Source organism: Abrus precatorius, unplaced genomic scaffold (genome assembly GCF_003935025.1).
Source record: "Abrus precatorius isolate BTA unplaced genomic scaffold, Abrus_2018 Scaffold5, whole genome shotgun sequence".
Classification (NCBI taxonomy): Eukaryota; Viridiplantae; Streptophyta; class Magnoliopsida; order Fabales; family Fabaceae; genus Abrus; species Abrus precatorius.
In genome coordinates, this window is record NW_020874395.1 from 13,431,968 (window position 1) to 13,573,407 (window position 141,440).

General features: G+C 31.3%; 16 protein-coding genes and 4 pseudogenes across 29 annotated transcripts; 10 read left to right on the plus strand and 10 right to left on the minus strand.

Moving 5' to 3' along the window:
• Positions 1 to 1,887: 1,887 nt before the first annotated feature.
• Positions 1,888 to 2,529, plus strand: LOC113868042 (kunitz trypsin inhibitor 2-like). The gene has a single exon (XM_027503594.1). The coding sequence runs from the start codon at positions 1,888 to 1,890 to the stop codon at positions 2,527 to 2,529; it is 642 nt and encodes a 213-aa protein (XP_027359395.1).
• Positions 2,530 to 3,919: 1,390 nt separating this feature from the next.
• On the minus strand, positions 3,920 to 4,558 carry LOC113868034 (kunitz trypsin inhibitor 2-like). The gene has a single exon (XM_027503587.1). It carries the CDS (start codon positions 4,556 to 4,558, stop codon positions 3,920 to 3,922), a length of 639 nt encoding a protein of 212 aa, XP_027359388.1.
• A 2,529-nt stretch (positions 4,559 to 7,087) lies between these two features.
• LOC113867954 (miraculin-like) lies at positions 7,088 to 7,714 on the minus strand. Its single transcript, XM_027503474.1, has one exon. It carries the CDS (start codon positions 7,712 to 7,714, stop codon positions 7,088 to 7,090), a length of 627 nt encoding a protein of 208 aa, XP_027359275.1.
• A 3,647-nt stretch (positions 7,715 to 11,361) lies between these two features.
• Positions 11,362 to 12,180, plus strand: LOC113867609 (kunitz trypsin inhibitor 2-like). The gene has a single exon (XM_027503009.1). The coding sequence runs from the start codon at positions 11,385 to 11,387 to the stop codon at positions 12,000 to 12,002; it is 618 nt and encodes a 205-aa protein (XP_027358810.1). The 5' UTR covers positions 11,362 to 11,384; the 3' UTR covers positions 12,003 to 12,180.
• Positions 12,181 to 16,933: 4,753 nt separating this feature from the next.
• Positions 16,934 to 18,681, plus strand: LOC113867998 (DNA-directed RNA polymerases II, IV and V subunit 12). The gene is made up of 3 exons (XM_027503546.1): positions 16,934 to 17,054; positions 17,298 to 17,390; positions 18,414 to 18,681. The coding sequence occupies exons 1-3, from the start codon at positions 17,015 to 17,017 to the stop codon at positions 18,434 to 18,436; spliced, it is 156 nt and encodes a 51-aa protein (XP_027359347.1). The 5' UTR covers positions 16,934 to 17,014; the 3' UTR covers positions 18,437 to 18,681.
• A 5,339-nt stretch (positions 18,682 to 24,020) lies between these two features.
• On the plus strand, positions 24,021 to 32,649 carry LOC113867773. Of its 2 annotated transcripts, none has more exons than XM_027503236.1 (7): positions 24,021 to 24,427; positions 26,632 to 26,751; positions 26,866 to 26,909; positions 27,606 to 30,527; positions 30,838 to 30,942; positions 31,093 to 31,267; positions 32,070 to 32,649. In XM_027503236.1, exons 1-7 carry the CDS (start codon positions 24,425 to 24,427, stop codon positions 32,271 to 32,273), a joined length of 3,573 nt encoding a protein of 1,190 aa, XP_027359037.1. In that variant the 5' UTR covers positions 24,021 to 24,424; the 3' UTR covers positions 32,274 to 32,649. The 2 variants fall into 2 exon arrangements, with proteins under 2 accessions (XP_027359037.1, XP_027359038.1); XM_027503237.1 differs by having other exon boundaries at positions 27,676 to 30,527.
• A 4,691-nt stretch (positions 32,650 to 37,340) lies between these two features.
• On the plus strand, positions 37,341 to 42,256 carry LOC113866993 (probable metal-nicotianamine transporter YSL7). Of its 3 annotated transcripts, none has more exons than XM_027501874.1 (6): positions 37,341 to 37,912; positions 39,173 to 39,327; positions 39,703 to 39,800; positions 39,894 to 40,028; positions 40,155 to 40,344; positions 40,437 to 42,256. In XM_027501874.1, exons 1-6 carry the CDS (start codon positions 37,498 to 37,500, stop codon positions 41,538 to 41,540), a joined length of 2,097 nt encoding a protein of 698 aa, XP_027357675.1. In that variant the 5' UTR covers positions 37,341 to 37,497; the 3' UTR covers positions 41,541 to 42,256. The 3 variants fall into 3 exon arrangements, with proteins under 3 accessions (XP_027357675.1, XP_027357676.1, XP_027357677.1); XM_027501875.1 differs by having other exon boundaries at positions 40,155 to 40,345; positions 40,525 to 41,775; XM_027501876.1 differs by lacking the exon at positions 39,173 to 39,327 and having other exon boundaries at positions 39,968 to 40,028; positions 40,437 to 41,775.
• Positions 42,257 to 43,233: 977 nt separating this feature from the next.
• LOC113867623 (DNA-binding protein RHL1) lies at positions 43,234 to 50,807 on the minus strand. 4 transcript variants are annotated; one of them, XM_027503028.1, is made up of 12 exons: positions 50,361 to 50,779; positions 49,239 to 49,349; positions 48,520 to 48,606; positions 48,184 to 48,395; positions 47,838 to 47,910; positions 47,332 to 47,541; positions 45,599 to 45,638; positions 45,468 to 45,517; positions 45,333 to 45,381; positions 44,548 to 44,582; positions 43,716 to 43,766; positions 43,234 to 43,599 (listed from the first exon to the last, which is right to left on the minus strand). In XM_027503028.1, exons 1-12 carry the CDS (start codon positions 50,691 to 50,693, stop codon positions 43,564 to 43,566), a joined length of 1,287 nt encoding a protein of 428 aa, XP_027358829.1. In that variant the 5' UTR covers positions 50,694 to 50,779; the 3' UTR covers positions 43,234 to 43,563. The 4 variants fall into 4 exon arrangements, 3 of the variants coding, with proteins under 3 accessions (XP_027358829.1, XP_027358828.1, XP_027358827.1); XM_027503027.1 differs by having other exon boundaries at positions 43,269 to 43,599; positions 45,599 to 45,635; positions 47,332 to 47,543; positions 47,798 to 47,910; positions 50,361 to 50,807; XM_027503026.1 differs by having other exon boundaries at positions 43,269 to 43,599; positions 47,332 to 47,543; positions 47,798 to 47,910; positions 50,361 to 50,807.
• Positions 50,808 to 52,851: 2,044 nt separating this feature from the next.
• Positions 52,852 to 58,703, plus strand: LOC113867058 (plastid division protein CDP1, chloroplastic). 2 transcript variants are annotated; one of them, XM_027502011.1, is made up of 12 exons: positions 52,852 to 53,564; positions 54,182 to 54,295; positions 54,391 to 54,528; positions 54,644 to 54,748; positions 54,844 to 54,966; positions 55,301 to 55,669; positions 55,819 to 55,914; positions 56,040 to 56,156; positions 56,685 to 56,750; positions 56,834 to 57,613; positions 57,897 to 58,087; positions 58,266 to 58,703. In XM_027502011.1, the coding sequence occupies exons 1-12, from the start codon at positions 53,316 to 53,318 to the stop codon at positions 58,345 to 58,347; spliced, it is 2,430 nt and encodes an 809-aa protein (XP_027357812.1). In that variant the 5' UTR covers positions 52,852 to 53,315; the 3' UTR covers positions 58,348 to 58,703. The 2 variants fall into 2 exon arrangements, with proteins under 2 accessions (XP_027357812.1, XP_027357813.1); XM_027502012.1 differs by lacking the exon at positions 52,852 to 53,564 and adding an exon at positions 53,856 to 53,936 and having other exon boundaries at positions 58,266 to 58,685.
• Positions 58,704 to 59,892: 1,189 nt separating this feature from the next.
• LOC113867487 (succinate--CoA ligase [ADP-forming] subunit alpha, mitochondrial) lies at positions 59,893 to 63,950 on the plus strand. Its single transcript, XM_027502849.1, has 7 exons — positions 59,893 to 60,139; positions 60,262 to 60,471; positions 61,051 to 61,221; positions 61,632 to 61,755; positions 61,912 to 61,973; positions 62,754 to 62,835; positions 63,390 to 63,950. The coding sequence occupies exons 1-7, from the start codon at positions 59,954 to 59,956 to the stop codon at positions 63,527 to 63,529; spliced, it is 975 nt and encodes a 324-aa protein (XP_027358650.1). The 5' UTR covers positions 59,893 to 59,953; the 3' UTR covers positions 63,530 to 63,950.
• A 1,674-nt stretch (positions 63,951 to 65,624) lies between these two features.
• Positions 65,625 to 72,195, plus strand: LOC113867227 (dolichyl-diphosphooligosaccharide--protein glycosyltransferase subunit STT3B). Its single transcript, XM_027502388.1, has 6 exons — positions 65,625 to 66,778; positions 67,423 to 67,959; positions 68,374 to 68,828; positions 69,554 to 69,676; positions 70,302 to 70,361; positions 70,919 to 72,195. Exons 1-6 carry the CDS (start codon positions 65,885 to 65,887, stop codon positions 71,046 to 71,048), a joined length of 2,199 nt encoding a protein of 732 aa, XP_027358189.1. The 5' UTR covers positions 65,625 to 65,884; the 3' UTR covers positions 71,049 to 72,195.
• LOC113867228 lies at positions 72,105 to 75,393 on the minus strand. The gene is made up of 3 exons (XM_027502389.1): positions 74,939 to 75,393; positions 73,784 to 73,920; positions 72,105 to 73,407 (listed from the first exon to the last, which is right to left on the minus strand). Exons 1-3 carry the CDS (start codon positions 75,062 to 75,064, stop codon positions 72,615 to 72,617), a joined length of 1,056 nt encoding a protein of 351 aa, XP_027358190.1. The 5' UTR covers positions 75,065 to 75,393; the 3' UTR covers positions 72,105 to 72,614.
• A 4,344-nt stretch (positions 75,394 to 79,737) lies between these two features.
• Positions 79,738 to 86,462, minus strand: LOC113867011 (E3 ubiquitin-protein ligase RING1-like). Of its 2 annotated transcripts, none has more exons than XM_027501914.1 (2): positions 85,234 to 86,436; positions 79,738 to 79,826 (listed from the first exon to the last, which is right to left on the minus strand). In XM_027501914.1, the coding sequence occupies exon 1, from the start codon at positions 86,358 to 86,360 to the stop codon at positions 85,254 to 85,256; it is 1,107 nt and encodes a 368-aa protein (XP_027357715.1). In that variant the 5' UTR covers positions 86,361 to 86,436; the 3' UTR covers positions 79,738 to 79,826; positions 85,234 to 85,253. The 2 variants fall into 2 exon arrangements, with proteins under 2 accessions (XP_027357715.1, XP_027357714.1); XM_027501913.1 differs by lacking the exon at positions 79,738 to 79,826 and adding an exon at positions 79,885 to 80,256 and having other exon boundaries at positions 85,234 to 86,462.
• A 2,060-nt stretch (positions 86,463 to 88,522) lies between these two features.
• Positions 88,523 to 92,915, minus strand: LOC113866720 (annotated as a pseudogene).
• A 7,176-nt stretch (positions 92,916 to 100,091) lies between these two features.
• LOC113867010 (TMV resistance protein N-like) lies at positions 100,092 to 106,499 on the minus strand. Of its 3 annotated transcripts, XM_027501909.1 has the most exons (7): positions 105,957 to 106,499; positions 104,357 to 105,464; positions 103,904 to 104,191; positions 103,001 to 103,795; positions 102,256 to 102,904; positions 101,658 to 101,823; positions 100,092 to 100,301 (listed from the first exon to the last, which is right to left on the minus strand). In XM_027501909.1, the coding sequence occupies exons 1-5, from the start codon at positions 106,442 to 106,444 to the stop codon at positions 102,407 to 102,409; spliced, it is 3,177 nt and encodes a 1,058-aa protein (XP_027357710.1). In that variant the 5' UTR covers positions 106,445 to 106,499; the 3' UTR covers positions 100,092 to 100,301; positions 101,658 to 101,823; positions 102,256 to 102,406. The 3 variants fall into 3 exon arrangements, with proteins under 3 accessions (XP_027357710.1, XP_027357713.1, XP_027357712.1); XM_027501912.1 differs by lacking the exon at positions 101,658 to 101,823 and having other exon boundaries at positions 103,001 to 103,792; positions 105,957 to 106,479; XM_027501911.1 differs by lacking the exon at positions 101,658 to 101,823 and having other exon boundaries at positions 100,114 to 100,301.
• A 4,646-nt stretch (positions 106,500 to 111,145) lies between these two features.
• LOC113866721 lies at positions 111,146 to 116,129 on the minus strand (annotated as a pseudogene).
• Positions 116,130 to 124,300: 8,171 nt separating this feature from the next.
• LOC113866722 lies at positions 124,301 to 128,736 on the minus strand (annotated as a pseudogene).
• Positions 128,737 to 129,075: 339 nt separating this feature from the next.
• Positions 129,076 to 131,502, plus strand: LOC113866723 (annotated as a pseudogene).
• A 2,161-nt stretch (positions 131,503 to 133,663) lies between these two features.
• Positions 133,664 to 138,164, minus strand: LOC113867398 (TMV resistance protein N-like). Of its 4 annotated transcripts, none has more exons than XR_003505170.1 (6): positions 137,493 to 138,016; positions 135,892 to 136,999; positions 135,449 to 135,739; positions 134,823 to 135,344; positions 134,547 to 134,740; positions 133,789 to 134,459 (listed from the first exon to the last, which is right to left on the minus strand). XR_003505170.1 is itself a non-coding variant. In XM_027502702.1 (6 exons), the coding sequence occupies exons 1-6, from the start codon at positions 137,978 to 137,980 to the stop codon at positions 134,203 to 134,205; spliced, it is 2,844 nt and encodes a 947-aa protein (XP_027358503.1). In that variant the 3' UTR covers positions 133,789 to 134,202. The 4 variants fall into 4 exon arrangements, 3 of the variants coding, with proteins under 3 accessions (XP_027358504.1, XP_027358503.1, XP_027358502.1); XM_027502702.1 differs by having other exon boundaries at positions 133,789 to 134,244; positions 134,343 to 134,459; positions 134,547 to 135,344; positions 137,493 to 137,980; XM_027502703.1 differs by having other exon boundaries at positions 133,664 to 134,459; positions 134,591 to 135,344; positions 137,493 to 138,072.
• Positions 138,165 to 139,685: 1,521 nt separating this feature from the next.
• LOC113866724 (inactive protein RESTRICTED TEV MOVEMENT 2-like) lies at positions 139,686 to 140,472 on the plus strand. The gene is made up of 2 exons (XM_027501530.1): positions 139,686 to 139,853; positions 140,144 to 140,472. The coding sequence occupies exons 1-2, from the start codon at positions 139,739 to 139,741 to the stop codon at positions 140,470 to 140,472; spliced, it is 444 nt and encodes a 147-aa protein (XP_027357331.1). The 5' UTR covers positions 139,686 to 139,738.
• Positions 140,473 to 141,440: the final 968 nt, after the last annotated feature.

Below are 141,440 nucleotides of genomic sequence, written 5' to 3' on the forward strand. Positions count from 1 at the left end.
AACATGGAGTTGCTTTTCTCTACACGATAATAGAGAACTGTTATTTAAATTAGAGCATATTTTCTTTCTTAATGCTTAAGAGAAGGTTGAGCTTAAGAAAGATGGTTTGTTTTAGGTGGATCAATGAGATTTATCACATGATACTCAATACTTGTAGATATGAGCTAAGCAACCTTAGTGCTTAATTAATAAAATTTTATAAAAAACAAGAACCGGTGCCCGGATCATCACAGAATCAATCACCAAGTTGAAAATCGAGGATAACATGAATGTCATCGGCACCAACGGAGATTGAAGATGTTTAATCCAATCCATTACTTGACGGTAAATATTAATACCAAACATTTTAAAAATGTAGAATACTAATATAACTAAGCCTTTTGAAATAACATTAGACTTATAATATTATACTTAATCTTTTATTCTTTAAATATCTTAAAATTCTCGTTGAAGATTTATATATTTTCCGGCAGTATTCATTTCGGGATATTTGCAATAACACTGGTAGTTCTTCTCAAATGAAGTTGCTAACAACTGCTGCATGTGTCTAAATCTTTGAGTCTTATTCTAGTTACTTGTTTGTTTGGGTTTTTGACGTAAACATTTACCTGTTTGTTTTGCTTTTTCCATTACTATATATCCTAAGTAGTTAGCTGTAGTCAGCATCAAGGAACTCATTGATGAAAGATGGGCTTTGTGTTTTTCAACCTACCAGCTGGAGCCTGCATGCATATAACGCTGAATCCTTTTCTCTTGTGTGTTAAAATATACATATATACGTCTTGGAAGAAAAACAAATTCTTGTTGGCTTGTTTTTTTATTATTATTATTATTATTATTAGCAGTCTTAATTAAATGACTTCGAAATGCGTAAATAATGCTGTGGGCTAAAATAAACAGTATCTTCCTCGTGAATTTTGTACGGTAAGTTGATATCATGCATGTATCCATTGTACGTTGTGCCAGATTTATATATATATCAATTCACACGAGTATGGTTTTTTATTTATCATGTCAATTTAAAAGTTTGAAATTGTTCATTTTAGTTAGTATAATTAATTTGATATAACAACAACGCATGCTCTGTAAAATTAATATCCATGAAATATATATCTAGATTATTAATTATGAGTGCAGCACTCCAAAATTTATAATAAAATAAATTTTTAATCGTTACCTCTTTAATGTTTAAGATTAGATTAATAATGAATTTAAATTAACTCGTTATAGAAATAATTTAACCAATGCAATTCGCTTAAAAATAAAATTATCCAATCTATCAAGGCAATGTTATGCCCTAATCGTAAGAATAGTGGGAAAACATGAACTTAATGAATTTTTTTAGCGAGAAAAGAGTGATGAAGAACAGTAATAATAGGGGTATGTTTATATATTCTAGCCCATAGTTCGGAGTACTACCTGTACTCCTTTTGAAATAGTCAATTGGTAATTAAGTGAGCGCAAGACCATAGAATCAAGAAGATAATAAATTGTTCCTCAAAACCTATTTTTATGAAGAGGAGATCATTCATAACCTAGAGAGATGCAAGGAAAAAAAGAAGGCTCCTGCTAATAGAAAAATAAAACCTAGCCAACAGCACAAAGAACATTGTTAGCAACTAACAACCGTGTGTGTATAGTAAGCGATATAGATATATAGCTACACGGTTTCTGATCAATTTATTATTAAACTAATTACTTAACATGGCCAATTGTATTGTTCAAACACAGCACAAAGATACAAAGTACATTTATTATACTATAGATCCAAAGATAAGAATAACCATCATTTGATGAAGCAATCTATAAATTCATAGTCCTCATCTCCCTCAAGCTCCATCCATAAGTAACCAAAACACCAAGTACACCCACATTATACACAAAACAATGAAGAACACATTGCTAGCCTTTGTCCTTCTCTTTGCCTTCAGCTCACAACCACTACTTGGAGAAGCTGAAGCTTCACCTGAACAAGTAGTTGACACATTAGGCAAGAAGCTACGAGCTGGTCTCAGTTACTATATTATCCCAGCTATGCCCTTAACCAAATGTGGACGTTATGGAAAATGTAGAAGTGGTGGAGGGCTTGCACTTGCAAGCATTGGTGAATCATGCCCTCTTGATGTTGTTGTTGTGGATGGATACCATGGTTTGCCAATAACATTTTCACCAATTGACCCAAAAAAAGGTATGGTTCGTGTGTCCACGGATTTGAACATCATGTTCACTACTCATCGTACGAGTTGTGCTGAATATTCCTTAGTGTGGAAATTAGATAACTTTGATGTTTCTAAGAGACAGTGGTTTGTGATCACTGGTGGGTCTATGGGAAACCCTGGTTGGGAAACCATACACAATTGGTTCAAGATTGAGAAGTGTGATGAGGCTTATAAGATTGTTTATTGTCCCAATGTATTCCCTTCTTCCAAGCACATGTGTAAGGATGTTGGTGTGTTTGTGGATGAGAATGGCTATAGGCGTTTGGCTTTAAGTGATGTTCCCTTCAAAGTTAAGTTTCAGTTGGCATGATGATCAAATTAAGCTCCTCTAGTAATGAATGAATAATCATTAAAGGGTGTATTTTCTTATGGATTTGATGTTCATTAAATGTTTACTAAGTTCTTAAATTATATTTTCTTACATGTTATGTTCAAATAAAAATAAAACAAAATAAAGAAATCTGGTTTCCTTGGTTTCCTTGTATCACCTTTTAAGGTATCAATACAATATATTTCATTCCAATGTTGTCTATATATACCTCTTATTAATTTAGCACCATTATTCTTTTCTTTTATTGATTCCTATAGTTAGAATCATTTGCAAAATTTGATTTGTAGCCCGAGATAGTATATTGCTTTGAAGAGAGACGATAAGCTAAAGTTGAGGTGATCTTAATTATTTTTGCTCGAATCAATATCTTGTAGACACACTTTGGGCGTATACACCCAAAGAGAGATACAAAGAAAAGAGAGAAAAATACAAAAGAGAAGAGAGAAAAATGATATGATGTGAGGTGACAAAAAAGAAAGATGAAAGAAGATAAATTTTTTTTATATATAAATAGTCATATTATTGAAACATATATAAATTATAATTTTTGTCCATGTCATGTCATCTCATTCGGGATATTAAGATAATCGAAATACAAATTAAGAAAAAAAGAAAACCTATTGGAACTTAATGATAAAATAAAGAGAAAATTAAAAGAAAGCACTAAATGTATAATATATGTTTTAGAAGTCTTATTCATTTCTCTTTTTCATGTAAAATAATATAAACTTACAAGTAAGATTTAAAAGGTTTGATTAGAACTTTAGTAGAATATTCATGTGGAAAGCTATCATGCATCTTAATAAATATTTAGGTTTTTTATTGTGTTTGGTTGGAAATACAGATTATTTATTTATCATAATAAAGAATTTGTCAAAATCACATCTAATATTTCTTTGACCCTGACGAATACAAACCCAAAATTTTAATCCAAGTTGTTTTTCAATGTATTGGTCTCTCTCCTATCCCCCTAGCTCCCCCTCTTTCAACTCCCAACATGTGATACTTTTATGTACATATCTCATTTACTTAATTGACTTTCTTATTATCTTATTAAAAAAAAACTTCAGTCTTCTTTGAACTCATGATGATCAAATATTTTGTTATCTAATTGTGATCATGGTTCATTTGAAATATTTAAAAGGCAAAATACGGACCAAAATTACGAATTAACTAAATATAATTAATTAAGTGAAAAATAACAAAAGCCATATATATGGTGAATACCAATTACCCTATATATATAAGTAAGGAGAAAAGCATTGTCCACTTTATTCATTTATTTATTTTTCACACAGAAATCTAATTAAGAGATCATCATAAACACATGTATTCATTATCATTTTTGCATTATTGGAAAAAGCTTTGATCAAGCACGCTGGAATTTAACTTTGAAGGGAATATCACTAAGAGCCAGATGCATTTTCTTATTCCCATCCTCAAAAATTCCGACATCCTTGCACACATGGTTGCAAGATGGACACACACTGGGGCAATAAACCAGCTTATAAGCATCATCAAACGTCTCAATCTTGAACCAATTAAGAATTTTATGCTGACCCAGGTTGCCCAAAACACCACCAGTGGTAACAAATGTTTGTCCTATAGATGCAACAAAATTATCAAGCTTCCACACTGTGGAAAAGTGAGGACATCTTTCATCAGCATTATAGAACCTAATGTTGAGATCAGTAGAGACATTAATAACACCTTTCTTAGTGTTAATAGGTGTGAATCTCAATGGTAGACCTTGATTAGCTTTCTCTACAACCACATCAAGAGGGCAAGATTCATTATCGCTGTCAAGTGCAAGGCCTCCACCAGTGAAACAGCTAACAAAGCCACATATGGTAAAGGGCACTGCAGGGATGATATAGTAATTTGCATCAGTTTGGAGCTTCTTTCTTGATGTGTCAATCACTGGCTCAGATGCAGGTTCAGCTGCTTCAAGTAGTGGTTGTGAGGTAAGGGCAAGAAAAAGGAGAAATGCTAGCAGCGTGGTCTTCATTGATTTTTGTGCTTCATATACTTTGTGTTTTGGTAATGCATGGAGGAAATGGGCGCTGAGAAGTGCCAATTTATAATGGCCTTCTATGATTCTTATCTATGGATCTTTTTTTTTTTAAAAGCAATTTAGTCATTTGAAGAATTGAAAGTTGACAATATTGTCCGTTAATATAAAACATTTAAAAACTAATTATTTTCAATATATAAATTTGTAATTTTAATAAAAGTTATATATAATAATTTTTTTTGTGTTTCTAAACGCACCTTAGAAACTTTTTCTTTATAAAATGTTCATGTATATCTGCAGTCAAAGATTTTGAACAATACTGTTGGATAACAAGTTACTGTAATGGTAATTCCGTTTAAGAACACATTCAAGAATCCCGAGGTGCTACATGTTTCAATTGTATTCAGACGTACGATGGCAATAAATAATCATTTGTTCTCTCCTCAAACTTCTAGTTGAGGCATATGTCATGTAGAGGCTAGAGAAACAAGGCTAGAGAGAATAGGGCATATAATTAACTCAACCAATAGATTCACACATCCAAAAAACTTTATATCAGCACTTGCATTTTATAAAAATTTTAACCTACTAATGTTCTCATCAATCAATAATATTAGTAGTTAACCTGTCTAATTCCCAACTCAAGCGGCTAGTTATCTAAATCTCCTACTATACATGGTGATTGTCTTGAGGTGTTCAACTTTCTCGAGAAAACATAATTCAGACGGTAGTTTTGTAAGTTGAAAATAGTATTATTCCGTTTGATTGATTAAACAAACAAGCCCTTATTCAAGGGAAAAGTAGGGCTTCCTGTGGGCTGTATATAAACAGTCTCTTCCGTGTACAGTGGGATACAATGAGAATTGCCCTATATCTTCAATTTTTTTTCATGCACATCCCAAATCAGTTGCGTAAAGCTGGACTTATCTAACAATATATAGGACAATTTTTTTATTTATTTTTATATCAATATATATATATATATATATATATATATATAACAGAATTTTTTATACTGGTGTAAGTAGAGTTTTTAGAATGATATTTTCTTATCCTTCCCCTATGTATATATAATTGAATTGAAAAGTATGAAAATGAAAGACAAAAAGATACCTGGCATTCGGAGAAGTATACGATAGGATGACTGTACAATATAAGTCAATGTCGGCAACGTAGCTATTTTTGACTAATCTGATCTTAGATCATCACGGTCAACTGCTTTAAAATCTGGATAAGTTTCGTATTGCTTTTCGGCATATCCATTCACATTTTTGTCTCCCTTGCTTGCCTAAAATATGTTGAAGAATGTAAAATTATATTCACCAAAAGTCGAAAACACACTCATCTATCTATGCATGTTAATTAACAAGACTCAACCTAGTTAGCAAGTTGGGGTAGCCAAGATTATTTTTAGCTTGAATTGGTATGGGGTGTAGATCGATGAGATTTTTAACCTTAAAACTAATTTACTCGGTTATCAGTGGAATCTGACTAGGTCCAAATAACCTTTTTATCAGATAAGCGTTGATCAAGTAGTTTTATTTTTTTCTTTTTTTCCTTTTTATTTAGATAGTAATTATTCTTTGTAAAAGGTAATTATTCTAATCGAAAATCTTTATAATATGGTGAAATTAATTCTTTTGGAATTTTTTTTCTATCCACAAAACTCAATCCCAAAACTTTCTTAATTATAGAAAATCAAGCATGTACGCTTGAACTAATCATCCATTACTATTAAGTAGCTTCAAAATACTTGAAAATAATTGCATGCAAATGATTATAGCTCAAAATTTCTTTTTATTCTGAAAATTATTGTAAAAAGTTTTTTTTCTTTTAATATATATCGGTGTAACTAGCAATAAAATTTATAATAAGCTTCCTACACGACATTATTCGTTTGTGAATGTATTTCCAGTAGTCATATATTTCACCGGCATTGATCTAAGTGTAACTAATATATAATTTTTATAATCCCGTATATATGTTGGAGTTTCATACAAAAGTAATTATATATTATGGATATATATATCAGAGTGAGAAACTTTATAAAGATAAATAAATATATATATATATATATATATATATATATCTTATTTATACTAGTGTAAATTTAAAAACTTTTATACTCAATTCGAATCTTTTATTTAATTTATATTTAATGGATTATAATTTATTATTTCATTAACTGTTATATATAAATTAAATAAAAAGTTTAGATTAAGTATAAAACTTTTTAAATTTATACCCATGTAAAATCTTTCTTTTTTTTTTCTTTCTCAATAAATATATATAAATATATATATATATATATATATGAAGTAATTAATGATGATTTAAGTGAACAACTACAATTTAAAATGTGATAGTAAGAGAAAACATTTGTTATTTATTTTATTTTTACAATAAGGAAACTTAATTAACTTGAGGGTCCTGATAAACATTGAAAGAACATCATTATTGAAAAGGAAATTAAACACACTTATTCATTGTTTGTTTATATGCATTATTAGAGAGGAGCTTTCTTTAGGCTTGTTGGAATTTAACTTTGAGGGGAACATCGCTGAGAGCAAGACGCTTGTTTCCTTCCTCATCCACGAACAACCCAACATCTTTACACAAATGCTTGGAAGAATGCAACATGCTGGGACAATAGACCAATTTATAATCACCATCATACTTCTCAATCTTGAACCAATTGTGCATGGTTTCCAAACTTGGGTTGCCCACAACACCACCAGTGGTCACAAACCATTGTCTCTTTGAAAAATCGAAACGATCAAGCTTCCACACTGTGGATTGGTAGGGACAATTTGTATGTGTAGAGAATTTAATGTTCAAATCAGTGGAGACACGAATAACACCTTTTTTGGGGTTAAAGGGTGTGAATGTCAATGGCAAGCCATGATATCCATTCACAACCACAACATCAAGAGGGCAAGGTTTACCAATGCTGGCTAGGCCAAGGCCTCTGCTAGTTCTAAATTTGGTGTAGGGAATAGTAGATGTTGGAATAATATAGTAATTGGCACCAACTCTGAGCTTCTTGCCAAATGTGTCAACCACTTCTTCAGGTGAAGCTTCAGCTGCTCCAAGGAGTGGTTGTGAACTCAAGGCAATGAGAAGGACCAATGCTAGCACTGTACTCTTCATTGTTTTGTATGTGTGTGCTTTGGGGAATGAATTGTGCACTTTGATTGGTGATGGATGGAGCTTATGATTGTTGAAGAGCATCAATTTATAGATGGATAATAAGGTTCTTTTCCATGCGCGATTACATAAATGTGTATAATTAATTAAGTTCAATGATTTGGAAATACAATTGGCCATTGAAGTCATTGTAATCGTACAATTCCAATAAAGAACTCACTCTCCCAAATCCCAAGGTAGCAAGGTGTTCATTTTTCCATCTTTTTTCTTGGGTTGTTTTTGTTTTCTTTTTCAGGTGATTGTAATAATATTTCGATTGTACAATATTATATATATATATATATATATATATATATATAATTATACGTATTATTTTTTATTAAAAATCATAAAATTTAATACACTAATACTATTAAATCACATAACTTTTCATAAAAATTTACTGTACTTAATTTCTTATCCCATGTAACTTTACACATACTATACTATTCTCTCCGTCTACTCTTGCTTTGAATTTTAGTGTATTGTTTTCTCTTATTTTATAATTATGAAATATCTTTTTTTCTAAATTCGTACTTAGCACTAATAAATGAAAAGAAAATTAGTACAACGATGATAATTTGTTCAATAAAAATGATTTAATTAGTGAAATAAAATATTCTAAATATTTCGAACTCCTCTACAGTGAAGATGTTGAAGCCGTAACCGTGGTAGAGTCTAAATTGTTTAAATTCCCTTGGGATATGGCCCTTAATTAAGGTCTTCAACTCTAATTGGCTTTCCCTGTGTACTGTGCACGCTGAATTATGGTGTAATAAGTGGAATTTGAATAAGATTTTAATTGACTGATACTGTGGTTCCTTGGTGTGCTTAATGGATATTTCAAAAGGAATAACGGCACCTATGTGCTGAATTATAAACAGGCTTCTACCTTGTAAATGACTACAAGGATTCATATAATGTATACTTTCGTTTTCCTTAAGCGACTAACGAAACACGGACTTAGCCATGCACACGCCTTTATTTAGACTAAATTAGTTTCTAATTTTAAAAATATTTTAAATGTTTTTTTTACAAAAATCATTAACTCCAATAATTTTTTTCTATTATGTTATTATATTATTCATCATTTTTTTTCCTTAAATTTTTATATAATGTTTATCGTCTTTTTTCTCAAATTTTTAGTTCCATTTTTTTCTCTCCTTTATCTTTTTCTTCAATCTCTCTTTTTCTAATCTTCATTTTTTTTACTTTCTCTTCAAAGCCCCTAGCATCACCGCTTTGTCGTTATGATTTATAACATTTAGGTGCAACTTTCATATTATCTATTCAAAATTATTCTTGAGCAATTTTCCTATAATTTTCCTATACTAAAGTCAAATTCATTAATTCTTGTTGAAAAGTGAAATATTCTCTCTCTCCTTGAATATTTTAAATATGCTAATAAAATTGTCATAATGTTTAAAGAAAAAAATTGATTAATGGATTACAACCGTTTGAAAACTATAATATTTGAGGACGGGTTATGATGTTCATGTCCTTTAGCCTGGACATTAAAGATTGAGATCATTTTTAGAGATATGCCATAAAATAGTATAGATGAATTTGACTCCATCACTATGTTTAAAATCAATGAAGATGAAGAAGTAGGAGGTCAAGAAAGTTAAAATTAGAGTTTTGAAGAAAAAAATAATAAACAATGCAGCAATGATATATGTAGTGAAAAAAGATTAAAAAAAATATTAACAGACCTGATGATTTTACAAAAAAATGACTTATTTAAAATATTTTTAAAAGTTAGAAGACTAAAATAAATTAAAATAGATTTAAATGAAAAAATTAAGTTTAACACTTAATTTGGAGGATGAAAATATTAATTTGGCTATTTATTTATATTTACTTATAAATTTATATTATTATCACTAATTAATATTAATAATTAATGATTAATATTAATTAATACCCTTGAGAAAGTTTAAAATAAAAAATATTAAAATGTATTAACAATTTTATGTGAGTTTAAAATTTTACGTATTAAAATATTTTGTTTGAATATTTAATTTTAAAAATTTAATAAACTAAAATTGAAGAATAACAGATTCTACTGAAAAAAAATTTTAAATTTTGTCTATTAACTTCCACACTCTATGTATAACTGGGCCATGGAATACTCCATTAACTTGTAGGTCCGATTCATTTCATTGGCCGGGAAATTGAGGTCCATATACTTAGTTATGCGTTTAGCCACCATCATTCTAGTCATTCATATTTGCATGAGATAAAGATATTTTATATTAACATTGTCTTTTACATGAAATTGTTTATCGTTAATGGTGAAGACTTTAATGGGGAAAAAACTTGATTGAGAGGGGAAAGAGACATCAATTCAATTATGAGAACATAAAAAGGGTAATATTCTTAAGGTTAGTTTTAAGTAATTAAAAATGATAAATTGTTATTTAAAAAAATATTTACTAAATAAAGAATACAAAAATATAATAAATATTCTTTTAATAAAAGTTTACTATCTTCATATGCTTAAAATTAATCCTAAAAATATTTACAAAATTAATTTCTCTTAATTTACAAAAGTGTAATGACAATCACCCATTTTAAATGCAAGATGTGTGTTCCCATGTAAGTGTTAACAATTTTATGGGTAGAGTAAAAAAGATGAATTTTTATTTTTATTTTTTTGTAAATAAAATTTAATTTAATTTTAATCTTTCAAATGAAATTTATTAATTTTAATTCTCGTAAAATTTAAAACTTCAAAAAATAATCTCTGTTATCACTTAATCTTGATTATGGCCTATATTTAACCTGTCTCATAATGGATGCTATCATAGATATATGTTACCTGTAGGGCCAGTCGAACACAAATAAAAGCTTAAAGTAAATTATAAGATATTTTTAAAAAGTAATATAAAATATATATTTTTAAGAGACTATAAGTCTATTTCAAAAAGAATATAAATTGCAGATTATGTCCAGCTGGAAGGATTCAATCAAATTGAGACATGCTTCACTGTCAGCAACTAAACAATAAACATGATATCATGGCCTACACATGCAAGTCAACCAAAGTCGTCTTCTTTTATGGCACCAAAATATATTTCAAAAGCTACAAAACCTTAAACATGTGTGAAGTACACATGAGATAACAGAGTTAAAGGCTTCTTTTCTTTTATAATAACAGTTAAAATGATTATACTTTAAATTGCACTATAAATATTAATAAAAATTTTTAATGAAATATATCTGTACATCCATGCATACCCTTTGTAAAACTGTATCACAGAATAGGTGAAAGCATGCACAGTAAAAACGAAAAGAATTTGACAACCATTTTTTAAAACTCCTGTTGCAATTCTATCATGATAAACATGTGTTAAATGATTTTCACAACAATGCACATTGCTAAGAGAAAAGGTTGGTCTGACGGTGGAAAAAGAAATACAATTATTAGTGGATTTTATTAAATATAATAATTTTTAAATGTAACCCACAAGCCATTCACCAAAGTCATAATTTCTCCCCAAAATATATTATCCTAATGCAAATGTATCCAAACACAAACTCTCCATATTCCCTTTTAGGCCTATAAATAGAGGCTACTCTTTCCTTACCTATGCATATAAACACACATCTTTTCTTACCGCCAAAGACAAACATGAAGACTTCAATCTTTGCATTTTCCATCATATTTTTTCTCTTCACCATAGAACTCTTCATTTGCATAACTGCTGCAGCACCTGAACCAGTGCTTGATATCTCAGGCCAGGAACTGAGAACAGGTGTCAAGTACTACATTTTACCAGTGATAAGAGGGAAAGGTGGTGGTTTAACAGTTGCAAGCACCGGTAACAACACATGCCCTCTTTTTGTGTTGCAAGAGAAGCTTGAAGTGTTGAATGGCACCCCAGTTACTTTCACACCCTGGAATGCTAAAGATGGTATCATCCTCACCTCAACTGATCTCAACATCAAGTCCCATGTGACAACCACCACTTGTGCTCAACCCCCAGTGTGGAAGCTTCTCAAAGTGTTGACAGGAGTGTGGTTTTTGAGCACTGGTGGTGTTGAAGGCAATCCAGGTGTTGACACCATTGTCAATTGGTTCAAGATTGAGAAAGCTGAGAAAGACTATGTGCTTTCTTTCTGTCCCTCAGTCTGCAAATGCCAAACTTTGTGCAGGGAACTTGGGTTGTTTGTTGATGATAGTGGGAACAAGCATTTGGCTCTGAGTGATAAAGTTCCATCCTTCAGAGTCAAGTTCAAGAAGGCTTAATTTCCAACCAAATCAATGCAAGCATGAATAAAATATTAGTGAAAATCAGACTAGCCTTTCTTTTGGGATGGACATGTTTATGATAAGTGTTCTGCTGAACGTATGCTTTTGTCTAAGTGTAAACACACCCTTTGGTGCTCATTTTGAGAATGAAAAAGCTCACTGATCAGAGATCCATAACCCCTTTATAATCTTCTTTCTCTATTCTGCTTTGTACTGTACTTTCTTTGTTGTTTTGTGGTTTAGAATAAAACAGCAGCAGAAAATGAACGACCTTGCTTTAGCTAAGAATTCTAATGAGCTGGGAAAATGCAGGGACTATACTCAGTTTTCAATAATCTTTCTGTTAAACTCTTCAAAGTACATCCATTAGAGCTCAATCTTTTGTCCATCTCATCAATTACTATACCCTTCTTTAAACCAAGGAAATAGGAAGAACTATGACAATATAACTTACTATTCTTTGAAGAGCCAAAAATGTTAGAACCCATAGAAGATCGTATAACTGTCCCATAGTGGGAGTCACAGTTCATGTTCATGGACAGATCCTGAATTTTCTTAAAGGTCATTTGGCCTTTGAATCAGATTTTGACTTGGAGCTTTATACTATGTTTGGATGGGAAAAAATGGAAAGAAAAGAAAAGAGTGGTTAATTTTCAATTTTAATTAATAATTTATTATTTAAACTTTTGTAAAATAGATAAAATAAAATAAAATAAATTGTTACATTATAACCTTCTGATGCTTTTAAGTATTTTAAAAATTATTTTATAATATTTTTTTACATGAATCCTCTCTCTATGTACAGTACAGCAAAGAGAGAGAAAGGCATACGAGTCTAATGGGTCCCACAAGACCGTGTATCTTTCTACCTTCTCACTCCAAGAAGGGTCCGTAACTTCAAAGTTATGGAACACTGATGCTCATCATGACCTTGTTCTCCCAGCTCTCAAGACCTCTCCCCATTAAGCAAAATTCTCTCTTTTTTCATTCATTTAAGTTTGTGCCTGCTCCTTCTCTAATTTACTTTTTTATATTTGGTTTTTTGGGTTGGAATCACTTAGAAAACTGAAGATCATGGAATAGGAGCAGAAAATTTCGTGAATATAATGTGAGAAGTGAACTGATAACTTCTATGTAATGAAATATGAGATCAAAAGCTAAACTGGCAATCAACAAACAAATTTAGCTACTCAAAAAAGCATTAGGAGTGTGTCTGCCTGTAAGTCACAAAATCCTAACCAGAAGACAGCAAGTCCTCAAACAGAAGCAAATCAACTAAGCCTCAATAGAATGAGTTCCTGTGGATTTTCCATAGATTGTTTCAGAGAAAATAAAAATGCTTCCCAGTTCTGAGATAGAAATGAGCAATAGTAGGAGTAATCACTTCCATTACCTGCTCCTCCTTAAACGAATCATTCTCAAATGCCTTTTAACAGAAACATAGCAGAACCTACAGTGTGTTCCGTTTTCACAATTTTTTTTTTCTGTCCTTTGGAAAAATTACTTTTCATCTTTAGAATAAAATAAGAAAGCAACTTTAAGCTTTTAATTGTCAAAGAACTTTGACTTGATGCCTTCGTTCATTGTATTTCTATGTATAAATAACACAAAGCTGATTTACAGCAATTAATTCTAAATATATACAATTAATTAGGGGCTGATTATTTTCCTAATTGCTACAACATAAAATAGGGAATAACGGATTCCCTCAATTAACATTGATTGCTTAAGGAGTGGGAAGTCAAAACCGGATGCTCTAATTCAATTTTTACACCATGTTTCTCTCTCTATACTAACAACAGAATAAAACACTTCACCAAAAACCAAAGAATTGGAAATGTCTCAAAAAAATTAAAAGAATGAAGCAAGATGGTAAAATACCTAGCACTATACGTATAATTGGTGCTATTGACTGAATCTTATGAAGTCTTTATCACTCATATTAATTCTTCTCAACTTTAACAATATTGTCTCTTTTATATATATATATATATATATATATATATATATATATATATATAATGAAAGTAAACTGAAATTATCATACTACTAAATATATAAAAAATATAAAATAAAATTAAATATAATATAAATTAAAATCATAATATAATTAAAACAATTAAATATTATGTTAAATATTTAATTTATAAATTATATATATATATATATAAATAACTTATTAGGCTTAATTATGTTTTTTATTCTTATAAATATTGAGTATTTTGTTTTATTCTCATAAAAAATTTTGTTAAGATTTAATTTTTGAAATATTATAAAATTATGATTTAGTTAACTATTTTTTTTAAATGTTAATCTAACTGACAGAGAGATAGTTTAGCACTATTATATGTCATATTATTTAATTTTTTATTATTTAAAATTACTTAATTATAAATAAATTTTTTAATATATTTTATATAATTACATAAAAGTAGTCGCATCTATTCTACACACTTTCTCTTTCAATTTTACCTCTCTCCCCTCTTTCCTTCACTCTCTCCTCTTCCCTGTTCCCCCTCCACACCCCGTCTCCTTACCCTTTCTTTCCCCATACCTTTATCCCTTTTCGACATCCTCACCTCTGTGCCCTTTCTAGCTACTCACTTCCAACTTCATACCTTTCTCCTTTCCCTTCCTACTACCCATTTCACCCTTTCCCTAGCCCCACACCCCTCCCCACTATTCACCTTTCCCTCATCTCAATCTTATACTTTCTCTCACTCCATTCTCCACTCCCCTCTTTCCAATACTATCTTGTACCCCTTATCTCAACCTTATATGTTCTTCACTTTATAACCAGTATTACATAGTAAATATTACTTAAATCACCATAGATAAAGTCTAATGACATGCATGACTAACTAAAGCATAATATTTGACTTTCCAAATGTAGAATAAGAGGAGGGAGGAAAGAGTGTGTGGGGAAAGAGAAAAGTAGAGAGAGAGGGGAAGGTGCGCAACAATGGAGAAGGGAAAGGGATAGGGAGAAGAGAAATGATTCATTTGCAATGATGTAAAATGTGTTCAAGAACTTATTTATAAATATTAATTTTAAATAATAAAAAAAATGACATGACATACCACATTGTGTCATGTGGGAGTGCTAAGTTGGCTTTCTATCAATTAGCTCAACAATTTTGTATAGTTTATCTAGATGAATGTTGAAAATATAATTAAAATTTTACTACATAAATAATTTTGTATCGACATATATGTATAGCTACATATTATCATCAATAGAATATAAAAAATTATACAAGTAGGACACGGTTGATTCAATTATGCTTATGGGATAGATTCTCATCTATCGCACCCAAGAATACAAGAGATTATATAAGTAGGACAACAATACAGTACAAGGTATATTTAAATATAATAATTTTAAAATATATTTAAAATATAATATTTATTAATGTTATTAGGAGTTGTTCTATTAAAGCATGTTTGAGATGATGAAAATAATATGAAGTTTGCATATATTTTATTTGTTTATTAGATACTGTATTTTTTTTAATTACTAATTAATTATTAGTAATGTCTACGTATTGTATAGGAATTGTACAAGTTGAATGTCGTTACCTTATTACCTCAAATTTGCCTAAATAAAATAAATACTTAAAGAATTGTTCCACTATTTTGCTTTCAAATTGTTGAATGGCACCGGTCCAATCAAGTGATTCAGCAAATTAATATGGCTTAACATATTCCTAGTGACCTAAGGCAGGATGAGAGTATACATGGAATGACACTTGAGAAAAAAACTTGGTCCAAAATTTATCAACTATATATCATCGACTTATGAAATTGTATGTCAAAGTTTGAAGTTACTAATCTTCCACAAACAGGGTTGTTGAGTCCCATTCTCACTACATAAGATAGTATATAAAGTATATACGACATTGGACTACTCGATAGTATGGAGTTAAACAACACATGGTAAGTTTTCATTCTTGTAATCATTAAAATTTGTAAATTTCCACATAAAAATTAATCTTTAACATATTTTCAATTATTTGAATTTCTAGGTGGACAAAGCTAAGATAATACATCACCTAGTTTCTAAAGAAGGGTTAGTTAGGTTGAGACGAAATGTTAATTTATTTGATATCATCAAGCAAAAAGCACACTAAGAGGAGGACTGTAATGTAGAGAGAACTCCCAACTTTTGAACCTGACCCACACAAAATATTTCTTATGAAGTAATGGAGTTTGATATGCCCAAAAAGTTAGGTTTAGCAACAAGATCTCCAGCATGGTTGATAATGTCAAAATAGAGAAGAGTTTATTATTCCAACACTTCCACCATGATAGTATGACATGTATTATATGCCCTCTCACGGTTCCTTTATTGTCACCATGGCTCACGAACCAGTATCTTAAACAAAATACAATGTCTGATGAAATTAATGTATTTAACACATAGGAAGAATCTTCAACAATCGTCTTCAATTCTCATGACCAGAGTTATATAACGTTTTACATCATGGACTAGGAGCGGCAGGTGCATGTATAAAATCATAATAAGATAGGTGTCTCACAAACTCTTTGTGATAATACGTAACCATAACCATGGATTAAAGGCAATTGTTTAATAATTCAGTTTTTTATCATATATCTATATATTTAGTAGTTTAATAATTCAGTTTATTTTTATTATAGCAAATTACATATATATATATATATATATATATATATATATATGCTAAAATTAAATTAAATTCATTAATATTAATTTATTTCCATATTAATTCTTTGATATGATATTAAATTATTAAATTTTATAAAAATTTTATTATCTCGTCCACGCACAATTTAAAATTCCTTTTCGAAAAAAAAAACAATCCTCTAGCTAATTTTATTACAAATCTGGGCCCGATAAGATCAAATTTGAAGCCCAATCATCCCTATAAATTCAGACCTCGGCGCCGTTTACCAAATTTTACAGCGTGCAGCAGCTCCTACCCTAAAGGACTAAAACCTTCTTCGGTCACAGTTCTCTGAATTCAACCATGGATCCCCAACCTGAACCAGTTAGCTACATCTGCGGAGGTTTTTTAAATTTCTAAACTACGCGCTGTGTTTGGTTTTTCGATGATTTTGTTTTTAACTTCTTTTTTCGTTCCCCGTGCAACGATTTTTCAACGAGTAAGATTTGTGTTTATTCGAGTTTCGAAATTAAACGATTTTCTGAAATTCATAGGTTTTAATGCTTTCTCTTCGACTGTGTGCTCTGTGCAAGTGTGTTTAGGGTTTTTGAGAGTGAAGTGTGGTTTCACCCGTGTGTTTCTGCAGATTGTGGAATGGAGAATACGCTGAAGCCAGGTGATGTTATTCAGTGCCGTGAGTGCGGTTATCGAATCCTTTACAAGAAGCGCACTCGTCGCAGTAAGCTTCACATTTCAATGCGTTGTTTTATAATTTCTCTGATTCCTAGTGTTTGCTGAATTATTCTTTATAAGCATAAAATTTTGCTTTGTTCAGTTGTTTAAATTAAAATGATTGTGTATTATTCACATTACAGACGTAATTGATTTAGTATTGGAAGTGTGTTCCATAACAGAAGCTTAACTTATTTATTTTATCAATCAGGTAGTAGAGCTGTTGGTGAATAAAATTAGGAGGAGTTTAAAGCTAATTTATAAAAAACTACTTTAAATAGTATTATTAGAAGCTAGGCCCTTGCTTCTAATATTTTTTTTTTTCATTTTAACCCTTATTGTTTTAAATAATTTGCTCATGCTAACTAATCTTTACACTTCCTTTTTAGTCATTTAACACATTTCAGAACCAGTTAGTTATTAGCTAATAGCTAGAGTATCAGCTATAAGCTATAAGTTTTCAGCTAGTTTTACCAAATCACTTTAGAGCAATAAAAGGTTTTTATTATGGAAACTTTAGATTTAGAGTTCCGGAGGTTAGGAAAAGTGAAAATATGTGAAGGTGGAAGATAAATGACAGGAATTGATCTTTAACATAGCATTTGGGGTTTAGTCTTATTGAAAAAGGAAGATTCACATCAGTTCAATGTGATTTTTCTTCTCTCCATTGCCCTTTGTGTTGATTGGAAGACTAAATAATCACTCCTGATTCCTGATAACCAATGACTGTTGGCTACTTGATATTTTGTACATGAATGGTTCTTTCTCGTGGGAATTTATTCGATGTGACTGTTGAACATGAATATGTTGTGTGTGCCTGCATGTGAGAGCAGAGACAGACTTGGGCCTTAAAGATTTGCTATGACTTTGCTGCCTCTGCATATTGGGCAAAAGATTCAAACTTTTAATTAAACTTTGATTTATCTAACAATAATCTTTGACTTTAAAGAAAATTTTCTTCATTAAACTTGTACATACATTCTTGCAATTTATATATTATGCTCAATTTTTTTATCTGGTTTTTATGCAGTTGTTCAGTATGAGGCACGCTGAAGAAAACTGCAGAAGCATTGGCAAGTAATTTCCATGAATCATCATAACATGTGAAACCGTTGCTGCACGTGTGGTTGGTTATCTTGTTTTATGACATATGGGAACTGTTTTTAATATATTGATGATCTGAGTAATTCTAAGGTAGGGTTGCCTTTGGGTATTTAGAAAAGAACTCTGAAATGTGTGAATATGTTAAACGTCCATGTTTAATAGTCTGCAAATTTATATCACGGATATGATTTAAAACAAACTTTCGAATATTAAGTAAAAGTGTATGTTTGTATTGCAGTTTGGACACCTTAAACCATCCTCTGCAGTGTTTGACTTCCATTACATGTTGGGCAGAACTGAAGTTGTTTTTCAATATGATTTCGGGTTCCAAATTATGGTTCGAGTTGAAATTTCAAAAGAAGATCGTTTTTCCGTTGCGTTTATGTTTGCCAACAATGATCCAAACACATCTTGAAAGGATTTTGTCCTCAGTGGATCAACAATTTTTGACGTGTTGTGTTTGGATTGTTGTCTACCACCTAAGCTCAAATTGGAGCTAGTAAAAGGATTTCCATTCAGAAATAACGTATTTTAACCAAATTATAATTACATAATGCCCAAAATCTTAATAACAGAAATAATGAATATTATACTGAAAATATGCGTTTATGAATGTAATTCATGAAAATTTTAAAATATATGTATAATAATAAGAAACATATACTTACTGCACGCAGAGCCTATAATTCTCCAAATAATTTGTAAATTCTAATATAACGTGTTTAAGAACGAATGGAACAAATTAAAAGTTTCTTATTTAAAATTGTATTATATTTACTTTGATCATTTAAATATTAAGTGTTGCAAAGAATTTAGGGGAAGTTTATTTAAATAATTTATAATTCTTATAAACTTTTAAAATTTTCAAATAAATTTTACAATGGGCTTTATGTTATTAATCTTTATTAATAATAATTTATTAAATAAAAGCTTAATTATTAAATTATTTATCTAAGTACATCCTTAATCAAGAATTTAAAACGTCTATGGCATGGCATATAAAAGTACAAAACTGGCGCTTACATAAAATACATTACTTTTTTACTTGTGCTTTGTTACGTTAAGTTTGGTATATGATATGAGGTGTTAAACATTTTATTGAAAAATCATTTTATAAAGTAAAATACTTGTACTATGCAAAGGGCTTTTGTTAGTGATATAGAAACAAAGGATCCTTGAATATATTGTAGTCTTATAATATGAACCAAAGCTAGAGAGAAAAAGAAATTATTAAACTTTAATAAAAAAAAATTTAAATTGTTGATTCTAAAAGGAGGAAACAACACTATCTCTCTATCCGTCTCAATGATTGTCCCTTCTGCGTAGTGGGACATGATATCCTTATGAGGGAGGGGACCCTCTTAAAAGTTAAAAGAAAGGCATACCATAAGCCAAAATAAAAGAAAAGATGTGACTGAACATAACGTATTTTGTTTTTTTATTATTTGTTTGGTTAAAAAAGAAAATATATTATTTAATAGAGAATAAGAGTAAAATGTTATATATATGATTTTTTTATATATATGATATTTAGAAATTATATATACTGAAATATGATATTATTGAAAATTACAAAAATGTAGAATTTAAAAATTTTCAATGAAAATTTTCTGTGTAAGTACAAAAGTTTAAAAAATTTTAAAAAAAATCAGAAGTCGCTTATAACAATTTTTAAAATAATAATAAAATATTTTAAAAGTGAAAAAAATGCCATTTTAAAAAAAATATATATATATATATATATATATTATGTAATTTTACCAAAAATTTCATATTTTTGTAATTTGAAAAATAAAATTAAAAAGAGCCTATATATATATATATTTTATATAAAACTTTATAAAAACAACATTTTTTATTAATTTACTTACTCACCTTTATACAAAAGATACAACATATCAACATCCTAATATCTTACGTATCTTTTACTCTCAAGTAAATAAAAAAAATGAAAATTAATATTTTTTTCTTCAAACTATATGATAAAATTTAATAATCTTATAATTTTATTTGACTTTTTACTTTCTTTCCACATACAAACTAAGTGCTAAAAGATAATCGAGTATAAGGAAATAATTTTAGTTGAAAGATAAAAACACTAGAGTATTTTTTTATGGAGAAAAAATATATTGCTAATACATTTATTTAATGAATTTTTAATATTTAATTAACTTAATTTTATTAAGTAAAAGTTCAATAAAATTCATTGATTAATACAAAATATATTAAAAATGCATCACTATTATTTTTTAAGGTATAAATATTCTATTAATAAGCCTTAAGAGTATCAGTTGAAAAATCAATAAATAATAATTTTTTAATTAAAGATAAAATATATCAATAAATAAATATTTGTCCTCGATGTGCCTACAGAGACAAACACTCTTGGTGCAGCTACCAACACCTCTCTTGTGTTGTGGCCACCTACCACTCATTTTTACTTCCCATAAAATTTAATTACAATGTTGTCTATAATTTTAATATTATTTTTAATTGAAATTAATTTCATTTTAATCAATAATAATAATAGTTTCGATGTTAATTTTTGTTGTATGAATCATCAAAGTAAAATTTTTATTTTTACCCAAAAAAGTAAAATTTCAATTATGATTAAAAATTTAGATTAAAAATATTTTTAATGTTGTATTTAAATGTTTCTTTTCCTCCCATTAACCTTTATGTAAGGGGAAATAACCCTTTGTATGTTGAACCTCTGGAACTGGAAACAATTCTCCCTGTAAAAAAGGATAGTTATTCTTTTACAAATGAGAATATCTCTTATTTTATTTTAATAAGTGATTTTATTATTTTAAAATGTTTTTACATTAAAAATAATGAATTATAATTAAGTTAAATTCTTTTACTTTGATATTTGTTTACTAAACTTTAACTTTTTTTAAAATAACTGTTTATAATTTTTTATCTTGAATTTCAAATTTTCATACATTTAAATTATCTCGTTTAATAAGTTATTTATATGATGAATTTTCAATATTTATACTTTCATTTTTTCAAAACTAATTGTGCTTATTTTTTAATTTTTAAAAAACTTCAAATTATCTTATCATACACAATAATTTTATCCAGCTTAAGTAAAATTCTTTTCTGTGAAGAATAAAAATGGTCAAATAAAAAAAATTTAAAATTATTTCTTAATATAGAAAAATTAAAAATGTAAAATATACATATATTAAATATTTTAATTTCAATTTGTATGGTGGGATAAATGCGTGATACATGGAACGAGTTCCGTCAGGGTCGAGTCAAGAATTGACTGTTGACAAACAAATTTGAAAAAGTAATCGCTACTTTAATAATAAATAATGTTTTTATATATATATTATAAAATTATATCACCATAAGTTACGTTTAATTTTTTATTTAATAACTTTTTATTGAAATGTTATATTAAAAGTTTTAAGCACAGTTATATGTATAAAATTTGATATTTATTTAAATTATTATATATATTATTTATATATAAAAATTAATGTAATATATGTTTTTAAAAATTATAAAAATAATGATATTTGATAATAATTATATATATATATATGTATATAATATAAATTATATAAATAATATATAATTATAATTTAATAGTTGAATTAATGAAATTTATTTTTATATTATATAAAGACTAAACAACAGTGGTAGGAAAAAAGTGTTAAATGAAAACAGTGTATGTTGAGACTTAAATTTACTAAAATTTCAACAATGAAGGGTGGCAGTGGTAATAATAACATAAGGGCCCTAAAATGTCTTGAATATTTATGGCAATGCACTATGTGGCACTCCCAGATAATGTCATGCAGTAATGACACTCAAAGATAATATTAATGCAAAGGTGGAAGAGGTTAAGTAGTCATGCTATTGGATTTGCTTAATTTCTAAAGTAAATATTTTTTATTAGCTTAAAAATTATTAAAAGAACTAAGATTACACATTCTCTAAAATAATAAGAACCAAACATGTAAGTAAACTATTTCATTCAAAAAAATTATGACACAATTGCATTGAAAAATATGAAAGTGTATATTTATTACATATTTATAATTTTTAATAATGTAACTAATGTTAAGGGAATTTTTATAATTATATAAAAATTTAAATAAATTAATATAAATATATTTTTATTTTAAAAATTATAATATGCTTTTATAAAGCTTTCCTTTCATATATATAATAATTATATTAATTTTTCATTTATTTTTATTTGTTAAGTACTATTTTTTATTTTTTGTTTTTCAAGCAGTCTAATTCTAATTCGATCCAGATCGCGTATTTAAATGTGGTGAGTAAGTCTATCATTGAAAATTTTTTACATACACAAAAATTTGAATATGAAACTTTATTTAAATGATATTAAACTACTTGTCACTTAGATCAATCTTCGTTGTTACTTCTTTAATTCTTATAAATATTATATCTTTTATTTAGTTAATATCATGAGCTTTTGTTTTTGTTTTTTATTTAAGAAAGACACATACACGTAATGGGTAAAATAACAAAATAATATAATAGTTATAAGAAAATAAATAAAATATATTAAAATGTTTTGTTTACTTTTCATTTAATTATTTTATTTATTTTTGTAATTTCGTATAAAATAATTATATGTTACTTATTTGTTATATTTTTTATTGATTATTAAATAAGATTTTAGAATGAGAGACTTAATTTAAACAATAAAAAATTAAGAAAACTAAACATGAACATGATCAATAAAAACTAGAGGATCAAAATTATATATAAGTCAAAGAATGGAGATTAAAAATGCAATTAAATATATAAAAATTATAAAGACTAAAATCAAAATTTAATGTAATTTGAAAAAACAAAATCATATTTAATTATTCTTTTTCTCTTTAAAGGAAATGAAAGGTATAATAAATTCATTTATCATCCCATCTAATATTAGGATCTGTGTGGAAGATTCTTTAAATAAACAATCGTTTTTTAATCTCTAATAAAGTTATAAAAATATTAATTTTTAGAAATAAATTACATCTAATATGTGATTTAATTTTCTTAAATAAATAGGAGGAGAAATTAATTAATACTTTATTTATTTTTTCTCTTCATTTAAACAATAAAAAACTATTCTCACTTCTTTATTTTGTTTCCTTATTTTTTTTTTATTCTATATCTGCATTCAAACAAATCATTAAAGCCTCATTTATTTGTACCTTAAAAGTTCAATTTTTTAAAATAATGTTTGTCTCTTCCAAAATGAGACGGTTATACTTCATAAGACAAATTATATATAGCTAATTGATTAAAAAGTAACTTTTAGATATTAACAATTTTAAAGTTTATTATCTTCTGAAATATGAGCTCTTATTATTGAAAAAAAAAACTTTTTTTTTTCATTTTCATTGCAAAAAATATATTTATTTTGCTCGTGCAACATGCTTATTGCTCCAAGTTTAGGTTTATCATTCTCTCTATTTTTTTTTATTTGGTTTTATTGGTGCACGTGTTCTGAAACGGCAACACCAACCCAACTATATTGAATTTTGTGTCATAAAAACTTCAAATTTGACACAAAAACAAAGGAAAGAAAATTCTTGTTTACCAAAAAATTTGTATATAAAAATGCATTTGCGTGACGATAGTGTCTCCTGATGATGTGAGTTGCAGTCAAATCAAAATCATTTCATTTTGGAGTTCACTTCTCATATTTTCTTTCAATTCATTGGAGAGTGTCTCTGTGTGCCACTGAACTACCTCAGTGTGTGATTGTGTGTTCTGAATCAAAAGCAAAGTTACTTTCTTTCTCTCGAAAGAACAACACCCACAACACAAGACAGAGAAAGAGTGAGAGTGAGAGTGAGAGTGATTCAAACCCCAGAAAACAAAACGGGTGATTACTTGATAAAGAAGAGAGCCGTTGAGGCTTGGAAGAGAACCGTTCAACTCCGACCCTTAGGAATCATGGTTTGTTCTTCTTCTTCTTTTTTTTCCAATTATTTCTCACGAAGTTTAATTTTTGATGATTTTGATGATGACCCATTTTATGTTTTCTGCGTGTGTGATTTGATTGATTTAAAATTTTGGTTTTTGAGTTAAGGAGTGATGTTGGGCTGCGGTTCTTTTTGCTGGTTTCTTTCATTCTTTAATCAAAATTGAATTTTTATTATTACTTTTTATGTGTGTGGATAAATGATCGGGCTTATAAGGTGGGGGAAATCTATATATAGAAAATCTTTGGTGAATTTAGGTGTTATTGTGCATTTTTGTAATCTCAAACCCAAGCCTAAATCTGGGGACGACTTGTATGGCTAATGATACGGTGCTCTTTCTTTTTGATATTTTAGGCAGTGGATTTGTGGTTTAGTCAAATTTTACTTGTAGATTTTGTATCAATGGTTCAAATAAGTCATGGTTTCAAGTTTGATTTTCTTTCGTTTTTTCTTTTCCTTCTTCATCCTTTACTTATTTATGTAATTTTCAGTTATTGAGATTGGCTTTGTTTATATTATTGGAGCCTTAGTGAGGTTTTGGTTAATTAGAGGGTTATCTTTCTTTTGATTGGTAGTCAGAACTCAATTCCTTTTTGGATAATTTAATCTTTTCCTGGTTTTAATTTGGAGAAACCCAAGTTGAGGTTTCTCCTTTCCTACACATCGCTGTTGTGTGTGTGGAATTGCATTCTTATTTGATTTTGCACAGTTCTCTCTTTCATTTGAGCTTCGTTCATTCATGAAAGACAAGAAAAATGGAGGGGGTGTGCTTTGTTTGTATATGCCCTATGGAATATGAACCAAAGACTATATGCAGCTAGGAGAATAAAGGCTTTGTGGTCTTTCATGTTTAATTAAATGTGCTTGCATTATCCGATGGGGTTTGAACAGCTAGAAGTTGAAATTTTGTTGGGTTTAGTTGCCATCTATTATGTTAGAACTGAGAAGGTTCATTCGAAGATTGCAAAAAGGAGGTATGGTGTTTATTAGGAACAATCCTATTTGCCTTGGAATTTTTCAATAAAATTGGCTTGAGAAAGTTAATTATTTTCTGTTTAGGCCTATTTGTTATGTTTGCCATGGTTTTTTCAATTATTATTTAGTATTTTGCAGTTTTCAATTTTCCCAATCGAAATTGTAATTGCTTTGAGTTTGAATTTGTATATCTGCTTAACTTGTTTGAATCATTATGATATTAATATAATCGTTGCATGCCTTGCATTTTGCATGGATATAAGTTCCATTTCTTTGTGTGCCCAATTTCTTTTCAGATAAAAAGAAAAATGCCAATTTATTGTGTCTAAGCAATGTGGCTATTGTCCTTTTTGCAGTTATCCCAGTAGTGGTTTGTTAACTAAGTATAAGAGGAGAAATTAGATTCGGTAATTGGCATAAAGGTTAGGTACATCAGATTCTGCACATAGTTTTTAGGCTTTTGAATTTTCATTGCCGGCAATTTTTCAATTAGGACACTGTCTACCAAACAGCCCAGTTTCTAGAAGCGCAAATTGAACTGCAATCATGTTTATTTCACTGTAATTCTGTCAAAAGGATTCCAAACATATCCACACTAAACAGAAACAGTATTCCCTAAAAGTTAGGAAATGTAACAATAAAGGATAACAACTCTAATTCTAACAGAATAACAACGTAGTTACAATTTTAGCAATTACAAACTAACTGATATTGTTACGACTAGACAATCTTATCACTATACAATTCAATAAAAGATAACTAATATATTTAACTCCACCTTTCCAACGCAGAAGTTTTCTGGAAGGCTTATCCTCTTCCTTTAATTATTTAGTAGAAACATTGAAATCAAAATGGTATATAGTTGTTTGTTTAGTAAATGGTCATCTTTTAGAACTGTTGGGAACTAAAGAAGATTATAAAATAAAAATGTAAAGGAGCTTACACTATTTGTCCATGTTTCTTTCATTAATGTTTATAAGTTTTCCTCTTGTTCCAAATTTAGCTCGCAAGTTTTTTAAGTGACATGATTTATTCATTACCTACTACTTCATTGATTTCTAGATGACTTTTAGGTCACTGAGTATGAATTCTCGAGAGTAATAATCTGTTTATCAATGTTTTGAAAAATGCAGTTTCTTTCTTCTTATTCTTTTCTTTTTCCTCTTCTTTTTACTCTTTGGCCAATGCTTCTTACATGGACAGGCGAGGAAGATGCCCTGTGCCCTTCAAGAGATAGGTAATGATAGTCCAAAAGTTTCAGAAGCAAGAAAGGATTCCTTATCAACCGTATATCAACAACAAAATAAATTCAATTCTTTGGAGGTAACAATAAATTTCAGTCATATTTTTTCCATGATTTTTTAATTGAGTTTGGCCAGGCAGTTGATCCTTACCTCTATTTTTTTTTTTCACTTTTAATGTAATAATTTTATTCAGGTTTGTCAAGAATCTTCTCTTTCAAGGATTAACTCTGATAGTAGGTAAAATATTTTTTTTTACTGTAGCATTTCTTTCATTATGTTCTGTTCTTATGATAATATTATTTCATAATCAATTTACATGTTTCTTTTATTGAAATTGTCGACCTGTTGATAGAACATGTACTCCTAACCTTCTAAGTCATTTTTAAGAAATATATTATTAATTGTAGAATGATTTTAAAGCTTATATCATAACCTGGTAGTGTCATTGATTCTGTACATGATGGGAGGGAACACAAATCCATGTTGCTATTGTCATAATGATACCATACTCTCCCCAGTTGAAGGAGTTTCTCAATTAATTCTATATCTTCTTGCTATCCTTGTTTTATCACTACTCGAATATTACCTAGTTTTATTTCTTTAATTGGGGAAATGGAATTCTGAAAAATAGTTTCGTTTATGTTTTATCTGTGGCATAAACTTCCAAAGGGTGATCTGGTCTTTCTTTGCAATACTATAACACAAAACTATAACACATTTATTTTGATTCGAAATACAATTCGTTAATTTCTTTCAAAAAGTTGAAGCTTGTAAGCCTCTTAATGGCTGAACTGACTACTGACCAAATTTTTTGCCATTATTATATTGCTCCCTTACTCTTTTATTTTATTTTTTTATGTATTTTTTGTCGTATTCATAAGACACTTGAAACTTGGAAGTGACTATGGTTAAGTTCTGCTAATTATTGATCAGGTGTGCCATCATTTCATGCTATAACCTTGAGCCTGATGGAATCTGGAAAATTGTTGCCCAATTTGTGCAGTGTCACAATCACATTAACTTAGCTTCTGGTGTAAATATGGATGGTCTGCAACTTCTTTACCTTCCATCTCTTAATAGTTTGAAGATTGATCAATGTAAGGGGTCCAGAGGGCCTGTTCCTCCTTATGCTTCTTCAGTGAAATCATGTTCGAAAAAAGGCTTTACTGGTTCAAATGTGCGTCGTCGATGTCAAAATAAGATTGCTAGCAGAGCTTCTAAACTGAATGAACTACCTGAGAATTCTTGTTCACAGAGTTGTAGCCCTGTCTTGTTCTCTGACAGTTCTTCTGCAGTTAATTCCTCTGATAAATATAAGAGTGAATCCAAGGAAGACAAGTCTTTGAAGAAAAATTCAAGAAAAAGGACAAGAAAGAAAGTTAGACAGAGTAAGAAGAAGTCAAGTGACAGTGGCTCTCCGGAACAAGAAGTTCTTGCTGAGGAATATGTCTCTGCAAGTTTGGCTTCTGAAACCTGCAGCAGCAATGATGCGGATAAGGAGGTTGGGCTGATGTATACAACTGCACCAGACTTTTCTTCTTCAGATGATAGATTAATAAAAACTGATTATGAAAAAAGTGAGGTGAATGACAGCATCACTGCTATGGAAGCATCTAGTAGTTTCAACTCTTATCTTGATGAGGCAGTGATGTCCAAAGCTAGTGCACCTATTGTTCAAAGTTCTGCAGGAGATTGTGCCACATTTGAGTCCATGAATCAGCTCCAGGCTGGGGGCTGTGATTTTGCAGTCATTGATAGAGAAGTAAAGGACATCCAACATATTGATCCTTGCTGTTTTAATGATATACAAGACTCTTTGGTATTGGATTCAGTTTCCATTAGTTCAAAAAGTGATCAAAGTACCAATGCTGATGATATAGGAAAACGATCCAACGATATAAGCTGCAGAATCACTTCAGATTCAGGAGATGGGTACTTTCTTAGTCAAAACTTAACGAACAATGTTCACAATAACTCTGAACATAATGAGGAGATTAGGCATGATGGTCAAAGTTGCATCAGTAATGATAAGAGAGTTAAGCAAAAAAGAACAATGTCGAAGAGTTCAAGTTCCAACAAGTTTGGGGGTGTTGGAAATTTGCATGGTCGAACAGGGAAGGAAAACAGTCATTCTGTCTGGCAAAAAGTTCAGAAGAACAGTTCTGATGAATGTGTTGGTGATTTGAAGAAAGTGAACACTAGTCTATCACAGTTTTCTTCCACCATGGAAAAGGATCCTTCAGTTATCAGAGACTCTAGCTCTGTCAGTGTAAATGTGGTATCAAAAACTGAGGATAAAAAACAGTCAAAAAATAAAGTTGGTAGGAAATCAAAAGGTAAAACGAGCTCAGTTTCAAAAAAAGGACACTGCAATTATTCTAGGAAGGGTTCCCATTTTAACAGGTCTCTGTTGAATGGTCATGGGAAGGTTAGTGTTCAGCAGAATGATATGTTGCATATCTCATCTCAGGAAATCAATCAACAAGGATTGAACACTGTCTCAGGATTCAATTCTGATATTAATTGCCTGATGGATGGGGTCCAGACCAATGGAGGAGTTGATCAAGAAACATCTAAAATAGTTCACAGTGCTGGATTCCATCCAGAGAAGTTAAATCCTCAAAAAAATGCTTGCCATACTATTGCAAACATGAAGGATGAAAATATTGACATTCAAGATAGTTTATTGGTAATGCAATGTGAGAACAATCAATCGGATACGTCTGAGGAGCAATCTCTAGTGTCCTCTAGTCTTTTAGGTGATGAAGTTGGTCAAACTAAGAAAGAAGAATCTTCCGCAGACTACATTGCCCCAAACCACAGTTCTGGATCTACCCTATGGAAATGGATACCGATTGGGAGAAAGAATACAGGGTTGGAAATTTCTGAATCTAATAGTTCATCACAAGAATACTCTGATGCACCCACTTGTAATAATTTTAACTTGGAAAGCAGTGTTGAACCAAAATTGGCCTCCTTTTCTGAAAATCAGGATTCTTCACTAAATGCAAGCAGAAAATGCATTAGTCAGATTAATGACAAAGTTTCTTGTCCTGATGAGGATGAGAATCATAAAATGGGTAGTCAGGTTGCATGTACATTGACAGAGCACAAGGACAAGCTTGAAGTAGCTAATTGCATGGGTGATGAACGTGAAAATAAAGATATGTTAGAAAATGAGTCATACAGAATAGCTCAAGCTGTGAATGATGTTTGTAGGGCACAAATATCTTGTGAAGCTGTACATATGGCTACAGGTTTTCCAGTTGCAGAGTTTGAAAAACTACTTCATTTTTGTAGTCCTGTTATTTGTGAATCACTAGATTCACTCGGTTGTTCAACATGCTCCCACGACCATGCTGGTGGTGTCTCACTGTGCAGACATGAGATTCCTGACCTACCTTTGGGCTGCCTGTGGCAGTGGTATGAGAAACATGGGAGCTATGGGTTAGAGATATGGGCTCAGGATTGTGAAAATCTGAAGAGACAAGGAGGTGTTGGTTATTTTCCATTTCGTGGCTATTTTGTCCCTTCTTTATCAGCAGTTCAGCTGTTTAAGAACCACGAAAATCAAAGTCTAAATAGCAATGACAAGATTCCATATTGTGAGGTTTCAGAGGCATGTGATATGGTTGACTCAGAAAACTCGTCTTCTGGCAATCAACATTCAATATTTTCTGTTCTCATTCCCCAGCCTCGCAATCAGGATGCATACATTCAAACACCAAAGAAGATGCTTTCTATCAATGATGCATCTAATCCACCTATCAACTCAGCATGCCCTCGTGGTTTAGAACTTCTTTTTGAATATTTTGAATTTGAACAACCTCAACAAAGACGGCCTCTATATGAGATGTAAGATTGCTCATCTTCTTTATCCTGTCATTAGAAAATAGTGAATTTTTTTTTTTCAATTTTTGAGAACAGATAGTTCTTGACATTTTGTATGTTTCCATAAATGAATATATTATACTGAATAATTTTAAAAAGATCATCAATAAAATTAATGTCATTGTACTCATTTTGGAATTGGAGGGGGGTAGTTGAGGAAATGAGAGATTTTTTTTTTTTAATGTAGAGTAATAGATGCTCATAAAGTTTGCCACTATAAGAAGCAGTTTGCTGGTGAGCAAGTACTTATGAATTGATTTTGATCTTCTTACAGGATACAAGAACTGGTTAGAGGCAATATAACAATCCGGTCTACAACTTATGGGGACCCAACTATGCTGGACTCAGTAAACCTACGGGACCTTCACCCTAGATCTTGGTAAGTGATCTGCGTGTTAATTATATTTCTTGTGCAGAAACAAAGTTATGATCATTACTTCCTTAAGATCAGATAACCAGACATAAATGTTCACTTAATTTCAAGTGAAATTTCAAATGGTAGCATTTTCTAAGACCGCCTGATTTGCAGGTACTCAGTAGCATGGTATCCTATTTACCGAATACCAGATGGCAACTTTCGTGCAGCCTTTTTGACTTACCATTCACTTGGACATTTGGTACACAGAAGTACAAGTTCTGGTTTTTCAACCATAGATTCTTGCACTGTATCTCCAGTTGTGGGTCTTCAAAGTTACAATGCCCAGGTATGAATTTTGTTGTTTCATATTCTTCCTTGCATTGGACCCTTTTGAGATGAACCTTTCAATTGGTCAAGCAAAACCTTTCAAAATGAGTCAATGGCATATAAGATTTTGACGCCTTTATGGTTATTCTATTTGAGTGACTGATTTCTAGATAAAGGGAAGTTTTATTGGTATATTCAATCATGTAAATCACAGTTTATTTGGAGGAAATTTTTTCCAGGGTTGGGGGAAGGAAATAATGTAAAATATGAATTTTCTGCTCTACTAGGGGCAAAAAGATTAACTTTTGCAGTTTACTAAATGATATGATGTAGGAAAAGTTTATTTGAATTAGGAATATTGTTGGAAGATGATGTAGGAATTATGTTGTTAAATGGAAGTTCAAATTATAGTTAGCTTGTATACTGTGATTTCAAAATAGCATCTAATTTGGTTATTTTCATATGTAGTGTATGCATGAAGGATAGGAGCCATTATGTTACGGTTTTGTGAACACTAGTGCTTAGACCTAATTTTAAGCAACTAAAAGTTGGTGGTTTTTCCTAAGAAATGATTATACTTCTGTAATTTTGATGTAATAAATGCTTCATCTCCTAAGAAAAACTTTCCATTTGTAGTTACTTAAAATCAGTCATAAAGACCGATATTAACAAAAGCGATTCTGATATATCTTCAAATATTTGTGATTGGACTAGTGCTTGATTATGTCACTGATTACCTTGCAATGACACCTTTGATAAGCAAAGTGAATAATATATTTTAGGCTAACTAAGCAGTTATGCACTTTATTTAATATGAACAGGGTGAATGCTGGTTCCAGCTGAATCATTCTGCTCTGGCAGCACAAGGGCTGGGCTTAAACCCTTCTTTAGTTCTCCAAGAGCGTTTGAGGACACTTGAGGAAACAGCATCTCTAATGGCAAGAGCTGTTGTCAACAAGGGAAACCTAAACTGTACTAACAGACATCCTGATTATGAGTTTTTCTTGTCTCGGCGACGGTATTGATATCTCAAAATTTTCATCATGAACAATTCTAAGTAGACCAACTAGTTTTTCAAATAATTTTGGCTACATCCAGATAGGATATATTGTCTCAAATAGGATCCGAGTGTGATTGATTGTATTCGGTTGTACATAGCTTTGTGCAGTACCAATTTTTGTCTTTACATTCTACCTTTCAATTTTAGCTCACTTTTGTTTCTTGCTAGAGTGAAAAATAAAGAATATGCAGTGGTGATATGAAAGATTAGCAGCTATTCTGGAATTTTTCCCTACAGTTCAGTTTATGATTCTCAAAATTTTCACCATGAATATTTCTACAGTGAATGCTGCCATTTTTGCATTCAGACTAGATTACTTGTATTCCATCCATACTTTCCAGCTTGCTCTTCTTCCATTTAGAAATACAATTGAGTCAATTTGATATGCTTATTAAACATAAGGAACAATTCTTCATCATACCTTTATGATCCGGTTATTGATTCCAATTTAAAATAACAATATATAAATGATATCACCTAAGCTAACATTTGGTTAAAATTTGACAGTGTATATTTTAATAAATATAATCTCATCCATAAATCATCAAAGTATTAGAATTTATTATCTTGATCTTTTTTCCATTGGATGATACATTTTTTGATAAATGTCAACTACTTCCTTCCTAGCTAACTAGTGTACTAAAAGTTTGTTAAAAAATGTTATTACATTGTCATTGTCATTTTTCAGTATACAAATATTTACTGGTGTTTTAATCAATGTTCTAAGGATATTGGTTGGTAAAAACCTTTTGTTATCTATTGAAGTGAAAATTTTAATGAAAAATAGGTATATACATAACATTGAATTTAATTTTTATGCCCAATCATCTAATCTCATGTTAACAGAACATTTAATAAGCAATATGTAAAATGCTAAATCAATGATTTGTGCGTTAAATTCAAAAATAAAATTTTCTATATTCACGTTTAAAATGATTTTGAAACCATGTTTATTATACCACTATTAGTTGTAATTTTTGCATTAAATCTATGTTTACAGGTTTTTCTTATTTTCAAATTCACCAAAGTAATATCCTTAGATTGATTTTGAAATCAAATGATCTCCAATATTGACTTCTAATTTAACAAGACACTGTGATGCTGGCATGTAACTCGTGTTAAGTACAAATGCTGTAGCCTTTTTTTCTTTGGGTCAAAATCAAATGATTTTAGCGGAAGGCCATAATAATTCATATTGCTGCAGAAGAGTGGTTTGCTGGACCAAATCGCTGTCACTCCCAATGGCTTCGGTCTACCCAATCTTTTCACCTAAACGAGGCTTTGGAAATAAAAGTTTTTTTTTTTTGTATATTATTTTTAAATAAAAAATCATCTAAAAATTTATTTTAATTAAGTCTAAATTAATTTAAAATGTATATCTGCGATTGATTTAGACATATTTAAAAAAGAAATTAAAACAATAATTTATCTAAATAAAATAAGTAAATTTATTTTTAAAGATATCATTATTTAAAAAAATTGAGAGAGGTGAAAATAGTAAAAATCTCGTGTCATGTTTGCATATAAATAGTGACTTCTTTTCCTACCAACATGTGAGAATGGTATTATGCCAACCTCACCTCTGTGTCCCCTCTGTTATGCTCAATGTTTTGCCTCTTAAACAAAAATGGAGATTCAAACCCCACAAACGTCAACTCAAAATGACTTTTCATTTCAATCTTTGAAAATCAAGACATTAAAAAATTGTTTAAGAATCTGATTGATTCTCTGTTGGTGGACTTCAAAATCGATCCTTCGAGAGGAAAAAAAAATCTATTAACGTTCATCGCGAATCATACCTAAAATTAAACTACCATTGATTTTAATTATATAAACTTTGTTATATTCATCAAAGAACGAAACAAATTGACATTAAAAAAAGCCTTTTCTTGTACTATTTGTTTGCAAATTCCATTTAGTTTTTTACGCCTTGTTCATTGGAGCTATCTCATCTCGTAAAGAACTAAACATATATTAAGGGCATTTCACACGATAATATTAAGGTTGCGTAAAGGTTGGACTTAGCATTGATTTTTTTCCTTTTAATACCTCAATTTTTTTATTAGAAACAATCATATTTGAGTTGGATAAAATTATTATGAATAATAAGAAAAAAATTATAAATATTTAACACAACTATATTTACTTATCCATGACTGTGTTGAATATTCTTTTGTTTTAAAATAATAATTATTTATGATCGTTCAATGTTTAAATTTTAAATATATGTATATTGAATTGAATTATTTTGTTGTTGGTTGATATAATTATGTGCAAATATCAATAGACAAGAACAACATTTTAAAAATAATTTAGATGTTTCTCAAGAATCCCATTTTCTTATTCCGATTATAAATAAATAAATATTTAAGATAAAAGAAATACTTAATTCAGGTTATTTTGACGTTGCTTTTGTTAACATAATGACTTTTGACGACATCTTCAATAAATAAATAATATTTTTTTTATTAAAAACGATAATATTATTAAATTTTATAATTTTTAATAAAAAAAATATTATATGTATCTTTTTTACATCATTGATACACATTATTCAGGAAAGGCATGGCGTGAACTTGAAGCACATGAATGGTCCCTATCACAGTCAAATATTCTTATGAAATCATCAAAACAATAGACACGGCGTAGCTTAAGGAACAGTCTTTCCATGTCATTATCTAACGTTAACGTGAATCTGTTGATTAACAAATTTTAATAATTTTTTCATGTCTTTTTTCTATTTTTTATTCATTAAAATTATTATTTTTAAATTATGTTTTTAAGTTCATTTAATTTCATACAAAACTTTATTTATTTAGCATTTTAAAAACATAAAATCAAATTATATATAACCACTGTTTTTTCAGGTAAATTTAACTCAAATTAATCAAATTCAAAAATTGACAATACAAAATAATAAAATTTATATGATTTGATTGATATTTATAATAGTAGCTTTTATTTCTTTCTTTTTTTATCATTTTGACAACCATATGTAATGTAGAAGCACAACTGAGATTTATCACTATTAATGTGTTCATATTTATGTGTGCCAACCCTATAATTATGACCCATTACTTTAATAAAATAAATATTATTTTTAAATTAAAATTAACATGTCATACAACTATCTAATTATTAAATTTAATTATAAAATAATATCAATCATACTTATGATAATGCGAGTCTACTTAAATTAATTTGTAAAAAATAATTCATAATTTTTATGAGTTTATCAATAATTTTATAGCATAAAATATTTAATTCAATCATATATCTATGATTTTATGGTTCTCTTGTGTCTGAATCCAATGGCATTGAAATTCCACAAGGTACTGTTGTCGTCTACTTGCCTTCAGTTCAAAGATAGTGACAAAGAGAGGGACACAAATACATCTTTTGGATGAATCACAAAATATTTTAATTTTTGAGTGCCACAATTTGTTTTAATAGAACCTTAATTGTTAAATAACAATTCCCGTGTTCACTACTTCTTTTAAAAAATAACATTTGTTCTAAATAACAGGTATTTTTTTTATTATAAACAATCTTGTTGAAACTAAATAGAATTATTATAAATAATAAAATTTTCTTTAAATACATAATACAAATATAAGTATTATGAATAATTTTTTAATATTTAATGTATTTTTATGTTTACAATTGAAATTCCAGATAAGTGATTAAATTAAAATAAATTTATATTAGTTGATTTACTCAGTAATTTATGTTTATTTAATTAATTACTTTATTTTTATTAAAAAATCTATCTATAAAAAATTATTGATACAAAGCCAACTTACTTAGAGTAGACTAACAACTTTATAAAAAATATATTTAGACTAAAAAACAATACAGTAATATTAATTTCCTAACATATATTTAACTATATATAATAAAAAAATTAATAAATAATAATTTTTTATGAAACACTATAACATTTAATATTATTACTACATTAATTATATAACTATTTTAAAAGATTATATATATTTTGATCATATCATTAATAATATAGATTGAGAGCAAGAAGGGAAAAAAATGAATGAAATACAAAAGATTTGCCTCATTCAGCATCCATAATGACCAGCTGTACCTCACATGAAACTCGAAAAGCTCATAGCTTTGGAACCATTTGCATCAAACTTGATAACTATTTTTTATTGTAAAAAAACAGAGTTTGATTAAACAACGTTAGGATAACAAGATCTTGTCTTGTTTCCATAATCCAATATTTCATTACCTTTTCTTTCAGTGTGCCGATTAATGTTAGATAAACTTGAACACTCACCGTTTTGCAAAATTGAAAAGCTTAGTGTCACAATCATAGATGACAAAAGATCATACAAGAAAGCACCAATTATAGCATTTATCCACGGCACGGGAATTAAGATTTTTGTTTTCGTCATCTTCTTTTACTCAAATATTTTATTCATTTAAATTTAAATTTATAGCTTTTGCATTTTTAAATTGAAATTTATTTTTATTACATATTAGGTGTATTATTATATGATTGGTGTTCTCACTATGCGTGCAGAGAGACCAAAGATTAGATCAATAAATTTGTTCAAATTGCGTCTTGAGCTTGACTACAAAATTGTCTTCTAATAATAATTTTCTTAAAGAAAAAATATTAAAATATATCTTTCAATGTTAAAATGTCTGTCGATTATTTAAAGCTAGATATAGAAAAAATTATTTTAAAAGTTAATCTATGAAAAAAATTCTTACTAAATTGGGTTTTTAAATTTTTATTAAATATTTTAAATTCACGTAAGAGAACTATTATAGGTGTAGTTTAAAAAAAATGAAAAAGTTAGTCTAATACGAATCCACCCTAATTGGCATCCATATCCAAGTTCTCTGGTCACTATGTGGGCAGCTTTATTCCACTATGTCACACTATGACTTCCAACAAAGCTGTGAGGGGACATCAACTTGTTATTGCATTCACATGATCTCTCTCTCTCTCACTCTCTCTCTCTATTGTAGTGTTGATGATGTTGATGTGCATCCATAAATACTAGTAATTGAACCACCATGCACATTCCAACTTAATCCTTGGGAATAAAGATGAAACACCAACTTTAACCCAAGTTAAGATATTTAGGAAGTTTCATCGTAGAATCCGAAAGCATATCGACAATTGTGGGATCTCAACCACTGCGCTTTCCAGGGAGAATTGAGGCATGGCTCAAAGTGGAAATGGTGACAATGGTTTTGAATCTCTTGATCATGCAGATGACGATGATGTGAAAAAACTAAGCCAAAAGGGCATCAAAAAACACCAAGAGGAAGAGGTTTCTGTGGAGAGGGTGTTCCAGCACCTTTTGGTTCCCTCATGGAAGAACCAGTTAACTTTGAGAGCCTTTGTTGTCAGTTTTGCACTCAGCATACTCTTCAGTTTCATTGTTATGAAACTCAACCTTACCACTGGTATCATACCTTCACTCAATGTCTCTGCTGGCCTTCTTGGGTTCTTCTTTGTGAAGACTTGGACCAAGTTCTTGGAAAAATCTGGCATGTTGAAGCAACCCTTTACAAGGCAGGAGAACACTGTCATCCAAACCTGCGTTGTTGCCTCATCTGGCATAGCCTTTAGTGGTACCTTTTTTCTTTCCCTCTATCTACCCCTTTCTGGATTTGTTATTTTGTTATGATATATGTAATTTTTAACCCTTTTTTTATTTCATGGGTTGAAATTTTTACTTTTGAAATTGACAGGAAATTTTCAAGAGTTGGGTTTTTTGGTACTGTTTAGATTCTACTGTAAGCTAATTTATGGGGGATTTAGATAAAAGTTTTCAAAAGATTTTGAAATCATTTTCTCTCTATTAGGTAAAAGTTTTCAAAAGAGAAATAAAGGTGATATCTGTTGGAGTGGTTAATTAAATCTGTATGTAATCAACTTATAACCATTTCAGCCAATCAATTAACTACTTCAGCGGTCTATAAAGTACGTAGTTTAGAGTCAATTAACCTTTTCTTCTCTTTTCTTTTTAAGATTTCCTAATTTTAGAGTCAAACCCCCTCAGTTTGAATAAATTGGAAGAAATTTCATGGCTGGATGATAATTGTATGTTTGTTTTTTTCTTGGTACATCACAATCTTTTGTTATCGAAGGTCACTACTTTTCACGGTCACACTCTGCCTTCTAGAATATACTAATTTAAGAATAGCTACAGGAAGAAGAGCTGCAAAGTCATCAATTTTGTCCATGCGTTGAAGATATGGCTTTTTTTTTCTCTGTTTCAAATTTCAATTTATGACAAGAACTTCGGAAAATTTTGGGTTGTATTATTGAACCAAGTTTCGTGAGATTTTAACTCTGCTAAAACATGAGGGGAGAAGGAAGCTTAGAAGCCAAATCATGCTAATTTTTTAGCATTAAAAGTTAAAATGACTGTTTATATGTGAATGCGTTGTTTCAATTTCAACAACAGTTTCAAGTTACGTCACTCTATGAATGCAAAAAGTTTCAGATATTTCCTTTTGTTTGAATAGAAAGTTCACGTCTTCTATCAATTTCAACTATAACATCAGCACAAGTGTTAATTTACTTTATCCTTTTTCTCATCATTATTTTATTTTTCAAAAAATATTAACTCTCCTGTTGAATGTGTTTGTGTCATGTCTTTTGTTGAAGAATTACAAACTGTTGAACTAATTGAAATGTTATGTCATAGTTGTTTAAGAAAATTGGACTTTTTGAACAAACGAAAAATATAGAATGAGATTCGATGCTATGCAAGTGAAAGGAATCCTAGTCTATTTGTAATATAGGAACTGTTTTTATGTTGATGTCATACATGATTGGCCCAGTTAAATGAAAATTTTCATACTGTGATTGACTTGTATGAGCAGGAGGATTTGGGAGTTACCTCTTTGGAATGAGTGAACGCATAGCCAAGCAATCCACAGACACCAGTGATTTTAAGGACCCAAAATTAGGGTGGATAATTGCTTTTCTCTTTGTTGTTAGCTTCCTTGGTCTTTTCTCAGTTGTACCTCTAAGAAAGGTATGACACTGACACATTCTTGAAAATTGACTGCACTATTCATTAGTGTTCCATTTTATTCCTAATAATTTTGAAAATGAATATATTAATTTGGAAAACCTGCATACCCTTAGGGGCTATTTGATTTCAGAAAATATTTTCTGTTTTCATTTTTTGTTTGTACTTTTAATTACAGAAATATCACTATGTTTTCACTATTTCATATGCAAATCTTTATAAACATAAAACAAAATGAAAACAATGTGGCATTTTTGTAATTAAAAGGGAAAACAGAAAAAAATTTCTCAACCAAACGGCTTCAAGCCCTTAGCAGTTATTATCAGTATTTCACTTGCCAGAATCTTGATCAAGTTTTGCTTCTATCATTGACTGTAGATTATGATCATTGACTTCAAATTGACATATCCGAGTGGTACTGCAACTGCCCATCTCATCAACAGCTTCCACACTCCCCAGGGAGCCAAACTAGCAAAGTAGGCACTATAGCAAACTCCCATGTTACTATAAGTGACTGCATGAGAAATTAGGCATCCAAACTAATCTGCTGTTTCTTTTGTACTCTCCAGGAAGCAAGTGAAAGTGTTGGCAAAATTCTTCAGTTTTAGTTTCTTATGGGGTTTCTTTCAATGGTTCTATACAGCTGCTGACCAGTGTGGATTTCAGGCCTTCCCTTCGTTGGGGCTCAAAGCATATGAAAACAGGTACATTGTCACATTTCCTTCATTTTAAATATTGATATTTAAACACACTTAAATCCAATGCCAACATTCTTCAAATTAGTCCTGTTTGAATTCGAAGTAGTTAATCCAATCTTAACATATTTGCAGGTTTTATTTTGATTTTTCTGCAATCTATGTCGGAGTGGGAATGATATGCCCATATATCATAAATATATCAGTGCTTCTTGGAGGAATTATTTCTTGGGGCATAATGTGGCCTCTCATTAAAAACAAAGAGGGTGATTGGTATGACAAGGGCCTTGGTGAAAGCAACCTTCATGGCATCCAAGGTTATAGGGTAAAATTCTAAAGCACCTGTAGCATCACGATATTTTAGTTACTTTCTAAGGTCTACCTATTAATTGAATTTACCTTGCACCTTGAGTTCAGGTATTTATAGCCATTGCCTTGATCTTGGGAGATGGTTTATATAACTTCGTAAAAGTGCTAACTCATACGCTCTGGGGGTTGTATAATCAAATCTCGCAAAAACAAAGGGAGAATGTCCTTCCTGTTGCAGATCAAGACTCTCCCTCGAATCCTCAGCAATCATATGATGACCAGCGCCGCATCCAACTCTTCCTTAAAGATCAGATTCCAACATGGTTTGCAGTTGGAGGTTATGTTGCCATTGCTGCCATCTCTACAGCCACTCTGCCACACATCTTTCACCAACTAAAATGGTATTACATACTTGTTATCTACCTTCTTGCCCCCACCTTAGCATTTTGCAATGCTTATGGTTGTGGGCTAACAGATTGGTCCCTTGCATCCACCTATGGAAAGCTTGCCATCTTCACAATTGGAGCATGGGCTGGTGCAGCACATGGTGGAGTTCTTGCTGGCCTAGCAGCCTGTGGAGTGATGATGAACATTGTTTCCACAGCTTCAGACTTGATGCAGGATTTTAAGACCGGCTACCTTACTCTAGCTTCGCCGCGCTCAATGTTTGTGAGCCAAATAATTGGCACTATAATGGGTTGTGTGATTTCTCCTTGTGTATTTTGGATTTTCTACAAAGCTTTTCCTGACCTTGGAACTAGTACAAGCGAATACCCTGCCCCGTATGCAATTGTGTACCGTAACATGGCGATGTTGGGGGTGCAAGGTTTTGACTCTCTACCAAAAAACTGCCTCTTACTTTGTTATATATTCTTTGGTGCTGCCATTGTAATAAACTTGATCAAAGATTTCCTTGGTAAGAAAGGGAGGTTCATACCACTTCCAATGGCTATGGCAATACCTTTCTATATAGGATCATACTTTGCCATTGACATGTGTGTCGGAAGTTTGATATTATATGTGTGGGAAAGGATTAACAAGGCTAAGGCAGATGCTTTTGGACCAGCTGTGGCTTCTGGTTTGATATGTGGAGATGGAATATGGACTCTACCTGCTTCAATTCTTGCTCTTGCTGGAGTTAAGCCTCCAATTTGTATGAAGTTCTTGTCTAGGGCCACAAATCAAAGGGTTAATACTTTCTTAGGGAATTAAGATCAAGTTTGAATTGGACTTGGTATCTTGTGAAAAGTTGCTGATTTGTAAATCTGTGAAACACAATTTAAGTTTTCACTTTAAACTTTTCCAGCCATATAGTTGAACAAAACAACATAGGAAAAAAATTATGTGTTTTTATATCAGATATGTCAGAAAGAAAGTATATATGTTCGCATGTTTAGATTGCATTGTGTCAGTGGGACCCCTAAAACATCTTAATTTCAAATATGCTTCCTCTGAACATGCCATAATTTTCTATTTTTTTACATATGCATAAGGGGCATCTCAATTACTTTCATCTGTTCGCGAGAATTAATTTGATGGTGTTAAGTGTCATTGAGTTCTGCATGTTCAGCTCTTTCTTTTAGAGCAATAAGAAGCACAAAAGTGCATAAGGTGAAATAGTTATAATCTTGAATTAACTTGAATAAAGTGACAGTGTGGCATCTTCATTTTCTCATTTTATATCCTTTCTTATTTTAGATGAGCATGTTGAAATTTGGGGACAATCAGAGAATATCACCAAACTGATTTAATTCCTTCACAATAGATAATAGAATAGGAAGATTCATGGACTATTAAGTTCCAACCAAGGCAATTCCTTTTACAATACCTTTATGGGATTTTAATTTCAAAAGGTGATTTGTAAATCACTTCTGAAATTAAATTTACGAGAGAATGTTTAATATATTCTGGAATTAAATTTTCAAAATATACAAAAAAAGAAGAAGAATTCGTATAAAAATATTTTTTTCAACTAATTGAGCTCTAAACATAAATTTAATTTGAGTCTGGATTTGGATTCAAACTTGGTAGGAGTAGATATGACTCAAATAAACCTTATCCGTTTTTGTTTTTATTTGACTAATTTGCTATAAAATGCAATCATCTAAATATAAATGATGTGACTATGACCCAAGGTAGAATACTTTTTCGTTGATGCACTAGGCAGACAATCGTGACTTCTGAACTCCATTCCCTCATTGAGAATAATATATTGGTTGCTATGTAAGAAAACTATTAATCCTCTATTTGTTTTAACGTAAGTTCATTGTGACGAAGGCTTAATGGTTAAAATTGTCTGTAAACAAAAACTTGTAATTTTTTTAATTTAAATTTTAAAAAGTATAAAATCATTTCTAAAACTTAGTTTTTAAAAGTAATATGCAATGAACTTTCAAAAAATTTAATTCCTGTACGGCATAATTCACTTTTAAAAATAAAATTTCTAAAGTAATTTTGTTTTTAAAATTTAATTTCCAGAATATATTACTTGTACTTTCAAAAATTGAATTATGAAAGAAACAAATAAAAAAGGGTGGTACAACTAGTGAGAACAACTGCAAAAAATATCACCTTAATAAGTTATTATATTAAGCTTAGAAAATGACACAATTGAATAAAAAAGTCCTAGCTCTATCCTTTTCAATTATTAACTCTTACTCTAATGATTAAAAAATGAAAACGTGCCAAGCACTGTAACAGTGACAAGGGTTTGTCCATTGTGAAAGTTGTAACCTCATCCCCCTAAAAAAATCATTAACACCTTTTGAAATTGCTCCTTACTCTCAATTCAAAGAAAAGGGAACCAACCAACCAAACTCAATAATTTGTTTTATCTTAGTACGAGCACATTCTTTTTAAAATTCAATTAATATGATAGCCATAAAACCTTTTTGCCATGTAGTTAAAGCTTGCTTCTTTAGCATTCATTCACCTTTGTAGAACTCTTTACAAGATAATTGAAATTGGAAGTATATATCTAATGCCTCACAGCTGTGAGATAAGAGTTGAATTGGTAAACGGCGAACAAATTTCATTCTCCCTCCATAATAACCAAATGGTATCTATCTTTTCTCATAATCATATATGCACTGAGATGATGGATATGCAAAGCTAAGTCTTCACAGTGGATATATCTTAGTGACTAGGAAGACAAAGGGTACTTCATTCTCATCAATTGCATGACCTTGGCCTTTGTAATCTCTTGTGCCTAGCAACTACAACTTATATCACTCATTCAAGCAGTCCAGTCTTCATCACTTCCATTAGTATCCTAAATAAAACAATTATAATGAACACAATCAGTATAAGGAAGGTTAACACCATGCCTGCTATAAACTAAATAAACAGTAAGAGACTAGCTCCAAGCGTAAAGTTAGGAAGAATTGCCTCTGAAGCATTTGAAAATTCTTCAATGTCATCATCATCACCATCTTCAACCTAAGTTGAATATGTAAATGTCAAATTATGGCTCAAGGAAAACTCTATGACATGCAAAGTTTCTTATCTTCTAAGATATTTAAGAGAACTTTATATTCTAGAGATTAATCTTAATTCAATTTCAGAAGATATTTCAGAGCACCAAGTAATCATATTAGAGAGGTTTACGTTAATTCAGTTCCAAGTGCGAAGAATATAAGATGAAAATGTAAATGGCATTAAATGGGTACATTACAAGCTTATTGCACAAATTAGTGGCCGATCTAAAAGTTGGAATATAAAATATCCATCATAATCAAACAGTATTGCACCAATTTTCAGAAAGTACCTTCTTGAAGCTAACTTGTCCATAGAAAGTGAGTAACAATATTTTTTATTGTTTTATTACAATTAATCTTGACATAGCTTGAAGACTTAAAAAATATACATTATTTTCTTTTTGTTTTTACACATTGAAATCATCCTAACATATTTAGGTTTCCCTCACCTTTCATGACCACCTTCAGACATTTGGAATGAGTTAATTTTTCAGACAGTCCCCAATGTAAAAAGTTTGAAAGCTCAACAACATGAAAAATGCCATAAAAAGCCCTAGCCTGAATCGAGAACATTTTATGTTGTTGGGTTGAGTAACCGTTAAGTTGCAAATTTCTCACTTAACAGTTGCTGGGTGGCTAGCATTATGATTAAGCACGAAATATGAGAACCAATTGAATGAAGATTCAATCACTAAACTAATAAAAAGAATAGCATGGAGTTCCAAGAACGAGAAAAAATTTACCTTGTGTTCCTTGCTTTTTGCCTTGATTTTTTCACCTAAAAATTCACATGGTAAGTTTTCCAACATTTCATTTATGCAACAACTTATTAAGACACAAGTTTTAATGATTGGTAGTCATCTGAAAAGAGAACATGTAGCTAGATACAAATTATTTGAAATATTCAGACAGGTACTATAAGTTGAAGAAAATCATACAATAATCTTTTAGTTTCTTCTATTGATTTGATGATATGCAGCCATACATTCTCACAAACCAGCCATATACCAAGTCAATTGGACAGCATCAACAAGGTCCAAATTTGTATGAAAGAAGACTCAAGAAGACTCCCAATTGCTATTCTAAGTATATATAACAGTCTAAAAATTATCCTTACCAAATCATAATATTGCTGAAAAATTTAAAGACTGATCAATCGTGGTAGTAACTCAAAGTTGGACACGAACATTTATTATCATGTATTGATGGCCACATTAAACCTTGCCGAACAAGTGCCAATTCATTCACAAGTTTTATATTAATTTTTAGCACAACAGTGACAATACAGCTTTAATAACATGCATCCAGCTTATATTTGACTGGGTCCATCTTGCTATAATAACTACAAGTTCATGGCATTCTCTCTTTCTAACACAAATACTATGAGCAACCAATAATTCTCTCATCAATGTAGTCTAACCAAATATCCATAGATGCATACTTACATTCATATCAAATTATTATCTTTTAATAATGATAACATCACATAGCGATTAGAAGATACAAAGAAGGAAGGGAGAATACTCACTGGGCTCTTTGCTCTTGGTCTTTCTTGCCCTTTTCCTGGATCCCTCATCCTACAACAATAGCCAATAACTCAGTCTGAATCCTACTCCAACATGAAGAAAAGAGATTCAGGAATTAAGAAAAAAGAAAATTCAACCAGATCAATCTTTCTTTTTGAACCAGCGGGCTGCAACTTCTGGGCAGAAGCTGAAAAACATCAACAATTTTTGTTACTCAATCTTCATAGTTTTGTTCATAATAATATAAAGAAACTAGGAAAAGGACAACCTTTTGATAATGGAGATTTCCTTGAATTTCTTGGAGTCTTCTGAAAAATATAAGATTTTCATAAGATAAACAATGGTGTTGAGCAATATTAGGCTACATCAGATGATTAAGATCCATTTTAGAAAGGCAAAATTATTGCAAAACTCAGGTCTTCCACGTCATATAGAAACACTTTACAAACATAAACAATCATGAAATAATAATCTATTCTTAGGACGGTTTAATCAAAGAGATAAAACAAATTAGCAGTTGTGAAGGTTATTGTTTTGCATAATCACAGGCATTTTGTAACTGGTGTTCCTTTACAAAATACGGCCATTGAGACAGAACGGGAAGTTTCCAAAGCAATATAAGTTATGAAATGCCTGTGGCTCAACCCAAGCTCTGAATTCAAGTTTCATATTTTGTAATAGATTCTTAAAAGCAGCATTGTTAGAACTACATTAGAAATGGACAGGTGAGACTTCTTGTTCATGTTCAACCATCTCATTGGTTGGTTGCACTGAATGATGTCATCAACCGATACAACAACATGAAATACATAAAAACATTATGAAATAAAATATGAAAAATATTGAAACAAAAAATATATTAAATGACTGGTTTGTTTAGCCACTTAGAACTTTTCTTTTAAATGCTTCCTTCTAACACCCCTTGACTGCAGCACAAACTGCTTTTGTGTCCACAAAAAGCGAATGCAAACAGGTTACAAATCAGCTAGTTTAACCATTTATTGACAGGTTTTGAACAGTCCAAGGTGGCCCAACCTTGAACTCAGTTATAGCCTCAAGGGACTAAACTAAATCTAGGTGTTTGGTTCACAATTTAAGTGGTCTAACCATCCAATCAAGACAACACAACTTAACAAGAAAGCATGAAACCAATGCCACCTGTGCCTACTTAGAAACAGTATAGCATGATATATGTATCAATGCATCATGTGATTCATAATTCTTTAAGTGAACTAGTCGAATTTCAATTTATTTTATGGGAAATTCATTATGCACTAAGATTTATCAATCAAAGGTTATTAATACATAAAAGACACAAAAAAAAATTGCAGTTACACTCATTGAAAGCGCAAAGCCACAAACATCATCAGAATCTGGCAATGAAAATAAATATAAACCAATTTTTTTTCTCCCAGCTTCATATAAATGAATACTTAGCAACATAGGCAACCAAAGACTCAAATATTATCATATCTGTTCACATTGCATTTAGGAACTCAAAGTTACCATTTACAAGCACAAAACATCTCCATGTTTTAGAAGTTAGAAAATTGTTTCCAACAAATATTTATACCAAGAATAATTACACTACCCAAAATAGCAAGTATCTGAATCTTCCAAAAATACTAGTGAGTAGTGAAAGAATAACAAAAGGAGAAGGCCTTTGAAGAAATATTAGATCCCATAGTGAAAATGGAATTTCATTTTAAACTTTAAACACAAGATCAAATGATAGGATAGCCAAATGAATAGTGAGAGATCTAGATAACCTATTTCATAGGTGCTTAGAAAAACAGTCAACACACAACTTCAAAACATCACATACCTTGTATGCTATTTTACCATATTTCTTTTTATGTAGGAAAAAATAGGAACCTAATGCTGACATGTATGCAGAAATTATACATTTTATAAAATATATAAGGGATGTAAAAACAAATTAATATTTTTTTTTAAAGGTAGTAAGTGTTGGCACTCTTGCAAATGGTTTCAAAAGCTTACCTTTTCTTCCACTTTTTTGAATAATGTCGATATAGTAGCCTGAACAAGTGAACCACGATTACTGGACACAACTTCAGTAGATGCAGTCGCTGAAGCGGATTGAGACACTTTTTTACATTTTGATTGTGAAGCACACTCATTATTTTCCTTGGCAACTTGATCTCCTTGTGCATCATTCTCATTATCAATGTCAATAACTACAGTCTTGTTCTGTATCCATGAATTAAGGAAGATAAACTATAAATTCCAGGTTGACAGCTGATCAAAGACATTAAAAACCAAAAGGAAATAAAGATGAATACAGGCATCCAATCAACTAATACATTCTAAGGGTCGGTTTGATAGACCTTAAGAAATGAGGTGCAAAATTCAGGGATGAGGTTTATGTAAAAAATTGTTTGAAAAAACACATCTTGCATTTTTCATCCACAGTTTTAAGGGTATATCAAACCGATTATAAGGATATTTAAGCCATTGTGATCATTTACAGTAGTGTCAACTTCTACCACTTTCTCTTCATGTTCAGAAATGTCAGGGCCGCTTTCGCCAGAATTATCGCCAGAAGAAATTTCAGCAAATCTGATCCAACATAAGAACTAAATGAATAGGACTTTCAGTCACAAATGCAACAATTTTTAGTGTCAGACAATCCACTTTAAGTTAAATAACTCAAACTTAAATAGTCACACAAAAACAAAACATTAGAATTAAATTTTTCGGCTAATTGAACCACTGGCTCCACAAGCATATGACATAATAATGCTTTGTTACACACAACACAACAATTTTTTCATAACCGTATGGCTGGAAAGCAACACACATAAAGTACACTAAAATAGAAGGGGCTTGTACTTGTATGATTTTCTTGAAGTTCTCAGTGAATGGCGGACTGGAGTCAATTCCTTAGTATCTTTTGAATTGATTTCACTGTCAGATAAATCATCTTCAGGGGGTGTCTTTGGTGACTCTGGCTCTGCATGTTGAATCCTGGTTTTGGGAACAGCTTGATTAACTACAGAAGCTGCACCTGCACCCCCTTTAAAGTCATACTCAGCTTGTTGCCCCTGAAATTGGACATTCCAAGAGTAGACCACAAAAATGGAATTTATTTTCTTCTCATGCCAAATAAGGAAAAACAAAAGTTGCTCCTTATAACATTGCAACCATTATACTGTAAAAACTTCTAACCTCATACAATTCCTTAGGAAATTCCAGTTTGGCTTCTTCTGGGTTTTCATCTTTATTCCCAATCCACCATGCATCCGAAAATACAATCTAGTAAAATCAAGATATTGCAGATAAGGAACAAAGGTATTCATACCCAAAAAGCCCAATTCCAGAAGATATAAATTAGTAAATGAACAAGAAAAAAGAAATGCACAAAATATTTATTTCTAGACCAACTAGAAGTCACAAGAGGAAAAGGAATGGGAAGAACCCAAGATGTGTTAGATCTAGACACATATTATAAATGAGAAAGGAATCAGTAAGGAACAGTAACTCCAATATCATAAACATAGGAACTAAAACTGCAGGACTTGAATGGAATGGAAATCATGACAGCACAAACTTAAGTTTGGTTCTGTTCACTATTTTGCTTCCTATTCTTGAAAATCCAATGCATTGTTCCATCCACCCTACATTTTACTATTCACTTAGGGCCCCTATTTTCTGGTATGGAACACATAAGTAGAAAGAATTTATGCATACAAATACCGCTATTACTCATTTACCTATTCACCCATCATAATATTAAGATATTAAAAGGTTGTGACAGTCAGAGTGCACAAAGAAGTTCTTTGACCGAGCATTTATTAATCCCCTCATAGTTTGAACATTAATCTACCTTCCTCTGATTCATGTCTCAAGCGAAAACAAAAATAAACAAGAATGGTAAGAAAACCAACCATGTTATCAAAATAATCCTCACACATCACACTTTTTCCACCTTTAGAGAACTGTAGAGTCAAGTATCTGTTCTTTGGATATACAATGGTCCCAAATAACTTCATTTGACCCTGTAAAGTGAAAGTGAAAGTGAAAACACATCTCATCAGTTACCAATAGACAACATACCAAATCAAAAGTCCTGAATGGCTGAACCTGTTCCAAAACTTAAAAGGAAAAAAAGATAACATTAAATCAAGCATTTCCTCTCTTGTATTCCACTCTCCTCCGACAAGATTTGACCAACATGTCTTTTATGCTAAGTCAGCGGCTGAATCAAACTTGTTAACTACAAGCCACGCACTACAACTAAGTCAGTGAGATCTATTACAGCCAACATGGAAGGCAAGAAACCAAAGTCAGATAAGAACTAAGAACTGACAGATCAAGGCAGTTACCCCAAGTGAAGGGAATTCATGAGGTCAGTCTTGGAGATATTAAGATAGGATGGAAGAAATGATGGGGTGGGACAAATTGTACCCTAAATCTACACTCTTCTCTCTAGCTTCTCTGAATTTCTTCCTCCGGAACTCTAGTTATTACCAAATCATTGATATTTTTTTTACTGGTAACCTTGGTCTGTTATTAGTCCTGCAATCATCTTATTACAGTTTCAATTGATACATTCCCTGATAGTAAGATTAAAATCGTCAAGCCCATTACACAAATTTAGTCAACCACACAACAGAAAACACTAAATCCACTTATTACTGAACAACCACTTTAACATATACGCTTGATGTTCACAGGTCCATTATAAATCCCTTTCTATAACATTTCGCAAAAGAAGCCAAACAAAATCAAGAGAAAACCAAAGCAAAAACTCGTACCCTTTCAAATGGAAGCATAATAAAATACTATATTTACAGCAGGCAAACCAAGTTTAAATAATTTAACAAACACTTGAACTGAAATCAAAGAGCTAATTGCAAGCATAATTACACTTTCAATAACTCAATTATCACTACAAAAAATCAAAACAAACTCATTTCCTATCATTCGTTGAAACTCAAAAAATAGCAAACCCATGAAGCAAAACCCGAACTTCGATTAGAAATTGCACTAAACATAAAAAAAGGAACCTGGGGGAAATCCAGATAGAGAATGGGGTTTTTGGTTCCCAAGTCCTTGAGGTCACCGATCTTGCCACCCCCAATGGGAGCGATGAGAGAGGGGAAGGAGAAGAGGTATCTGCTACTCTTCCTTTGAGATTTTTTGATGATGTCTTTGCCGTGATGCTTCGCCACGATGGACGAAGGGTTCAGGTGAATGGAGCTCCTTGCTTGGGTCTCTGAGAGCACGTTGTTAGAAAACGCCAAGGCTTTGAGCCTCTTGCGTTCAATCATTTCTGGGTTTGTTGCTTCTTCCACCTCTTCCCTTTCTTCTTCCTTCTTCTTCATCTTCCCTCGCGCCATTGAAACTGAAGCTTATTTCTTCAGTCACAGGCGGGAACCAACAAGTGAAGTGAAGTTACCTTTGTTTTTGTGTGTGGCAATGTACAGAGCAGCTGGTGAAGTTTTTTGGTCAATAACGAAATTATGTCAGTGTTATTTGTTTCTTTTAAGTGTCTGGTTGGATTATATTACTTTTGTGAATTATGTGAAAAAAATTTAAAATCTTTTTTTATACAAAATCTTATTTAAGTAAAATTTTAGAGTTTATGATTAAAAAATGTTTATTTTTTTAGTTCATTTTAAATTTTTTCATTTTAAGTATTTTTTAATATTTAGAATATACTTTAGAATGAAATATATAAAAAATAAAATAACAAGTGAAAAATAAAAATAATAATACACTGTCATATAATGTCAATTTTTATTATTTCAGATAATAAACTGTAATTGCAATGACTAAAATATTTGAACAATCAAAATAAGTAATGTTGTAAGTTGTGACCATGATTTTAGATTGGAGTCCACTAATACGAGTAAACTTCCTCAAATTTTAATTAACATGCATGCAATGGTATATATATATACCACATTTATTATTTATTTTTCAATTCAATATAATATTAAATTACATTAATCAATATATTTATACCAATATTTTCATCCTTTAAAAGAATTATTTTTCTTTTAAGTTAAAAACTTATAAAATATGACTTTTTTAGACTTGTCCTTTTACACAACTCATTAAAAATATTAAAGAAAATTATATTGTTCTAAATTATCTTGAGTTGTTATTGTTGAGACATACATGTGCATAATATGTGAATTACTATTAATAAATTATACTATTTATTAAGTTAAATTAATGTTTTTTAACATGAGTAAAATGATTATTTCAATTTTTTCTCTTTTAAATTGTAATTATATATAATCTTTGATTAGTATACTTTATTTAATTATATTATGAAAAAATGTATTTGATCAAAAAATATTATTTCAAAGAGTTAATTTTGTATAACATCTAACCTTTTTTTTTTCTCAGCCCTTGTTAATTAAATTAAAGAAAAACAATAAGATAAACACATAGTTATTGTATTAGTTTTTTAAATTTAATTTTCCTTATTTTAGATCTATTTTTCTTTATCACTCTCCTTATAACTTTATTTTGTGAATTTAAAAAATAAATTTGTAATTCATACTTTTTTCTAAACCTATTTCAGAAAATCCATTGTTTCTATTGTCAACTCTAATCTCTCCTTATAACTACGTTTTCTTTTTCCCTTTTTAAAGTCGGTCAAAATCATTGTTGTTAACTTTAATTCACAATAGAGATACCTTTGTTGGTATTTTTAATGTCTTTCTTCATTATTTTAGTATAAAACTTTATTGTTATGCTGGCAGGCGATTGAATCAAGATAAAATAAAAAATAATATTAAAGAAGGTGTAGGAAAAAAATACTTTTATTAAAATGTTTGCTTATTTTATTTAATTTGTTATTTATTTTTACATATTTTTAGTAAACACACTCTAATTTGTTGTGATTATGCATCGCATTGTTATATCATTGTTTGAAGATGTTAATTTTTTTTTCTCTAATGTAAATGTAATAAAAAAAAATTGTACTTCCATTTTAGTCTATACATGTCTATGTTTTTTTTTTAGTATATTTTTAAAATATTTCATTAACTTTAACTCTTAAACACTCAATAAGCATTTAATACAAAGTAGCTTTTTATCAGAAAAAAAATGTTATTGAATGTATTAAACATCTAACGATGTTTTTTTTTTTTTATCTCATTAAAATAATATTTATTTTACTCTATTTATATTTATTTCTCATCTTTTTATTTATTTATTCTTAATTTCATTTTACATCTAAATAAAGTATCAGTTTAATTTGTTTTTTCATTAATTTTATTTATTAAGAATAAAAAGAAAATATAATAAACACTTTATAAAAATATAAATTGTTTAATAAAAAACTCTTTAAAACTTTTAAAAAGTATTAAAAAAATGAAAAAAATAGTTTATATATTTCTTACAACACCAAAAAATTTCTATCATTCTTACAACAAAATTTTAGACCAATAAATTTATATTTGTTTTTTTATTTATTACTTGTCTTTAATTTTAAAAAACACATCAAATTTATTATAATAATAACATTTTTCATGCATTATCATGGTGGTTTGACCATTAGTTCAAGTCAAAGAAAAAAACTCAATCAGAGAGTTGGTTGGATCTGTGAAGAATCAAAATTTTCCATTGACAGTGAAATTAAAGAAGATTGAGCAGAGAAATTAAACAGCTAAGTTCTAATTATCCAAAATTATTTCCAAAGTTGCATGATTCCATCTTTGTTAACTGGAAGAACCAAAACCCACTCCTCTCTAATTTTCCGTTACTTTTCGCTCCTTTCTTTTTCTCTGCAAACGTTTTCCACACTTCCCACCAATCCACCACTTTCTTTTTTCCCCTCTCTGTTTTCATCCCAATTCAATTATTCCCAAACTCTCAACTTCATTTTCTTCCCTCAGAAGCAATGTCTTCCTTCCAATTCCAATTCGAAGAGAATGATGCAAAGCTGAAGCTGATTTCCACCATTTAGGGTTTTAGGGTTTTTGCTTTTTGGGGAATGAGAGCGCATGGCATTTGCTAGTGCAACAGCGATCGCTTCCTCTCTGTATGGCGTTGCGCGCGTGGGTTACTGTGACCCGAAGGTTCCATTTGTGGGTTCAGGGTTTTGTGGTTCCGCTTTTTGCGTTGGGTCGCACGCAGGGAAGAGCGATGTGGTGCTTGAAAGGAGGAAGTTGAAGAAGGTCGATACACGCACTGTTGAGAATTCGCCGATGAAATCGAGTGTTGAAATTGAAATCCCAGTTTCTTGCTATCAGGTGATAAAGCTTGCCGTGTTTGTCGTTTTGTGTGTATGTGTGTGTTTTCTTTATTTATTTACGGTTTGACGACGCAATTGAGCGAAATGGGTATGGTCAAGGACGAATAACGGGATACGTTTCTGTTTAGAAAATGTTACTAATTTTTTATTCGTATTTAAAAAAAATTAGGTACGGGAATGACTTTTTAATAGTTAGTGCAAATATTTGAAAGCATAATTAAAGTGAAAACGGCTTGATGTTTTTCTAATTATTTATGGAATGAAAAGCGAGAATTAGAAAGGGATTTCTTAAGGTAAGGATGCCCTTGAGTTTTCTCAGTGGTGTGTTTGATGGGATTTGGTTACTGTGGACTGTGGATGATGATGATCAGTAAATAATGGGAAATTTGGATCACTTGAGTTCATTACTAGGTTATTGGTAATTGTAAATTTTCTATGGATAGAATGGTCGTTCTATGATTTTGTTTTGATAAGAAAAGGTATGCCACAATATGATTTATTGAAACAGGACCTTTAAATATTCAGTTGTTTTTCTTGTGTTAGCTTACTGGTGCCAATTTCATTTAATTTGTCTTATGATTTATCCTCTACCACTCATTTCATACCATTTTGCAGCTTATTGGTGTTCCTGATCGAGCCGAGAAAGATGAAATTGTTAAGGCAGTTATGGGTTTGAAAAATGCAGAAATTGATGAAGGTTATACAATGGATGTTGTTACAGCTCGGCAGGTATGAAACAATTATGCTGTGTGATTTTGAAGTTTTGCAAAATTTGTTTTAGAGATGCATGCAGATAAATGCTCTTATCTAATATTGTTTTGCAGGATCTTCTAATGGATGTTAGGGATAAGCTTCTTTTTGAGCCAGAGTATGCTGGTAACCTGAGGGAAAAGATTCCCCCTAAATCTTCCCTTCGAATTCCTTGGTCTTGGTTGGCAGGTGCTCTATGCCTTCTTCAAGAGGTATGCTTGGCACACGCTTTGTCCTTTTAGATTTTTTCAAATGGTTCACTTGAGCAAAGTTTTCTATCTCTTCCAGAAATATTTTGACTGCTGTTTTTCTATTCCTTTTGTTCAGGTTGGAGAATCAAAGCTTGTGCTGGACATTGGACGGACAAGTATTCAGCATCAAGACGCCAAGCCATACACAGACGACTTGATTCTCTCTATGGCACTAGCTGAGGTAAGACATATGGACAGAGAGGTTCGAAAATTAGTCCCTGAATTTATTGCAGTCTTGTTGCGTACCCTTTCCTTATTGTAGATGCTTTCTTGAAGTGTGCAGCTGCGAAGATTGGCTTTGAGAAGAAAAAAGTATCTCAAGGTTTTGAAGCTCTTGCTCGTGCCCAGTGTCTTCTAAGAAGTAAACCATCTCTTGCAAAAATGACACTGCTATCACAGGTAAGAAACTTTCTTTATGTGTGAATTTACTAAAGATCCTTAATTCAATACTTGGTTTGCTGTATATTTTATAGGGGAAAGATTGGGTAAACCCCACCCCTCTGTTCGACAGAATGGATTGGTTGGTTCAACCTATTATGGAGAAAAAAATGCTCATTTTTTATAGCTTCCTAAGAGAGCTCTCAAAAAAAACGAAAAAAGGATGACTACTTTTATAAGAAGTGATTAAGACCAAACAAGAGTCTTCAACCTCCTTCCTTTTTGCATTATCACATTTTATATCTGTTTATTAGGCATGGAACCCAACCCTGAGGATGCTTTCCATGGTTTCTAGATTGAAGAATCTCTTGAAGATCTTGCACCTGCTTGCACCTTGGAACTACTGAGCATGCCACATACTCCTGAAAATGTTGATCGAAGAAGACGAGCAATTGCGGCTCTGCGTGAATTGCTCAGGCAGGGTCTTGATGTTGAAGCTTCATGCCAAGTGCAGGACTGGCCTTCCTTTCTAAGCCAAGCATTCGACAGTTTGCTGGCAAAAGAGATAGTTGATCTTCTTCCTTGGGATAACTTAGCTGTGATGCGAAAGAATAAGAAGACTATTGAATCACAGAATCTAAGGGCAATAATTGATTCAAACTGTTTCTATAGAGTTTTTACAGCTCATATGGCACTTGGGTTTTCAAGCAAGGAAAAAGAGTTGGTAATACCCTTCTCTGAAGCTTGTAGGCATGTTTTAATACTCCTGTTATCGTCTGTATTTCATAAATACTTTTTTGTTGGCATACATTCTTAAACAGTTGCTTTCTGAATTTCATCCTCATACTAATAGTTTTTATTAATTTTATGCAGATTAACAAAGCAAAAGGCATATGTGAATGTTTGATATCTTCAGAAGGTATTGATTTGAAATTTGAGGAAGCTTTTTGCTTATTCCTGCTTGGACAGGTAAATTTTATTGTATTATCTCTAATAATTGGTGCTGGCATCATGAAGTATTTAGACATTTTGAATCTTGGTTTCCAGCAATCATTAATTTTCCTTCTCTTCATTACTTTTGTCTTAAATTCTAGGGCACAGAATCTGAGGTGGTTGAAAAGCTTAAGCAGCTTGAGCTGAATTCAAATCCAAAAAATAATTCAATCTTGGGAAAGGCAATAATCGATGCTTCTGCTGTGAACCCATCACTGGTATTTTTGTTTTGGTCATGTCTCTCAGGTTCTTGTATTTGTTGCCCTTTGGGACATGGATTTGACATGCTTTAGGTGGCTTTGTTTATTGAACATAAAGTTCTTGGCTGGCCTTAGTCATGCCGCCTCTCCAACCTTCATTTTAATATTGAGAACAGTGGTGATAAAGTCTGCTTCGCATGTTAAGTGTGTGCTATTAACTATGATTTGGATTTCAAAGATTATTGTATTTTGGAATAATTTATACTTACGTAAACTCTAGCCTCAATTCAAGGACATACTGAAAATTGAAATGTCATTCATATATTCATTTTTTAAATTGGTTTCTTTCATAGAAAAAGAATTTCCTTTTGAGAGAAAATATTATTGTGCTTATTTGGCTTCAGGAAAATAAGTTTTTATTTTTCACATGAGGTAACAATTGAGTTTTAACGCATCAAGAACTATGTTCCATCCTTCATCTTAAATTTGTGTTAAAATCTTGAGTTTTTAATCTCTTATATCAGACCACTTGCTGAACTTGACCAGGAAATGTGGCTGAAGGATTCTGTGCTTGCATTATATCCAGATACTAAAGATTGTTCTCCAGCTTTGGTGAGATCACATTATAGTAGGCAACAACTATTTTAATACTTTAGATTTTGTAAAAAAGTGTTTATAAATGATCGTTTCTGCAGGCCATTTTCTTTAATGCTCAGAAGAAATTTTCTGGAAGCAAGAATTCTAAAGGAGCTTTACAAACATTACCTGCTATATGTCATAGACCTCTATCCGCATCTGGTTTGTTTGAGCAAAGCGATGTTGAGGAACCTCGCACATATGTGAACTCTTCTCCTAATCTAGGTTTTGCTGTCAAGCAGCTGACTCCAACTGATTTGCAAAGTTCACTGTTATCTGGAAAAATTGAAAATGGAAACAATCCTAGCGAGTCACCTATTCAAGTGCAAAGGAAACTTGGTAGTCATCACAATTCAGGAATTTGGGATAGTCACTTCATTCGTGGACACATATTTGAAAGAATAACATATATTACCGTATTGGGTTGTATATCATTTGCTACCATTAAGTTGTCGGGAATGAGCCTGAGCAAGACTCTCACTGGCTCTCATTTTGCTTTTACTAAAGCCAATGGTGACATTACTTGGACTACAGATACATCTGACTACACTGTAGGTCCTGCTTATATTAGACAAAGTATTATTGCCAACAAACTGAAGAAATTCCTGTCAATGTTTAGGATACAGTTGTTGCACCAGTCAGATGCTGGAAATCAAAGTAATTTACACACTACTCTTGCCTCATCATCCTCCCCAATTAATGTGTACAGAAGCCTGATGCCTGTGGAAGAAGCCGAAACCCTTGTTAGGCAATGGCAAACAATCAAAGCTGAAGCTTTGGGGCCTAGCCATGAAATTAATTGCCTAGCTGAAGTTCTTGACGAATCTATGCTTGCTCAGGTACTGCATGCTGTGGCTTATTGTAACCTTATTTTTTGTATGACAAAATGTTATTTCTTGGTATTGTTCAATCATTCAACATGTCATTCTGTGAACTTCATTGTTAAAAGATGAAGTTATCCTCTATATCCATTCATTCTTTCTTTGATTGTGACGAGTGACATGTCCAACGAGGCTATGCCATGAAATACTCGAAATTTTTAAGTTTATGAATATAACGATGGATTGGAATGATAACAAATAGAAATTCATGGAACTCAAGAAGTACTTCTATCTTTGACAGTGGCAAGCTTTGGCTAATACTGCAAAAGAAAAATCGTGTCACTGGAGATTTCTTTTGCTGAAATTATCCGTCCTACGAGCTGACATTCTGTCAGATGGAAATGGAGCTGACATGGCAGAAATAGAAGCTCTCTTAGAGGAAGCAGCTGAACTCATTAATGGTTCTGAGCAAAAAAACCCAAACTACTATAGGTCAGACATACTACATGCAAAACTGGATAGTAGTCAAGACATTAGCTAATCTTTCCTTTTATCCTTTGATTATTTTTGCTTCTACATTTCTTCTACTTTCCAAACAATTAATTGAGCTGGTTTCATTGCTTTTTCTCGTGTTTAATGACACATTTATTTTTTTATTGATTAATTGCAGCACATACAAAGTTAAGTATGTTATGAAGAGGCAAGATGATGGATCATGGAGGTTCTGTGAAGGTGATATACGAACACCATGACATTTGAGCTTATTACTATACCACGCCAGGATAACTGATGTTATAGCTAACTCGGTTCCTTCCCTTAAATTAGTTTTCTGGAACCTTAGAATTGAAAAACTACTCCATTTAGGCAGATGATGACATCCTAAGAATTTCTTTACACAATATAAATTCCTCCATCCCTTCCTTTTCTTTATGATTATGACCTGTAAAGAGCTGATTGATTGGCGTATTCATTGGGGTTTACCAGAAAATTGAAATTTCGCATTCAATTTTCTGCTAACCAAAGTAATGTGTAAAGATTTGTTATTCTTTTTATTTTTTCAACTCTATAATCTTTCTTCAATGTCAATTCTATATTAGTTAGCTTGTGTTCATTGACCTATAGCATGATGGGGATGGAATATAAAGAATGTAGTGCAAGCAGGACAAGAAATTGGATGATAAAACACTTTACGAGCAATTTATGTAATTATAGGGGAAATTGATGTTGAAAGAGTTTTAATTTGACCAGGGACTGGGAAATATATTGAACCTAATTAATCTATTAAATGTTAAACAAGACCAAAAATAAAATAAGCCCTTTTTTTAATCTTTTAAAGACTAGACAAAAGGCTAAATCAAATCAAAATAATTATTTTTGTTTTTCTTCTCTTTTTATTAAAATAGAAAGATATTTATTTTTTAACTAGTTAGTGGTCCATGTTATATAACTTAGTTTTAACGTGTTACAATTATTAGTTTCAAGTGTGCTTAAATTTTAATTTAACAAATAATATTTATGTAGCACATTACAAATTTAAATTCATTGACTTGTTAATATTTAATTTTAAAATAATGAAAAAAAAATAATTTTATGGATTAAATACTTTTTCAAATTAATAAGATGATTAGATTTTAAAAATTTATTAAACACATTTAAAAGTTTTGAGGTTATTATTTGAGAAGTAAATTTCATTTTAAATCCAGGATACTATTATGTTATTAACGATACAATGTGCACGTCCATAATTCTATGCTTGTTAAATCCTTTTGCATAATTAAATTGACCGCAAACTTTCATGGAAGGATTGTTTATTTTTCCACTAATTATAAACAATTAAAATATTTTTTTTTTAGAACCAATTGAGAAGAAAAATGTTCCTTTAAACATAAAAAGTCAATTAAGGAGAATTCAACGAGAAGAAAATAGTTAAAGTGAAAAAAAAAATTATATAAACTTCACCAATACACGTGATTATAATAAAAAAAAATGCAACCATTTTATTTTTATAAAATATTACTTGAATTTATATAAAAATGGATTAAAATATATTTAGTAATTATGTTAGATATACTTTTGATTTGAGCATTATGTTGGAGTCATAACAGATCAAAATAGACAGATACAAAATGATTAGCGTGCTTAAAAAAAATAAAAAATAAAGAATCATATTGTAGAAATATTTTACACAAATAATATGATTTTAAAATATTTATTTATAAATATTATGTCTGAGTTTTTGAAATAAAAAAGAAAAGTCCAAGAAAGAGGGAGGTATTTGTATTTTGGTAAGGAGTATCATTTGGAACCAGCAATTAGCAAGCAGCGTGCAAATCACATTCTCAACTAAGAGCGAGAGAGATGGGAAGGCAAGCCATAACTAAGTTGATGGCTTCGATCGCGTCGCGCCGCCACTTCATCCGCCACTTCTCGGCGGCGACGCCGGCGGTGTTCGTCGACAAGAGCACTCGCGTCATCTGCCAAGGCATCACCGGCAAAAACGGCACCTTCCACACCGAACAAGCCATCGAATACGGCACCAACATGGTTCCGTCTCTCTCTCTTATAGATCGATCCATGCATTTCTCTTTCTCTCTCTCGTTGTTGTTATGCTTTTGATGCTAACGACGCTGGTTTTGTTTCGTTAACGGAACCCTAACTTCTAACAGGTTGGTGGTGTGACTCCTAAGAAAGGTGGAACCGAACATTTAGGTCTTCCAGTTTTCAACACCGTTGCGGAAGCGAAGGCTGAAACCAAAGCCAATGCTTCCGTCATCTACGTTCCTCCGCCATTTGCTGCTGCCGCCATCATGGAGGCTATGGAGGCTGAATTGGATCTCGTTGTTTGCATCACTGAGGGAATTCCTCAGCATGATATGGTGAGTCGTTTCTCACTGTTGAATTGTTAATAATTTATGTGATTTGTCAACTGTATTGTTGCCATTTATGTGGAATGTACTTCACAATTTGTTATCTAAAGGCTTATGTTGTTGTGATTTAAATTGCTTTTTGGTTTTGGTGTAAGTCTGTGTTGGTCTGTTTTCTGCCTGTTTGTGTAATACAAAGTTTATATGATGCCTAATGCATGCACATCTTTGATAGAGAAATGGTATATAGGATGAATGTTTTCGTTACGGATTTGCACAAATTTGAAATTGATGATTGGAGTTTCTGCATGTCCATACAAGATCGGGGGAGAGAGGAGATAGAGTAAGGGTTTGCATGTTATAACTTTCTTTTGTGAGTTTTTATGCTGTATATTTTGTATCAAAAAGGTTTTCCCTTTGATATTGTTTAACTTATTTTGAGAAACAGGGACTAGTTGAATGTTTTGTGTAGTGATGCCTTCTGTTTGAACTTGGGAATATGGTGTTTATGAATTTAGTGTGTAGTTTGTTTTGGGGTTTCTGCTGCTAATTTAGATGTAGGAGCTGAAGTTGATATTTTTTCAATGTCAGGTACGGGTTAAAGCGGCACTTAACAGGCAGTCCAAAACTCGGCTGATAGGACCAAACTGCCCTGGTATTATCAAGCCTGGGGAATGTAAAATTGGAATCATGCCGGGTTATATTCACAAACCTGGTCGCATAGGAATTGTTTCTCGTTCTGGTACCTTGACATATGAAGCGGTGAGTCCTTATTTTGATATCAGGAAGACAATTTATTTTTGTTGCAGTAGTGTAGATTGCCTTATATATGTTGTTGATGAGCTTTTAAACTTTAACTTCATCCTTCCCCTACCAGTTGGTAGTGATGTGTTGGTGATTTGTCAAAATATTGACGTATTGTACTGTCTATAATATGCCATTATTGTAGTATTTTATGCTGTAAAAGGAAATCTCAACTTTCTTAATTCTTACATTTTTAAAATTTTTTAATTGTAGCTTTAAGAATGAGAACACACCTGATGCTTGTGTATTAATGAGCTTATCCCTTGAAGTTATTGCATTGCCATTTGAAATTTGAAGTTTATTGGATGCACACTGTGATGATGGTTACCCATGGATCATAAACCATATGTTTGTTTATTCCTATTTAGGTTTTCCAAACAACTGCTGTTGGCCTTGGACAATCCACTTGTGTGGGTATAGGAGGAGATCCCTTTAATGGAACAAATTTTGTTGATTGCCTTCAGAAGTTCCTGGCAGATCCTCAGACAGAAGGTACTTTGTCATATTTTTGCTGTGTGTTCTGTTTATCACTTTATCCAATGAATCTAGGTGATGTCATCTGTGTATAGTTTCTTTGCCTTATGAATGTTTCAGTAGGATTAACGGGACATGATTATTTATTATAATTGCTTTTTTGGTGTAATTCAGGTATCATTCTTATAGGAGAGATAGGAGGTACTGCAGAAGAGGATGCTGCTGCACTAATTAAGGTTCCTTTTTAAATGTATTCTGTGCATAAATTTCTATCTTTTATATGTCATCATTGCCTGAACATTTCAAATAACTTTGAAGTTTTTCTGTCTCATGGGTAGAGCTGCAATATGGGCTATAGCCCACAGCCCACCCCACATAACCCACCACTACACAGTCCTATTTTTTTTACGCCCCATACATAGTAGGTTTTCATTTAAATAAATCATTTTGATAATAGATGACTTAATAAATTTAGCTAATGTTGTTTTTCGTTGTTAATAGATCATCTTTGTTTAATGCAACACCTATCATCCCTTTCCTCCTGTTGTAAACATGGGTACAGGGCCTATCAGATATACACACTGCTTAGTGTGTAACATGCTGCATTGTTATTATTCTGTTCCAGTCATGTTCTCACCTCCCTCACACTAGATCAATATATGCTCACCCTTGTTCTCAATAATGTGAATTGATAGTGATCAACTGTAAATGATCTCTTCTTTAGTCCAAATTATTTAGGCATGATTTCTTGTTATTTTGCTTCTGTTTTTCTACACAGTTGCATTTTGACGTTATGATCTCTAAATCTGGTATATTCTTCAACAGGATGGCAAACTATTGATTTGATGTATCAAATGTTAATTTCAAAATGATGGGAGTTTGTGTTTTAGTCTTGGATATCTTTAATTGTAGTTGGATAGTCTCATTCTATCGACAAAGACCAAACACATGCTCATTGTCTTTTCCCAAGACTATTTTCATGAATTGTTGATTTGATTTTATGAATGACTATACAGGAAAGTGGGACTGAGAAACCTGTTGTTGCATTTATTGCTGGATTAACTGCTCCTCCTGGCCGTCGTATGGGTCATGCTGGAGGTAAGATTATTTCTAAATCTTTTTGAAACATAAGGATTTTGATAGAAATTATCATTCCAGCAATTTGCTTGACTTATTTTTGGAACTTGTTTCAAAATTTCACTTTATTGGTTCCAACTGAAAGGAAGTAGATCCACTTGCTAGATTGTGTGGCTTTTGATGTTTAGTTTGGTTTACAAGTAACAATATTTATTGATTATATTTTTATTTGTTCTTTCCTAATTGTTCCAAGAACTGTGGTGGGTATGATTGGATACATGTTGGACTTATGCAAAATATTTGGTACAATGTGTGCAATGGTTTAATGAATCCACACAGAAACCGTCAAGTTATTTTGTGGAGATTTGGCACTGTGCCTTCATCTAGATGAAGGGTTACTTGAGTAAATTATCTCTATTGAAACTGGTGAGGCTAGCCAGCTTGGGAAAATACATGCATGCTGGTGAAAATGCATGTTTAGCTTTACAGCTGCACGTAATTTATTTCGATCTTCATTTTGCTTCATTTTTGTATGATACTATTATAATCGTGCATCCTTACATTTGTTCTTGCAGCTATTGTGTCGGGTGGCAAAGGTACTGCACAAGACAAAATTAATACCCTCAGGGAAGCTGGGGTAACAGTTGTGGAGTCCCCTGCCAAAATTGGAGCTGCCATGCTTGATGTTTTCAAGCAGAGGGGCTTGGTGCAATAGTTTGGGTTCATTTAACTTCATCAAATCATTTTGGTTTCGATTATTTATAACATGTTCACAACACTTGATTCCCATTGATAATGATGGGCCTTTTTTCTTTTTCAAATTTACGAGAGGTGCATTAAAATAAAAGTAATTCGAGATGCTTTATATATACGGGAAAGTTTGATAGAGCCCCTTTGAACTTAAGTTTTTGTGGCGCCGGTTTGTTAACAGATCCTTTGCAGTGAATTTCCAACAACTTCAAGTAGCCATAACTCCAAACGTGTCTGCGAGTTTGGTCAGTTATGTTATCCTATGATAACATGTTCGTTCTGGATAGCTCTGGGAATTTTTGTGGTAGCATTATTTGTTATGAAGATGCTTTCTTTTTTTTCTTTTTTTAATATTGACACTAGAAGGTATTTGATAGACGTGAACAGGTAACATTTTTCAGTAGTTATTTTGATGGTTCATGAGGGTAAAATATTCATTTTGTTGAAAATATGATGCCTTTTGTTTTTACTCTGAAAGAATTGTGTATAGTTACATTAAAAAAAACTATTGATTTTAATTTGTCACCAAGCTCGTATATTAACCTAAAATTTATCATTAACATTGAAAAGAATTATTTCCTCTGAAGTTTTAGACAAATTAAAGCTTGTTTTAATAGCCGGCGTTAGTTTTATCTATTAATAATCTCTTTGACGTGAAAACTGTCGTAATTTGGGATTTTGTGCTTTGTAATTCTTGCCTGCTGGTTAGATGTCAAATTTAGCCGCAATGAGAGGCGCAGTATTTCTTCATTGGGTCGGGAAATCACTGCAGGATGCTTTTTTCCCCTTGTGCGCAAACATTAGTGTAAAGGTTCGCTATGATGATAAAACTTATTGACCCTCTGCACTTTGCACCCAAAGTGAGACAAAACATGCTACAAAAAGGGCAGCAAAAATGGGCTTTTTCTTTTGCCAAAATAGAAGAAATTGGAAAATAATTTCTTAAAATAAACAAATCAAAATATATTTTCAGTCCAGGTTATTTTTACTATGTCATTTCAAGTATCGTATTTTTTAATAAGAAAATAATAAATGTCGTCTATATATTATTCTTATTAAAAGCAACGCAGATGATATTTATTTATTTTACTATTTAAAAAAATATTTACTTGCAACATCGAAATGTAATGGAAGAAAGAGATAACTGTGTTTGGTTTTGACGGAAGAAGAGAGTGCTCCCTCTCCTTTTATTGAACCTCTCACCCGAAAGCTCCACGAGATTCTCAAAGATTCGGACAAAGGTGCAGCCCAATTTTGTTTCAAAGAAGAAACCATTGAAGAGATCATGCAAGAGCTTTACAAAGAGATCATCGCTTCCTCACCTCTCCCTAAACCTCTTTCCCCACTCCCTCTCATTCTCCAAATGGATAATTTGGTGGTAGAGCCAGAGCAGCTGCAAGACCTGCATGATGATCACTCTGTGGGGCTTGCAGTTAGTGAAGAGAAGAAAGATGATGAAGAAGATTTTGACGATGAGTGGCTGGCAAGGGTGCTTACATGGGGTCAGGGTCAGGTTCTCTAATTTACGCAAAAAAGCCGCAAAAATGAAATCTTTCTAAAATAAATGCCACAGAAAATGAAAAAGACATTCTTACTTCCCCGGAAAATTTGTTATATGATAATACTGATCCACTACACTAAACAAGCTGTTTGGTTGTGATCAACTACGTGGAATTTTATTTTATTTTACTTTTCAAAGCGACAGCATTATTTAGCTCTAAAATTTGTTTGCAAAAAAATGTTTTAAGTCAAATAACTCTACTAATTAGGTTAATTAATTAGTAAATCATTAACTGCTTTAAATAAGAAGTCTATTAATTAACAAATAAAATTTTAAGTAACATTTAAACTTACACTCAGTCTATTAAATTTTACAAGCAGATAACATATAATATAATAAAATTTAAACTATTAAATGTAACACTTTTAAGAGGACAAGATAAAAATAAAATATTCTGCCCGGTTTCTGAAGGGAAAAAAAAAAACGTGTTAATAGTTGACAAGGATACCTCATTGTTTGGATCCTATGGTATATGTGGGGTTATAGGTTCTTGAAAAGCGGTGTTTGGAATCTACACTCTCTGGATCCCTAGCCAGGAATTGGAACACTTGGATCGATCCACAGTTCCAACATCCAACCATTGACTTTGACTCTTCTTCGTTCGTTCGTTCATTCACTCACTCATTCTCTTCCTTCACTTCCGTCTCCGCCAGATCCATCATCTTCACTTTCTCACTCACTCACACTCTCACTCCCAATTTTCCCGAGAAAATCCCAAATTTTCTATGAATACCCGATCCACATAGATCCACTCCACCTATGGTCGGCACCTCGAAACCCGGTTCTCCATCCCCAATGGCGCAAGATCTACTCCATTCCCTCTCCCTCCCCAAAACCCTAAAGCTCAAAACCAAACAACAAGAACTCCTCATCCGCGTCGCTGCACTATGCCTCATCTACATCCTCGCCTTCATCACGCGCCTCTTCAGCGTCCTCCGCTACGAATCCATGATCCATGAGTTTGACCCTTACTTCAACTACCGCACCACGCTCTTCCTCACGCGCCACGGCTTCGCCGAGTTCTGGAACTGGTTCGACTCAGAGAGTTGGTACCCTCTCGGCCGCATCATCGGGGGCACGCTCTACCCCGGCCTCATGGTCACCGCCGCCGCAATCTTCTCCGTCCTCCGATTCCTCCGCTTCGCCGTCCACATCCGCGAGGTTTGCGTTTTAACGGCGCCGTTTTTCGCGTCCAACACGACGCTCGTGGCGTACTTCTTCGGCAAGGAGGTATGGGATTCCGGCGCCGGGATCGTGGCGGCGGCGTTGATCGCGATTTGCCCTGGCTACATCTCGCGGTCTGTTGCAGGTTCTTACGATAACGAAGGAGTTGCGATCTTCGCGTTGTTGTTGACGTTTTATCTTTTTGTGAAAGCGGTGAACACAGGGTCGTTGGCTTGGGCTTTGGCTTCGGCGTTTGGGTACTTCTATATGGTGTCTGCGTGGGGTGGTTATGTTTTTATCATCAATTTGGTTCCGCTTTATGTGTTGGTTTTGTTGGTGACTGGGAGGTACTCGATGAGGCTCTATGTTGCTTATAATTGCATGTATGTGTTGGGAATGTTGCTTGCCATGCAGATTAGGTTTGTGGGGTTCCAGCATGTTCAGTCTGGAGAGCACATGGCTGCTATGGGCGTCTTTTTCTTGCTTCAGGTTGGTTAGGTTCATTGTGTTTTTTCTCTTTATCACCTTCTTGACTTGATGTGTATCTATGTGTAAATTAATTGTATTGAATTTAATTTTATAGCAATTTTCTTAGTTTATTTGTGCTGTGTTATTTTGAGTGTGGTCCTGTATTTGGCATTGGAATTTATGCATATGTGTCGTATGGAGAAACATAAATGCGCATGGGATTGATTTCTGCGTATCTGTGTTGTTAGAGATTAGTCTCTCCTTAGATGAGCGGGGGTATATACTCTAGGATTCTTGTCATTAAGATATGACAAAGTTTTACGACGATTGGTGACTGCATAGCACAACCCTCCTCTTTTTTGTGGGCTTGGGATATGTATAAAAGTATACTCTAGGAATCTAAATAAATGATAAATTTTTTAATTATTAGTAAATTGTTGTTTTGGTGCCTCCTTTATACATTTTGCTTGGGTGATGTTTAATTATGTCAACAAATAGACTTTTCTAGGTGGGTACTTTTGTCTGGTTGTATTATGACTTGGTTTCTGTTGCAAAATATTGTGATGCTGTGTTGTTTGATCTTCGTGGATGTTGCCGTGTCAGTGCATCTGTTGATTTGCTTAAGGAAGTTAGCATGTGGGTTCTAAGTTGGGTTGATTTTCCAGGTGTTTTTCTTCTTGGATTGGGTGAGGCATTTGCTTAGTGACACAAGATTGTTTCAAGCATTTTTGAGGATCACTGTTACTGGTGCAGTCACTGTTGGTGCTGTTGCTTTGGGAGTAGGCACAGCATCTGGTTATATATCTCCATGGACTGGACGGTTTTACTCGTTGCTTGATCCAACATATGCTAAGGATCACATTCCAATTATTGCGTCTGTCTCTGAGCATCAGCCAACTGCTTGGTCATCATTCATGTTTGATTTTCACATCTTGCTGTTCTTTTTCCCTGCTGGGCTTTATTTTTGCTTCAAGCGCTTGTCAGATGCCACAATCTTCATAGTTATGTATGGTCTTACGAGCATGTATTTTGCTGGGGTTATGGTTCGACTAATTCTTGTTGCTACCCCTGCTGTATGCCTCATCAGTGCTATTGCGGTTTCTGCCACTGTGAAGAATTTGACTCGCTTAGTGAGGGCCAAAAGCCAAGCTGTTCAAAGTGGTTCTGGTAAAGGAACTAGTGCTGCAAAAGGTTCTTCGAAGGTTAGATTTTTCAAAGCAACTTGTAAAGCAACAGTTTTCTTCAGATGAGTTGCATTCTACTGTGTTCAGTTTTTCTCTTTCCTTTTCTGATCACATGCTAATCCAATAAATACCATCCCTATCCTTCAATTTCGTCCACTTGCTCCATTTTGTTAATTATTGGAAAGATGAATTGGTTGTTGCTTGATATTTTTCAATGATATAATTACTTGAATGGGTAATGTGCACCTGACAGTAGGTTTGGTACTTGCCATGTTTTTTCACAACAGTTACTGTGTAATAATTTAACTTCATTAGTTCATCTTGGTCAGCTATAGTCTTAAATATTGTATTAGAATGGTGTTCTTGTCTATTAATATTTTTGTGGTGAATGTTGATGTGACAATTTAATTGTGTATTGTTACTTACACGCAGGGTGTAGTTGATAATTCCCAGCCTTTCCAAAAGAATGGTGCCATTTTGTTGCTTCTTGGTGCTTTCTATTTACTCAGTAGATATGCTATTCACTGCACTTGGGTCACATCAGAGGCTTACTCATCTCCCTCAATTGTCTTGGCTGCAAGGGGTGCCCACGGTAACAGGGTTATCTTTGATGATTATCGTGAGGCTTACTTTTGGCTTCGCCAGAACACTCCACCAGATGCTAAAGTGATGTCATGGTGGGATTATGGTTATCAAATCACTGCCATGGGAAACAGAACAGTTATTGTTGACAATAACACCTGGAACAATACACACATAGCTACTGTTGGGCGTGCAATGTCATCTTATGAGGATGAGGCTTATGAAATAATGAGATCACTTGATGTGGACTATGTATTAGTTGTGTTTGGTGGGGTTACTGGTTATTCTTCTGATGATATTAATAAGTAAGGCCTTATCAAGTAACATATTTTTCCTTTACATCCGTGTTTTCTTAATGCATGTGCCTTTTTCTTTATGAAATATGCTACATAGAGATGACCTTTGCAGTCATAAATTTCTTCAAAACTTGTAAAGGTAGCTTCATTAGAGTTGTTGAGCATATAGAAGTTAAGCATTGCGACTTGTCACCTGAGCTTTGAGCCACTTGTATTGTGTAGACTGTAGGTAGCGTTACTCTTTCTCTATTTTTGAGACTGGTCATTTTTGTCTATAATAAAAAGTTGGTGTAGTATTTACCCTCCCCTTTCATACCTGTTGTGTATTCATTTTTTTTAAGAAAATAAATTTTGTAGACATTTGATCATCAAGTTGGGGCAGATTGGCAGGCTATTTCTGTGAAAACATGAACTAAGATAACTTGGGTCTAAACATGTTTGTCTTGTGGCTTTTTAGGAGTCTTATTCCTTTCTGTCGTGAAAAAATATCTCTTGGTTTCTAATGATTGATTGGTTGGAATGAGTTTGCGTAGCGTGGTGTTAGATTTATCTGTTGCTTCTTTTTTTTCCATTTACAAAGATATAGGTATGCATTTCTTGATCATGTACTGGATATTGACTTTTCTGTTTTCCCCTTTTTTTAATTTGTTTATCATTATGATTTGTATAATTATGTATCTATCTTCCCTGCTATAATGCATCTGACACTTGTGTAATTCATAACTCTTGTGTAGATTTCTGTGGATGGTAAGAATTGGTGGTGGGGTTTTTCCTGTGATAAAGGAACCTGATTACCTTGTCAATGGAGAATATCGTGTAGATAAAGGAGCGGCTCCCAAGATGTTGAACTGTCTTATGTAAGTTTATTAGCACTACTAGTTGGGCTTGGCATTTGAGTTATCATTGAAGTTCCTGCAAATCCGAATGGACACAAGTCTGAGTTTGGGTTTGGTATATCAGTAGAGTTATAAACTAAACTTGACAAGATCAATTTATGGAATAACAGTATTGTAAAGTTGGACTATGCCCTCCAGGGGCACTGAAGTTTAACTAGGTTGGAATTCCTTAACAGTCTGTGCTGAATAAAACATAAAATAAGAGATTTTAATTTAACAGTTTAGGAGCTTCTCCCCCTTATCTATTCTCTATTCCAATTCTTCCAATAACACACTGTCAAACAGTTTTCAATTTAGCATAACTTTAAGCTAAAAAAAATTATTAAATTGCCAAACAACTTTAATTTTGATTTTAATGCTTTTATTTTTAGCTTTAAAGATCCTAAAAAGTAAGGCCAAATGCTACTGCTTCCCCAGTGTGAATCAGGTGCTATTTTTTTCAAGCACAGAAAAAAGGAATAAAAAGGAAGTTGTTCAGTAATTTAGGATAACCTTGTTGCTGATATTTATATATGTAAATGTAAAGGCACATGATGAATTGATAAATCATGATATAATTATATTTTTGTTGGTCTATGATTCTTAGGTACAAGCTTTCTTATTATCGGTTTGGGGAGCTGACAACAGAATATGGCAAACCACCTGGGTAAGTTTCATAGCCCTTATTGTTGGTATAATTTGAACAATGACACACTAGAAAATATAGGTGTCCTTGCAGTAGTGTTACTGACAAAGGGAATATGCAAAATCTGTACCACTTGATTAGCTATATGGAAATCATGCTTTTTGTTAAAAATACTTGAAATAGTTTATCAAATTTTCAACTTAGACAAGTTTCTGATGGTAGGAAGGCCTATATTAAAATCAAGTTTAGGACATCCCATGTAATACGCTGTGTAGTATAGTAGTAGGCAGTTAGATTGAGATATATTAAGTCGAAGAACCTCATTTTGGCCTTATATCATGCCTGTTAAAATTTCATAACTAGATGTTTCTTGCAATATTGCTATCTTCTTTCGAAGGAATTGAATATGAATTGTACCACTGGCTATCCATAGCATTTGTCCAAAGAAAACCTGAATGGGGATTTCAAATTGGCAGGATAGTAATTTGTGTTAACATGCTTTGTTTGAAGAAACTTATATATATATATATATTTATATATATTTTAAATTTATAACCACATATATCTTGGAATTACAGGTATGATCGCGCTAGAGGTGTTGAAATTGGAAATAAGGACATAAAGCTTGAGTACTTGGAAGAGGCGTTTACTACGCAGAATTGGATAGTTCGTATTTATAAAGTGAAACCACCTAAAAACAGGTGGTAACTCTAACCTTTATCCCCCCAAAGCAAAAAAAAAAAAAAGAAAAAAAAAAAAGAAAGACTGTTTTTCTCTGCGGGAAATGATAGCATTTTAGTGAACTTGAGCGCTGAAAATTGTTAGCAATGTTTTAGATTGTGGACTATTTTTTGATGTAGAATTCAGTTGAGGTAATTTTGTGGATTTATTTGAAATGTTTGCACAATTTAACCTATTGGCATAGAGCCACTCGTTTGGAGCGAATCATTCTCGTGAAGAACTGTTTAGAACCGAATCGAATCATACAGGAGTGACTAATATTTCGCTTCAAATAAAATATTGGGTTATTTGATGTGTATGTGTACCTCGGCTCGTTGCATGAAGAGAACAAGAGAAATCACTGCTATTTTTTTAAAGCATTGCTTCTAGAAGTTCAAGAAATCTCAGTCTATCAACAATATTAGTGAACTGCGATGCAGAACACGCCAATTAAATCTGATGGGTTATTTGACACCAAAAGAATCTTACTAAGCAAATATTATTGTAAATACATGTGCGAACTGCGAACCCTAGAATTTCCTATAGCAAATCGCTATAAAATAAACAGAGCCACAGATCTGCAATTTCAATGGGGATAATCTTCTTCAGTGCGTCGGTGATGTGATTCAGCCATGTGCTTTGTCCTTATCATGTGTAATAGAATGGGGGAACACGCATGTAAGTTAATCCCTGCATTCAAAGTAGTTTACCTGCAAATCTTTGTTTAGCATTGCTTCTCCACCACGAAAGTATTTATACCAATATTTTCCATAAAATAGTTATTTGCTTGTTTTCAGCATATTGAAAGCATATTTATGTCAAAAGCGCACCCACCCTACTTTATGCATTATATAAGGTTTTGTACGATGGAGCCATGATTGGATGGACCACTTCATGGAGCTCTTATTCATTATATATTTTGATTTCTAATGACACGCAAAAATCAAACAAAAATTATTATATTAGAATAGGCCAGTTGCTAAGCAAACTCCAATATCAGACAGAGAGCTTGGTTACTTGGATTTATTAGATGGGGAAATTACTGAATACACAGGGCAGAAGAACTAATCCAATTGAATAATAGTAGTGTCCGTGTAACACGGTTTACATAAATTAACCGAATATTGCAGTATAATGGGTCTCGAGAAAAAAAAATTATAAATACTTACACAATGTACTTAATGATAAAGACATGATACAGTTAACCACTGAACAAAATGACTTTCACTTACTGGACTCAAACATTTTATAAAGGAAATTATCAATCTGTAAATAACTCTTATAATCCAGGTGGGGTGACCATTATTGGTACAATCCACCATTTTCATGCACCATTTCCTCAGTTGCTACTGCTGCAGCATTTCTTCTTGGAAAATCATCAACCCCTTGGCTACTCTATGCCTGGAATAAATATCCTAACTCTGTATTTTTTTTTTCTTTTTCTTTTTTCCCCCTTCTTGGCTCAGGTTTACTAACCCAAGATAGTTGCATCTTGTTGCAATTTATGTGTGTAATGTCAAAAGAATAATTTGCACAAAATAGAATCAATATGCACTAATCAAGGGCAGCTTTGCTTCTGCGGCCAGTTATTGGGATTGGTAAACCATCAAAGATAGGTCTTGTGATGGCTGCTTGCAAGTCTGGTTTCAAATTCCATATAGCAGGTGGCCAGGCTGGAGCTGAATTATTCTTTTCCTGTTCTCTGAGGCTTGATGCACTTGACGATTTGCGCACTCCAGCAAGGCCATCGGTAAATATAGATTCTCCCAACCCCACTGGAATTGAATCTAGCCATCCTGATTCTGACTCCGAAAACAGTGCTGCTCGGCTAGCTGATTTTGGCCTCATGTTTAATGCTTTCCCAGTTGAAGAAAAACCATTTGATCCACTACCATTTCCTTCTTTTAAAATCTTTTCTGGTGTGCTGGCTCCATTATCAACTTCAGCTTTCTGACGTCTGCGGACAGATTTCTCATCGGACTTCTCAGATCCCCCATCCCCAATATCTGCAAACGGCACATACTCATGCATTTCATCAGTTCCAGTCAGTAGATCGAATGCTACATTTGTTGACTTGGGGTAATCATTTGATGGGGGGTCTAAATTTGATGAGGACTTGGGAAGCCACTCTCCTGTAGAATGATCTGCACTCACAGATGTGTAAACTGCCATTTCTGTTCCTTCGAATGTATCTCTTGAACTCGAAGATTTGAGTCCATAGTATTTCTGTAAAATGCTCATAGCTGGAGAAATATTCTGTTGTGGCGGTTTCAATCTTAAGGAATGGAGAGGCTCCTTCATGGCAGATTGACCCATGCGTGGGGGTCTCCTTTCAGTACTATTATCTCTGCAATGAGTTTCCATTAAAAATGAGTCTCTGTAATCCAGCACAGAATCTTAAATCAAAGTGACTGGTTAGTAGAGCTATGCTATCTGATCTAAAGAGCAAATCTCGTAAACTTTACTATTGAGCCATTACATTCATAGTACTTAAAAATATTCAGTATGAAAATTTTCTATAGGGAAAATAAAAAGGAGTATTAAGATAGGCATATCAAATTTACACACAAAATCAATAAAAATTCACAATGATGATATTAGAAGAAGACCAAGTGAAAAAATATAACTAGTGTGTGTGAGAACTAGGAGCATACATAGCTAACAGCTAAGCACTTGTAATCTCACAAGAACTGGCATCAAATTCTAAATGAGTATAATAGTACCTCAACTTGGCAGGTTCATCAAGTGGACCAGGAGTGGGAGATGGTGGATGTCGTCCTGGTAATGGAATTCTCAACGTCTTCAGTGCAAACATTTGAAGATCTGTGGCTAACCCATTCATCCTTTTGATGTCCGCTACCTAAGTCATTTACAAGGAATTTTTATTGGAAGATTTCAGTGTCCTGTTATCAGAGACCATAAAGCAATAATGCATGTATTCATTGGTAGGGACTATAAAATTTCAGGATCAGCTATATGGTGCATGCATACACGACACATCAGTAATATGTACTTGAGAGTAATAAATTTAATGATGAATTCAAGTAAACTACTTTTATCTCAGAGAATTCAAGGTAAGGTTATGTATTGTCATACGCTTATGTGAATTTGCACATTAGACAATCACCAATTTTGTATGAACGCATTTCAAGAAGAGAATCCATGATGTCTATAAAGTGTTTGATTCATTGACCAATGCTAAGAACAGATGACCACATTCACAAGTGGTTGGAACGCATTAGTTTGAAAACAGCTGCTCCTCTCATCATTTAGGCCACACTCAGAAAAGAAGGAGATAAGTTTTTTGATAATGGAACCTGAAAACCCTTCATTCCTATTCTCATTCCCTTGTCGCCAATCGTTCAAATCATTACCAAAAAAAAAAATCCTAAACTTTGATAATGCAACTGAAAGGAGAAATCATGGATTACATACTTTCAAACGAAAAGTTTAACTCCTCTCATATTATCATATAGATGTCTATCTTCCACCATAGCATAGTAATCATTAGAGGAAAAATTGAGTAACTTAAACGGTTCTTTCAGATCAGCTTACTCCTAAAGGATAAAAAAACCAAACAAAACACACATAGATAACCTACAATCCTCCAAAAAAAATATATATATATTTTTTAAAAACGCAACATAACACACAAAATCTTATCTTGTTCATATACATCTACAACCCTTGCGCTAAACACCAATTTAGCATATTGAAAAAATAAAACAGATAAAGAGAAAAACCAAAAATCTACAAAACCCAAAACCAACAAACACATAAAGCAACCAACTTTATCATGCCTTACTCAGTTCTAGGTCAGAGAAAAAAAAAAAAAACCCAAAACAAACAAAGTAAAAAAGACAAGAAAATAGTTGTACCTCAACGCCATACTTGATTGCCACACCAGCAAGAGTGTCCAGTTTTGAAACCTGGTGCTCGATATAACTCACCCCATTACCGCCGCCGCCGCCGCCGCCGTTCTGCAACCCATTTGACGGCGACATCTCCGATCGACCCTCCGACAGCAAGATCTACGATCTGAGACCCAGAATCATGAAATTGACTTGAAGGGGAAGTGGGTGGAGAAGAGAATCGTTAAAAATGAGTAAAAGGGTCAAAGAAAACTGTGATCTTGGAGGAAGAAAAGGAAAGGTAAGGAATGTCGAAGATGGATAGAAACTATTGAAGAAAGGTTGGTTATGAATGTGTTTTTATTTTGGTATAGGTGAAAATAAAAAATGGGGTTTCTTTCTTCCTTTTAAGCTTCAACAGGAATTTGACTTTATTCCACACCACTTCTGCTTCCTCCTGCAATGCAAAAATGAGATTTCTCAATTTCTTGCCCTGTTTTTCCCTTTTTAATTAGAGTCAGTGGGTAATAATGGGTGTCATGTAATTTCTCAACCTTCCTTTATGGTGGCGAGATTTTCAACCAAGATTTAATGTGTTTAATGTGAAAATTTCATCATCAAATAATTAAAATAAGTGCATTACATTAGTCTTTGATATTAATATTAATTTTGAATTAATAAAAATAAAAAAAATTCTAATTTTTTATTATACTTATATGTTCTTAGTATAATAAATACTTGTTTTTAAATAAAAATAATATTTTAAGATGCTTAAAATCAATTTTTAAAATTAATGTTTTCTTAATTAAAATGATAAAATTCATTAAAGAAATGATAAATACAACTAAATTTAATTTAATATTTTACACTCATTTTGAAAAACATTTATTTTTTTAATTTATGATATTCCACTCTTTGTATTTATTATTTTTCCTGAATTTACAGAGTTTCTTTTTTTCATAGAAAGTATAGTCAATGTGGATAACAAAAGATAAATTAAAGTAGAAGCAAATTAATGTATGGACACTTATCTTCCTTTTGTGGGTTAACCAGTTTTCAATCAATTTTAACGTGATATTATATAAATTTTAAAATAAAAAGTATAAGTAAAACAGACAGAGAGAGAGAGAAAAAAAATAAAGTCAAATGATTGTGCAAACACATTGGTGAGGTGAAGGATTCCTTGTACCATGTCAGCGTAGCTCTTCAACTTCTGATATCACTTTTGGATTTGGAATCACGATTATGAGTCCATTTCTTCTTTTAATTAATTTCTTAATTGAGTTTATCACTGATTTATTGGTTTGTTAATTTTGTGTATTAATTAATTAAAAAGATAATTATTTCTGGAGTTGTAAAGTTTCAGAAAGTGGCATGAGTTGTATTAATGTCTCCAATATTATATAATTGGCTAACGCGGTGAGAGATATATCACCGACACATGGTCGAATAGAACCAAAGGCACTGAACAATGTGGTCCCTCTCCTGATTGTAACACTTTTCAACTATTTCATTTTATGATTTTATCACAGTTCATCATTTTCATGAATTATTGTTTGGTGCTGCTTCTCATTCTTTCAATTTTTATTCATTTTTTCAACTTTTTTTTCTTCACTAATGATTTGATCTTGTTTTACATAATGTAATGTTACTGCCCTTTCTTTCTTTCTTTCTTTCTTCCTACTTTGATTCACTGAGTATTGTTATTTTAAGTTTTTAATCACTGCTCAGTGTTTTTTCTTGGAAATTTCTGTTGAAATTGAGTGAGTAGAGCCAAATCATGGGCGCTTGCACAGCATTTTAGGCCAAAAATGCTTGAGTTGCTAATTTTGTCCTTATTTCTTGATCTGCTCACATTTATGATCATGTGATTTTATACATTTTTCATACCAATTTTAAAATAATTTTGCTAAACATTATCACAAGGACAATAATTTAAAATAAAATAAAAATAAAAATATTTTGAAATATCATATTTAATATTGATCAATATATCTTTATTTTAATTTTAATAAAAATTTCTATTTATTACTGCTTTCAATCCCATTTATAAAAAATAAATTAATTTATCAATACATAACAATAGTTAAATACGAAAAATATTAATATTATTTTAAAAGTGTCCATCGTATTAAATAACTAAACCAGTAACTTTATAATAAAGTAAGAGTTTAAAATGAATTTAGTAATTAATACATTTAAAAATAAGTAGTATTTTTTATGATTAAGACTGAAAAAATTTGACAGTTGTTTTTTATAAATAGAACTAGAGGTAGTATTTTTTTTTTAATGATTATATTTATGCAATATTTAGCAAAGCTGTTTTTTTAAAAAAAGATTATATTCATCACACTTTGTCCAAATTTTGAAGAATCAAGTACTTTTACCCTATTATCTAAAATTAGAAAGAAAAAAAAGAGGCATGATTCAAATATTTTTGCTCTTTAATATATAACTATTATCACAATTAAAAAAGCATTATGTTCAATTCCAATTTTCTACCACCTACCTAACAAATGACCAAGTGTAATACCCTGAATGGCTTACTTAAACAACTATTTTAGAAAGAAAAATGTAATTATTGAATGGATTTGTGTAAATTACACTTGCATTCATTTTGTGTGAAGACCTTCTTTCATTAGTTAGGAAGGCAATATCTGGTTAATTAAAAGGAAAAAAGAATAATTGGTGCCATAAACCAATAATGCCTAACAAATAATAAAGTCAAAGAGTGCTGCGAAAAGGGAAGTCAATTGATTCCTTCGCATGCTTTCTTGAGATTCCTTCTGCGTGTTTTACAATATAAATATAAAAAAGATTGATAATAAATTTATTATAATCTGAAAGCTTACCCAAAGCAGTCAACGAAATCAAAGCTATCCGCAAGTTTGATTATTTAGTTAACATACTGTAAACTCACGTTTAAGTTTTTGAAATAATTATAGGCTGTGTTGAAAAAACACAGATTTAAAGAGTTATTAGAAATAAATAGTTTTTATATTATATTTATGTTAATTTTTTATTTTATATATTTAATTTTTAAATATTATTAAATTTAAATATATTTATTCAAAATAAAAAATTTATCTCTCACTCTCTTCTACTCCAAAACCCATTTCTCAAATAATCCTTAAGACATCGTACTGCAAAACCAAACACCAGCTATATTTATAAATGACATGCGAATTTAACATTAAAAGTAAATTTTCATATTTCATAGTTAATCTTTTAAATGGTGTAAGGAAGCATCAGTTAGACTTTAGTTTATGAAATTAATTATGATATATTGTTACTGTAAAAAAAATTGTACGCCCCTTTAATGGCATGCTATCATATTATTTTAAAAATAATTTTTTTATGTAATTAAATAATATAATAATGATTTATATTAAGAAAATAATACATCAAAATTAAAGTTTTAATTTATTCCGAGTGACAAAAGTGAGAATAAAAGAGGTTTATAAATAAATAAATAACGTATATATGAATATAAAATTAGTTCAAAGAAATTATTTTCCCCTTTTATTACAATTAAAAATAAAAAATAATATACCGACGAAAGTACCATTTCTCCCATTCATTTCATTTCAATATATGTTGACATATCAATAAGCAATCCTTTTCTTTTCTTTATTTTTTCCACCCAAAAGCTGAGTACCGGACACACCCTCAGGCCACTGTGTGGACGAGAAAAGTATCTAAAACTGCAATACGACATCAACTTGTTCACGTCATGAGATTTAAAAATTTAATAATTGAAGCATTTAGCATTCCCCTAATAATCGAAAATCTACTATAGTTTTCATATTAAGAAGTTATTTTAAGGACATCCTCTGCTTACTGTTTTAAGTTCAATTTTGCTATGAGTTTGTAATAAAGAAAAAATAAAATGTTGTAATGTTGTAGAGTACATGATAAGTAGATTTCCACGAATTTGTTACATACAGAAAAGAGATTATCAGATAACACATTATGTTATTTTCGTTTTTATTTATTTGTTATCGTAATCATTTAAAAGTCCTAAAACAACCTTAAATAATTTATTTTGATAATTTTAACATATTACTGCTAATACTGATTAATTACTTGTGGATTTAACTTAAAAACTCATATAAGTGATCAAATAAAATTTTTATCATGATTTCAGAATTAGACGACCTGTTTTTTCTTAAACTGTTAGTATTGATACTTTATTAACTTCTTTTATTTTGAGTTTCTTTAACAACTGCCCTTGAAATGTTTGGCAGCAAAGCTAAAAAAAAGTCATTTACTACATTGATCTTGCGACGTTGATCTTGGGATTGCTTGGTCTCAACAAGAGCTGATCGTAATTTCCGTCACTTCCAAGACTATAAAGAAATGAGAGTGAATACTAGATTAGTATTCGCCTACTCCACCAACATTTCAACCCACAAGATATGGCTCACCAATAATTATTGCCTGTGCCCCCTTATTGATAGCAAAGTTAGTGCCACAACTTGAGGAAACAAGTTGAAACTTCTCAACAAAGTAGACACCACTTATATTCATTAAGAACTTAAACTTGCTATATTGATGGCAAAGTTTGTGCCATCACTTTGGGGTTGAACAAGTTGACCTTGCTTGCCTAACCATTTGACAAAAATACCATTATGCAACTCACCAAATCATAATTTGAGTCACATTTTGCAAGCATAGGACTACGGAGTGGATTGCATCCTCCGCTTCCATTAGAAGAAGGAAAATTACCGAATTTCTACTGAAAAAAATTGCATAGATGAGTTAATTTTCTACGAAAATTTCCCAGGCAACAAAAAAGGCCGAAGGTATATACACCTTTCCCAAAACGAGACCATACCTGAAGTGACTTCAAACGTATTCTAAAAGTTCTTACCTACGAAGAGAAAGCCACGCGAATAGGCTGTTTAAGACCTCACTTCCATAACACAAAAAAAAAAAAAATTAAAAATCCCATGATTGTCAATTTGCAGGGAACTATTGATGGCAAAAGACATTTTAGAAAGAGGGGGGGTTATTCTATTCCAATATTCAGATAAGGAAGATAAGACCCAGTGGACACATTGCAGAACGATCTATTGGCTAACACAAAGAAGTAGATGACGGTATTATAGCAGGCATGAACGTGAGAAAGAGTCACACATAATAATTAACAAAATTCAGAAAATATCGAACCAATAATGCACATATAATTATGAATCTATAAATAACTCTAAAAAATGGTGATTGACAGTTACGTAAGTTCATTATAATCAAATATAACATTTGCAACCGTCACCAACCACTAATTGATATTTAACATCATTTCTATTCGACAAAATGCTGCAGATTTTTTGAACTCTCCGTACCTGCCAAAAGGAAGAAAGAAGTGAAAAGCTGCTCAAGTGTATGCATGCATAAGATTACTAATGTCATATACCATACGTTAATATTCTAGCATCTCAAAAAAAGTTAAAAGAAAAAAAAGGTAAACTAATCCCCACCATTTATTGATGATATAACAGCATTAGTGTATTTTTCATGCATGAACCAAAACAGAAAACAATATATTATGTGTAGGATTAAAATGTAGAGTTTTTATATAGAGGGACCAAAATGAAGTGCAAATATAGGAATTAAAATGTAAAATAATGTCTAATATAGGGATTAAATTTAACGTTGTTCTGACTTTAAAAAATGGTAGAAATAGATCTATAAACAATTTTTCATATAAAGACTAAAATGTAATGGTTTCATATAGAGACTAAAATGAAAAATGGTATCAACAGAATAAGAAAAACAAAAAGAATGCGAACATGGGACAGAGATTTCTAAATGAAATTCCAACCTAACAACACATTATCAAGTGCAGAAACAGTGTAACACACATTTCATTTCACAAACAATATAGTAAGCCTCGCTCTTTGAAATTCAAAAACCTTCAATCATTAATATGTAATATCTAATCAAATTGTAATATCATGATATTTGACTTTCATTATTCATATTATTTGTATTTAGCTAGAATACTAGAAAGAATAACATTAAAAAAAAAAAGAAAAAGAAAAAAGAAAAAACGTGATATATTTCTGAATAGCCGGCATTGAGAGAATTGTCATGTAGCCTATGAAAGGAAATTCTAATTTTAATGGGAAAGGCAGCTTAGAAAATTGAGTGCAGAAAATCTTGATTTTTAACTTTTTATCCATAGAAATTATCTTTATTCATTAATGGTTATGACATTTAACTTAATAAAATAATCAGAATCTATAACGATGAGAGTTTGGAGAGACCAGAATGGACCTTGTCATGTCAAATTTTACAACATGACAAAGTTAAATTTGACAAAGTTGTATTCAAATTGTGTTTATATCTCTCCCCAAATACATTGAATAGACGAGATAGACACAGATTTGAACATGACTTGTCAAGTACATGAGATGAATCATTCCGCAAAAAGAAAATTTCTCTATAGTCATGCAAAAAAATAATAACTGAACTGAAAAAAAAAAAAAGTCTTAATTCTCACCAGGCCTACATCCTCAAATCATTTGAAAAAATAGCATAGCATCACAAACTGGATTGCTCCATGCATTGTATATATACGACCACCCATTATGCATAAGGTTTAAATTCTTGCATCTAACTCCCCCAAAAAGGAGATCAGTAGAGTAAAGAAGTCAGAGTGTATCTTTTATCGATTTAAACTAAAGTATCCTGTAGCACTTGAACTCAACCCACTTTAAATCAATGGTATACACCTTTACTTCCCTACTTTATACATTGCCTCACATTAAAGGAGTCAATTCCTAAATTCTTAGGAGGTTCATGTCACATTATACACACACCACAAAAAATACAGCAGGTGACATACAACATTATTTCCCAAACACATTGCCTCTAAGATTCAAAGAGCTATATATTCTTAGAATACTGAGAGCTAAATTACTCCTCTCACCAAATACCATAAGGTTTAAATCAAGGAACAATGTATTTGCACATTTTAGCATGTAACGATCACAGGCTTTCTGTCTCTTCTGTTCAAGATGCAAAATAAAAGATGTTATCTAGTACTCTGCGTCAAGGAAATCCAATTGGAAGGATCAACATAGCTTGCATAAATATTAATATTTAGCTAGTAGTAGTAACTAGTAGCTACAATTTCTGAAAGGATGCATAGAAGCCAAGGGTACCAAATCATATCAACAGATAGATAACTCTCCTGAATTAAATTCTTTTTCCTTCCCATAGAGAGAACTTTGTTGATCAAAATTTTCCCCCATACAAAAACTATAGTTAAAGTTTAAACTTGATACATTATGTTGAAGTCTTTATAATGCTACTACTACACAAGGTTCATAACATTTACACATCACATCTTTTTAGATGCTTTACAATTTAAACGTAAAAACATATTTTCACATTAAGAAGGCAGATGGACCAGTTATTAGCATAATTTGGTGGAAAGAAAATAATGAGATTTACACTACTTAGACACTGTTTGACTCAAGGAAATGTTTTTCTCTATTTTTCTGCTTCTTCTAATGATTACAAAAATGCCACTTTGTTTTCACTTGTATTTCTGTTTTCAAAGAACTGTACAAGTGAGAACTAACAAGAAACAAAGTGAAAACAAGGTCACATTTTAGAAATTTTGGTGAAAATAGAAAATATTTCCTCAACCAAATAGGCACTTAGGTATCTCAGTTGTGGGCGCAATTTATAAGGCCTTGGACTCTTCAACTACAATATGGTGTGGTTCTGGTTCTCCCAAGGTTCTCATCAATTGGTATCAGAACCTTCCACCATTGCAAATAAGCATGTGAGAGCTAGTGTACAACATAGTTGTCAATAGCGCAGGATAGTAGTAGTGGTGGTGCACAGCAGAGCGGCCCTCAGCTGCTACAGATCTGGCATAGTGGAGCATTTTTGCTGTTGCAAACATTGCAGCTGAATTTGCGGCTCAAAATACGGCCTTTTGTGATGCAATAGCACCACCTTAAGGTTTGTTTGGGAAGGAGGGTTTTAGAGGGAAGGGGAAGATAAAATTTATATTTTAAATAAATATATTTAAAATTAATATTTTTTAAAAATAAAATATATAAATTAATATTTAATATAATAATAAAAATTTAATGTATTAATAGTATATTTGTCATCATAAATAATATATAATTCTTTTAATTTAAAATTAAAAAATATGCTCTTCTCTCTCTTCCCCTTCAAAAACCTTCTCCCAAATATATCTTTAGAGAGAGATATCTTTCCTTTTCTACTCTCAAAATGAAGGAATTTTAGGATTTTTTAAGGGTAAAAAAAACTTTTAATCTGTTAGAAATAGGCTGATTTTTACTTTTTGCCCTTATGATGACACATTCTTTAGGTTTCTTTAAGGGTAAAATATATGTTTTCCTACGATATCAGTTTTCAGACCTAACCTCACCTTTTCCTACGTTTTTCTTCTTCCTTTCTCTATTCACACCCCTTCCTTTCATCTCTATCACTGTTCTGCTTTGTAACTGGCAATACATGACAAAACCCCACTATTTCTCCACTTTTTTTCTTCTCCCCTTCTCTGTTCGACACTCCCTCCTCTCATCTCTGTCTCTGTTTTGCTTTGCAACAATCTCCAATCCAGCATAGTGACTCATCTTGGATGACTTCTCTGGCAAAATCTACTTCCTTCTCTCTATTCTAAATTCTACAGTCTTGCCTCTGTTATATTCTCTTGGAAAATTCACTTTCTTTCTTCTCTGTGTATTTTGTTGATAATTATTCATATGCTATTTATGCATATTTTTAGCATTATATACATAATTATCAGCATATGTATATATTTTATACCCATATAAAAAACTTTAAAATAGCAATAATCCTGCTATGCACTATCAAGCTATAGCATTTTGAGGGTTGTCCCCTATGCCCTCCTATCCCAGATTAACAACTATGGTGCACAGCCAGCTTGCATGAGCGTCAAGGCTACAAAACGTGGTGGGATGTTAGGATCCAATTGTAAGGTATGAGACTTGAATCCCACATTGGAAATAGAATATTTTAATGTAAGGTTTATAAGGCCTTGGGCTCTTCAACTACAATAGCTAACTTTTGTGGTGTGGTTCTCCCAACTCCCAAGGTTCTTATCAATTGGTAGGATTCAATTGCAAGGTATGAGACTTGAGTCCCACATTAGAAGTATGAGATTCTAATGTGGGGTTTGTACGGCCTTAATCTCTCCCACTACAATAGTTAGCTTTTGTCTTTTGTTGTGTGGTTCTCCCCAAGGTTCTTATCAGTATAGAAGCCTACTTTGCAAGCTTTTACAAAAAGCTTCCATAAGCATTCCAAACAGACATATCCTAATTTAAAAAAAAGAAAAAAGAAAAAAAGAAAACTACTTCCTAAATTACTATGATGCAGTATGGAGTCATTGAACACCAAGTAGTTAAATCATTTTATAAAGTATGCCCATAAAATGGAATGTGCTTCATTTCATATTAGCAAATTGGTAGATCTTCTTCTGAGCAACAAATAAAAAAGTGGCTAACTCCTCAAATTTAAACAATTCAAGATATTAAAAAAACTTCTCAGTAGTGGCAATGACCTTCTATATTTATCTCTAAATTGGAAAGGACTGAGGAGTCTTGAATCAATATTTTCGTAATTTAATCACATCCTTTGATTTTTAAGTCAGAAATAAAGGAAACCAAATTCGCATCCTTTAAATGTGCATGCTGAAGGTTTGCTTGCTTCCATTAGCAATGACATTGATCAATAAGGTGATTTTGTCCTCCAAAACAGAGGAAACATCATCAAAGCGCTCCATACCCTGTCCCCCAATTCATGCGCCAACCAAGCAATACAAAAAAGAAAAGAAAAGTAAGGTATCTTAAAGTAGCAGCTGCACAATCCACATTACCAAGCCAAATTTGTAAGTTTAGAAACAACACTCTTTCATTAATTGAGGCACCTCCAATCAAAGATAAAGAGATAATTTTTCCTTCACAATAAGTTTCCGGATCTTCCATAGCTGCAAGCTCAAAGGAAATGCCACCTATGTCTAACTTGTGACCTAATGGCTAATATGCAACAAATTTTATAGTTCAAGCAATACAAAGTACCCTCAGTAGTCGGACAATTTCATTCACTCGCGGAGAATCAAACAAAGGGGAAATTGGCACATTGCATCAATAATCCAGATTCAAACTCAGCCCGAACTAGCACTTTTATGTTACTTATGGCATGTGAGACATCGATAAAATGCAAAACCTAAATAAAAAATTGCAACCAAACCATAAGATAGAACCAGAATTCAACACTCAAAAGAAAGTGGTAACTTCTAAACTTACATATGAAACATGAGTGATTCTCAGTCGAGATCTTCTTGTCTGGTCTCCGACTCAAAATTCTGATTCCCCCTAGGATTCGATTGCCCACCACTATTTCCGCTATGGCTGCTGTTGTTGTTGTCATTGTTATTGTTGCCATCCCCAACATTACTTGTCTCCGCCACAGAAGAAACAAATTGCCTAAACGGCCACGGCAAAGACACCCTAAACCTCCGCCGCGCAACATTTTCTCCACCACTACCGCCACCAGACGAATCATCGGAACCACCAGCCCCTGCATCCAAGTTCCAATTCACCTGGGGACCCGGCCCACCACCACCAACACCGCCACCACTGCGACGAGTCCTCTGCTCGTAATCAGGATCATCTGTGGGCAACTCATACCGACAGACGGGACAAGAATTATGCAATTCCAACCATGGTAAAATGCAATCCGCGTGATATATATGCTTACACGGCATCTGCTTTGCTGTTTCGCCAAGGCCAAAGGTGTCCTTACACACCGCGCACTGTGCGGAATCCGACGCCAGTAGCTCCTCCGTCACCGAAATGTCAGGCAGTCCCTCTACGGCGGACTTAGACGCCGGCGGGGTCCCGTAACGATTCGGATCGTTCTCGGCGAGGTGCTGGATCAGCTCCTCCAGCCCTGGCCCGAAGAAGTAATCGCCGTGTGTGACGTTACCCGGGAACCGGAACGTTCCACCAGGATCGCCGGACTCGATCACGAATTGAACATTGGCGCCGCCGGCTCTTAGGTTTTGGAAGTAGTTCTGGAGGAACAAGAAGGGGTTGAACGGTTCCGCGGCGGCGTCGGATCGGTTTCCAAATAGGGTGGAGAAATCGTCAAAGGAGTTAGCGCCGCCGGAGAAAACGAGGGGAATGGAGCCTGTGCCGGCGACAGGGAAGTCAGATGAGAAGGAGAAGAATGGATTGGCAGGATTAGGGCTAGGAATTGGGGTTTCGAGTTCTTCGAGGAAGCCACCGTTGCAATTGGGGCAGAGGAGATCGGAGGAGGAGGAAAGGTAAACATAGACGGTGCCGTTGCACTGGTGGCAGAAGTATTGGCGAGCTTCTCCGGAGGTAACGCCGCTACCTCCGCCGCCGTCGCCGCCGCCGGCAGAAGACATATCAATGGAAAAGAAAAGGAGAGAAAGAGAGGGAGAGAGGGAGAGGATAGTAAGAGAAGAGAATAAAAGAGAAGAGGAGAGAGAGAGAGAGAGAGTGGTGGCAAAATTGTAAATATGGAAAATCATAAGTCGGTAAAATGGATGTTGAACTCATCATCATCTCCACGACGCGCTAACTTCGGGGTTGAGACTAAGCGCGGACTTAGACGAGACAAGACCGTGTTCGGTTTCCAAACAAATCATTTTTGTCCACGTTTGCACTTCCCTTCATGTCAGCAAATCAAAGAGTAGCACGCCAATTTTAATATATATTCTTTTTCATATTTCTTTATATAACAATATTAGTATGGGTTTCATTTCATTTTTTTTTCACTCTACACAGTTTTTTTTAAAATTAATTTATATCTAATATTAACATAAACTTTTTTGTACTATTAACTAATTAGAATACATTATTACACTTATATTAATTAGTATAAAAATTTATTATTTTTATTGATATAGTATTTTATTATTAAATAAAAATAATTACACTATTAGTATATTTAAGTTAAATTTATATGGTATTAATTTTTTTTATATAAACTACTTTTTATACAATTATATAAATAAAAGAGATTTAAATAATATAAAAAGATAACATTAGTATTCTTTTATATTTTATTTTAGCTCTCCATCTTTTTAATTTTAAATTATTTTATTTTAATTTAATACTTTAAGACTTTAATGTGCATTAAATATTTTTAATTAAAAATATTTAATTATATCATTAAATATGAGAAGTATTGTTTTAGTTTAATATGTGATTTCAAATTCAAGTATTAATAAATATAGTTTTATTAAAATAGCAAAAAAAATAATACTTGTATTAAATATTTAAAAAGTGAACTGATACTTATAATAGTTTTACTCATTTTGAATAAAATTGTTTTCAACAAAAAATACTTCTGATATAGAAAAAAAAGAGAGAAATAAATAAAATCAAAATAAAAGTAAAGGCATAAGACAATAAAAATAAAATAAAATAATTAAATTAAAATAAAAAATAAAATTATAAAACTAAAATATAGAAAGATGTATTACATACAAATTTATTGAATTTCAAATTCTATTAATGGAATTTGATAAAATAAAATATATTTTAATTTGATAAATGTCAACTAATACTTTTAAAATATAATAATACACTTTTTAAAAAAATATTTGTAGATTTTAAATTCTAAAACAAGTTTACTTCCAAACATCTATTAATAAAGTTCTTAAAATGTTAAGCAATATAATTGTTGAGTGTATTTAATTGATAATAAAAATTAAAATGAATTGATAAGAGAACAAAAATGAATAAATAATAGAATACATTAATATGAAATCAAGCTTGAAGTTTTAAGTTTAATTCTAAACTATTTTATTATTGTAATTGTTAATCATTTAATCAATTGTTCATATTATTCAATTATTATATAATAATGATAATCTTCTAATTTATATATTATTTTAATTAAATAAAAATATGAATAATTATTAGATTTTTTAGATTTAATTAACTAATTAAAAATATAAATAATAGATTTATTTTCTATTAATTAATCAATTAAAATTTATCTTAAAGTAATCAATTAAATAATAATAATAATAATAAAAACAAAGAAACAATTATATATTAGCATCAATATTATAAAATTAAATTAAAGTTTAAAATACTTATATCACAAATATTTATTTTAACGAGTTTAGTTACACATAGTTATAATATTTAAGAAAAATTTAATAAAAAACATTCATATTCTAAATATATATAAAAAAAAGAATTTTTTTAAAAATTAATGTGCTTTGAGAAAATGTTATGGGATTTGTCTCTTAAAAATTTTATAGAAATGACGCTGGTAATAGATAAGGAGATGAAATTAAAAAATTTAGAAAATTTAAGTGTACTTAGGTAGAAAAGGGAGTTGAGGTTGTCAAAAGCAATTGCTAGTTAAAAAAAAAGACAAACACCTCTAAAAGAATTCTGTTGAATACTTGTGGCTTCAGCAATGGGAAATATCAAGAGATTCCGTCCCAATTTCAATGAAGCATTGAAACCTGACGGGGATGTCTAGACGAGAGATCAAATATAAAGTTGAGATTAGAGCTTCAAAAAACTTGAATCCTCATTCACATCATCATTCACTGTCTTCATTGCTGGAACAGGAAGAAATGAGAAAAATAAAGAAATTATGTGCCCAGTTCCTCACATGTGACCAAAAATCCGTTCGTTGTTGCCGTTGCACACTCTCTGTTTCCCAAACTTGCGAGCCCACGAATCTATGCTTTTTCACCAACCGATGGTTTTTTGATTCTGAGCTATCAAGATCATCATCTATTTTTCTCTTTTTGTGAGGAGCAATGAATTGAATATCCTCCATGACACATTCCTGTTTGCATAAATGAATTCCGCATTTTATATTGCCTGAAATTTCGCTGTAGTCAAGAACACTTATCTCTGCATGGTTCCATTCGTTGTCTAAAAGATCAAAATACATTGGCAAATGAAAGAGATATGTATGAGCTTTGTTACTAAATGTAGGAAGGTTACTAAATGAAGGAAGGTAAAAAGGTTTTCTAATGCCATTGACGATCAGAACAAATTCAGGCCTCCTATTTCTCTCAGGGTCAAGTACCACAAGACAGAAAACTAATCGAGGGATCTTGTTACGAAACCAGAAAGATATTGATGTTCCCATGTGCTCAAACCAGTTTGGAATCTCTGATCCTGGCAAATAAAATATAGTTTTCATTGGGCAATCAAACCATACTCGATTATCTGATCCTGGGAAAATAAAATTAGCCTGTCTTGCCACATGCAGTTCCTGTTAGTCATAAACAATTCATAAATTTATCAGAGTGAAATGCAGAATATCAAACATCAAGTCTTAAGGATGAAAGCAAGACAAAACCTGATTCAGTAACATGCTTCTGCACGAGGGAGTCATGGATGTGCATCCAATTGCAAAGAAATATGTCAAGTTTGGCGGAATCTCTTCAATTTCTTGAAGAAGTTTGCAATTGTCAAGATCAAGCAACTCTAAAAAGTAACATTCTTTGATGCACTCAGGAATGATTACGAAATCATTTTCTGGCAGGAATAATGACCTCACATTAGCAAACCACGTGTTAACTACTAGAAAAAATTCATCTGTTAGTTTGCATCTTTGCATCCGGTGTGCGTACGTTTGAAGAGCTAACTTTTTCTTCCTCCTCATCTTCTTTGTTATGCACTACGCACCCTTCGATTCCCGTGATTGAAATCTCAGTCAGTTCTGGCATCGTAACAATGTTCCAACGGAGAATGGGAACAACAACATCGTAGGTCCGTTTTGAATACAATCTTAATATTCGAAGCCGAGTAAGATTCATAAATGAATGTGGGAATCTTTTTATGCGAGACCCAATCAACCGCAAATCTTCCATATTTTCCATCTTTACTGATATGTCTGGAAAGCTCTCAAGGCTACGACAACTTGTAAGATCGAGTTTTTGGAGTGAGGTTAAGTTGAGTGGGGGGAAACACCTAAGGCTCTCGCATCCCAAAGCAATAAAGAATTTAAGATTGTTTAGTAACCCAACGGAGTAGTGAATCCTACATATATTAAAACAAAATTTAAACGACAATTTTTCTAAATTTTGGAGACCAGAAACATCAGGTATCTCCGTTAAATATTCACAATAGTCAAAATTCAAACTTGTCAAGGTCTTAAACTCCTGCAACAAAAACAAAGGGAAAAACAAGCAAATCAATAAACTAAAATTTAATTCATTATTTGAATATAACACGTCAAGAACCCAACCAATAAGTAAAAACACAAGTATAAGGAGATTAACTCAATCGACCTACATACCTTTTTCGATAATAAGCCTAGTGATGAAATGCGACTGCTGCCCAAGTTGCATATAGCAAGTTTGTTGGGACAAAAATCAGATGGTAAATGCTCTGAAGGATATTTCTGCCATTCCAATACTCTCAAACTATTTGGAAGATGATTGGGGCCTTGAGAAAAACGACCATTTTTTATAATAAGAGTTTTCAGATTTTTCATCTTCTTCAATCCATCTCCATCCCATTTTACTTCTTCTCCTTCTTCTTCAGAAAAAGGAAATTCTAGAAATATGATTTCAATCTCATTGGATCCCTGCAAACATCGTACATAAATTAATTAACAAAATACAAATAGACCTAAATTATATGTGTGTTTGTCTGTATTATTCAGTCAATATTTTGTTCACAGTTAATATATTTATTTTTATGATACAAGATTGATTTCATAAAACAGATCACATTGGTTATCTATGTATTAGATTTGTATTATCTGGTATCATAATATATTATGTACCACAATAAAAATATCTAACATTAATATTAAAACAGTATTTATTATTATTTACATAAATTATTTTATTACAGTATATAATAATGGTTTTTCTTAGTTATAATCTTATTATTTTATTTGCAACTAATCTATTACTATTATTTTATTAACGTAAATAAGTAGTCATTATAATTACTTTACCCTCAGAAAGTGTGTAAATGTTGTTTATTTTTTATTTATTTCTAAAAACTTAAATTAAGTAAATAAAACTAAGTATTGTAAGTATATTAAATTTACGTAAATAGTAAGTAGTTATAAGTGTAAGTAAATTGTGATAGCGGAAGTAATATTCACCCTTCGAAAATTAAAATTCTAAAATTTTTAACAAGCCAGTAGAGAGAAAGAGAGTCTTCAAGCTATTTGCTTTTTAGTTTGTTGCCATTCTTCCGTGCCTTTCTATGATTATAAAGTGAATTTGAAAAATCAAGAAATATATAATCTTTTAAAACAACATTTTTGTATTTGCTCATGCATGGGATGTTCCTCTAGTATGTGTTATACATGCAAGATTAAGAAGGGAAATTTAAGGGAATTAAAAACAACTATGGCGTGTGAAAACGGTAGTCGAAAGAAATAAATCCAAGTTTAAGATGAAAAAGCAAACCATGTGTATTTGTCTTGCTCCCCTCATCTTTCTCTAAAACTCGAACCACATCTTCATGGAACCTTAGTCTACTACGTTTTCCAGGCTCTTTTGACGATTCACGTCGAACAATTTCCTTACCCATGTCCTCTATCAAGTCATGCAATTTCACTTTGCCACTGTAATATTCACTCACTTTTATGGGAGATCTGTCATTCAAAACTTGAATATGATGTTCCACACAGTAACCATGATGAGCATGGAGTATATCTTTGACCTTTTCCAAGTCATATCCCTTGAAGCAACAAGTAATGTCGAGAAAAACATTCTTTTCTTCTTCCTCCAACGCATCAAACTAAGCAATCGAAGAGCATCTTCGTCACTCAACGTATTCACCTCATATGTTGTTTTAACATCATGACTTGCTAACAAGTGTTGGTTCCGAGTTGTGATGATAACTCTGCTACCAGCACCAAACCATTCAGGTTTTCCCACAATTGCTTCTAATTGATCTTGCTCGTCAACATCATCCAAAATCAACAGTACCTTCTTTCGCCCTAGCCTTTGCGATATCATTGACTTTCCTTCTGGGACACTTGTTAAATCAATTTTGTTCTTCCCTCCAACTGTTCTGTTAAGAAGAATGCTTTGGAGATGCTGTAACCCATGTTTCTTTGAAGTTTCTCTCACGTTTTCAAGAAAACATGAACCATCAAAACTGTCGGCAATTGAATTATAAACAGCTAGAGCAAGCGCCGTTTTACCAATTCCGCCAATTCCATGGATCCCTACAATGTGGACTCCATAATCAGATCCCACATCAAGCAGTGAATTCACTTCTTCCATAGGAGCCTGCAGTCCTACTGGGTAATTAGCAGTAGGTAAAGGAACACGATTAATCGTTCTAGATACCTCTTCGACGATCTTCCCAATAAACTCGTGCTCATATTCAGGCCTACATAGCATGAAAAGTTTGTGTCATGTCCATGTTCATTTATACTTCTTTACTACAGTTCAAATTGTGAAAATTACCAAGTGAAAACTACATGAACAAAATATTAGAAGGTACCCGTGTTTGTAGTGACATCCGGACAAGTTAGCTGTTTGATTAAGAGCCATCTTCCATTTCTTCAACCTCTCCATGTTATCCTTGTTTTTCTTGAACCTTGCTTCATGCTTAGCCAATGCTTTAGCATGAGTCCCAGTCTGATGTCGCACGTGAGAAGGGTCAACGTTATAGAAAACCGGCAAAACCAATCGACCCTTTGCCTTAATGCAATCTGTGATGGTGACAAGTTCGTCTAAGCAAAAAGAAGAAGAAGCATAGTCGGCAGAGAAGACAGGGATGGCAAGCCTGGACTCTTTAATGGCCTCCACAAGCTTTGGTGTAATTTCATCCCCTCCGCGAAGCTCTCCATCATCAATGAATGTATGAATTCCTTTGTCACGGAGAGCTTTGTAAAGATTACCGGTAAAACCATGACGAGTATCAGAACCTCTGAAGCTGAGAAACACATCATAGGTGAATGCATAGCTGAAGGAAGAGGATGATGAACACGGATCCATGAGCACTGGGAAGAAAGGTTAGCGAGAGTTTGGAATATGGTTGGAGTGTTGGAATAGCTTATAATATACAAGCTACAAATGGTTGAAGGAAACTTCCTTTGCATCTTCCATTTCTCATCCGCGTTTTCAAATTGTAATCATTGAAAATAGTGTTCAACATTTAAAGTGAAAAAGAATCTGCAACAAGTGGAAGTCTAAATATACACACACAGGCACGAGAATCTAATAGGCCACACAGGTAAAGGAAACAAGCTGTCATACGTTAAAATTGTGTTTGGATAAAAAAATTTAAATGTAAGAGAATCGTAAGAGGAGTTAATAGAAATTTTTTTAAATTTTTCTTGAAAACCTGTCATTTAAAATTTTCTATATTTAATATAAAATTTATCTAATTAAAAGTATGAAGTATTCTAAAAGTATTTCTCTTTACTGTGTAAATATATATAATTTAGTAATTTAACTAGAATACTGTCTAAGTATATCTTTTATTAATATTTTAAATAGTAAATAAAAACGAACAAGAAAAAAAGTTGAACTTATAGAATGTGATTTTAGAGCTCACTTTGTTAAAAACCTTGAAGATAGTAAGTAACAGATTGATGAAATATGGGTGGGCCAGTATAGACCAAGATTTCTGACACCTTCTTTGTGCTTTTATCACGCGTCTTCCTGCTAATTATTCAATTGATTGTCAACTTTTCTTTTTATTATCGTAAAAATTTATTTTCTTTTGAGCTAAAAAGTTTCACAACTCCCAATTCGGTTCCACATAGGTTACGTTACGTATAAACATCGTTTAAATTGATGAAACTATTTAGAAACTATCACATCTAACAATAAATTTATCCAAACAAACAATATGATAAAGGTGTGTGCTTAGTTATCTAAATTTTTTTTATAAGTACGTATAAAAAATTAATTCAATAAAAAAACATATATTAAATTAAAAAAATTATTATATAATTTATTTAAAGTTATATTGTTTATATTATTTAATATATAATTTTATTATTATTATGTATATTTAATTTTTTATTTTTAAATAAAATATAATTTATATTAAATTTATTTAATAATAAATTGTTATATTTATTATATTTCTTTTTTTTGGATATAATATCCATAAAAAAAATTTAAATATTAATTTCTAGAATGATAGTTTTAAAATATATTAATTTTTAAAAATATTAATTTTAAAAGAAAAATTTAAATTTTTTCCCTCTCTTCATTCCTTTCTCTCTTTAAATCTTTTTCTTTTTTATCATTCTAAATTTCTAAACAAAGCATTTAAGTCTTTAATTTAAAAGAAAATAAACTTTTACAGTAATAAAAAATAGTTGACCCAAATTAAAGTAATCTAAACAAAGCCTTAAGTTAAGTCTTGGTATATAGTGGCCCCCACAGAAAAGAAATGGGTACGAAGTTTCAAGGATTGCAACGGTTCAATACAAAGTTGCCCCAAATTTCATCAATGTTTTTAGCATGTGAGATCTAAAATCATTCTATACGTTCAACCTTTTTTCTTGTTCGTTTTTATTTACTATTTAAAATATTAATAAAAGAAATACACGGTAATAATAATAATAAAAAAAAAAGACACAGACTTTTAATATCTTTGTTCTTCTTCTAGTCCACACTAGTCCATACACTCTTAATTTTTTTTGTTTAAAAATCTTTTAAATTCTTTCATCATACACTCTACCAGATATTTGGATAAAGTAATTCTAATTAAATTACTAAATTATATATATTTAGAAATTAAAGAGAAATATTTTTAGAATACTTCATATTTTTAATTAGATAAATTTTATATTAAATATAGAGAATTTTAAATGAGAGATTTTCAAAAAAAATTTTTAAAAATTTCTATTAACTCCTCTTATGATTCTCTCTCGTTTAATTTTTTTTTTTTTTTATCTAAACACAATTTTAATATATAACAACTTTTTTACTTTCTCTGTGTGACTTATTAGATTCTTGTGCTGTGTGTGTATATTTAGGAAGGCACAATAATCTAATAGGTCACACAGAAAAAAGAAATAAGTTTTTATATTTTAAAATTGTGTTCAGATTCAAAATTTTAAATGTGAGAGAATCATTAATAGAATTTTTTAAAATTTTTCTTGAAAACCTGTCATTTAAAATTCTCTATATTTAATATAAAATTTATTTAATTAAAAATATGAAGTGTTCTAAAAATATTTCTCTTACAATCTAAATATATATAATTTAGTAATTTAACTAGAATTATTTTACTCAAATACATAGTAGAGTGTACGATGAAAGAATTTAAAAGATTTTTAAACAAGAAAAATGAGTGTATTGACTACTGTGGACTGGAAGATGGACAAAGATAAAGTCTGTGTCCTCGAAGTTTGAACATATAATGATAGAAGGAGCACTCTTTTTTTATCACCATGTTTTTTCTTTTATTAATATTTAAAATTATAAATAAAAAGGAACAAGAAAAAAGGTTGAACGTGTAGAATGGGATTTTAGATCTCATTTGTTAAAAACATTGAAGATCTTCAATTTGGGCCAACTTTGTTGCATATTTGAAACTTCGTACCCATTTCTTATCTTTCTGGGTGGGCCAGTATATGAAATCAGTGTTCAACTTTTTTTTTATTATTGTAAAAATTTATTTTCTTTTAAGTTAAAAAGTTTCACAACTCCCAATTCGGTTCCACATAGGTTAAGTTACGTATAAACATCGTTTAAATTGATGAAACTATTTAGAAAGTGCCACATCTAACAATAAATTTATCTAAACAAATAATATGATAAGTCTCAATAAAGATATAATAACCATAACAAATAAAGAAATAAATAAATAAAATATAAATAATTCACAATTATAAAACTTACTTATAACATATCATTTCAAAAGAAATTCATTTTAACATTTTTTATAAAAATTTTGTCATAATAAAAAATTCACAAATTTATACCGTTAAACAAAAATATCATTTAAATCACAATTATAAAGTATATATATATATATATACATAAAATTAAATACTAATAATTTTTTAAAATATCATAAATATGTATATACAATACTGTAAAGAACACCCATGTAAGAACCGATGTCTAAGAGAACTCTCTTATTGATAACCTTTTCTCGTAGGAGTAGTCTCTCTCCTAGGGATAATTCTGTCTAATGAGTACATAGTCCTTTTAAAATACAATTAGGTATACTTGAACAGTTGTTTCTGCTAAAAGATATAGGGTTCTATCATATATTTTTTCAAAAGAATTTACATCATAAAATCATTATCATGTATAAAATAAATATATTTTTCAAAAATTTCAATGCAACATCTCACACTGAAATACCTTTCAATAAAATTAAAATAGTTACTTCTCCACACTTTAGAAATAAAGTTCATGTAATTGAGTAAAAAATTTGTATTAGAACAAACTTTCTTGTAACCAAAAAGTAAATTTAAGACCCTTTTCCACAGGCAAATAATTTGTTATGTAATAATACATAATAAATAATAGAAATAATAATTATAAAAATATATCATTATGATCACTATCCACTTGCCAAAGTGGAGAATCACTAAATTGCTTTTCAAAATTATAAGACAACATGACCAATAAATCTAGTCATCATCTTCGTAAAAAAAGTTTTAGGAAATTAATTGGATTTAGATTATACTTAAAATTTTAAAATATACTTTGCTTACAAATAAACATTGGATTTAGATTATAATTAAAAATTTAAAATATACTTGCTTACAAATAAACATGTCAAGAATTAGTTTTTTTTATATCATAGAGTTGCAAGCACACTTTAAGAATTTGAATAGAAATTTTTTTACTACGTGTAACACTTTTTTTTTAGAGCGCTGTCTTGAATTTTAAAATTTATTCTAAACTATTTATGTTAAAGAGAAAAATAGATGATGAGTTACAAGAGTTTTTCAAAATCTTAAAAGAATAATTTAAAATAAGAAAATAATACTCATGTAATATATTTATATATAAGTAACAGTTCAGGATACAATTGTGATAGACCAGAGATGAGAAACGGGGTGTTTCAAAAGAAAGTCTGCTCTCCAATTTGCATTGCTAGGTCTGGCAAAAGATACTTAAGTATGTTATACAATCAGCTGTTTTTTGCTTCTTAATTTCTTGAAAGTGTGTATAGATGATAGGGCGAATTTCTCAAGTGAATTTTCATGAAAGATCGTGGATAAGTTAAAAAGAGTGTGGTTCCCATATTACACATTGCTGCGTATGAAACAAACTAGCAAGTATTGGTGTAAGCACATAATTCAATCAATCTATCTTCTCAGTTCCTATCAGAGATAGCCATGTATTGAAAGTGCAAATACAGAATAGAAGTTGGCACCATATGTTCAACTGTAGAACTAGTAATAAACAGTAAATATATACTCCATCCATTTTATTTTTTCTTAATCATTGAAGGTTATGCCCGAAGATTAAAGGACTTTTTTATTTAAATAATATAATTTTAAAAACTATTTCCAAAAATAGAATTAATTAAAAATTATTTCTCTGTCTGAAACTTTTTTTTACCATGTAAAGAGGGTGTTTCAGAGATTTGCGAATGATACTATTTTGTTATTATTTTTTAAAATAGTATCACATATATCAGATCGATACTTACTTTAGTAATGACACGTGTCAAGTACAGAACTAATATTTCATTTTTTTTGGACAACAGTGCTATCTCTACTTTTTGCAGCAATATTGTTAGTTCCATATCAAGTCTGATACTAAGTGAGATGTTGACAAGTGACATTAATTTAAAACATATTAAAATTATAATTTAAAAATAGAAAGGATCTTCTTATATTCGTGTAAATTAAAAAACTCTTACACTCAACTTGAAACTTTTATTTAACTTAAATCTAACGATTAGTAAATTAATAAATTATAATCCGTTAGATTTAAGTTAAATGAAAAGTTCAGATTGGGTGTAAGAGTTTTTAAACTTACACCCGTGTAAGATGATCTTACCTTTTTAAAAAATATTTAAATTTATAAATTTAAGATTATAAATTTAAAAAATACTTAAGATTTAAATTTAAAAATATTTAAAATTATGATTTAAAAAAATTAAAATTATAAATTTAATTAAAATAAGATTATAAATTTAAAAACATTTAAAATTATGAATATAAAAGATAATTAAGATTATCTTTAGTAATAATTAATACTAAAATTAAAATAAATATCTTATGATTTCTAATAATATTTTAAAAATTTATAATTTAAATAAGTCAAATAATTATAAATTTAAGATTATAAATTTAAAAATTTAAGATTATAAATTTAAAAAATACTTAAGAATTAAATTTAAAATATTTAAAATTATAATTTAAAAAAAATTAAAGTTATGAATTTCAAAATAACATGAGACTGAAAGCAATAATTCAACTAATCATGTAATTTTAACTCTTAAAAGATTGGAAAAAAAATTTCATAACTTGATTTAAAACAAGGTACTTACTATTTTTTTCTCCATACTAGTGGTGTTAATTAACGAACAAAATCTATATATTGATTTTAATTATAGTTATTGGACTTATTTAAATTATAAATTTTTAAAATATTATTAGAAAACTGTAAGATATTTATTTTAATTTTAGTATTAATTATTACTAAAGATAATCTTAATTATCTTTTATATTCATAATTTTAAATATTTTTAAATTTATAATTTTTAATATTTTTTAAATTAATACTATGTGTCAATATCTCACTTAATATCGGACCTAATATGGAAATAGCAGTATCATTACAAAAGTAGAGATAACACTATTGTCCAAAAAAGTGAGATACTTATTCTGCACTTAACACGTGTCATTATTGAAATAGGTATCGACTTGATATATGCAATAATGTTTTAAAAAATAATAAAAAAATAGTATCGTTTGTAAATCTCCAATACACTCTCTTACGTGGTAAAAAAAATTCCAAACAGAGAAATAATTTTTAATTAACCTTATTTTTGGAAATAATTTTTAAAATTGCATTATTTAAATAAAAAAAACCAGATTAAAGAAATGATTGAATAGTCTAAATTTACTAAATATTTATTATGTGATTTCCTAATATACCGTCGTCCTAAAAAGAAAGAATTTGAAGATTTTTGTAAGCTAAAACAAAAAGTAGAGAAAAACTTTAATAAGGTGTTCAATTCAATTAGGAGTAATATGGTAAAAAGAAAATAAACGTGTCTTAAATTTTGTAAGCGATTAAGAAAAATAAACATGTTTAAAATTCTAAAACGACTAAGAAGGAAAAAATGGAGGGAGTATTAATTGTAGGAAGGAAAAGTGTTAGATACACCACATCTATTCAACTTACCACAGTTATCACTGTTGGCACCTATGAAACATGAAAGAATGTTGATAAACGATAATTTAAGTTATTTCAAATAACAATTTGTTTGCACCTTGAGAAAGTAAAACAGTCTTGGAGTAATTTAACAAGTGGATGAAAAATGTGTTTAACTTTTTCCTTGACATGCTTTTGACTACCCAAAATAAGATTTTAGGCTAATCTCAGAGACACCAAATCGTAATGAATGAAAATACAAAAATCAATTTGACCTTCTCTGTTCAACTAACTTTCTACAACTGTCTATGGTTCTATCAATTTTTTGTTTGAATATATGTCATATTTTGAATAATAGAAAGCAAAGGAAAGACCATTTCATTTAGACTTGAGTAAGAGGAATTATGCTGAGGTTTTGTCTCCAATTTTCAGCGAAACTGATGGAGAGGTGTAGAGACTTGACCAAAGATGAAGTTGATGTTGCTATCTAAAAACACATTTGAACGCAGCATCAATACTTAATGAGATTTTATACCTTACTTAACTCATCTGATTAAACAACAAAAAGTCATTAATGGATACCGATGAATTGGTAATTAAATGATTTAACAAGACATGAACATGGGAAGGGACCTCTAAATTTGTCACCACCTGATATTAAGCCTTAACGTGCACAAGTTAAGTTATTTGAAACACCACTTAAATTTGTTAAGTTTATATAAAATTAACACGAGACTATAAATATTTTTAAATAAATAATATGATAAATTTGTCAAAAAATTTGATAGAGTTTTTTTTATTATTCTAAAATATGATAACCTATTAGAATTAATTTATAACTCAACTACACCCAATTGAATTCTAAGTCCTTATACTATTAAAATTAAATAATTTATTACATAATCAAGATTTAAAACTCAACCACAAACAATTGAATTCCAAGTAATTATAATATCAAAATTGAACTATTTATTACATAATCAAGACAAAAATTTAACTTCTCATTGGCTGTAGAAATTCTAAAACTTAAAATCTAACTACTTATAATATTCTCAGTGGCCTCCAACTCTGTAAATAATAAATAAATAGAGGTGAGTCTCATACTTAACAAGAATATAATAACTACAGTAAACAAAAAATGAAAAACAAATAACACACAAAGTAGTTCTCATTTTTAAACTTGTTTATAACATGTATTTATAAAAATAATTTTATTCTGATTAACTTTCAAAAGTTTGATCATGATTCAAAGTTCACAAACTTACACTATTAAATAAAAATATTATTTCAATCACATTTACTATAATAAGACATGCATATACATAAAAAAATTAAATAATAATAATAATTTCAAAAACATCATAAAAGCAAATGTATATATAATATTGTAAGAGAGATTCATAAGACAACCAAAGTTCAAGCAACTTCACATGGTTAATAGCCCTATCTTTTTAAGGGTGGTCTCACCTATATTAATAGTTTCATGTAGTCCTCTCCTTACATTATTTTTGCTATCAATTACAGGGTTCAAACACAACTTCTCCAAAAATATTTACATCGTAGAAAAATATTCTCATAGACAATCTAAATGCACGTATCATAGTTAAATACTATCAAATAAAATTTAAATAATTATCTTTTTCACACTTTTCAAATAAATTTGTGTAATTAAACAAAATATGTATCACAGTAAACTTTCATCTAAACCAAAAAAATTTTAAGACTTATTTCCCTATACACATAATTATTTTTAGCAATAATAACATAATAAATAATTAAAAATAAATTACTATGATTATTATTTACTCACAACAACAGAGAACCACTAAATCCCTTTCCAAAATTATTCCAAAATTTTAAGAGACCTAGTGACCAAAAAATTTGGACATCATTAAAATCAAACAAAATTTTAAGCCAAGAACTAACTGTTTTTATATCCTAGAGTTGTGATATACTTTAAGAACTAAAACAGAAAATTTTTCTCTGATGGGTAACATTTCTTTTTCTTTAAAGCATTATCCCTAATTCCAAAATTTCAGCCAAAACTATCTATCCCAAAATTTAAAAATAAATGTTTTGATATTTTTAAATTTCACCCAAAGCTATCTATCCCTAATTCCAAAATTTCTCTCTGATTATGTATATTTGGTTGCAAATGGACTTAGGCATCGAATTAGCGATCAAAACGCATTGAACATAAAAATTTGGACACTACATAACATAGAAGAAATAAATCACAAGATGGAGGCTTATAACCTTAATACTACAGAATATGAATCAGTTATCAATTCTGGAGGCTTATAACAACATAACTCAGTGGACACGATGTTCATCGTAATGTGTGAACCTCTTTTGTAACCAAGAAGAAATACCCTTGAAGCTTATCCTAACATAGGGAAAAATAAATGATGAAAGATTGTTTACCTCCACCCATAATAGGGTATCAAAACTCAAGTGTGCATTGTTGAATCCTGTGTTGCAAAATACTCCTGGAAAAATAAACCTAGGATATGGCTAATTAAAGAGAGCGAAAAGGGTTTCCTCTGAATTGAGCAATGAAAATTATTAACCCTCCACAAGGTTTGTATGCCTGTCCAAAAATCAGAGTCAACATTATGCAACCTTACTAATACCCATTCTCACTTTTCTTGAAACTTTTTGGTAGCCTATTAGGACTATTATTCAGTCCAATATACTGTCCTAAATTACGAAGTCAAGATAATTTATATACACATCACACTACATAAATTCAAATTCACAATTAAAATTTCTTACTATTTTATGATCTAACGTCATTCAATTTCTCTAACGCAAGCAAATTTGTTTTTTCTTCACTACTGAAACAATGAATTGAACATTAGAACTACTGTAATTTTCTTCAGGACAAAAAGTTAACCATGCACCCCAATAAAGCACTCCAGTCGTGGAACTTCTTTCCTTTTGTTCCATTTATGTAGAAAATCAAAGTGAATTGGACCACTGAAAAATAGTTATAGTGAGAAAAAACTACAAGAGAATTTACCTTTAACACTAGTGGTGCCCCTTATCCATGTTGATTTGAATCATAATTCATATTATTCTCCAATTATTGCATTGCTGGTGCACGAAGAAAAGAATTTGTCTTAGAAACCTCCATGTCTATGAATCTATGCTCTTTTCGCCGGGTGTGGCTTTTATGATTCCAAACCATCATCTAATTTTCTCCTTTTATAAGGATCAGTGAATCGAATATCCTCCATTCTACTCCTCTGTTTGAATATATAGATTCCACTTTCTATAAAGACTGGAATCTCCACATGTTTTTCCTTTTCATTGGATATGACTGAGTATGTAATCTCCACATGGTTCCATTCATTTTCTACAAGTTCTTTGTCCAAATTATCTGCGAAATTTATCTTTTGCAGATCAAAAAGATATGTATGATCAGTCTCCATCCATAAATAGGAATCATCCTCATCATCAACCGAACATTCAATGCCATTGATGATCACAATAGGTCCAACAATTGTAATCTGTTCACGCGTTGGTCCAATAGCAGTACAAAGAGCTATGGCAGGAAACTTATCACGAAACCAGAAAGAATTAGACAGTCCCTTGCTGTGGTGCTCGAACCACTCTGGAAACCATGTTCCTGACAACCAAAACATGGTGTTTCCAGCTTCATGCAGTTTCTGTTGTTAGTCACAAATAATTAGTAAGTTTAGCAACATCAAGTACACTGTCAATTATTAAATCAAATACATAATAGAAACAAAACAAGACAAAACCTGATTCAGTAATGTGCTTCTACAAGAAGTCAAGGATTTACAGTTTCTTGCAGAGAAATGTTCTATGTTTGGTGGCATCCCTCTAATTTCTCGAAGACAATTGCAATAATCCAAAATAAGCTTCCATAAAAAATGGCATTCACTGATGCATTCAGGAAGAACTGTGAACTTGTTCCTTGATAGGTCTAAATCTTTTACATTAACAAACCATGAGAGAGCTACTGGTAAAAATTGATCAGACAGGTTGCAGCCTGAGAGACAAAGACAATCTACATTTGAAGACACCATTGAGCTTACTTTTTCTTCACCCTCAACCTGTCTTGGCCATAGCAACCCTTTCCAATCCCAAGCAATAATCTCAGTCAATTTTGGCATCATGACAATGCTGCTAGGTAACCTAATCATTCCTCCTAGACGCAACTGTAATATTTGAAGCCCAGTGAGATTTTGAAATGAAAATGGCAATTCTTTTATGGCAGAGGCCTCCAACACAAGTTCTGTTATATTTTCCATTTTCCCTAATATTTCTGGAAAACACTCAAGATTGGAACAATATGAAAGTTCAAGTTTCTCAAGAGAGGTCAGTTTGAGGGGTGGAAAACTCCTGAGCTTTCTGCAACCTATAGCATTCAAGAATTTAAGCTTATGTAGGAATCCAATGGAATCATGAATTGTAATTAAATTCTCACAATTTTTGAATGAAAATTTTTCTAAATTTTGGAGCCCCGATACATCTGGTATTTGTGTTAAACCTTCACACTCGTCAAAATTCAAAACACTCATGTTCATGAACTTCTGCAACCAAAAAAAGAGGAGAAACAAGGAAATAAGAACCAAATGAATGATGTAAAAGTGAAGCTAATAATATGTAAGGTTTGGAAAATGAACCCATCACCCACTTGCCTCTGATAAGTCAGCCAACTCTAGTGAGAAACAACTTTTAGGTAACTTGCATATGCTCAGTTTCTTTGAACAAAAATTAGCTGGAAACCCTTGTGAAGGATATTTCGCCCATTCCAGTACTCTTAAACTATTCGGAAGATGTTTGGGACCTTTGGAAAAATGACCATTTTTAATTATAAGTGTTTTGAGGTTTTTCATCTTCTTGAAGGCCTTTCTATTCCATTTAATTATTTCTTCTTTGTCAAGTAAGGAGGAAGCCAGACGTATGATTTCAATTTCACCAGTTCCCTGTTAATACAAAGGCACCAATCACCCCTAATGCAGATAAATGTAAGACTTCTATGCAAATATTTAGTTAAATTTACATATTATAAACGAAAAAACTGTGACATGATCATATAATAGTAAAAATAGATAAGTCAAGACACGAAACAAGCCAATCATGAGTCATACCGAGTCGTGTTCGAAAACATGAATTATATCTTCCGGTAACCATAATCTACTGCGCTTCCCAGGATCTTTCGGTGATTTCTGTCGGACAATCTCTTTACCCATGTCCTCTATCAAGTCATGCAATGTCACCCCACCAGCCCAAGTAAGCTTTATGAGAGATTTTTCAACCAGCAACCCAATATGATATTTCATGGAGTCACCATAATGAGCATGAAGTATATCTTCAACTTCTTCTAAGTTATATCCTTTAAAGCAACAGGCAATGTCAAGAAAAACACTCTTCTCTTCTTCCTCTAAAGCATCAAAGCTTACTTTAAGTATCTTTAGGATATGACAATTTGGAATTCTTTTATATTGATTGATAGCAGATTTCCATTGTTCTATACTTTTACCAAACAAGTTGGAACCGATTACTTCCAAAGCCAATGGATGACCAGAAGCATAAGCTACTGCACAATTCATGACATCCACATAACTTGGATCAACTTTTTCTGATTTAAATGCTTTCCAACTAAGTAATTGAAGAGCATCGTTCTTATTCAATTTCTTCACCTCATGTGTACTTTTAACTTCATGACATGCTAGTAGATGTTTGTCCCGGGTCGTGATGATGACTCTACTGCCAGGACCAAACCAATCAGGTTTTCCAACAATGGCATTTAATTGCTCGTGCTTGTCGACATCATCTAGAATCAAGAGAACCTTCTGTCGCTGGAGCCTGTGTTGTAGTATTGAAATTCCTTGTTTGACACTCGCTAACTTAATTTTCGTCTCTCCAAGTATTTCTGAAAGTAGGATGCTTTGGAGATGTTGTAACCCATGTTTGTCTGAATTTTCTCTCACATTTTCTAGAAAACACAAACCATCAAAATGGTCAGCAATCAAATTGTAAACTGCCAGAGCAAGTGTTGTTTTTCCTATCCCACCAATTCCATGAATCCCTATCATTAGAACACCATCATCAGATCCAACATCCAAAAGTTTCCTTACTTCCAGCACTTGTGACTCTAGTCCAACAGGATAATCCGCAACATGTAAAGGAGCACGATTAATCTTGTTGGAAACCAACTCAACAATCCTCCCAATAAACTCGTATTCATAACCATCTCTGTTTCAAACAAGATTTTGAGTGAAGTTAAACTAAATGCCCCACATCCAAGTCTTGATATTTATGTTGTCAAGGTAAACAAGCATTTATTTTCTCTTTAAATTTTACCATGAAGTATGTGTTTGATTGAACTTATTTTGAAGAAAAAATTGTTTGTTTTTTTGTTACCTTCCTTAGAGGGCCTTTGAAAAATAAACAACTGTTTCTCCAAATTGAAGTTTTCAAACATGTACTGAATGATGAAACAAGTGAAATTTCATAAAATGAAGTTTGTCTAACCCATGTCATAAGGCACATAATAAGAACTCAATAAGTAGGAAGCTTCATTGAAAATTATAGCATTTAATGTTATAATGCATTGTATTTTGTAGTATCTTGTGAATTCCAATAAGAACTTACTCTATACAGAGGTTCTTATTGTATGCCCTTGGGTACATATCAGAAATATTGAAAAAAAAGTAGTAAGGTAAAAAAATGGTAAGGTGGGGGTACCCGTGTTTGAAATGGTAGCCAGACAAGTTAGCTACATGATGCAAAGCCATCTTCCATTTCTGCAACTTCTCCATGTTATGCTTGAACCTTTCTCCATGACTTGCCAATGCTTCTCCATAACTACCTCTTTGGTATCTCACATGAGAGGGATCAACATCATAAAAAAGGGGCAAAACCAATGTATCTTTTCTCTTAACACACTCAAGGATGTGGGCAAGTTCATCTAAGCAAAATGAAGAATATGCATAATTATTAGAGAGCACAGCGATGGCAATTCTTGACTCTTCAATTGCCTTGACAAGTGCTGGTGATATTTCCTCTCCTCTTTGAAGCCCCTCATCATCAATGAAGGTGTGAATTCCCTTGTCTTGAAGAGCTTTAAATAGATTGCCAACAAAACCATGACGTGTATCTGAGCCTCTAAAGCTAAGGAAAACATCATAGGTGAATGCATAGGTGAAGGAAGAAGAACATGATCTAACAGCCATGAGAAGAAAGCTTAGTATAATTATTGATGCAGTGTTGGTTCTCCAAAATCAAATTGATCGAATAACTATGAAATTGATAGACTAAAGTGTTACGCGGACATGTCGTACCGACATTAATTATTACGCGTATGAACTTTTCCGAAAATATCTTTCGTTTTTCCTCTCGTTCTTAATCTTTCACTGTGCTTAACTCGTGGTCAACATTTTACTTGTTTTTTTTTTGAGGATGTTGATACTATAAAAAAAGAGCCTACTACTTTATTCATCGTTTCAAAATTATTTCTTTTCCCCTATATTGCAATTGACATAGTTGTTTGTAGCATTCTGTTTTGCCACCAACAATAATAGTGAAAGTTTTTTAATTCACAATAGATGCATGCATAAGAGAAGGTTAGGCTTAGGAGAGATTATTTGTTTTGGGTTAATTTGCAAGAATTATTGACATGGTGCTCAATACTTGTAGATGTGGGCTAAGCATCTCTAGTGCTTAATTAATAAAATTTTTGTGCTTATAAAAAAAAAAATACATGCATTGTAGAATATATGATGAAGAATTGTTCAAAGAGTTGGTTCAGACAACAATTTCAAAAGTAAGAATTGGCTCGAAACACGGCTGTACAAGGTCATAAGTACGGCATGTATGGGCTCGAAATAACTCTGTGCTTGTTGAAAGGGTTTGAGTCAACTGACTATTACGCAACTCTGATTTTTCATCAATTTGAGCCTAAAACGCATCCAAAATTTACTTGTAAATTCTTTATATTAAACTGTACAATTAACATATAAAATAATAGTCAAATATAAATATATGAGCTATAAAAGAGAGGCTAAATACAAACTTATCACATGCATATTTCTATTATCTTCCTTATTGGTCTAACCCTTGTTTTGGGTTGAAGCTATGGTATATGAGAGAGGATTTTCAAAGAAGTTATGGGTTGAATTGATAGATATAGTAATGTTTCTATTAAATAGACTTCCTACAAAAATAGTGCAACGAAAAACTCCTTATGAATCATGTTATGACTATAAACTTTTTTTAAAAAAAATTCAAATAGACTACAAAATCACTTTTTGGTGTATTTGGATTAAGCGAATATTCGCTTAAGCAAAAATGCACTACAGGTTGTAGTTCTTGCCAAAATTGCAAAGAGTCGAGATCTAAAGATAAGTCCAAAGAATAGGAAAGGCAAAGATACTTTTACATCAACTTTTTAAACTAAAGAACTTAAAAAGTATAAACAAAATTTTACATATAATCTTCAAGATGTCTAAAACAATCAACTCATAAACTTTAGAATCATGTACCTCAATGAAGCACTCCAGTCTTGGAACTTCTTTCCTTTTGTTCCATTTATGTAGAAAATCAAAGTGAATTGGACCACTGAAAAATAGTTATAGTGAGAAAAAACTACAAGAAAAATTTACCTTTAACATTAGTGGTGCCCCTTATCCATGTTGATTTGAATCATAATTCATATTACCATCCAATTATTGCATTGCTGGAGCACAACGAAATGAATTTGTCTTAGAAACCTCCATGTCTATGAATCTATGCTCTTTTCACCAGGTGTGGCTTTTATGATTCCAAACCATCATCTAATTTTCTCCTTTTATAAGGATCAGTGAATCGAATATCCTTCATTCTACTCTATTTGAATATAAAGATTCCAAACCATCACCTAATTAATATCATGCAAGATATTAATTTAATAACGATTGGGAGAGAAAGATTGTTTAGTCCACTTAATTTTTTGTCTCATTTTATCATATAGATCCATTAACTAATCGAGATGTAGTTGCTTGACGATATAATTAATTAGGGTTATACAATTATGCGCAATAAAATTAACTCTAATCACATGTGGAAATCAAACATAGATTCAAACTTCAAAAACCCATTAATTCATGAATGATAATTCTCACAGCCCTATCTATAGACTTACTTACTAATGCTAAAGGAAAAAACTAAAACAATCATAAAAAAAGTCATAGAGAAAATCAGACTAGAATGTAATGAATTCTTGGTCTTGAAGTACGATCACTTCAAGGTCCAAATCTGACCAACAACATGTTGAAGATCCCATGCAAAAGAGACAAGTTTAAAGGTGTATCAAAGCCAGAAACAGGATGTAAAATTGGATCTTGAGGTTTCTCTTTAATAGAGTTTAGAAAAAACCATAAAAATTATTTATAAGTGAGTTTTTCACAAATGAGCATGGTTGTACAAGGTCATAAGCACGACTGTGCTTGGGCTCGAAGCATCTTTGTGCTTGTTGAAAGGGTTTGGGCCTACTGACTGCCGCGTAACTTTGATTTTCTATCAATTTGGACTTAAAATGCACCCAAAATTTACTTGTAGACTCTTTATACTAAATTACACGATTAACATATAAATTTGCGTAAAACCCAAATAAAATAATGATCAAACATAAATATATGAGCTATAAAATAGAGGCTAAACACAAACTTATCACATGTATATTTCCATTGTCTTCCTTATTGGTCTAACCCTTGTTTTGGGTTGAAGCTATGGTGTGTTGAGAGAGGATTTTCAAAGAAGTTATGGGTTGAACAGGTAAATATAGTAATGTTTCTATTAAATAGACTTCCTACAAAAACAGTGCAAAGAAAAACTCCTTATAAATCATGGTATAACTATAAACTTTTTTTTTAAAATTTAAATAGACTAAAAAATCACTTTTTTGCGTATTTGGATTAAGTGAATCTAAATTCGCTTAAACAAAAATGCACTACAAGTTGTAGTTCTTGCCAAAACTACAGAGAGTCAGGATCTAAGGATAAGTCTAAAGAATAGGAAAGGCAAAGATACTTTAAGTCCAAATAAAAAAGAGATAAACCCCAAATAAAATATATAATATAATGGCTTATGATCATGTATGCACATAAGTAAAGAATTAGTAAAGGATTCATTAAAATTTCATCCCTTTTACCCTTTCCACCCATATCCCTTCTTCCAGCCCCCACCCCTTTCCCATCTTCTCCCCTAACCCAACCCCCTTCCCGCTCTCCCCTTCCCCATTGTCCCCTTTATGCTCTTTCCCCACCCCTCTCCCCCTTTCTCACTCTCCCATCTTCCTCTTCATGCTCTCCCTTATTTAAGTGAAATTTTTTATTTTTGTTTAAAATTTTTTATTTAAGTAAAAATAATTTTTATGTGTGTTTAGCTTAAATGAATTTAAATTTATTTAAATAAAAATGCATTGCATGGTGTAGATTTTACTAAAACTATAAAGAATCTAGATCCCTTCTCCTCTTCATTTATTTATAGAATGTGTGGCCTATTGGCTTTTGGCTTTGTTTATAGCTTAGGCTTCTTCTTACCAAGCTTAGGCTTCTTCTTACCCTTGATGCATGCGTATTTCCATTGTCTTTATGAGTTTTAATTATAGAAATTATTGATGATAATGAGTTGTTACACCTTTATAGATGATTTTATTTATGATTTATTTCAAGATTAATGAGTAAAATTAGAAATAGTTTTTAGTTATAACTTTCTTATATTTAAATGATACTATGAATAAAAATATGAGCAATTTTCAATTTTATAGCCTCTTAATTTTATTTTAAGTTCCAACATTATTAGCCTTTTCCTTATGTTGGGTCCATGAAATTTACATCAATCAGTTACTAATTCTTTACTTATGTGCATACATGGTCATCAGCCACTAGATTATATACCTTCTTTGGGGTCTATCTTTTTTTTTTCTTGGACTATCTTTTCCTTTCCTATTCCTTGGACTTCTCCTCTTCATTTTATTCATAGAATGTGCAGCCTATTGGATTTTGGCTTTGTTTATAGCTTAGGCTTCTTCATACCCTTGATGCATGCGTATTTCCATTGTCTTCCTTATTGGTCTGACCCTTGTTTTCTTACCCCTAATAGCATGACAATCACTCCATCTCACCATAGAATTACCCTTGAAGTTATCCACAACGTAGGCAGAAATAAATGACTCAAGATTCATTATCACCATCACTAGTGTACATCAAAACCCGATGTCATTGTTGAATCCTGAATCATGTAACACTTTACAATGTGTTTGACAACAAACAAATCACTATCTTCGTTATCCAACATTACTATTACCTATTATCTTTTTTCTTCAAACAATTTCACAGCTTATTAGAATTATTATTAAACTGAATATGCTATTTCAAATTATGAAGTCACGATAACTTACGTACAGCATAAATAAAAATTTACAATAGCATTTTCTTACTACTAATTCACAATCAAAAAGCATTCAGTTTCTCTAAAATCAAATAAATTTATTTTTGTTCACAATTGAAACAATAAATTGAATTCCTGTATACTTCCTTTGAGAAAGAAAAAAAGGAATTCATGCTCCTCTGTTGATTTGGCTCATTCTAGTAACTAGTATTTTTCTTTTGTTCCATTTATGTAAAACAACATAATGGTAAGGGAATAATTATAGTTACTGTGATCACACCACAAGAGAATTTAACCTTGACACTAATAAAGGTGCCTCTTATCTGCTTTGACATGATTCAACTTGAATCCTAGTTGAGGTTATCATACAATGCCTGCATTGCTTGAGTAGGAAGAAATGAAAATTGCTACATGCTTAGTTCTGACAGCATGACTATAAACACATACATTGTTGCTGTTGCACAAATTGAACCTAAGAAACTAAATGTCCACGAATCTATGCTTTTTCAGCAACTGGTAGTTTTGTGATTCTGAACTGTTGAGAGAATCATCCAAATTATGTAAGGATTATGCAACTTTAAAATTGTGATATTTTCCATCTTTCCTGATATTTCGGGAAAGCTCTCAAGGCGAGGACAATCTGAAAGATAGAGTGTTTCAAGTGAGGTTAACTTGAGTGGCGGGAAACACCTAAGAGTATCGCATCCGTAAGAACTCAAATATTTAAGCTTATTTAGTAATCCAACCGAGTCGTGAATCCTACATAAATTGCTACAACGGTCAAATGACAACTTTTCTAAATTTTGGAGACTAGATACATCATGTATCTCCGTTAAATATTCACAATCGTCAAAATTCAAACTTGTCAAAGTCTCAAATTCCTGCAACAAAAACAAAGGAAAAAATATAACACATCAAAAACCGAACGAATAAATAAAAATACAAGTATAAGGAAATGAACTCAATCGACTTACATATAATAAGCCGAATGATAAAATGCGACTGCTGCGCAAGTTGCATATAACAAGTTCGTTGGGACAAAAATCAGATGGTAAATGCTCTGAAGGATATTTCTGCCATTCCAAAACTCTTAAACTATTTGGAAGATGATTGGCGCCTTTAGAGAAACAACCATTTTTTACAATAAGAGTTTTCAGACCTTTCATCTTCTTCAAGCCATCTCCATCCCATTTTACTTCTTCTTCAGAAAATGGAAATTCTAGAAATATGATTTCAATTTTACTGGATCCCTACAAACATCATAGGTAAAATAATTAACAAATCAATAAATAATAAAATACAAATAGACCAAAATTATATCTGCGTTTGTGTGTTTCAGTCAATAATTTTTTTTATATATAACTTATCTATTTTTATGATACAAGATTGATTTCATAAAACATATCACATTGGTTATCTATATATTTGATTTGTATTATCTGATATCATAATATATTATATATAACAATACAAAATATTAAACTGTTAACAATCAATAAAAATATCTAAAATTAATATTAAAACAGTATTTATTATTATTTACATTAATTATTTTATTATTGTGAAATAACAAATATTTTTCTTAGTTATAATATTTTTATTTTATTTGCAACTAATTCTATTACTATTATTTTATCAACGTAAATAAGTAGTATGCATTATAAATTTTATCCTATGAAAGTGTTTAAAATGTTGTTTATTTTCTTTTATTTCTGAAAACTAAAATTAAGTCACTAAAACTAAGTATTGTAAGTATATTAAAATTACGTAAATATATATTAAGCATGTAATATATGTGTACAGTAAGTTGTGATAACGAAAGTAATATTCACGCTTCGAAAATTAAAATTCCAAACAGATAAATATAGACAAACAACAAGCCAATAGAGAGAGAGAGTCTTCAAGCTAGGATAATTTTAGTTCCTTATGGCCATTCTTCCGTGTCTTTCAAGAATTATGAAAGTGAATTTGAAAAATCAAGAAATATGCAATATTTTAAAACACCATTTTTCTATTTACTCGTGCATGGGATGTTCCTCTAGTATATGTATACATGCAAGACTTTAGCAAACATAATTAAGTAGAGAAATTTATAAGTTATAAAGAGAATTAATAACAATTATGACGTGAGAAAACAACAGCTGAAAGAAATAAATCAAGGTTTAAGATGAAAAACCAAACCATATATATTTGTCTTGCTCACCTTATCTTGCTCTAAAACTTGAACCACATCTTTATGGAACCATAATCTACTACGTTTTCCAGGCTTCTTTGGTGATTCTTGTCGAACAATTTCCTTACCCATATCCTCTATCAAGTCATGCAATGTCACATATCCACGAATTTTTATGAGAGATTTGTCAATCAAAACTTGAATATGGTGTTCCACGCAATAACCATAATGAGCACAGAGTATATCTTTGACTTCTTCCAAGTCATATCCCTTGAAGCAACAAGCAATGTGAAGAAAAACATTCTTCTCTTCTTCCTCCAAACCATCATAGCTTAACTTAAGTATCTCTAGAATTTCATTATTGGGAGTTCTTTCATATTGTTCAATAGCAGAATCCCATACTTGTCTTCTTTTACCATACAAGTTAGAACCTATTACTTCCAAAGCCAATGGAAGACCCGAAGAATAAGTTACTATACGGTTCAAGACAGCCACATAACTTGGATCAACATTTTCCGATTTTAAAGAATTCCAACTAAGCAATCGAAGAGCATCTTCCTCGTTCAGCAACTGCACCTCATATGTTGTTTTAACACCTTGACTTTTTAACAACTGTTGGTCCCTAGTTGTGATGATAACTCTGCTACCAGGACCGAACCATTCAGGTCTTCCCACAATTGCTTTTAACTGCTTTTGTTTGTCAACGTCATCCAAAATCAACAGAATCTTCTTTCGCCCCAGCCTTTGCTGTATCATTGACATTCCTTCTGTGACATTTGTTAACTCAATTTTCTTCTCCCCTCCAACTGTTTTATTAAGAAGGATGCTTTGGAGATGCTGTAACCCATGTTTCTCTGAAGTTTCTCTCACGTTTTAGAGAAAACATAAACCATCAAAACGGTCAGCAATTGAATTATAAACAGCTAGAGCAAGTGTCGTTTTACCAACTCCGCCAATTCCATGGATCCCTACCATGTGGACTCCATCATCAGACCCCACATCATGTAGTGAATTCACTTTTTCCACTGGGGCTTTCAGTCCGACTGGGTAATCAGCAATGGGTAAAGGAACACGATTAATCGTTCTAGATACCTCTTCAACATCTTCCCAATAAACTCGTGTTCATATCCATCCCTACACAAGGAGAAAAGCTTGTGAAGTAATTTATACTTCATTACTACCAGTTCAAATTGTGAAAATTACCCAAATGAAAACTTAATAAACAAAATATTAGAAGGTACCCGTGTTTGTAGTGACGTCCGGACAAGTTAGCTGCTTGAGTAAGAGCAGTCCTCCATTTCTGAAACCTCTCCATGTTACCCTTCAACTTTTCCTTGTTTTTCTTGAACCTTGCTTCATGCTTAGCCAATGCTTCACCATAAGTCCCAATCTGATGTCGGAAGTGGGAAGGATCAACGTTATAGAAAACCGGCAAAACCAATCGACCCTTTGCCTTAATGCAATCTGTGATGGTGACAAGTTCGTCTAAGCAAAAAGAAGATGAAGCATAGTTCACAGAGAAGATGGGGATGGCAATTCTGGACTCTTGAATGGCATTGACAAGTGATGGTGTAATTTCGTCCCCTCCGCGAAGCTCTTCATCTGTTGGGTTAGACTCCCAACTATGTGTCCAAAAGTCCAAATTTTCAAGCTCATTTTCTACACACTTAATTGAGGAGAGTGAGAAGTCAGTGGAGTGGGTGAGGGAAGTCCATTTTCGCAGCCTAATATGAACATTTTCGGTGAGAGGCATCAAAAAGAGAGAAGGGAAGTGAGGGAAGAAAAGAAGCTCCAGACCAGCTGCTTCATTTCTCTTATATACAATTAGTTCACCTTTGGATCGGGCTGAAAATTTTACAGCAGATTCATAACACGGTGCTCTTTGTTCTGACCGTTATTGTCAATTGGAGGTCTGAAGTTGGAGATACTGTCTTCGCACAGAAGCCCTGTTTTTGGTGACTCTGCACAGACCAGCTACTGAGAAATTGTTATTTCTCCTTAGTTAACCGTTGGATTGAGCTGAAACTTTGACAGTAGTTCCCAGACGTATATTTCTTCATTCTGACCGATAGGATCGTCGATTGGAGGTTTTGGCTGAGAGAAATCGTGTATGAACAGCAGCTCTGTTTTGTGAAATTTTCTCTCTTTGGTTAGGTTTTATTGCTTGGTTGTATTAGCTGGTTGTTTGCACGAATTTGTGCAGTATTTTGAGACTCTCTTGTAACCTCATTTGATTATAGTGGAGCTTGATTGACTGGCTTGAGCCCGAGGGTTTTACCACGTAAATAATTCTCTGTGTCCTTGTGTTTGTTGCTGCCATTTGTTATTGTTGTTGCTCCTCACAGGTGCTTACAAGTTTGGAGAATTGTTTCCGCTGCTCACTTTAGATAATTGTGTTCTTGTGTTTGGTTTTCCCCAACATCATCATCAATGAACGTATGAATTCCTTTGTCACAGAGAGCTTTGTAAAGAATACCGGTAAAACCATAACGAGTATCAGAACCTCTGAAGCTGAGAAACACATCATAGGTGAATGGATAGCTGAAGGAAGAGGATGATGAACACGGATCCATGAGCACTGGGAAGAAAGGTTAGCGAGAGTTTGGAATATGGTTGGAGTGTAGGAATAGCTTATAGTATACATGTTACCAATGGTTGAAGGGAAACTTCCTTTCCATTTTCCATTTTGAAAATACTGTTCAACATTTAAAGGCATAAATGAAAAAGAATCTGCAATGTCGTATGTACACGTTGCTGTCTAAATACACACAGGCACAAGAATCTAATAGGTCACACACATAAAGGAAACAAGTTTTCATATATTAAAATTGTGTTTGGATCCAAAATTTTAAATGTGAGAGAATCATAAGAGGAGTTAATAGAATTTTTTAATTTTTTTCTTGAAAAACTTTCATTTAAAATTCTCTATATTTAATATAAAATTTATCTATTTAAAATTATGAAGTATTCTAAAAATATTTCTCTTATAAGCTAAATATATATAATTTAGTAATTTAACTAGAATTACTTTACCCAAATACATAGTATAGTATAGTGTATGATGAAAGAATTTAAAAGATTTTCAAACAAAAAAAAATGAGTGTATTGACTATTGTAGAATGGAAGATGTATAAAGATAAAGTCTCTGTGTGCTCAAAGTTTAAACATATAATTAGGGATGACAGTGGGTAAAGTACTATACTACCCGTCTTCATACCCGCGTTTTAAAAAAATACCTGTATCCAGTCTTATACCTATGTGAGTAGTAATTTTAACTCCATACCTGTACTTTCTGGGTACCCGCTCCTATTACCCATGCTTGTCTAAGAAAAAAAATACTTTATAAAAATATGTTTATATATTTTACATAAATAATATAATAATACAAAAGTTTGATATGTATCTTTTGAATAGAGTTTAAACATAAATAGAAAATAAATATTTAAATATCACAGTTATTAAGTTAATATATAAACCTTTTAGACTAAAGAACTTAAAAACTATAAACAAAATTTTACATATAATCTTTAAGATGTCTAAAACAACCAACACATAAACTTTAAAATCATGTACTGCCACTCCTAAAAAACATAAAAAAAATTAATATTTGTTAATTATTTATTGTAAAGTCAAAATAATAGAAATAATTAGGTTATTTTACTTCTTTATCAAAATTAGACTCTCCAAATGAACGCTTTATCTTTCAAGTTTATATATTGCTTTGGTCCAGCAATACCAATAAAAGATAAAACATACAAGTACATAATAAGAATTAAGTTTTATATCATTCATGTAACAATTAAATTGTATTAGCCTAATTAAACGATATAAAATAGTAAATAAATTTTTTTATTAAAAATATAAAAAAATTCTTATGGTTTACTTTTATTTGAGTAACATAAATATTTATATTAAATTTTTTAACCTTTTATTTTGCATAGAAAATTTTTTGAAAATAGAGAATTATAAATTGAAAGATAATATTACTCAAAAATTTTAAATAAAAAAAGTGTCTATTCAAAAAAATAAAATAATTATACCTATAAAAGAACTCTGAACTGAATAAAAAAATATAAGACATGTAAAAAATATAAAATACTAATAATAATTATAATAGAGTTTTAAGCTTATTTGTTAAAAACTTACCTTTGTATGAAAGTTGTTGTACTTAGTATCTAAATTCTATAAAAAATGACAAGTTAGATATTAGACTTATACCAAATTTCAACCGTACAAATCAATAATCTAACGGTTAAAAAATTATCTCTTTCTACGCGCTTTAATCAAAGTTGAACTTTATTGTTTTAATCAAATAACAATAAATTTTTAACAGTTAGATTATTGATTTGTACGGTTGAGATTTGATATAAGTCTAAAAAGACTTACACCTAGTGTCAATGGATCTTAATCCGTATATATATATATATATGCAGGTATAAGCTTAATTACCTGTACCTGCACCCATCTCTATTAAAATTTGCAGGTAAATACTTTACCTGTTGAGGATAAATTTTGTGAATACCCATCAAGTACTTTACCAATTGTCATCTCTACATATAATGATAAAATAAGTACACTCTTTTTTTAGACTTTTTTACCTGAATAATATAATATTTAAAATAATTTCTGAAAATAGGATTAAAAAAATTATTTTTTTATTTGGTGCTTTTTTTTAGCCACATCAAAGTGTGTATAATTTTATGAACGATAGTAATTTTTATTTTATTTTTTAAAACTGTTGTATGTCGATACTCATCTTGGTAATGATACGTGACATGTGTAGAGAAAGTATTTTCGTTCTTTAAGTAATACTGCTTTAGATTTTGACATGTGGCATGAATTTAAAAAATTTAAAATTATAAATATAAAAAATATTTTTTATAAATTAATAATTTATATTTATAATCTTAAATATATGTATAAATTAATAATTTTAAATATATTTATAATATTTAAAATTATTAATTTATTAAAATTTATATATTAATTTATAATTTTAGATTTTCCGGGACTCACTTGATATTATTTTATCCTTTATTTTAACTTTTATGAAATACTTGAAATTGCAGTAATATTTTCATAAATTCGGATCTTTTGATTTACATAGTGAATTACTACGGTTAGTAATTTCAGATAAGGAAGTGAAGTATCTAAATAAATTTAAAAATTAAGTTAGTATAACTAAATTATTTGCGTTTTATCTTCACTAAATATTTTAGGAAATTATAATATACATATCTCCATGTGCTGACTTTAAATATTATAAATTATAAATTGTATTTAAACCTTTTATACTTGTAATTTTAAAATTTTAAAGTTATGCCACATGTCAAGATCTAAAGCAATATCGTCTAGAGAATGAAGATACTTTCTCTGTACATGCCACATGTCATTACCAGAATAAATATTGACCTACAATTTCTATATTAGTTTAAAAAATAATAAAAGAAATTACTATTGTCTATAGAAGTCTAATAAATTTTTTGATGTGCCAAAAAAAAGTATCAGACTGGAAAATAATTTTTTATTAATCCTGGTTTTGGAAATTATTTTAAAAATTATATTATTTAGGTAAAAAAGTCCTTTTTTTTTTATCATTGTGTTTTCTTTTATTAATATTTAAAATTATAAATAAAAACGGACAAGAAAAAAGGTTGAACGTATGGAATGGGATTTTAGGTCTCATTTGTCAAAAACATTGAAGATCTTCAATTTGGGCCAACTTTGTTGCATATTTGAAACTTCGTACCCATCATTTCTTATCTTTCTGGGTGGGCCAGTATATACCCAGATTTGTGCTTTCATCACGCATCTTCTTGCTAATTTCTTCCTAATAATTGAAATCATTGTTCAACTTTTTTTTATTATTGTAAACTTTTATTTTCTTATAAGTTAAAAAGTTTCACAACTCCCAATTCGGTTCCACATAGGTTAAGTTACGCATAAACATCGTTTAAATTGATGAAACTATTTACAAAGTAACACATCTAACAATAAATTTATCTAAACAAATAATACGATAAATTTATCAAAATTTTAGTAATTTTTTAAATTTAATCATTTTAAAATATGATAACTTATCAAAGATAATTTATAATTCAATCACGGTAAATATAATCTAAAATTTTTGTAACATTAATACTAAAATATCTACTATATAACATGAAACTTTATTATTTAATAATATAAAAATAATAAAAAAAGGATGTTTCTCAATAAAGATATAATAATCATAATAAAAAAAATTAAAGTATAAGTAATTCACAATTATAAAACTTACTTATAACATATATTTCAAAAGAATTTTTTTAATAATTTTTTCAAAAATTTTGTCATAATCAAAAAGTTCACAAATTTATACCGTTAAACAAAAAATTTTATTTAAATCACAATTATAAAATATATATACATAAAATTAAATAATAATAATTGTTTAAAATATTATAAATGTGTATAGATAATACTGTAAAGAACACTCATGTAAGAACCGATGTCTAAGAGAACTCTATCTTGTTGATAACCTTTTTTCCTTGCAGGAGTACATGGTCCTCTCCTCCCGTATAGACCAGTTATAGGGTTCTATCATATCTTTTTCTAAAAAATTTTACATCATAAAATCATTTTCATGTATAAAATAAATATATTTTTAACATTAAAAATTTCAATGTAACATCTCACACTTGAATAACATTCAATAAAATTAAAATAGTTACTTTTCTCACACTTTAAAAATAAAGTTCCTGTAATTGAGCAAAAAATTTATATTACAACAAACTTTTTTATAACCAAAAAGTAAATTTAAGACTTGTTTCCACAGGCAAATAATTTGTTAAGTAATAATACATGATAAATAATAGAAATAATAATTATAAAAGAATATATCATTATGATTATTATCCACTTGCGACAGTGAAGAATCAGTAAATTGCTTTTTTAAAATCGTTTTAAAATTGTAAGACAACATGACCAATAAATTTAGACATCATCCATGTAAAAAAAGTTTTAGGAAATTAATTGGATTTAGATTATACTTAAAATTTTAAAATATACTTTGCTTACAAATAAACATTGGATTTAGATTATAGTTAAAATTTTAAAATATTCCTTGTTTACAAATAAACATGTCAAGAATGATTTTTTTTTTTTTAATATCATCAAGTTGCAAGCATACTTTAGGAATTTGAATAGAATTTTTTTTACTACGAGTAACACCTCTTTCTTTTTAGAGTGCTATCTCTAATTTTAAAACTCATTCTAAACTATTTATGTTAAAGAGAAAAATAGATGATGAGTTACAAGAATTTTTCAAAATCTTAAAAGAATAATTTAAAATAAGAAAATAATACTCATGTAATATATTTATATATAAGTAACAGTTCAGGATACAATTGTGATAGACCAGAGATGAGAAACGGGGTATTTCAAAAGAAAATCTGCTCTCCAATTTGCATAGCTAGGTCTGGCAAAAGGTACTTAAGTATGTTATACAATCAACTGTTTTTTGCTTCTTAATTTCTTGAAAGTGTGTATAGATGATAGGGCGAATTTCTTAAGTGAATTTTCATGAAAATTCGTGGTTAAGTTAAAAAGAGTCAGTGTCATTAATTGTGGTTCCTTGGTGTAAACACAAAATTCAATTAATCTATCTTCTCAGTTCCTATCAGAGATAGCCATGTATTGAAAGTGCAAATACAGAATAGAAGTTGGCACCACATGTTCAACTGTAGAACTAGTAATAAACAGTATATATATACTCCATTCATTTTTTTTTCTTAATCATTGAAGGTTGTGCCCGAAGATTAAAGAAATGATTGAATAGTCTAAATTTACTAAATATTTATTATGTGATTTCCTAATATACCCTCGTCCTAAAAAGAAAGAATTTGAAGAGTTTTGTAAGCTAAAACAAAAAGTAGAGAAAAACTTTAATAAGGTGTTCAATTCAATTAGGAGTAATATGGTAAAAAGAAAATAAACGTGTCTTAAATTTTGTAAGCGATTAAGAAAAATAAACATGTTTAAAATTCTAAAACGACTAAGAAGAAAAAAAATGGAGGGAGTATTAATTGTAGGAAGAAAAGTGTTAGATACACCACATCTATTCAACTTACCACAGTTATCACTGTTGGCACCTATGAAACATGAAAGAATGTTGATAAACGATAGTTTAAGTTATTTCAAATAACAAGTTGTTTGCACCTTGAGAAAGTAAAACAGTCTTGGAGAGTTGGAGTAATTTAACAAGTGGAAGAAAAATGAGTTTAACTTTTTCCTTGACATGCTTTTGACTACCCAAAATAAGATTTTAGGCTAATCTCAGAGACACCAAATCGTAATGAATGAAAATACAAAAATCAATTTGAACTTCTCTGTTCAACTAACTTTCTACAACTGTCTATGGTTCTATCAATTTTTTGTTTGAATATATGTCATATTTTGAATAATAGAAAGCAAAGGAAAGACCATTTCATTTAGACTTGAGTAAGAGGAATTATGCTGAGGTTTTGTCTCCAATTTTCAGCGAAACTGATGGAGAGGTGTAGAGACTTGACCAAAGATAAAGTTGATGTTGCTATCTAAAACTAGAGAGATTTCAGGATGCAAAGTAAAATACGGAACAAAAAACACCTTTGAACTCAGCATCAATAGTTAATGAGATTTTATACCTTACTTAACTCATCTGATTAAACAACAAAAAGTCAGTACTGGATACTGATGAAATGGTAATTAAATGATTTAACAAGACATGAACATGGGAAGGGACCTCTAAATTTGTCACCACCTAATATTAAGCCTTAACTTGCACAAGTTAAGTTATTTGAAACACCACTTAATTTGTTAAGTTTATTTAAAATTAACACGAGACAATAAATATTTTTAAACAAATAATATGATAAATTTGTCAAAAATTTTGGTAAAGGTTTTTTTTGTTATATTTTTATTATTCTAAAATATGATAAACTATTAGAATTAATTCTAAGTCCTTATAGTATCAAAATTAAACCATTTAATACATAATCAAGACTTAAAACTCAACCACAACCAATCGAATTCCAAGTACATATAATATCAAAATTGAACTATTTATTACATAATCAAGACAAAAAATTTAACTTCTTATTAGCTGTAGAAATTCTAAAACTTAAAATCTAACTACTTATAATATTCCCAGTGACCTTTAACTCTGTAAATAATAAATAAATAGAGGTGAGTCTCATACTCAACAAGAATATAATAACCACAATAAACAAAAATTGAAAAATAAATAACACACAAAAGTAGTTCACAATTTTTAAACTTGTTTATAACATCTCATTTATAAAAATAAATTTATTCTGATTATCTTTCAAAAGTTCACAAATTTACACTATTAAATAAAAATATCATTTCAATCATATTTACTATAATAAGACATGCATATACATAAAAAAAATTAAATAATAATAATAATAATTTCAAAAAATCATAAAAGCAAATGTATATATAATATTGTAAGAGTTATTCATAAGACAACCAAAGTCCAAGCAACTTCACACGGTTAATAGCCCTATCTTTTCAAGGGTGGTCTCTCCTATATTAATAGTTCCATATAATTCTCTCCTTATATATATATATATATATATATATATATATATATATATATATATATATATATATATATATCATGTCATAATTAAATATTAACTAGAGTAGTTTCAACTTATTGGTTGCTCTTTCTGTGCATTTTACAGCTCCATCTAATGAGTAACTTTCTCCTTTTCTAAAATATAACCAGATACACATAGACCATTATTTTTGCTATCTATTACAGGGTTCAAACACAACTTCTCCAAAAATATTTACATCGTAAAAAAATATTCTCATAGACAAACTAAATGCACATCTCATAATTAAATACCATCAAATAAAATTTAAATAATTACCTTTTTCACACTTTTCAAATAAATTTGTGTACTTTTAAGACTTGTTTCCCTAAACACATAATTATTTTGGCCATAATAACATAATAAATAATTAAAAATAAGTTATTATGATTATTATTTACTCACAACAGAGAACCACTAAATCCCTTTCCAAAATTATTCCAAAATTTCAAGAGACCTAGTGACCAAAAAATTTGGAAATCATCAACATCAAACAAAATTTTAAAAAATTATTTGAATCTAAATTTACACTGATAATTTAAAAATATACCTTCTAACAAATAAAACATGCCAAAAACTAACTGTTTTTATATCCTAGAGTTGTGAGTATAATTTATGAACTAAAATAGAAATTTTTTCTCTGATAGGTAACATTTCTTTTTCTTTAAAGCATTATCCCTAACTCCAAAATTTCAGCCAAAAGTATCTATGCAAAGAGAAAAATAAATGTTTTGATATTTTTAAATTTCATCCAAAGCTATCTATCCCTAATTCCAAAATTTCTCCCTGATGATGTATATTTGGTGGCAAATGGACTTAGGCATCGAATTAGCGATCAAAACGCATTGAACATAAAAATTTGGACACTAACATAGAAGAAATAAATCACAAGATGGAGGCTTATAACCTTGATACTACAGAATATGAATCAGTTATCAATTCTGGAGGCTTATAACAACATAGCTCAGTGGACTCAATGTTCATTATAATGTGTGAACCTCTTTTGTAACCAAGAAGAGCCACTTGATAACTCCATTGCACAAAAAGAATTACCCTTGAACCTTATCCTAACATAGGGAAAAATAAATGATGAAAGATTGTTTACCTCCACCCATAATAGGGTACTCAAGTATCATTGAATCCTGTGTTGCAAAATACTTCTGGCAAAATAAACCTAGCGGATATGGCTAATTAAAGAGAGGGAAAAGGGTTTCCTATGAATTGAGCAATGAAAATTATTAACCCTCCACAAGGTTTGTATGCCTGTCAAAAAATCAGAGTCAACATTATGCAACCTTACTAATACCCATTCTCACTTTTCTTGAAACTTTTTTGTAGCCTATTAAGACTATTATTCAGTCCAATATACTGTCCTAAATTACGAAGTCAAGATAATTTATATACACATCACACTACATAAATTCAAATTCACAATTAAAATTTCTTACTATTTTATGATCTAACATCATTCAATTTCTCTAACACAAGCAAATTTGTTTTTTCTTCACTACTGAAACAATGAATTGAACATTAGAACTACTGTAATTTTCTTCAGGACAAAAAGTTAACCATGCACCTCAACGAAGCACTCCAGTCGTGGAACTTCTTTCCCTTTGTTCCATTTATGTAGAAAATCAAAATGAATAACCACTGAAAAATAGTTATAGTGAGAAAAAACTACAAGAGAATTTACCTTTAACACTAGTGGTGCCCCTTATCCATGTTGATTTGAATCATAATTCATATTATTCTCCAATTATTGCATTGCTGGAGCACGAAGAAATGAATTTGTCTTAGAAACCTCCATGTCTATGAATCTATGCTCTTTCCATCGGGTGTGGCTTTTATGATTCCAAACCATCATCTAATTTTCTCCTTTTATAAGGATCAGTGAATCGAATGTCCTCCATTCTACTCCTCTGTTTGAATATATAGATTCCACTTTCTATAAAGACCGGGATCTCCACATGTTTTTCCTTTTCCTTGGATATGACTGGGTATGTAATCTCCACATGGTTCCATTCATTTTCTACAAGTTCTTTGTCCAAATTATCTGTGAAATTTATCTTTTGCAGATCAAAAAGATATGTATGATCAGTCTCCATCCATAAATAGGAATCATCCTCATCATCAACCGAACATTCAATGCCATTGATGATCACAATAGGTCCAACAATTGTAATCTGTTCACGCGTTGGTCCAATAGCAGTACAAAGAGCTATGGCAGGAAACTTATCACGAAACCAGAAAGAATTAGACAGTCCCATGCTGTGGTGCTCGAACCACTCTGGAAACCATGTTCCTGACAACCAAAACATGGTGTTTCCAGCTTCATGCAGTTTCTGTTGTTAGTCACAAATAATTAGTAAGTTTAGCAACATCAAGTACACTGTCAATTATCAAATCAAATACATAATAGAAACAAAACAAGACAAAACCTGATTCAGTAATGTGCTTCTACAAGAAGTCAAGGATTTACAGTTTCTTGCAGAGAAATGTTCTATGTTTGGTGGCATCCCTCTAATTTCTCGAAGACAATTGCAATAATCCAAAATAAGCTTCCATAAAAAATGGCATTCACTGATGCATTCAGGAAGAACTGTGAACTTGTTCCTTGATAGGTCTAAATCTTTTACATTAACAAACCATGAGAGAGCTACTGGTAAAAATTGATCAGACAGGTTGCAGCCTGAGAGACAAAGACAATCTACATTTGAAGACACCATTGAGCTTACTTTTTCTTCAGCCTCAACCTGTCTTGGCCATAGCCACCCTTTCCAATCCCAAGCAATAATCTCAGTCAATTTTGGCATCATGACAATGCTGCTAGGTAACCTAATCATTCCTCTTAGACGCAACTGTAATATTTGAAGCCCAGTGAGATTTTGAAATGAAAATGGCAATTCTTTTATGGCAGAGGCCTCCAACACAAGTTCTGTTATATTTTTCATTTTCCCTAATATTTCTGGAAAACACTCAAGACTGGAACAATATGAAAGTTCAAGTTTCTCAAGAGAGGTCAGTTTGAGGGGTGGAAAACTCCTGAGCTTTCTGCAACCTATAGCATTCAAGAATTTAAGCTTATGTAGGAATCTGTTTGGGATAAAGAAAATTTTCTAAGTTAAAAATCATCTTGAGAGAAACTACGTTTCAAAAAGTTTCGAGGGTCAAGAAGGAGCCAAAGATAAGCTGAACATAAGAGAATATTGGAAGATTATCTAAGATCTTTAGTTTTAAGGGACACATTTCGAGCTATTTTAGGAAATTTTTGTCACATTGTTGGTTTTTCTCTAAACTGCTTGAAAGACAAGAAAATATTCTAAGACCACAAAACTGAAGGCTTTTTTCGAGAAGTTTTGAGGAGTTTTTAAGTCACTGACACCCAAAACTACTCAAAAAATAGAACTGGCGAAAAATATTCTAAGTCCACAAAAACTGATGGCTTTTCGAGGAGTTTTTTAAGAGTTTCCAAGTATCTGACACTCAAAACTGCTTGAAAAACAGGACTAACAGGAAAATATTCTAAGTCCACAAAAACTGATGGCTTTTCGAGGAGTTTTTTAGGAGTTTCCAAGTACCTGACATCCAAAACTGCTCGAAAAACAGGAAATGGCAAGAAAATATTCTAAGTCCACAAACTTGGCTGAGCACCAGATTCCCTCTAGAATTGCTCAAAAAACAGAAATGAGCAAAGAAAATGTTCTGAGTCCACAAGATCAAGACAGGCTCTCAAAACTCCAGAATGGCCCGAAAAGAGAAGTCAAGAAGAAACTATTCTAAGGCCACAACATTAAAAGAGTCTCCTAGGTTTCTCTTAGAAATACTCGAAAGATAGGAGTCTTGAAAAATCCAAAAGCGGTTACCAGTAATCAACATTCACCACTACGCAAAGGAGATCATGGGCGATAGCGGTTACAGCCCCAACAAACAGCACGATCACAAGCAATCATGGATAGTGAGCATCAACAGTTGAAGGCAGTTACTAAGAAGTACCCGCAAAAGGAGGAAAATGGTGGTGATCTTCATGTCTATAAATACTCCAAAGCAGTATTTCACAAGGGACGACTTTTTGCACCCAGACATCGCACCTAAACACTCTGAGACGCTGAAACCCTGCACCGCGCCAGACACCAGCTACAAGGAGACCCACAATGACCGTTGTTTACCGTTGTGAGGAGTCGTACGTTTACATTCCAGCACCTTTACATTCCTGCATTTACCTTTCTGCATTTTAATTTCAGTGCTTGTTGCTTGTACATTTGTACACTGTTTGTTTCCTGTTTACTACATTTTTGTAAAAGCATCTACGTTTGGTTCAATTCTGTCCATTTATTATTCACTATTCTTCCTTAATACTCTTTTATGCCATTAATTTGAGCATCACGTTAACAACACACTTAAAAGAACTCAAAGAGGACCTAAATCCAGTCCCCAGATTGATCTTTGGATTATTTGTTTACAATTGTCATTTTTCATCGTAAACGGAATCCAATGGAATCATGAATTGTAATTAAATTCTCACAATTTTTGAATGAAAATTTTTCTAAATTTTGGAGCCCAGATACATCTGGTATTCTTGTTAAACCTTCACACTCGTCAAAATTCAAAACTCTCATGTTCATGAACTTCTGCAACCAAAAAAAGAGGAGAAACAAGGAAATAAGAACCAAATGAATGATGTAAAAGTGAAGCTAATAATATGTAAGGTTTGGAAAATGAACCCATCACACACTTGCCTCTGATAAGTCAGCCAACTCGAGTGACCCGAAACAACTTTTAGGTAACTTGCATATGCTCAGTTTCTTTGAACAAAAATTAGCTGGTAACCCTTGTGAAGGATATTTTGCCCATTCCAGTACTCTTAAACTATTCGGAAGATGTTTGGGACCTTTGGAAAAATGACCATTTTTAATTATAAGTGTTTTGAGGTTTTTCATCTTCTTGAAGGCCTTTATATTCCATTTAATTATTTCTTCTTTGTCAAGTAAGGAGGAAGCCAGACGTATGATTTCAATTTCACCAGTTCCCTGTTAATACAAAGGCACCAATCACCCCTAATGCAGATAAATGTAAGACTTCAATGCATATATTTAGTGAAATTTACATATTATAAACGAAAAAACTGTGACATGAGCATATAATAGTAAAAATAGATAAGTCAAGACAAGAAACAAACCAATCATGGGTCATACTCACCGAGTCGTGTTCGAAAACATGAATTATATCTTCCAGTAACCATAATCTACTGCGCTTCCCAGGATCTTTCGGTGATTTCTGTCGGAAAATTTCTTTACCCATGTCCTCTATCAAGTCATGCAATGTCACCCCACCAGCCCAAGTAAGCTTTATGAGAGATTTTTCAACCAGCAACCCAATATGATATTTCATGGAGTCACCATAACGAGCATGAAGTATATCTTCAACTTCTTCTAAGTTATATCCTTTAAAGCAACAGGCAATGTCAAGAAAAACACTCTTCACTTCTTCCTCTAAAACATCAAAGCTTACTTTAAGTATCTTTAGGATTTGACAATTTGGAATTCTTTTATATTGATTGATAGCAGATTTCCATTGTTCTGTACTTTCACCAAACAAGTTGGAACCGATTACTTCCAAAGCCAATGGAAGACCAGAAGCATAAGCTACTACAAAATTCAAGACATCCACATAACTTGGATCAACTTTTTCAGATTTAAATGCTTTCCAACTAAGTAATTGAAGAGCATCGTTCTTATTCAATTCCTTCACCTCATATGTACCTTTAACTTCATGACACGCTAGTAGCTGTTTGTCCCGGGTCGTGATGATGACTCTACTGCCAGGACCAAACCAATCAGGTTTTCCAACAATGGCATGTAATTGCTAGTGCTTGTCGACATCATCTAGAATCAAGAGAACCTTCTTTCGCTGAAGCCTATGTTGTAGGATTGAAATTCCTTGTCTGACACTTGATAACTTAATTTTCTTCTCTCCAAGTACTTCTGAAAGTAGGATTCTTTGGAGATGCTGTAACCCATGTTTGTCTGAATTTTCTCTCACATTTTCTAGAAAACACAAACCATCAAAATGGTCAGCAATCAAATTATAAACTGCCAGAGCAAGTGTTGTTTTTCCTATCCCACCAATTCCATGGATACCTATCATTAGAACACCATCATCAGATCCAACATCCAAAAGCTTCCTTACTTCCAACAGGGTAATCCGCAACATGTAAAGGAGCACGATTAATCTTGTTGGAAACCAACTCAACAATCTGCCCAACAAACTCGTATTCATAACCATCTCTGTTTCAAACAAGATTTTGAGTGAAGTTAAACTAAATGCCACACATCAAGTCTTGATATGTATGTTGTCAAGGTAAACAAGCAATTCTTTCAATTTTATCATGAAGTATGTGTTTGATTTAACTTATTTTGAAGAAATAATTGTTTGTTTTCTTGTTAGATTCTTTAGAGAGCCTGTAAAAAATGTACAATTGTTACTCTATATAGAAATATCATATTTCTCTGTTTTCATCATGGAACTCTAAACTGACAAGGGGACAAGCTGGCAAGGACTTGCTGGTTTTTTCTTCCTCCTCTGTTTTTTTTTTTCATCTTGTCTGAGAGTGGCAGCAAACATGGCTAGTGGTCAAACATCAGGTGGTGGCGTTTCTGGGTCACTCCCAACTGCAACCGATAGCTCCACTGCTATGGGCTCTTCAAGCGTGCCTCAAAGGTTGGTTCCCCAAAATGCCTATGGAAACAAGGGTGATGTGGGACGGAAGTATGGATTTTTAGTTCAAGGAACTGCGAAGGTTCAATGCAAATTTTGCCAAAAGGTATTCAATGGAGAGATTTATCGCCTAAAACACCACTTTGCTAAAACAAATCAAAATGTTGAAGCTTGCAAATCTATTTCTGATGATGTGAATAAAGAGATGATGGATATTATTACTTCGTTGATGAAAAAAGCAGCTAACAGAAATGGCTCTTTGGAAATTGGTGAAAAGAGAAAAGCTATCGAAAGTACTGAAATTGAAATTGAGAGTGCTGGGATTGGACAATTTTGCAAGAAAAGGGGTGTAGGTTCACAGGCCACAATAAATAACATATTTAAGAAGGGTATAAGAGAGAATGCATGTCAAGCAATTACAAGATTTTTCTACAACAATGGCATAGCTTTTAACGTGGCAAGAAGTGAAGAATTTCTTGCCATGTATGGGTTAATTGCACAACACGGTCCAGGATTTAAGCCACCTTCTTATCATGAGATTAGAGTGAAGTATTTGAAGCAAGAAGTGAAGATGACAATGGAACTTATTGAAGAACATAAGGCTGTTTGGAAGAGTGTTGGCTGCACAATAATGACAGATGGGTGGACTGACAAAAGGAGAATAACCATTCTGAATTTCTTAGTGAACAACCCAAAAGGTACGGTGTTTTTAAAGTCAATTGATGCTTCCCACATCACCAAAATAACTGATAAAATATTTAAGATGCTTGGTGAAGTTGTGGAAGAAGTTGATGAGGAAAATGTAGTGCAAATTGTAACTGATAATGCAACAAATTATAAAGCTGCTGGAGAGATGTTGATGGAGAAAAGGAAGAATTTATACTGGACTCCTTGTGTTGCACACTGTATTGATTTAATGCTTGAAGATTTTGAGAAAAAAATACCCCTCCATGAGGAAACAATTTCAAAGGGCAGAAAAATCACAATTTATATTTATTTAAGGACTTCTCTCATTTCATTATTACAACGCTTCACAAAAGGAAAAGATTTGGTGAGACTAGGTATCACTCGATTTGCCACTTCATATTTAACTTTGAGATGCCTTCATGAGAACAAAGGAGCTCTTTTAAGAATGTTCTCGTGTGACGATTGGAAGTCCAATAAGTTTTCTAGGACAAGAGAGGGAAATTTGGTGGAGGAAGTTGTTTTGGACAATGGGTTTTGGAAGAATGTTCTAATTTGTTTAAAGGATGCATATCCTTTAATTAAAGTCCTTCGTTTGGTTGTTTCAGATGAGAAGGCAGCCACGGGCTTTGTTTATGAGGCAATGGACCAAGTTAAAGAGGCTATCAATATAGTTTTCAATGGTGTCAAGAAGAGGTAATTGATTATCTATCAAATTTAGTTAAAATTAAAATATAGTAATCTTTTATTCATTTTTAGAAAATTAGCCTATTTTATTTATTTTTTAGTTACATGCCTCTATGAAATATCATTGATAATAAATGAGACAAACAACTTCATAGGCCTTTACATGCTGCTGACTATTTTCTCAACCCTCAATTACATTATAATCCTGGATTTAAAGTTGATCTTGAAGTTAAACGAGGACTGTATGATTGTATGGCAATGATGGTGCTCGATATTGAGGAAGAGGCCAAAATCGATGTTCAAATTGATGATTTCAAGAAACAACAAATGTTTTTCGGTAGTCCCTTAGCTAGAGCAACACTTCAGAAAAAGACCCCAACTGATTGGTGGGAGTCGTATGGAGATGAACATCCAGAGCTTCAAAAGTTTGTCATTCGTGTATTAAGTTTAACATGTAGTTCCTTAGGATGTGAACGTAATTGAAGTGCATTTGAGATGATAAGATTTTTAGTAAAGTTATTTTCAATTATCTACATTCTACAAGCCTACATATTGCTTATACACATTTTAATGTGTTTGGGTCCATACCAAGAGGAGAAATTGTTTGAAGCAAAAGACAATGAACAATGTTGTCTTTGTTATGGCTAATTCAAAATTAGTAAAAAAGAAGCAACTTAGAAGAGCTTGTGAGTTAGACCTTAATGATGTTTCATATGATGATGAGTGGATTGTAGAAAATGATGTTGGAGATATTGAAGGGTTAGATATTAAAGGGTTGGATTTAGGTGCACACAATTTGGACTTGGATGGAGATAAGAACTTAGCCCAAAACCCAGATGGAAACAATGTTATTGAGAATGATGTTGATATGTTAAATTTGGATAATGAAGTTGATGGAGATGAAGATGAATACCATATAGTGGATCTTTATGATTTTAATGTGGCACAATTGTTAAATTAGACATCTTAGAATATTATTAGTTAGTAGTTCTTATGCTATTTTGGTGTTTGTGCTTTGTAATTTACCAAAAACACGGTGATTTGGATATTTTGGGTTGTTAATTTGTTACATTATGGATTATGCTTGATAATTTTTTTATGGAATATGGATTATTTGATTACTTTTAGTGATTTAATATATATTTTTTAATTTCAGCTATTTTATATGCAGAATATAAACTTATATTCATGTATATATAATTTTTGTAAAATCTTACGATTCGATTTATGATTTTATGATTTACAATTTTTACTTCCCTTAATGATTTGAAGTAAAATCCCGATTTTAATTACCTTGGTTTTCAAGTATAATCACTTAAAGCTCTAAGTTCCGCCAACAACATGTCAAAGATCCCATGCAAGAGAGACGAGTTTAAAGGTGTATCAAAGCCAGAAACATGATGTAAAATTGGATCCCGAGGTCTCTCTTTAATAGGGTTTGAAAACCCTAAAAGCTCTTTATAAGTGGGTTTTCTGCAGATAAGCATGGCTGTGCAAGGCCATAAGCATAACTGTGCATGAGCTTGAAGCACCATGTTTGTTGAAAGGTTTGGGCTTGCTAACTGTTGCACAACTCTTATTTTCCATCAATTTGGCCTAAAACACATCCAAAATTCACTTGTGTACTCTTAATACTAAACTGCACAATTAGCATATAAATTTGTGTAAAATTCAAATAAAATAATGGTCATACATAAATATGAGGTATAAAAGAGGGGCTAAATATAGACTTATCACATGCATATTTTCATTGTCTTCCTTATTGGTCTAACCCTTGTTTTGGGTTGAAGCTATGATGTGTGAGAGAGAATTTTCAAAGAAGTTATTGGTTGAACCGATAAGTATAGTAGTATTTCTATTAAATAGACTTCCTACAAAAGTAGTACAAAAAAAACTCCTTATGAATCATGATATGACTATAAACTTTTTTTTTTTAATTCAAATAGACTACAAAATCACTTTTTTTGTGCATTTGCCTTGAGCAAATCTAAATTTGCTTAAACAAAAACACATTGCAAGTTGTAGTTATTGCCAAAACTGCAGGGAGATAGAACCTAAGGATAAGTCCAAAGAATAAGAAAGGCAAAGATACTTTAAGTCCAAAAAAAAAGAGATAGACCCCAAAGAAGGTATATAATATAGTGGCTTATGATCATGTATGCACATAAATGAAGAATTAGTAAGTGATTCATTAAAATTTCATCCCTTTTCCCCTTCCACCCATCTCCTTCTTCTAGCTCTCCCCCCTTTCCCATCTTCTCTCCTAACCCAATCCCCTTCCTGCTCTCCCCCTCCCCTTATGCTCTTCCCCAGCCCTATCCCTTCTTTCTCACTCTCCCCTCTTCCTTTTCATGCTCTTCCTTACTTAAGTGAAATTTTTTATTTTTGTTTAAATAATTTTTTTATTTAAGTGAAAATCACTTTTACGTATATTTAGCTTAAATGAATTTAAATTTGTTTAAGTAAAAATGTACTACATGTTGTAGATTTCGCTAAAATTGTAAAGAATCTAGATCTTTTCTCCTCTTCATTTTATTCATAGAATGTGTGACCTACTGGATTTTGGCTTTCTTTATTGTTTAGGCTTCTTCATACCCTTGATGAATGTGTATTTCTTACCCCTAATAACTTGAGAATAAGTCCATATCACCACAGAATTACCCTTGAAGTTATCCACAACGTAGGCATAGATAAATGACTCAATATTCATTATCACCATCACTAGTGTACATCAAAACCCGAGCTTGTCATTGGTGAATCCTGAATCATGTAACACTTTAGAATGTGTTTGACAACAAACAAATCACTATCTTCGTTATCCAACATTACTATTACCTATTATCATTTTTCTTCAAACAATTTCACAGCTTTTTAGAACTATTATTAAACTGAATATGCTATTTCAAATTATGAAGTCACGATAACTTACTTGCAGCTAAAAAAAAAATTTACAATGGCATTTTTTTACTACTAATTCACAATAAAAAAGCATTCAGTTTCTCTAAAATCAAATAAATTTATTTTTTTTCACAACTGAAACAATAAATTGAATTCCTGTATACTTCCTTTGAGAAAGAAAAAAAAAAGAATTCATTTTCCTTGTTGACTTGGCTCATTCTAGTAACTAGTATTTTTCTTTTGTTCCATTTATGTAAAACAACATAATGGTAAGGGAATAATTAGTTACTGTGATCACACCACAAAAGAATTTACCTTATGACACTAATAAAGGTGCCTCTTATCTGCTTTGACATGATTCAACTTGAATCCTAGTTGAGGTTATCATACAATGCCTGCATTGCTTGAATAGGAAGAAATGAAAATTGCTACATGCTTAGTTCTGAATGCATGACTATAAACACATACATTGTTGCTGTTGCACAAATTGTACCTAAGAATTTACATGTCCACGAATCTATGCTTTTTTAGCAACTGGTAGGTTTGTGATTCTGAACTGTTGAGAGCATCATCCAATTTTCTCTTGCTATAAGGATCAGCGAATTGAATATCTTCTATGCTACCTTCTTGTTTGAAGACATGGATTCCAATTTCTTTAAGGCTTGAGATCTCTTCCAAACCCTCATATGTGACCTCCACATGGTTCCATTCATTTTCTAAACGCACTTCATATAGACTATCTTTGAATTCTATCTTTTGCAGATCAAAAAGATATGTGTGATCCATTCCCATCATGAAATAGCCACTATCAAGGAAACGTTTACTGTTATTTATGATAACAACAGGTCTAAACATGCCAGACTCATTATCCATTGGTCCAATAACAAGACAAAAAACTTTTACAGGGAACTTATTATGAAACCAGAAAGAAATTGAGGGTCCCTTGCTATGGTGACCAAACCACACTGGAATCCTAGCTCCTGGCAAATAAAATTGAGTGTTTCCAGCTTCATGCAGTTCCTGTTAGTCATAAATAGTTCATAAATTTATCAACATTCAGGTACAGTATATATTAGTAAATAAAATTAATTGAAAACAAGACAAAACCTGATTCAGTAGCATGCTTATACTCGAGGAAGTCAAGGATTTACAGTTAGTTGCTAAGAAATGTTTTAAGTTTGGTGGAATCCCTCTAATTTCGCGAAGGTTCTTGCAATCATTCACGTTAAGCTTCCTTAAAAATCGACATTCTTTGATGCATTCAGGAAGAACTGTGAGATTATTCTTCGATAGGTCTAAATCTTTCACAAGAGCAAACCATGTGAGACCTGTTGAAAAAAATTCATCATTGAGGTTGCATTGTGAGACCCAAAGACATTCTACCTTTGAAGATGCTGTTGAGCACACTTTTTCTTCACCCTCTTCATGTTTTAGCCATTGCCACCCTTTCCATCTCCACGCAATAAATTCAGTTAATTCTGGCATCATGACAATGCTACTTGGTAATTGAACAATTCCACAGTCAGCCAGTTGTAATTCTCGAAGCCGAGTAAGATTTTGAAATGAAAATGGCAATTCTTTTATAGGTGTGAACTCCAATTGAAGTTCTGTTATTTTTTCCATTGTTCCTAATATTTCTGGAAAACTCTCAAGGCTATAACAACGAGAAAGATTGAGTTGTTCAAGAGAGGTCAACTTGATGGGTGGAAAACTCCTTAGCTTAGTGCAACCTAAAGCACTCAAGATTTTAAGTTTCTCTAGAAATCCAATTGAATTGTGAATTGTAGTTAAATCCTGACAATGTTGAAATGAGAGTTTTTCTAAATTTGGGAGACCAGATACATCGGGTATTTGCATTAAATACTTACACTTGTCCAAATTCAAAACTCTCATATTCACAAACTTCTGCAAAAATAGAAGGGGAAAAAAAAGGAAATAAGAACCAAATGAATAACCGTAAGTGAATTTATTAACTTCCAAGGCGGGGAAAGTGAAATTTTTACACTTGCCTTCAATAAGCCAGCCAACTCAAGTGATGTAAAGCAACTTTGGGGTAACTTGCATATGGCAAGTTTCCTTGAATGAAAATCAGAGGGTAAATCATGTGAAGGATATCTCCACCATTCCAGTACTCTTAAACTATTTGGAAGATATTTGGGGCTTTTGGAAAAATGACCATTTTTAATAATTAGCGTTTTGAGATTTTTCATCTTCTTAAAGGCCTTTCGATTCCATTCTACTATTTCCTCTTTGTCAAATAAGGGGAAATCCAGACATATGATTTCAATTTCACTAGTTCCCTGTTAAAAAAAGGCACCAATCAACAACCATACATATATATTATATAAGATTTCAATATATGTATTATAAAGGAAATACAGACAACTCTGCCATGATCAAATAATGGTCAAAAGAGATAAATCAAGAGTTACATGCCAATCATGAGTCATACCGAGTTGTCTTCCAAAACTTGAATTATATCTTCCGGTAACCATAATCTACTGCGCTTCCCAGGATCTTTCGGTGATTTCTGTCGGACAATTTCTTTACCCATGTCCTCTATCAAGTCATGCAATGTCACCCCACCAGCCCAAGTCAGCTTTATGAGAGATTTTTCAACCAGCAACCCAATATGATATTTCATGGAGTCACCGTAATGAGCATGAAGTATATCTTCAACCTCTTCTAAGTTATATCCTTTAAAGCAACAGGCAATGTCAAGAAAAACACTCTTCTCTTCTTCCTCTAAAGCATCAAAGCTTACTTTAAGTATCTTTAGGATTTGACAATTTGGAATTCTTTTATATTGATTGATAGCAGATTTCCATTGCTCTATACTTTTACCGAACAGGTTGGAACCGATTACTTCCAAAGCCAACGGATGACCAGAAGCATAAGCTACTGCACAATTCAAGACATCCACATAACTTGGATCAACTTTTTCAGATTTAAATGCTTTCCAACTAAGTAATTGAAGAGCATCGTTCTTATTCAATTTCTTCACCTCATGTGTACCTTTAACTTCATGACACGCTAGTAGCTGTTTGTCCCGGGTCGTGATGATGACTCTACTGCCAGGACCAAACCAATCAGGTTTTCCAACAATGGCATTTAATTGCTCGTGCTTGTCGACATCATCTAGAATCAAGAGAACCTTCTTTCGCTGGAGCCTGTGTTGTAGTATTGAAATTCCTTGTTTGACACTTGATAACTTAATTTTCTTCTCTCCAAGTACTTCTGAAAGTAGGATGCTTTGGAGATGCTGTAACCCATGTTTGTCTGAATTTTCTCTCACATTTTCTAGAAAACACAAACCATCAAAATGGTCAGCAATCAAATTATAAACTGCCAGAGCAAGTGTTGTTTTTCCTATACCACCAATTCCATGAATCCCTATCATTAGAACACCATCATCAGATCCAACATCCAAAAGCTTCCTTACTTTTAGCACCTGTGACTCTAGTCCAACAGGGTAATCCGCAACATGTAAAGGAGCACGATTAATCTTGTTGGAAACCAACTCAACAATCTGCCCAACAAACTCGTATTCATAACCATCTCTGTTTCAAACAAGATTTTGAGTGAAGTTAAACTAAATGCCCCACATCAAGTCTTGATATGTATGTTGTCAAGGTAAACAAGCAATTCTTTCCTCCTTAAATTTTACCATAAAGTATGTGTTTGATTGAACTTATTTTGAAGAAATAATTGTTTGTTTTCTTGTTAGATTACTTAGAGAGCCTTTAAAAAGTGTACAATTTTTTCTCCAAATTGAAGTTTTCAAACATGTATTAAATCATGAAACTAGTGAAAATCCATAAAACGAAGTTTGTCTAACCTATGTCATCAGGCACATAATAATAACAACTCAATAAATAGGAAGTTTCATTGAAAATTATAGCATTTAATGTTATAATGCATTGTATTTTGTAGCATCTTTTGAATTCCAATAAGAAGTTACTCTATATAGAGGTTCTTATTATGTGCCCTTGGGTACATATCAGAAATATCGAACAAAAAATAGTAAGGTGAAAGAATGGTAAGGTGAGGTACCCATGTTTGAAATGGTAGCCAGAGAAGTTAGCTACATGATGCAAAGCCATCTTCCATTTCTGCAATTTCTCCATGTTATGTTTGAACCTTTCTTCATGACTTGCCAATGCTTGTCCATAACTACCTCTTTGGTGTCTCACATGAGAAGGATCAACGTCATAAAAAACGGGCAAAACAAATGTACCTTTTCTCTTAACACACTCAAGGATGTGGGCAAGTTCATCTAAGCAAAATGAAGAATATGCATAGTTATTAGAGAGCACAGTGATGGCAATTCTTGACTCTTCAATTGCCTTAACAAGTGCTGGTGTTATTTCCTCTCCTCTTTGAAGCCCCTCATCATCAATGAAGGTGTGAATTCCCTTGTCTTGAAGAGCTTTAAATAGATTGCCAACAAAACCATGACGTGTATCTGAGCCTCTAAAGCTAAGGAAAACATCATAGGTGAATGCATAGGTGAAGGAAGAAGAACATGATCTAACAGCCATGAGAAGAAAGCTTAGTATAATTATTGATGCAGTGTTGGTTCTCCAAAATCAAATTGATCGAATAACTATGAAATTGATAGACTAGAGTGTTACGCGGACATGTCGTACTGAACATTAATTATTACGCGTATGAACCTTTTCGAAAATATCTCTCTTTTTTCTCTGGCTCCTAATGTTTCACTGTGCTTAACTCGTGGTCTACATTTGACTATTATTCTTTTAGAATGTTGATACTACTTCATTCATAGTTTTAAAATTATTTTCTTTTCTTACATATTACAATTGATATTACAATTTATTAAAATGTTGCATATGTAAAAAAATATTTTTTAAAAATATTTATATTTATAATGCTCTTACATTTAATATAAATATTTTATTTAATTTAAATTTAAATAATAAATTATAATTTATTATATTTAAGTTAAATAAAACGTATTAGATATAAGAGTTTTTAGATTTACACAATTACAAGAAGATATTATTTTTTTTAATATATATTTCTTAAATATTACAAAAAATATATAATAAATGAATTAATAAAATAACATATAATCTGATAGTATTTTAACTGTGATGGGTACCTTACAAGTTTTTTTATTTTGTAATATCTTTAATTAGTTCTTAGAGATTAATTTGGAAAATAGACACATTATTAAAATAAATATTTTTTAAAGTTAATATACTTTAAAAACTTAATTATTTGTTAATTAGGTTTAAATAAATTTTTAATTCTTATAAAAGTTATTATATTTAGAATTGGTATTTTTAAAAATATTTGTTAAGATTTAGATTCTAATAAATTCAGTGAGTGAAAAATGAGCTGACTAAGATGAACGTATATCATGTGATAGCACTGGGATAAAATTTTGCTAGTCGATTTAACACTTAACTAACACAAATTAATGATATAAATTGATTTTTCACTTGCTTAATTTATTAAAAACTTAATTATAACAATGGTTTTAGAGAAAAATATTCAAGTATAGCAACTTTAAAAGGACAATAAATTTATTTAACTATATATATTTATATTAAAATCTATACATATATAATTTTTAAAATATTTTTAGGGGAGGGGGGTGTCTAGGGTACGTACTATAGATCTGAATAACATTATTTATGCGTAATTTTTTTTTAAATTGATTTTTATCATCGATCGATGTAATAATGGTATGTTGTATATATAATGGGAATAATTTTCATTTTGTGTATACAGAAACTATAAATTTATACTTTAAAAACAATGTGGATGCTTGAGATTAAATATTATATGCATTTTTCTTTTATTTTGTATTCATTATTTTGATTTCTCATAACAACTAAATACTCTCAGTTGAGTGATTTCAAACTCAAAAGTTCACAAGATTGTTGGAACAAAATTATTGTAAAAGGGAACCTGGAATTCTTGACTTGTAGTAAAAGGATTGAAACTTTGCTAAGAAAAGTAAAAAGAATTTAAGATGGGGAAGGAAATTATATCACAGGTTTCCTTCATTGTAAGTTTACACACCTGATTCTCACCATGCAACACTAGGATAGAAGCAAGCAACCTCCTAGAAGACCTACTTATAGCAACAAAGAATTATTCTCAACCAAAAGGGAAATGATACTGAGGAACCCCTCATAACAAATTCTTACCTTTGTATAAAAAGAGATTGAATCACAATTCTTTTATTCATTCAATTCATTTCCATAACTTCTGGCAACACAAAAATCCCAAGTTAAAGGGACAAAGGAAGCCACTACTCTCCTGCAATGGAAACCAATGCTGCTGAACCAACTAGCAATCGCTTGTACGAGGATTTTGAACCTTACTGCAAATGGCTTACAAAGGAAGAAGGACAAGTGACTCTTGAGATTTATTTGAAGGGTATTCATATTTCTTCTTTATATCTTCTTGTTTGGATTACATTTTAATATGCAAATTATATTTTGAATGAATTTATGCAAACTAGTACTTTTTGTTGTGCACTACAGGAATATCATTAAACTATTTTAAAATACATTACATGACTAATATTATAATTGACCCAACATGATGAGTAAGCAGAGAAAAATTTGCAAACGGGTCAATAAACAATAGAAAGAAAAGCATAATAACAAATAAGGCTTAATTAGATTATAGTTATTCTAATGGCATGGTCTCTTAAAATTTGGCAGGTTTCAAAAAAGAGCAACTTAAGGTTCAAACAGACAACGTGGGGGTCCTAACAATTTATGGAGAAAGGCTTGTGGATGCAGCTAGCAATAAATGGAGCCGTTTTCACAAAGAAATTAAGATTTCAAAAGGCTGTGATGTTAATGCAATTCGTGCAAAGTTTTCTCATGGGGTTCTTTCTATTGCAATGCCTAAAGAAGCAGTTGTGGAGAAGCATTTCATTTATGGGGTAGGATCAAGAAAGAGAACAGCTATTAAGGTTGCATTTGGGGTGGTGGTGGTGGTGGCTCTTGGGACTTGTATAGCTCGATTAGTAAAGTTGATGTTGTGAAAATGAGGAGTGGTTAAAATCAAGATCTATGCTAATGCATAGGATTGCTTGCTTTCACAATGTTTTCTGTGGTGATGAGAAAGTGAGTAAGGTGTTCATATTTTATATCTTCTTGTAACATACCTTCCAAGAATAAGGAGTGATTAGGATTACCTAAATCAACTCATGCTTTGATGGTAATTAGTGTTTTTTTTTTTTTCCCTTTTTTAAAGTTTTTTACTTTCATGTGAGTGTGCATTCTAAGGACATTTTCAGGTAAACATGTGGATATTAATCTTTGAGTTAATTCAAAGTGATATGTATTTAATGAGTGTGCATACTAAGAAAATTTATACTTTCTTTATTAATATTTTAAAAAGTTTAACAAGTTCAATATATTTTCCATGGAACAGTTAGAACTTGTTATTGTTGTAAGAGTTTTAAAGACCCGTTTCAGATACAAAATAATGAAATTAAAATAAAATAAATTTTCTTTAATAAAAACGTGCAAAATATAAATGATGTATAACTGTAACACATTCAATAAATTAAAAAGGTAGAGCATGAAAATATTTAAAAACTTAAGACATACATATTAAAATTAGATGATAAATAAAAAATAAATTTAATAAAAATTAGATTATAATTTATTAAATTGTGACTTAGATATAAAATCACATGTTAAATTAAAATAACTTTTATAAGTTTATCTACGTAATTAATAAATAATACATATATATATATATATTTAAAAAAAGAAGAATATAATTTACTCTTTTAAATAATATAATAATTAAAATGAATATATTTTTTCACATTTTTTTCATAATATTTTTCATAGACATCTGAGAGTTAAATTTTTACTTATATGTTTTTAAGTTACTCTAATGTAAAAAGAGATAAATATTATCACAAATTATGCATTCCTTTTCTTTTCTGTGTAAATATAAATAAAACTACTAAAATTCAAGAATAAATACATTTGCACT

What these genes read in the sequence shown, in the direction of transcription:
- LOC113867623 (XM_027503026.1), bottom strand. Translation starts at nt 50,693, where the DNA reads ATGGCGCGAGGGAAGATGAAGAAGAAGGAAGAAGAAAGGGAAGAGGTG. An exon ending in AGGATTATTTTGATAACATG is followed by an intron (nt 48,607 to 49,238) that starts GTTGGTTTTCTT and finishes TGATTTTACTAG; the next exon opens with ATTGTATTTTCGGATGCATG. An exon ending in GAAATCTCCATTATCAAAAG is followed by an intron (nt 45,518 to 45,598) that starts GTTGTCCTTTTC and finishes GATGTTTTTCAG; the next exon opens with CTTCTGCCCAGAAGTTGCAG.
- LOC113868034 (XM_027503587.1), bottom strand. Translation starts at nt 4,558, where the DNA reads ATGAAGACCACGCTGCTAGCATTTCTCCTTTTTCTTGCCCTTACCTCA.
- LOC113867228 (XM_027502389.1), bottom strand. Translation starts at nt 75,064, where the DNA reads ATGTCGCCGTCAAATGGGTTGCAGAACGGCGGCGGCGGCGGCGGCGGT. An exon ending in CAATCAAGTATGGCGTTGAG is followed by an intron (nt 73,921 to 74,938) that starts GTACAACTATTT and finishes TAAATGACTTAG; the next exon opens with GTAGCGGACATCAAAAGGAT. An exon ending in GATGAACCTGCCAAGTTGAG is followed by an intron (nt 73,408 to 73,783) that starts GTACTATTATAC and finishes AACTCATTGCAG; the next exon opens with AGATAATAGTACTGAAAGGA.
- LOC113867010 (XM_027501909.1), bottom strand. Translation starts at nt 106,444, where the DNA reads ATGGCTGTTAGATCATGTTCTTCTTCCTTCACCTATGCATTCACCTAT. An exon ending in GGCTACCATTTCAAACACGG is followed by an intron (nt 105,465 to 105,956) that starts GTACCCCCACCT and finishes TGTTTGAAACAG; the next exon opens with AGATGGTTATGAATACGAGT. An exon ending in ATGTTTTCGAACACGACTCG is followed by an intron (nt 104,192 to 104,356) that starts GTATGACTCATG and finishes TTGTATTAACAG; the next exon opens with GGAACTGGTGAAATTGAAAT.
- LOC113867227 (XM_027502388.1), top strand. Translation starts at nt 65,885, where the DNA reads ATGGTCGGCACCTCGAAACCCGGTTCTCCATCCCCAATGGCGCAAGAT. An exon ending in GCGTCTTTTTCTTGCTTCAG is followed by an intron (nt 66,779 to 67,422) that starts GTTGGTTAGGTT and finishes TTGATTTTCCAG; the next exon opens with GTGTTTTTCTTCTTGGATTG. An exon ending in TCTTCTGATGATATTAATAA is followed by an intron (nt 68,829 to 69,553) that starts GTAAGGCCTTAT and finishes ACTCTTGTGTAG; the next exon opens with ATTTCTGTGGATGGTAAGAA.
- LOC113867398 (XM_027502701.1), bottom strand. Translation starts at nt 137,980, where the DNA reads ATGGCTGTTAGATCATGTTCTTCTTCCTTCACCTATGCATTCACCTAT. An exon ending in AAGTTTTGGAAGACAACTCG is followed by an intron (nt 135,740 to 135,891) that starts GTATGACTCATG and finishes TTTTTTTAACAG; the next exon opens with GGAACTAGTGAAATTGAAAT. An exon ending in AGTTGGCTGGCTTATTGAAG is followed by an intron (nt 135,345 to 135,448) that starts GCAAGTGTAAAA and finishes CTATTTTTGCAG; the next exon opens with AAGTTTGTGAATATGAGAGT.
- LOC113867058 (XM_027502011.1), top strand. Translation starts at nt 53,316, where the DNA reads ATGGCATTTGCTAGTGCAACAGCGATCGCTTCCTCTCTGTATGGCGTT. An exon ending in CTCTATGCCTTCTTCAAGAG is followed by an intron (nt 54,529 to 54,643) that starts GTATGCTTGGCA and finishes CCTTTTGTTCAG; the next exon opens with GTTGGAGAATCAAAGCTTGT. An exon ending in AAAAACCCAAACTACTATAG is followed by an intron (nt 58,088 to 58,265) that starts GTCAGACATACT and finishes GATTAATTGCAG; the next exon opens with CACATACAAAGTTAAGTATG.
- LOC113867998 (XM_027503546.1), top strand. Translation starts at nt 17,015, where the DNA reads ATGGATCCCCAACCTGAACCAGTTAGCTACATCTGCGGAG. An exon ending in AGTTAGCTACATCTGCGGAG is followed by an intron (nt 17,055 to 17,297) that starts GTTTTTTAAATT and finishes GTGTTTCTGCAG; the next exon opens with ATTGTGGAATGGAGAATACG. An exon ending in CAAGAAGCGCACTCGTCGCA is followed by an intron (nt 17,391 to 18,413) that starts GTAAGCTTCACA and finishes GTTTTTATGCAG; the next exon opens with TTGTTCAGTATGAGGCACGC.
- LOC113867954 (XM_027503474.1), bottom strand. Translation starts at nt 7,714, where the DNA reads ATGAAGAGTACAGTGCTAGCATTGGTCCTTCTCATTGCCTTGAGTTCA.
- LOC113868042 (XM_027503594.1), top strand. Translation starts at nt 1,888, where the DNA reads ATGAAGAACACATTGCTAGCCTTTGTCCTTCTCTTTGCCTTCAGCTCA.
- LOC113867487 (XM_027502849.1), top strand. Translation starts at nt 59,954, where the DNA reads ATGGGAAGGCAAGCCATAACTAAGTTGATGGCTTCGATCGCGTCGCGC. An exon ending in GGCAGATCCTCAGACAGAAG is followed by an intron (nt 61,756 to 61,911) that starts GTACTTTGTCAT and finishes GGTGTAATTCAG; the next exon opens with GTATCATTCTTATAGGAGAG. An exon ending in ATGCTGCTGCACTAATTAAG is followed by an intron (nt 61,974 to 62,753) that starts GTTCCTTTTTAA and finishes ATGACTATACAG; the next exon opens with GAAAGTGGGACTGAGAAACC.
- LOC113866993 (XM_027501874.1), top strand. Translation starts at nt 37,498, where the DNA reads ATGGCTCAAAGTGGAAATGGTGACAATGGTTTTGAATCTCTTGATCAT. An exon ending in CAGTTGTACCTCTAAGAAAG is followed by an intron (nt 39,328 to 39,702) that starts GTATGACACTGA and finishes CATTGACTGTAG; the next exon opens with ATTATGATCATTGACTTCAA. An exon ending in CAGGGAGCCAAACTAGCAAA is followed by an intron (nt 39,801 to 39,893) that starts GTAGGCACTATA and finishes TGTACTCTCCAG; the next exon opens with GAAGCAAGTGAAAGTGTTGG.
- LOC113867609 (XM_027503009.1), top strand. Translation starts at nt 11,385, where the DNA reads ATGAAGACTTCAATCTTTGCATTTTCCATCATATTTTTTCTCTTCACC.
- LOC113867011 (XM_027501914.1), bottom strand. Translation starts at nt 86,360, where the DNA reads ATGTCTTCTGCCGGCGGCGGCGACGGCGGCGGAGGTAGCGGCGTTACC.
- LOC113866724 (XM_027501530.1), top strand. Translation starts at nt 139,739, where the DNA reads ATGGAAACCAATGCTGCTGAACCAACTAGCAATCGCTTGTACGAGGAT. An exon ending in TCTTGAGATTTATTTGAAGG is followed by an intron (nt 139,854 to 140,143) that starts GTATTCATATTT and finishes AAAATTTGGCAG; the next exon opens with GTTTCAAAAAAGAGCAACTT.
- LOC113867773 (XM_027503236.1), top strand. An exon ending in ATAAATTCAATTCTTTGGAG is followed by an intron (nt 26,752 to 26,865) that starts GTAACAATAAAT and finishes AATTTTATTCAG; the next exon opens with GTTTGTCAAGAATCTTCTCT. An exon ending in TTCAAAGTTACAATGCCCAG is followed by an intron (nt 31,268 to 32,069) that starts GTATGAATTTTG and finishes TAATATGAACAG; the next exon opens with GGTGAATGCTGGTTCCAGCT.